The sequence below is a fragment of the Gymnogyps californianus genome, chromosome 5 (assembly GCF_018139145.2).
Source record: "Gymnogyps californianus isolate 813 chromosome 5, ASM1813914v2, whole genome shotgun sequence".
NCBI classification, from domain to species: Eukaryota; Metazoa; Chordata; class Aves; order Accipitriformes; family Cathartidae; genus Gymnogyps; species Gymnogyps californianus.
In genome coordinates, this window is record NC_059475.1 from 26,845,815 (window position 1) to 26,978,414 (window position 132,600).

General features: G+C 42.7%; 5 protein-coding genes across 7 annotated transcripts; 3 read left to right on the forward strand and 2 right to left on the reverse strand.

Moving 5' to 3' along the window:
- Positions 1 to 28,320: 28,320 nt before the first annotated feature.
- Positions 28,321 to 61,389, forward strand: CELF1 (CUGBP Elav-like family member 1). The gene is made up of 15 exons (XM_050898043.1): positions 28,321 to 28,391; positions 30,487 to 30,674; positions 31,471 to 31,553; positions 31,914 to 31,962; positions 36,328 to 36,462; positions 36,653 to 36,732; positions 37,115 to 37,276; positions 38,628 to 38,709; positions 41,777 to 41,905; positions 46,133 to 46,135; positions 49,039 to 49,152; positions 49,332 to 49,517; positions 50,394 to 50,537; positions 52,148 to 52,316; positions 58,407 to 61,389. Exons 1-14 carry the CDS (start codon positions 28,321 to 28,323, stop codon positions 52,273 to 52,275), a joined length of 1,554 nt encoding a protein of 517 aa, XP_050754000.1. The 3' UTR covers positions 52,276 to 52,316; positions 58,407 to 61,389.
- Positions 61,390 to 65,983: 4,594 nt separating this feature from the next.
- On the forward strand, positions 65,984 to 75,788 carry RAPSN (receptor associated protein of the synapse). Of its 2 annotated transcripts, XM_050898045.1 has the most exons (8): positions 65,984 to 66,295; positions 68,831 to 69,169; positions 70,461 to 70,619; positions 70,962 to 71,060; positions 71,158 to 71,280; positions 74,020 to 74,073; positions 74,718 to 74,917; positions 75,678 to 75,788. In XM_050898045.1, exons 1-8 carry the CDS (start codon positions 66,080 to 66,082, stop codon positions 75,748 to 75,750), a joined length of 1,263 nt encoding a protein of 420 aa, XP_050754002.1. In that variant the 5' UTR covers positions 65,984 to 66,079; the 3' UTR covers positions 75,751 to 75,788. The 2 variants fall into 2 exon arrangements, with proteins under 2 accessions (XP_050754002.1, XP_050754003.1); XM_050898046.1 differs by lacking the exons at positions 71,158 to 71,280; positions 74,020 to 74,073.
- Positions 75,789 to 76,324: 536 nt separating this feature from the next.
- On the forward strand, positions 76,325 to 84,549 carry PSMC3 (proteasome 26S subunit, ATPase 3). Of its 2 annotated transcripts, XM_050897583.1 has the most exons (12): positions 76,328 to 76,419; positions 76,555 to 76,635; positions 80,166 to 80,291; positions 81,057 to 81,161; positions 81,256 to 81,318; positions 81,790 to 81,927; positions 82,067 to 82,210; positions 82,426 to 82,574; positions 83,081 to 83,177; positions 83,329 to 83,474; positions 83,662 to 83,743; positions 83,866 to 84,549. In XM_050897583.1, the coding sequence occupies exons 1-12, from the start codon at positions 76,393 to 76,395 to the stop codon at positions 83,974 to 83,976; spliced, it is 1,269 nt and encodes a 422-aa protein (XP_050753540.1). In that variant the 5' UTR covers positions 76,328 to 76,392; the 3' UTR covers positions 83,977 to 84,549. The 2 variants fall into 2 exon arrangements, with proteins under 2 accessions (XP_050753541.1, XP_050753540.1); XM_050897584.1 differs by lacking the exon at positions 83,662 to 83,743 and having other exon boundaries at positions 76,325 to 76,419; positions 83,866 to 83,923.
- Positions 84,550 to 84,676: 127 nt separating this feature from the next.
- Positions 84,677 to 97,003, reverse strand: LOC127016838 (transmembrane protein 178B-like). The gene is made up of 4 exons (XM_050897585.1): positions 96,631 to 97,003; positions 89,331 to 89,444; positions 87,924 to 88,061; positions 84,677 to 86,207 (listed from the first exon to the last, which is right to left on the reverse strand). The coding sequence occupies exons 1-4, from the start codon at positions 97,001 to 97,003 to the stop codon at positions 85,963 to 85,965; spliced, it is 870 nt and encodes a 289-aa protein (XP_050753542.1). The 3' UTR covers positions 84,677 to 85,962.
- A 2,777-nt stretch (positions 97,004 to 99,780) lies between these two features.
- On the reverse strand, positions 99,781 to 121,392 carry SLC39A13 (solute carrier family 39 member 13). Its single transcript, XM_050898272.1, has 10 exons — positions 121,334 to 121,392; positions 114,139 to 114,438; positions 113,592 to 113,705; positions 111,764 to 111,885; positions 110,334 to 110,486; positions 104,917 to 105,006; positions 104,500 to 104,550; positions 104,138 to 104,270; positions 103,907 to 104,006; positions 99,781 to 102,389 (listed from the first exon to the last, which is right to left on the reverse strand). Exons 2-10 carry the CDS (start codon positions 114,404 to 114,406, stop codon positions 102,314 to 102,316), a joined length of 1,107 nt encoding a protein of 368 aa, XP_050754229.1. The 5' UTR covers positions 114,407 to 114,438; positions 121,334 to 121,392; the 3' UTR covers positions 99,781 to 102,313.
- Between the last annotated feature and the right edge of the window lie 11,208 nt (positions 121,393 to 132,600).

The following is a 132,600-nucleotide window of genomic DNA, read 5'->3' on the forward strand; positions in this document are numbered from 1 at the left end:
TTTTTTTTTTTATGGTAGCATGCTATGTGTTCTCTCAGAACTGAATTCTCTCCTGATTCTTATAAGAACTCAGGTGAAGTTCTGTGATGTCTTATATTGTTTTTACTTGAAATTAATTTCAGTTTTTCAGGGCCTTGGCTTTTTTTTCACCTCCATCAAAATTGTTCTTTCTGGTAGCTTTCAATTCTATCTGCAGACTGTTTTGTACTGCACCTTTCACAAAAATAATGTAGTTCTTATCCACTAGATTTCAGTACTTCACATGTCAAAGTAAAACTGTTGTTCTTCAAACATCTTACCGTTTAGAATTCAGGTTTTCACTAAATCCATGAATATTCTGTGCTATTTTTGCCTCAATCTATGCAGTTCAAAAGATATTGAACTACTTCACTAAAGGCAAATCATCCCTGACAAATTTGGTAGCCTTCTATGACAGGGTTACAGCATTGATGGATAAGAGAAGAGCAACAGATGCCATCTACCCGGACTTGTGCAAAGCCTTTGACACTGTCCTGCATGACATCCTTGTCTCTAAATTGGAGAGACATGGATTTGATGGATGGACCACTCGGTGGATAAGGAATTGGCAGGATGCTTGCACTCAAAGAGTTGCAGTCAACGGCTCCATGTCTGAGTGGAGAACAGTGACGAGTGGCATTCCTCAGGGGTTGGTATTGGGACCGGCGCTGTTTAACATCTTTGTCGGCAGCACGGACAGTGGGATTGAGTGCACCCTCAGCAAGTTTGCCAGTGACGCCAAACTGTGTGGTGCAGTCGACATGCTGGAGGGAAGGAATGCTATCCAGAGGGACCTTGCCAGGCTTGAGAGGTGGGCCCATGTGAACCGCATGAAGTTCAACAAGGCCAAGTGCAAGGTCCTGCACATGGGTCAGGGCAATGCCAAGCACAAATACAGGCTGGGCGATGAGTGGATTGAGAGCAGCCCTGCAGAGAAGGACTTGGGGGTCCTGATCTAGTGGAAGGTATCCTTGCCCATGGCAGGGGGATTGGAACTAGATGATCTTTAAGGTCCCTTCCAACCCAAACCATTCTGTGATTCTATGATATTCCAGCATATGCACACTATCCACAAATTCTTCAGAATCAGTTGGAAACAGACATTCATGTCTGTTTTTTTTCAAAGCAGAGGACTGTTATTTATGAAGTCTGTAATTTGAATGAAGTATTTAGCAGACAATGTCCAAGTCTACGTACAAAAATGGTAGCATCTTTCTTAATTTACTATATGTAGAGATTTGCAGGATGGACATCAGACATCTTAATATCTCTGCAAAATCTTACAAGATAAAAGCTTTGATAAATGATTCTTCAGAAGGCAATGAAATACTGGTCTTTCAGGAAGAGAGAATGTATTTTGAATGTCACATCTAGCTCTTCATTTCCTGTAGGCACAACACAGTGTAAAAGTAATTCTTCTCTTATTTATAGTCTTAGATTCCTAAGCAGAGCACCATCTCAAAATCTTTTTGCCGACTCACCTGTGCCTCCTTGTTATTTGCCTTCCAAAAATTCCTGTTGTCCATTTAAACTTCTGAATTAAAAAACATACATCTTGATGACGGGTCAACTTAGTGAAGAATTGTATTTCTTCTGGGTTTTTTGTCTTGCCTGTCATTGTGTTATGACTGTACCAAGTCTAGCACAATTTATGAGTGAAACAGTAAAGATTCCTTGCACAGTCATAAGTGACATTAGAAGTGTTACTACCATTGAAAATGATCAATATGCAAAATCTTTGGGGGAAAAAAAGGGTTGTATATTTACTTCTCTAAGTAGTTTTGACTGCTCAGAAATCTGTGATCATATGCTTGGTGACTTAAGAAAAGTTAAGTGAGAATATTCTGATATTTATGGAGTAAAGCCACCCATATTACATTTTGGATTGTGCATTCAGTGCCAGAATTTGATCACTATCAGAGACTGGCTGTAGGTGGTACTGTCTGTATTTCACAGTGTGGAAGGTGCTGTGACACTGATTCTCTGATGCAGAATTTGCTTTAGAATTTCTTTGGGTTTTAAAGTATTTTTCATTTAATTCAAGACTAAGTTTAATAGGCATTTCATGACTGCTGTCAGGGAAGCAGGGCTAGGACACATATTCCTGATCCTTTTTTGTGAGGAAAATAATTCAGGCATGTGCTTAGGCATACAGCTAATTCTGAGTATGCTGGTGTCTTCCTGAATTTGCAGGGAGCCTAAACCATTATCTCAGTCATGAGAAATTTGAAAAATATTGAGATTGTTGGTTTAAATACCAGCACTTTTATATCTACTTGCAAGTCACATTAACAGAACTACCTGACTAGTGCACTTCTCCGAGTTCTGAATTGGTTACTACATTCCTGATATAGCTGGAAGTTGCAACTTCCACTTATTTGTATGAGAGAACTTTTCTGGTAACTTCTGTAAGATAGGTTTGTATCACTAGATAAATGTGGGATACACTAAGTATAAGAAATAGGCAGCAGCATAGGGTAATAAATCTCTCTTATGAAAAATTATGCTTTTGTATATAAATGAAACTGCTTTTGAGTTTGCAGACTGTCATACCTGTGTACTAAAAAAATCAGGGATTATGCCACTGTGGTTTTTTTCTTTGAATACCTAGGGATTCGGGTTTTCAGTTACACTAATTTTGCTCTCTTTCTATGCCAGAACATAAAAAGGGGAGTGGGGCATGGGTGGGAAGGGAGAGGGGGGGATGCTGCATAGAAGTGGATTTCTTCTGTTTTTAAGAAGAATGCATAGAAAAAGGTTTAGTTTGTGTTTATAAACACTGGCAAAAAGGACTACTGGAAGAGCAGACATGATATGGCAGGTCACCATAGTAGTTTGTGTCAACCAACGGGGAAGGTCATGCTTACTAGTTTAGGAAAATACTTAAAAAGGGAGAAGGGTTTAAAAAGATTGCTATAATTCAATTCGGGGTCAGGGGAGAAGGTTAAACCAAGAGCTTAGTATGTGGATGTGTGCGTCCAAAAGCAACAAGGAAGACCTGGCCAGTTCAGTAGTTCTTGAAATGCTGGTGGATGTGGGGATTCCCTGGAAGGGAGATTTTTGTCGTGTGTCTGAGCTGCTGCCCAGATTCTGTTGGATGAAGAGTGTTGGACGTTTCTGCGTTATTAAGGTGGGCTCAAGCAAAATGGACTTGGAACTCATTTCAAATCAGTAACTCCTTTAAGTTTGTACACTTGAATTCTTTTCTTCCCCTGCATAGTGTGATGGTGAATGAGGGTGTGCATGTGTAAAGGAACTTGTCTTAGCAATGGTCTCTTTCAGAGACCATGTATGGGTAAAGCAGTTTGGCTGGTTCAGCTCCCTGCTCCTCCCTCTCAGAGAGCTGAGCAGAATCTCTTCTGCTGAAACGGTTGTTCCACTTTCTGCTTTCTATATTTGTACAGCAGCAGCACGCTAGCGAATTAGGCAGTGTGGCTGGCCTTGTGTGCATTCGGCATTTGCTGAGAAGAATTGAGAGCCAGGGCTTACAGTCTCTGTTGTTACGTCTGTCTGTCTGTCTGTCTGTCTCTGCGTCTCTGGGGAGGACTGGCGTTCCAAGTGAAAGGTGATCTGTTTGTGGATGTTTTCTTTTTTTGTAAAATGCAGTTCATCCAAGTTGGGAGTCCAGGGACTGGGAGTGGAGGAGGGAAGGCAGTTGTCTTGCAGGGAGAGTATGTAGTGGGTGGCAGTGGCATCAGAAATATACAGTTTTAACCTCCAAAAGAGCTGCTGTCTTCTGGGATGAGGATTTTAATGTCCCTGCCTGCTTTGGGGAGTGATTAGCCAGGGCCTGTATCTTTCCATAAAAGGTCTGTTGTCACTGTCTGCCATGAAGATTAATGAAAGCTAGATCCTGTCCTGGAAGAACTGAGTGCTGTCTTTCTTGTTATGGGCAAGGGGGATTAATGACAAGCTAGACCCTGGCCAGCATAGTTTGGAATAAGGAGTTGGTGCTGAGGGATGGGGTTGTAAGAAATACCTTGTTAGGAAGAGCTGGAAACTTGTAACTAGGACTTCCCTGGCTGTGCGTTTGCATAAACTTTGTATTAAGGCCCTGCATACATTGGGATGACTATTCACAATTGCTTTTCTTTAGTAGATCAGGTGAACAAATAGTGCAGGAGGTCTGTTAGCTGCTGACACTGTAGTAAACTGTTGATATGGTGTTCTTTGAGTAGCAGAAAGGTGCTCAAAATAGTGGCAGCAACTGGAACCACCATTAACATTGGCAATAAATTTTTTGAGAGGGAGAAAGAGGGAAATAGGTTATAGGGTATTTTTTCTGTCTTTTAGGGGATGCTGTCCACTTACAAATTCTGCTGCCTTTTCCATATCTATGCAAATAGGCATCAGACCTTTGGTTTCTAGATTTTGAGCGAGGAAAACATTGTTTCACTTGTGAAACAGAAGGCAGCATCTTGCTAAAATCATTCTTGAGGACCGTGTTCCATAAACTCAGTCTGAATTATTTTTCTTTCCTACCACTGCAGTGTCTTCAGTGTGTTTCCTCCTGAGAAGGCCATGTGTGTCTCGAATTTGGAAGAAGCAAATTTTGGAGGCAAATTGGGGGATCTCAGCTGCCCGGCAGTGTCTGAATCGCACTGTGTCTGCAGGCAGGGAACTGTGATTGATGTGTGACAGAGGGTCATCTCATTCTTGAACTGCTTGAACTCAAGCAACTTTGTTGTGTGGCTGTTTTCTAATCATTCTTTGTTTAACGGGGACACGCTGCAGTAGTTGTTCCATCTTCATCTGAAAACCTATGGAATTCATTGTGAATATGCAGCTTCTGGGACATTAAGCTTGTTGTCCTAAGTGCCCTGATATGTTTCCCAATTCTTGCATCCTCTTAAAGCCCTCTGCCTTTCTTTCTTCCCACGTTTCTGCTTCCTGACTCCCCAGTTGACAGCCTTTCATTTATACTAGCCAGAGCAAAGGGGCAAAAACATAATCTAAACTGTTTCTGAGTTTACAATACCAATTAAAAGGAAATCTTGGTACTGTTTGATGCCAGTGATCGGGGTTGTACAATTCCTCTACTTTAAAGTGTTTTCTGGTAGCGTACTTAGTTTTTGCTTGTAGCCTTGTAGCAGGAATACAATTAGGCAGTTTCAAAGGCCTCTTGGAAGTACACTATTGCATGTTTAAAAAATATTGTTTGTCCATTCTGTGAAAGATGTCATGATAAATGGGTAGAACACTGAAGAAATGTATGTTCACCAAGTGCATTGAGTAGATGAAAGATAAAGCCAGGCTGTAGAGTGGCACTAGGGGATTTAAATCTTCCGTTTTGTAGGAATCTTCCTAAAGGCAATATGTAAGAAAGTGACATTGTTCAGAGCTAAGCTAAGCTGTTGTAGTGGGTTGACCCTGGCTGGATGCCAGGTGCCCACCAAAGCTGCTCTATCACTCCCCCTCCTCAAACTGGACAGGGGAGAGAAAAATAAAACAAAAGGCTCGTGGGTCAAGATAAGGACAGGGAGATCACTCACCAATTACCGTCACGGGCAAAACAGACTTGACTTGGGGAAAAATTAGTTTAATTTATTACTAGTCAAATCAGAGCTAGACAGTGAGAAATAAAACCAAATCTTAAAAACACCTTCCCCCCACCCCTCCCTTCTTCCCGGGCTTAACTTTACTCCCAATTTTCTCTACCTCCTCTCCCCCCGAGTGGTGCAGGGGGACAGGGAATGGGGGTTTGGGTCAGTTCATCACACGTTGTTTCTGCCGCTCCTTCCTCCTCAGGGGAAGGACTCCTCACACTCTTCCCTTGCTCCAGTGTGGGGTCCCTCCCACGGGAGACAGTCCTCCATGAACTTCTCCAGCGTGAGTCCTTCCCACGGGCTACAGTTCTTCACGAACTGCTCCAGCGTGGGTCCCTCCCACGGGGTGCGGTCCTGCAGGAACAGACTGCTCCAGCGTGGGTCCCCCGTGGGGTCACAAGTCCTGCCAGCAAACCTGCTTCAGCGTGGGCTCCTCTCTCCATGGGTCCACAGGTCCTGCCAGGAGCCTGCTCCAGCACGGGCTTCCCACAGGGTCACAGCCTCCTTCGGGCATCCACCTGCTCCGGTGTGGGGTCCTCCACAGGCTGTAGGTGGATATCTGCTCCACCGTGGACCTCCATGGGCTGCAGGGGGACAGCCTGCCTCACCATGGTCTTCACCATGGGCTGCAGGGGAATCTCTGCTCCGGTGCCTGGAGCACCTCCTGTCCCTCCTTCACTGAGCTTGGTGTCTGCAGAGTTGTTCCTCTCACATATTCTCACTCCTCTCTCTCTCTGCAACTGCCACTCCCCTGTAACTTCTTTTCCCTTTCTTAAATATGTTATCACAGAGGCGCTACCACTGTCACTGATGGGCTTGGCCTTGGCCAGCAGTGGGTCCATCTTGGAGCCGGCTGGCATTGGCTCTATTGGACATAGGGGAAGCTTCTAGCAGCTTCTCACAGAAGCCACCCCTGTAGTCCCCCTGCTACCAAAACCTTGCCACCCAAACCCAATACAGCTGTCAGTTGTGTTTCTTGGAAGGCAGATGCTTTGAGCTACGTACATAGTAAATTTGTCTTGCACGTGTTGCCCACTAGTGCAAAAAGGGTAACTTAGTGCTCTGCCTGTTTCCAGGAGTTCAAGTGATTCGTGTAGCAAAATATAATGCTTTAGATGTAAAAGGACATTATCCTGTTTGCAGAAAAGGTTTCATCAAGATTGGAGACAAGTGAGAAATTTAACTTTTGTCTGACATCCTTTGAAGGCCCTGAAATTCCACAGGAAGGGGTAATTTTTTTTCTTCTTACTGCTTTTATTCATTATGAAAAGAATTCCTTTTTTTTTTTTAATGTCACAACCATGCAGTTGAATAATAAAGTTAGGTGAAGGGTGGACATGTGGGAAGATTACAGGAATTTGGAATTAAGTCCAGTGTTCATTTGAAGTTGGTTAAACTTATAACTGCTGTTGAAAAGCTGTTACAGGTATTAAACTCTAGGAAGAATAAGTGAAAAGTGAAAGTTGAAAAAGCTGTGATTTTAAAAAGCTGAATCATTTAGTTTAATCAAGGCTAGGGTGTCACATGTCTTTAAATATTGGAGGCAGTCCACTGACAAAGAATTGGGACAGTAAAGGTGATTATATGGAAGAAAATATGTACGCTTCTTACAAGTATAGTGTTTTCTTAACGGAAGTAGTGGAACCTTTATTTATCACTTGAGGCCTTTAAAAAGGATTAATCAGCAGAGAATTAGTTATGTGAAATTCGGCACCTAAATCTGATGATGTAGTTCCATGAGTAATTTGAATGAGTGTATGCCAGTATTGCTCTGAAAGAGGCTTGTTCCATCTTTCATGTGTTTCCCCTTTCCTTTGCACTGCCAAGAGCATCTGTGTGGTTGTGCAGTGAATTGAATCAGGGAACATGTCTGGGTTAAAACTATTATTTTCCTGTTGTTGTTGGTAGGCTAGATCACACCTGGATCGTTTCCTTTCTCAGGCTTGTTATACAGAGGTGGGGATGGATAGCTGGTGAGGAAAGAGTTGTTACCTATTCTTTTGGCAAGAGCATCGGCTTAAGCTGAATCTACACTAGGAATATATCTTGATCTATTCCTTTGTATTTTCACCCCATTTCTATCTAATCTTTATGGAGAGCTTATATCCAGTCTTCTCTAGTAGTATAACACAAAAAAATGAAGAAAGAATTGTTTGCATGTGTTACCTGCTGTGGCACGTATCATTTGGTTCTAGACAGGAAGGTGCTAAATGTTGTCATAACATATTTCTTTATGAATGCAGTATTTGATACATGCTGTGTTTGATGCTGCTGTACAGAGATGCCTGCTGTTCCTTTGGGAAGAAATTGGCGAACTTTCCTTATGTGAGGACAGAGAGAAGATAATGTGCCACATAGACTGTTACATGTGAGGTTTTGATTCAGGAAGTATAAGGTACCTCCAGAATCTGGATATGAGGTATAGAAACCCTGAGAATCCCGCAAGATATGTAAGAGGATTTTATGTCTATTTTGAGTCCTCATGCAGCCAAAACTGTATTTATAGCATTTGTTTTTGACATAAAGTTTCTGAAGTCTCCTCCTCCTAGCAATGGAAACCAGCTGATGTCATACTGTGCATTCCAGGAAAAGTGAATGGAAAGAATTGATGGAGAAGTGTGTAAGTGAAGAACGTCTGAAAATACGTGCATAAAACTACAAGCAAGTACTGAGTCTCTCTAGTTCTTGGCAAAGTGCGTTAACACTCTTGATCCTTCCCACCCCCTTCTCCCCCCACCAAGCTAAAGTATAAGATCGGGTGACAGATCCAGCCTTGTACAGCAAGGAGGGTTTCTGAGGCCTTGGGGAGAGAGAGGAGCAAGCAAAGCTGCACTGGCACAAGAGTCAGTGAGCATTAATCACCACAGGCGAGCAGCCCGGAGGGGGTGTTTCAGGGTCACAAAATGGGCCATGAGGGTAGTTTGTGGAATAAAAGGCTGCTGATACCAGTAGGAAAGACATTCTATTAGTCGTCTTTAGATGTTTGTAACTAAGAATGAAAGTTAGGCTTCTTCAGACAGAGAAAAGTTCATCTGAAGTGTGGCATTACATTTCTGAATAAATAATGCTTCAAGGAGCTGCATGTGTTTATGCATTGATGTGTTTTCAGTAGGTATTAAGTTGTAAATTAATGCAGAAATTTTTTCTGGTTTTTCTATATTATTTACAGTGGTTTGTATGCTTCAGATACTATGTAAAGATATTGAAGAGGGGGGTAAATATTGCAAAAAAGAAACCAAAGTATACAAATGATACTGCAAATGATGACAAATGAGAAACCTTCAGAGAGCTTGAGTAGAAGCTTAGGAAGAACTACTTTGCAGTGAAACGATTAGATTTTATTTCACTTGGGTTTTTGAACACATCAGGACATTCCGAAGTTAACGTTCCTACAGCAACACTAGTGTTTGCCTCTGATGAAGAAAAAGAAATGGTACGAAATATTTTTTTAAAGCTTCAGCTCCACGCACCCAATATTAAATCTCTTGAAGTGTTAATGAAAATTATCTGCTGTTGAAAGTGATTTGAATCAATATTCATCCCTTGAAATAGAGCATTGACTCCAGTTCTTTGCAGATGTAAATAAGTGTAATTTGAGACTTGTATCCATTTACTTCTGCAAAGGATTTGACCATGTGCCTATTTAAAAAAAAAAAAAAAAAATTGAGCATATTTTTACTCTTTGGTTTGCAGGCGTGGCAATGGCAGATTCTGCATGGTAGAGTTCATGGCAAGTATTTGTCTAATATAAGCCAAGCAAGAGACACATACAAGCTTAAGGTAAATCAGTCTTTCTTAGTTGTGCTTCTTTGAAATAAAATATAAATGTTTATATTTAAACATTTTGTGAATACAGAACTTCAGGCCTACTCAGAATTTTGTATCCAGTTCGATTCTGATCTTTCAAAATTGGGACACCTCAAAATTATTGTCCTCTGAAGCTGGCAGTAAATGCTGGAAATGGTCATCTGCACTGTGTCCTCTTTTAGTATTTTAGGTGTAATAGTACAGAATAGCAATTGCATTTGAGGATCTTTGTGGGGAGACCTACAACATATCTTTATTCTCTGTTTGGATTTCAATCTATTCTCTTTTGTGCAATCAAAAGAAAGAAGTGTGTAAGTACCTTGATATCATTATAAAAGACTTATTTTAACGCAGAGCTATGCAAACTGTGTCTGTCTAAACACTGCACAGGGATGATTTTCCCATTGAGATTTTTTATCTTGCCTTTAATGATAGGTAAGTGAAAGTGTTAGTATTTGAATCTTGTGGCTGAGATGGATGAGGTTGTTAAAGTTCAGCTAGCGTTGTTGCTTCTAGAAGTAGGCTTAGTGATTAAACTAAGAATATTGTTTCTGTTCACTACACCTCAATCTTCTACCCAAAAGAAGACATAAAACTGTGTGCTACATTTAATAGGTCTTCCTGTGGCATGTACAGTATCCGTAAAGCAAAACATGAATGCGTGTTTTCTGAATATTTTGGATCCTCATTCAAAAAGTAAATAAAATATTGCATTGGTGTGTACCTTCTGTAGTTGCAACTCTTGAGATATTTTGAAAGTCCCTTAATGCCGTAATCTGGAAGGATATAGCAAGCTTAAATCTTTTGTTGGTGAGATTCTTTGGGTTTTATTAACAGACAAATGTTTTGTGGAAACTTTTTTTTATGAACTAGTTTACTAAGTTTTCAGCTGAGACGCAGCTGTAACAATGATGATACTCTCCGATTCCTATTGAATCCATTCTGTCACTAGTTCTCAAAATACCTTTTCACAAAGAAAACAAAAAAGATCATAATACTGTACAAATGGAAACTCTTAGGACCATAAAGTGACATGTCCAATGCTATTCAGTCCCGTAGTTAGTAATAGAACTCATGTCTTCTGAGCCCCGGGCTCATGTTTTCAACAGTAGACCATAGGATTGTTTTGCATTCTCAAAGTGTGTCTCTTGACACTTTCATTATGGGTTGTAAGACTAATGATCAATCTTGGGAGTGTTTAAGCTGTAATTGCTACTGGGCATGGAACAGACATTGCAGATATGGTCTACATCCCAAATCTTAAGTATTTCATGATATCCTGGTTACAGTAACTTGAAGCATGGCATTTAAAATGTTTTCCTCTCTCTCTCTTTTTTTTTTTTTTTTTTTTTTTTTTTGGTCTTAATCTGTAGTGGTCCCAGAATGTGCGCCTCTTCTATTCTTCATTTTGTTCTTCCTATTATATCTTAAGTTGAACAAACTTACATTCTGATAGTTGAACATACTGTCGTAATTCAACTGGTCTACTTACTAACTGTACAGATTGTCTGCTAACCTGCATGCACATTAGTACTCGTGCTGGCAACACTGAGGAAAACAGTATTTGATAGCTCTGTCTGCAAAAATAAAGTGAGCAGGCACAATGACTAGGAGCTGTTGCCTTGCATTGAGCAAGTAGCTTCTGGTGCTGAGAGGTTTGGGTGGTATAAAGATTGCAGTAGAAGAAGGGCATTTCTCAGATAAGAAAGTATGGCTGCTTCGTTGGTAAGGTTTTGGCACTATAGGAGTTTCTCTTCACTATCTCTGTTGTCTTGCTGTCTCATAAGTAATGCTTACTAGAAAATGACACACTTTATGTGGGTTGTGGCCTAAGCTGTATGGTAATTGAAACTTCATCTGATTTGTATAGGACTCTCTGTTTGTAATCGGACTTAACTAGTGCACTTGCTGCTTCTCTCTTTGCATTGTTATCTCCCTCCTGCACTTCTTCCAGAGAAATAGTTATTTTTATATTTCCAGGTTTTCATTATTGGCCATATTGGTACTTTATGTAAATCCGCAGTGAGTCCAGACTGAATGTTTGTTTATGTGAGAGACTGTTGACGCCAGGTTGTATCTGAGGTTGAGCTATGTGGTCTGTTTTATCTGTTAGCCTCTTTAATTGTCAATGGTAATCTTGACGTCCCACAAACATTAATTCCTGGAAAGTGTAATGAGAAGTCAGAACTAACTGGTCTAGACAAGTGCTGACTGTGACAGTAATTTCATTGATCAGAATCCATTAAATGATCCGGTATTCTCTTACAGATGGTCCTGGGTGCTGGTGAGACTGAAGTTTTGCCACTGAGTATCAAAGCAGTATCACTAGGTTTATTGGGCTCATGTCCATTGTCTAGTACTTAGTGGCTAGAGCCACTTGTTTTCATTACCAGCTGCAGTTCTATGTATATTGTTTTGCATACCAGAAGTTACAACTGTTTGTTCATCAGTAAGAGTGTATTTTGTCACTCTTAGATCTGGCAGGGCTAAGTGTTAAATCTGAGTGTTAAACCTTCGTTTTTCTAGGTGGAATTGTCAGGTGGTGTCATAGTGCCTCCCGGCTTTGTACAGAAGAAGTTGGAAGTGACATCTGTACTCAACGGTGCAGCACTTCAGTCAGGGGGGCAACTTCAGGAAAAATCTTCTTTGCAAAAGCTGTGATGAGATGTCCCTGTTTACACCTGTTAATTGTTTTGCTGTCCCCACTAAGAACCTATGCTCATGCAACTATGAAAGCAGTTCACTATCAGTGTCTAATGCTGGGCTGGGGTGAATCTGCGGTTTGCACAAGAGCTTACTGCCATGACAGTTAATTACAGAAATTACAATGCTACACACATTGCTAGCAGCATGCCAGCTGTATATACCTTGATCTGAGGTATCCAAGTCCTGATTTCTTCTGAGAAGAAATATGGTTGTCAGATTCTTTGGCCTTTGGGCCAGGTTTGTCTGATGTATAAACTTGGATAAAGTATTCAGTGTATTTATGTTCTGCATGCAATTAAATGAACCATACTAAAACAATTTTGTTTTGAGAAATGTTTATCACTTAAGAGCATTCTCCCAGGCTTTCTACAGGTGGTTGTCAGATTTGCTGCTTGCGTTTTAAAGTTTCTATTGTCTTGGATTTTGCCTTTGATTCAGTGAGGTGTGTATTTTTTCCCAAAGCTATCCAAGAGTTATGGGTTCCTCTGGCTATGTTAGCTGTACTTTTGGTTCCTTTGAAGTTTTAAAATTAATTCTCTAGAGTGTTACATAGTTACATGTGTGAAGAGAAGATTCTCTTTTTAACGTTAAAAAGTTGTTTGCCAGTATGTTCTTAAGCATTTACAAGATCAGTTTCAGTTTTTTCTGAAAGCTGATTATCACAGAAATATAACTTAGCTTTTATGACAACTTCCATAGGGCTTAAATATCTGGCAAAGATTGTGTTTAAAAGGAAGAAAACAAAAAATTTGTGTTACATGATGTTTTGAAGTCAGGCCTGTTAGCAGGAATCTGAGACCATTTTTTGGCCATAAACAAATATTCTTTAATTAAACTTCAGAAAAGCAAAGGAATGTGGGTGAGGTGGAAGGAGGTGTCCTCAGGTAACACATTTGCCTGAATCACTAGTAGGAGCTTCATAATCCAGAATGTTATTGTGAAACAGAACAAAAATAAGTATGTAAAGTGTTCCCTGACCAATAGTGAAGTTTTCAGTAATATTCTAGAAAATATAAATTCATAATTTTGAAAATACACATTTCAGATAGCTGACTTATGTTTCTCAGGACTCATGGATTGATTTTTGTTGTTCTTAACTAGTATTATAAGAAAATTATTTTTTGTTGTTGTGTTTAGGATCTGTGTTCCTTTAGAGGGTATAATATTTTACTAAATCAATTTAACAAATTAGGAAGAAATTAGAACAATTGAAAATTACTACAAAATAGCGATAAAAAATTCTCAAGAGATCTCCCTCTGGAAAAGAGGGCATGAGTACATGTGATAAATATCCAAGTGTGTTAAAAGACAAGTTAGAAGAGGATATGGATCACTTATCCACACTTCTCAAAGAATATAGAACAAAGGTTATGAAGGGGCCTGCAAAGCAGTGAAAATGTGGGAACTCAGCCTTGTATAACTCTTCTCCTTGCAGGTGGATGCAGTTTTTGGTTTGGTACCTGTAGATGAGTAAATGGATTTGGATTTTCTGTAAAATACTGCTAGACTACAATGACTGTAGTTCTGCAAAATAACCTAGGAGGAAGCAGAGAAGAAATTCTGTAAAAATAAAATAAAATTTAAAAAAAAAAAACCAAACCCTAACAAATCCAAAGTTTGTATTTAAATATATGCTAGCTTGTGTTGTGAGTCAATTATTGGATCTGCAAAAAGAGAACCCTGAATCACAGAGTAGCATCCCCTACTTATGAGGTGCTAGTACAGAAAGTCTGTATGCTTCCTGGTTGATGATATGGTTAAGACGTAGAAATAACACTTTTTCCTTGTGTTGTTAGTTCTTTGTGTTCCCTAAGTCAGAGCTTTTTCATACATTTCCATCTATGCTATCTTACATTAGAGTTCCCATCTGCAGGTTCATTGTCATGTGTTAGTGCTGCTGCTGTCAAAATAAAGTAATATAGGAGTTTAGGATTGTGGGTACTGCTGTTGGTAACTCTGCTTCTGTCATGAGAGCCAAAAAACCAGACAGGTAGGATAAGTCCACTGAATGTTATTAGGAAGCTACAGGACTTCTGTTTTCAGCCATGTTGTGTTTGCAGTCCTTTCTTTTGCACCCTTTCATTTATTCTCTGTATTTTTGAAATGTGCAACTTCATTTTTGAGTCTAATGAGGGTTGTTACCACCTCATGATGACTTCTGTGATTAAAAATATGCTTTACTTCCACAGTCCTCAGCGTTTTACAAGATGGAGTTTGTGTTGTAGTGATTGTTATTACCTGATTTTAACTCTGGAGTACTCAATGTCTGCTTTTTTCCTTATCTTTTAGAGTGAAGACTGGAACGGCTAGAGGGAGGTGTGTAGTTGCAGGTATGAACCAACTACAGTTTGTATCCCTCAGTTACATATTGGAGCTTCCTTTCAGAGGTTTAGAGAGAAGTTGTTCTTACTTTCAATGATAAAAGCGGTCGTTTTCCACTGCAGTGAGCAGTGCTCCCTGAACCTTAAACTCTTCACCGTTTCCTGCCTTTGTACTGCTAAAGGGGGTTGGGAGTGTTAACAACTTAGGACTGTGAGTACCAAGTCAATAGACTTCTTTAGCTTCATCTTTAATTTAATAATTTTAGAAACATAGCTAACTACAAAGTAGAAATGCATGTCTTCATAGTAATTTCTTGACCAGAACAAATCTGAAGTATTCTGTAGTACATGAAACCCTAAAGGTGAGTATTAGTGCAACAACTCCCTATGGGCTGAGACAAATTTGATTATGTGCAGCAGAACGGGAACATAGTCTAGTGTGAAAATGCTTGGAGCCAAATGCGAGGATATTCTGGTTCAATTTTCTTAATGCCTGAAGTCCAGTAGGGATGTAGTTTCATGAGACAGCTGATACAATTCCCCCTTCCTCTCTTATTCAGTTTCTAATTGAGTAGTCCTACGTCCTTTGGTTATGCTTGGTTCTCATGGTAGTTTGACTGCGTGGTAGACAAAGTCAGCTTGGCAACCCAATAAAAAGCTCTTTTGTGATCAAGTTGTTATTTCTCTGGTTTAGCAAGTTGGAACGATTTACTGTCTGGTCAGAGGAGTACCAAAAGAATAGATCAGACTGTCTGTAACTGTGCACCTTAAAGTGTTCCAGTTGACTTCTGAGGACAATTGATCTGTAACTGCTGTGTTAACATTATCATGCTCAAAGTGTGGTGACTGTTGCTCTTCTGATGAATCACCTCTGCTATGGCAGAAGTATTTAAGGTGTGCTTTAGTCTGTAGACAACCAGGGAGAGTTTTGATATTGTCTTGAGGAAACATTTGTTTTCTACTATGGTCAGACATTTGCTACAGTGTTCATAAATACATTGGAAAGGATTTAGTCATGTCTATATCAGAAAGAAAATCAAATTTGTCTTTAAAGTGCAGGATATCCTGTCTCTCCATATGTTACTCATCAGAACAGAAAGAGCTAAAGTTGGATTAAGAAATCTGGGAACACCTTCATTTTCAAGTGATTTTTAGAGAATTGGTGATTGACCTCTGCGTTTGAAAGTACCGGTTCGAGGGCATTGGTCTCCAGGCATTGTGGGTGTTGCAAAACTCTCAACTTCTTTCCTAAATGGCTGGTGCTCTGTACTTTGCCCTTCCTGTCCCTTTGCTGCTCCATTAGGACCATACAGAAGATAAGAAAGAGAGAATACTAGTCATTATATTTGTGGTTTTGTCTGAAGAGTTTGTATCTTTTGAGACAGACTAATCTGTGATTAGACCTAGTTTTTCAAACTCCTGGGATTCTGCCAATTACAAAACACAGGTCCAGAATGAATAGATTTGGATTACTTAAATAGCAAAATAATAAGATTATTTAAATAGCGAAATAATGATCAAGTTTATGGTTGCTGAAAATAAGTCATGAAACAGAACACTTCCATTTGGTGCAAGATCCATGGTTTCTCATCTTAAGAGCAGCATAAAGTTGAATTCATCTGCCTGAATGTGAATGTAGAAAGGTGTCCAAATGCAAGAGGATTGAGTCTTTTCTTGAACGTCTGATAATGATATATAAAATTGTTTGTATGCATCCCAGTATGAAATGCCTCTTATGATGATTAACTCCATAAATTAACTCCACAGATAATATATCAGAATAAAACCAATGGCATTCTGCTTCTGGTCTGGTACAGAGAATAAAATTGAGGAGGAATCAGCTTTGCTTTGAGATAAGGAATCAATCAGCCTTTGAAATAGCACTTGGTTTTGTTCCCCGCTTTTCTGGTAGCTGCTATCTTTAGCCAGACAAGTTTTTGAATAGAAAGTTTACTCTGAGACTTGGGATTGCTTCTTGTATTTGGAAATTTATATACCACGCTTTACCAAAGCAGATTAAACAGTTATCCTTCTGTCAAATATTATTGTCTTAAAAGCGCCTTATGAGCATTGACAGTTTCAAGACTGAGGAACTCCTACCTCTGTATTGACTCTTGTCATATCCACATTCACCATGCTGATATTCTGCTGGAGGACAAAAATGCCTTTATAGTGTTTAAATATTAATAGAGAGCACTGTAGTGTTCATATTATTCTTACTGCCTTGCCGTTCCTTTAGGATGATCCTGTTGTTTTCCTGAAGGTAAGCACTAATGAAAACTCCATTGAGACAGATCTGTAGGCATGTTGTGTGATGAAGAATGGCAGCTTACCTGTTTTTACCTGAAACATGTCTGTGTTCAAATAAAATTTCTGCAGATCTGAGCCCCTTCCAAAATGGAAGTCTTTGGCATGGAGATGAAAAGGGGAATTAAAAGATTGTAGATTTGTCTACTTAGAAGGGACTTCAGTTATTCTACCATAAGAGAAGTTAATTCTTCCTCAGTACTTCTAAAGCCATTTATAGTTTAGGAAAGTAGATGTAAATTTGTTTGGTTATAGATTTGTTTGTTTGGAGGGACTGTTCTGGATCAGAGTAGTATTCTTCATTCTTTCTGGGCTTAGCTCTTTCTCAAGTTGAAACCTAATATAGTATCCAATCTAATGGTTACTTAGACCTTATTAAGGAGGAAATTTTTAGATAGGCATGGCTGTATTTTCTTAGCTGATGAGGAAAACTGAGGCACATACATCGTACTGTTTCTCTTTCGACTCTAGAGGCTTGGAAAGTTTAGATATTTTTCAGAAACATACTCTGACATTTCGGTTACGGTCCTGCATGTGTAGCTTAAAAGCTAGTGAACTTTTGCAGATGGCTGCTTGTCCAAAATAGGCAGCAGGATTCTCAACTTTGATTAGGAGAGAAGATAAAAAAACAACTTCCTAAATCAATCACATTTCTTCTGTGCCAGGAGTGATGCTGGAGCTTCGCTTGTTGCATCTTTTACTCTTTTCTACCCCACAATGTATGCGGTAGATTGAATTGTTTGCCGTTCCAGGGATGCCACATCCCATTCCAATCTCCTCCACTCTGCTCATGGACAATACTGGAGCTATACCTTTGCAGCATTGTGCCAAGAGCCAGGGGAAATCACGCCTTATCATGTTCTAAGTTGATGCACTACCTAGAAATTATTACTGCAGTGATTACTATTTTAACTGCATAGTGCGTTCTTGTGGAGCTGTCTGGGCTGCATTTGAACTCTCTTCAGGTAACATGCAACAAAAAGCTTTCGTTTGGATAAAATGAAATGAAAGAGAAATAGTGAGTGAATTTTCACTGTAGTATAGTGTTAACTGATTCTCGTTTGTATCTGGTACTATTAGTAGAAACAATTTGAGATTAAAGGACTCCTCAAAATGGCTTGCATGGCTGTTCTGATGGTTGCAAAGGACAATGAAACTTGAGACTTGTTGCTTTGTTTAGTCCAAAAGGTCTCTTGAAACTGAACAGAGGAAGGAAAAAAGCCTCTATCATACTTCAGAAAGATTTTTAAATAGGTCTGACTGCTATTCTAAGACATTTCAGTAAGGAGAGGTTTTAAAATTATTTAATAATATGAAGTTTGTTCCTTTGAGTTAAAATTACACGTTACATTTCTTAAGTAAAAAAGTAACTCTGACCAGTTCTTACTTTAAGGTTTTACTTTACACATGCGCAAGGTATATTGCTTGCAATAAACCTTTGTTAAAGGCATTTTTGATTCACTGTAGTTCTCGTGTAGAGTAATACAACAATCTTCATACGTGGTATTGTCCTGGAGTTGTATAGCTGGTTCTGTAGTCTCCACTGGGTCCAATATGCAACCACACAGCAGTTCCCTGTGTAAAACTACATTAAGCTTTGCCCGTTGTAGTGCTTTGTGGCATGTTTGGCTTGAAGACAAGCAGACTGTTCAGAGCTTTCCAGGACCCAGTGGATTTCCAGCTCCTTAGCAGAAGAATAACTTCTGGCTCTGTTTTAGTGGCAGAAAACTAACCTAAAATGCGTAGTTGATTCTTTAAAAATCTCTCTAGCAAATATGGCAGAGATGACAAAATGTTTGTTTCCAGAGCATTCTTTTGACTAAGTACAGAGCTGCAGATTCCTATAATATAGGAAAAGACAGCAAAATACAGGCCTATTTGAAACTAGATTTCTAAGTCTTGTGTTTGTATTTACAAAGTAAAAAAGGTTGAAGGAGATCTAAAGTATTCTGTTCCATAGAATTGCTTGCAGGGTTGTTTCTTACACAAAAAGCTGAAATGCCTGAAGGTAAACTTCTGGCCAAAAAAGGTCATCTTTAAAAAAAAAAAAAAAAAAAAATTCATTTTTGTAAGCTCAGAGACGGCATTTGGGGAGAGAAAGAGGGGAAAGGCGGTGCAAGTGGATCTGTACCTCTGCTTTCAGGGCACGATAGCTTGCAAGCATTAACATTCCTATTCTCTTCTACTGAAGATTTAAGCGTTGAAGTGCAAGTGTGATTTATCATCCATGCTTTCTGTGTGTCTCATCTTCTGAAATCAGTCAATAAACAAAAAGAAAGGGGAGGGAGGGAACCGCTCAAACCTTTCTGCTGCCTTAAATGCTCCATCCTGTCTCCTTTTAGTAGTTCTCTGTTCTTTCACAGGATAGAATGCGTGTCCTCGCTTCTTATACTCTCATTTCCTTCCTTGTCTCCTGTTCTGTGTCATACTGCTGCCTTTATTTCCTCTTACTATTGTTGTGACCAAGCCACTTTTCCTCCTTTCTCAAGAATTTTTTTCTGTCTACAGTGCCAACGTGTCTACAGGTCTTTCAGATCTCTCTTAGGTACTTAAGATTTCCATAGTTTGTCTCACAAAATATAAGCATTGTTGTGTTCTAGCACTGTGATGATAAAAACTCAAAATGTTTGCCAGACTATGTCTGCTGGAATGTTGGCAGGTGTTTAAAAAAAATAATAATTTTTAACTGAAATTTTCTTTTGCATACCTTCCTGTAGAGCTTAAGCAGTACCTGAAATACACATTTCGCATCTATTTACAAAAAAAAAAAAAAACCACAACCTACAGATAAGGATAAAAAGATTAAATCTTTTACAGGTTTTTTTTGTTGTTGTTGTTGATGTTTTTAACGTTTATGTCTTCATAGAATGAGGGGAAGAAACCTATACGCTCTGCTTTAAAAGGAATTGCCCTGGGATTCATACATCAATGCTTCTTCCTCATATCAATTAATTGTAAAATGTCTTGCAAAGAGGGATAAGCATGTGATGATTACTCCTTGTCTATGATTTGCCAAAATTACTTATTCTAGGGAGCCTGCATTAAGGCTTGTTGTTATCTGTTCTGCAAGTACAGATGCTCTAATAGGTTGTCATGCATTAATTGCTCCAAATTCATGATGTGGTCTTTTGGCAATTTGTTAATCTACTTATTTGCTTTGTGTCTAGTATCTTTCATACAGTGTCTTCTCAGCAAAGGCCTTTGCTGTCTTCTTTGCATCACAGTAAGTTTTACTGTGTTGTGGTTTTTTGTTTGGTTTTTTTTAAATTCACTGCTACTACCAAGAAATAGCTGATAATGCTGATTTTTGTCTCCCTCTCCGTTCCCTTAGTCTGAAAAAAAAATGAGGAAATAAGCAAGATAAAGAAACAAAATTTAGCTGGAAAAGACAGAAAATTAATACACATTTCAGATCATTTTTATGATGGTGGTTATTCATAATTAAACACCAAAGAGAAGATGGGAGTTTCTAGGAAGATATTTTAATTTGAAGATTTTACTTACATGGACATCTTTTTTATTTATTTCACTGTGTTAATGTAGTAGACTGGTATCCTAATGCCGCACAGGTACTCTCCTTGAAAACAGGGTGGGCAGATACTGGCTGCCTTTGGAAAAATCCAGGTAAATACTAAGCGAAGTTGTCTGTCACTCTGTAAATGGCACTATTGCAAACTGTGATATTTGAAGTTCTTTGGAGTTTCTGCCTTTGTGTGAAAAGGAATTAAATAGATACAGATTCTGGAAATAATAGTTGTGATATACCTCAAAATAATACAAAAATATTTGAGTAATCTCAAAACAGAGAGCTTTTGGAGGCTATCAGCTTGCTCATTCCTCGTTGCTGTAGGGTAATAAGAAATTTTATGGTCAGAGATGAGTGTTCGAGATCATCGTCAGGAGGCGGTTTCATGGCTAGTCTATTCCATTTTTTCTCTTTTTGGTAATGCCTGTGCAAGCCTTTGTAGTATCATCACTGAAGTACCAGACACAGCTGCAGCAGGTCAAGCACTGGGTTAGCAGCCTCATGCTGCTGTGTTAGCTGACAGCTATGCACTGAGAAAGTAAAACTCAGGGTAGCATCATGCAGCTGTTCTGCCCTAGAGAAGCAGTTTATTGTCTGCAGAGCTGTGGGTCACTCGCATTGCAGAATTCCGATACCCACAGCCCTGTCAGTATATTCACAGTGCACTCATGTGTCCCCTCTCAGGCAAGCAGATGAAGAGGCAATGTGTCAGAGGGAGATGAGAGAAAAATTGGAGGAAGTTTGGAGGCCACTGTCTTAGGTGAACTTCATTCATCTGCTATAAGAGGGTCTTAAGAGTGATAATTCAGCTTCTTCTGAGTTCTTGTTAGATGTCCTGTTAATAGCAGTTATTGGCAGAGCAGGACCTAGTTGCAGGTTTTTCAGCTTCTGGGACTTGAACAGATGTTGTAACCTGTTTCCTGGTAGATAAGCTCTCATAGTGCAGAGCTACTGTCTGCCATTTGGTGTAAGTTGTCCTCGGGAGTGAGCCAGATATTGATTATACCACAGATTGAATTTGTTCATCAGTTATGTGATGGCATATTGAAAGCAATTGCAAAGGCATTTTAAAAAGAGGAGAAAGTGTATATATTGTTTACTATCTGTGCTGTAACATTTCCTGAAGTCCAGAGGTGTGTTTTAGTGGGTTTGGGGGGTTTTTGTTGTGTAGTTTTGGGGGTGGGTGGGGGGTGGGTTTGGTGTTACTTACTAAAGTAATTGAATATAGTGCTGATAATAGCTGAGCGTTTTTAATTCGCATTTGCCTAGTATGTGTATAGTTCAGTTCTTGAGTAGTTTTAACAGGACAACTCTTCTTTTTTTCCATAGTGCTTTTTGTTTTGTCCCAACACAAATGCATAGGCATACTCCTGCTCTTTAGCATGTTCCAGACCTATCTTTGCCATTCACAGAGGCTAATAATCTATAGTGTTTGTTTTCACCACAAAACTGACTCGATGGTCTCTCAGCCTCTCTGTTTTCAGCTCAGGAGAGCCTAACCTGTTGTGGTTTGTCTGGTAGCCTCTGATGGGTCTCTTCCAAGTACTTGTCCAGTCTGTTCTTGCACTTGTGTAAGTGTATTGCGTCTGCACTGTTCTGCCAACAAGGAGTTCCAAAAATCTGCTACCCTTTGTATGAAATACCATCTCCTTTCCTCCTCTGAGGAGGAATGCTGTTGTATCAGTCATTAAGATTTTGCTTCCTTAGCTGTTATTTGAAAAGTTAGTTTGGAGATTCTATCTGCTTAAGATGATAATAGCCACACAGGACCTGTTACAGTTGATATGTGCATTCATTTCATTGCTTGTTGTTTGAAATAAAAGCAAGAGGGACATCTAGACTGGTCAGACAAATAAACGTGTGGCAGTCAAAGCAGAACTGTTTGGCATCACATTGGTATGTGGATAATACTGTAGATACAAGTCTTCCTTACTTGTTTTTGCTGTTACATTAAGGTCAAAGATGTTTCTATCAGAGCATTAGTTGATTCCTGGGCTTTACTGTTTGTACTTCCAGCAAAATGATGGCTTCAAGTCACTGGCCTGTCTAAAGACCTAGTGTTCTAGACTGCTTTACTGGTGCCCTTTGAGTGCCTTTGCACTAATGCATGCAGTATGGGGAACAAACAGGAGGAACTGGATGTCTTTGTGAAGTCTGTGCTCTAATCTAGAAGTATTTTGATTAATAGAAATAATAGATATCTGCTACAGAGAGCTCAGTTGGATTTTTATTGGCCTGTTTTTAAAGAAAACAATGCACAAGCCTTGTACTATCATTCCTTCCTGAAAACTTTTGAATCCACTGTTCATATTCAAATAAATTTGTCAGAGCAGTAAATGTCTCAGGGCATTAAGTTCCTAATCATTTAGCATTAAGTGAGGGGGAGGTCAAAACAGAACATTCAACTCTTGCCCTTTGCCCATTGGTGTGCAAGTAGCTCTGAACTAGTCTGGCTATTGGCTATGGTCTGCACAGCTAAACAGGTAGAAGTCACTGAAGGATCTTCAGACTCACTGGATTTATTGTAAGGAGGTAAGACACATCCGTCAGAACAGCCTTTTTTAGTTCTGCTTTTGGTATGTATTGGCATACTTGTGTTAAGGGTTACCTCTCTAGTGTATAGGTTTATTGTATAGCAAACAGTATTTTCAGTTCTCTTGTGTCCCAGGAAAGCATCACTGCATCCTGGTTTGCTTGTGTGACATCTGAAAATGGAGGAGCTAAGGGAAGTTGCTTGGATTTTTGCATCAGGTTGGTACGGAGCTGGGAACAGAGCCTTCTTTTCTACCACAGCTTGCAATCCCTTGATGCCTCTCTGAAACAGCATGTTCAAGTGATAGGTCTTTTCTGACCAGCTTAGTTCAGAACCCCTTCATACAACAGACTTACACAGGTATAGGACTTTATATACTGTTTTGCCACCTCATGATTGTGATCTCAGTTGCCACAGAGAAGCAGTAACTTTTGTGGTTTTAATCTAAACAATATCTTCCATATCTATTTTCACATGAAGATTTTGCATTGGATGTGTTGATTTAGAAGGGTAAAAAGTTGTGATTAAGGAACTTGAGAACTGCCACACTGGACACAGTCTAGTTTGTTGTTTCCTTCTTATAATGTTTAGTACTATGTGCATTAGACAAATGGGTCTAAAATCTTAATAATTATGGATTTAGTCTGTGTTTAAAGATGAGGTTACTTAGTTGTTCCTTCCTAATGTTAGCTAGAAGGTGGTAGTTGTTATATGCGGTATTTTGAGGCATATAGTCCATGGGTTATCTGTTTAAAAAAAAACAGTTGGGATTTATATATATGTGCAGTAAATAGAAGTGGAAAAATATATCCCTGCAAGCATCCAGTTTTGCTCAAACCCCGTCAAGCTTTGACAGGATTACAAAATTTATTTTATCTATGAATTTAGCAAGAGGTGTTCCCTCCTACCAGTTTCAAATTTGCCTTTGCCAGTCTCCTGCTTTACTCATATGAACATGGGAAACTACAACTGCTTTGTGAATTGTGTGGCAGTAGATTCTGTTTCAAGTGAATGTTGCATGGCAGTAAGAAGGCCAGAAGAACAGAAGTAGAGCTTTCAAAAGAAGCATATGTATTTGAGGAAGCCCATAGACAATTTAAAAGAATATGTACCTGTATGGGTTTCTTGTCTATCTTTTTATTAGCTCAACTGTTTAGAATTCATTAGAATAACAAATTTGTTCACTTCAGTGCAAAGTTTTATCTCCTTTTCCAGAAAAATAACCTAATTCCCTCATTTTAGACAGTAGGTTTTGTATAATTTATTTTGAATCATTTGTCTTTACTATCAAATAAAAGGGTAAGCTTAGCTGCCATTTTATTTTTTTCTTTCTAAGAGTGCTTAGGCAGAGAAAACATCATCCTGTAGCCCAGAGGGATAGGTGACTTGCTGCTTCATCTGCTGGCAGAGAGCTGGGAGTCCTGGGAATTCTTCAGTCAGACAAAAGTTCAGAATTCATTCCTTTTGAGCTTCCACAGAATTAAAAGTAGAAGCTTCTAATTCTACCTGGAATAGAAGCTACAGGTAAACAGGACTTCATTCACAAGCCAGAGAAGTAGGTCAAGAATGTATTGATTTACCTCAAATATTTTTTTCCCCAGAAATATTTTGAGGAAGGGGAGGAGGAAAAAAGCTTATTATAAGCTATTTTTAGAATAAAATTTACTTATCTAATTTGTGAAAATCCGTCTAGGTCTGGAGAGTATGGAGGAATTAAATGCTCTCAGATAAATGCATAAGAGAGAGCACCGTGAGACTTTGCTATTTCTGAGACAAAAGCAATTGTCATCCCCTCCTATTCTTTTTCTCCACCTGGGAACTTCTGCAAAAATTTCATATAAATAAAAATGTTTTTCAGTTAATTTAATCTGAATTGTAGGCAGCCCAAAACTTCAGGTATTTTGATGGTAAATTCAACATTATGAATGTGTCAGATTTGTGTACCCACGGTGCATAACTGTCATAGAGATTGGCAGAGGAAGAAACTGCAGTTTTGGCAACTAGGTAAGGGGCTTTTTGTACCCAGTGAGGCATGGGGAGACAGTTTGGATTTCAACATAGGCAGAAAATGTTCTGACCACATGCTTACCTGATCAACAATGAAACAACAAAATATTGACAAGTAGTTACTGTGTTTTGATGCGTGTAACCTAGGGGTTATCTGTTTAAAAACAAAACTGTGATTCAGCAACACTGTAGGGATCTGGATATGCACAGATAATAGAAGGGGAAGTTTATTCTAGGACCTGTCTCCTTCAAAGCTTCACAGCATCTGATTTCCCCATAGCCTGCATCCTTTCCCATAGTTCGCTCTCACCATCCCAGTAGTCCCTCAGTTTCAGATTTGTATATGTTGTCTGAGGTTCAGACTGTATAAAATAAAAGATGGTATTATCTTTAGCTTTCAGAGTTAACTGCTCATTGAAATGAACAAGGCTTTCTTAGGAAAGAAAATATGACACAGGCTTTTTGTTTTGTGGTTTGGTTTCGTGTTTGGGGGCGGGGGGGGGAGTTTTTTAGGTTTTGTGCCCCAGGATGTGATGTAATTCTGTAAACTTAAAAGAAAAACTTTAGCATTTATATTCTGCAATCTCTGAGGAGCATATATAGCAATATATTCTGCAGCATAATCTAGGGCTTCAGAAGTGTAAAAAAGTGAGATTTAATCTATAGTATGTAGAAGTTTTTAATGTTCATATTGTCAGATTAGCACCACATTTAAATGTGTCGCTACAGTCCATAGAGCTTGGAATTTCAGACATTGTTTCTATTAGCCTTTGAATAGAAACAGTCAAAGAATGGATCTGGAAGCCAGCAGGAATTTGACATCTGAGCAAAAAATAAGTGTGTTTAGCTCTCTTATTTTTCTTTCTTTCTTTGTGAGGAATGGCTAGGATGACTTTTGTGTTTTTCTTATAATTCCAAAGAAACACTGCTTCCTCATTTAATTCTTCTTTCTGTGCAGTAGCGAAATACCATCTTTTTCCACTCTTTCTGATAGTTTCGTAAGTGAAGTCCGTAAGTCTTTTAATTTCACTAGATGCCTTCAACTAAATAATGTTAAAACAAACCTGTTTATACCCTAGTGTTTTGTCACTGAAATTGCAATCATTACTGCAGAAGTATGGTACCCTGAGGCACTGAGTCTTGGCTAACATACCTTCAGATATTTATTCACCATTCTAGTATTGATTCTTCCTTTCCCCCAAATTGTACATAACAGCATGTGAAATATTTTTCGTACTGTTCATTAAGTGAAGTCAGCACATCACAGGAGAAAATAGAGGAAGTATAACAAGAATTTAAAAAATTAATATGTAGCAGGATAGTTGCATAAAACTAATGTTTTAATTATGAAAGCCAGTAGACTGAATTTGACATGGAGTATAACAGTGTGACAATGCCTGTAACTTGTTGCAGTTTTGTCGTAATGGAACAAGTAGGTATGACCTCCATTTTGAGCAGCAGACAGACGAAGGAAACGGTGGGTGTAGGATCAAATCATAATGACTTACTGATTTTTCTTCAGTAAACTAATCAATCTCAGTAACCTTTTTAAAACCCATTTTCTAGAGTATCTGTTGCCAGCATAGTCTTTCATTGAACCTACAGTGAGCGTGGCTGCTGGGGTATTTTACTAGCTGCTTAAAAAAAGCTAAGATGACTGGAAGACCAGAAGGAATGAATTCTGGTCTTCATAGGTAAGACCAGAATTTACAGTGTTGGTCTATAGATTTATGTGAACAGTGGCAAGAACCTCACCGTATCTTCTGCTGTTCTAATCATATAAATCTGAAGTGTTTCTCTCTGTGGGCTCATTTTAGAGAAATCCATAAGGTGGGCTCCAGGCTCCATTTAACATTTGAATATGATGTGTTTTACACAACATGGCATTTTTCAAGTGGGAAGCCTGTAAGATGTGTCTGAAGGTAAATACGAACAATTTACTGAAAGCTAATAAATTGACCTGTGCTCCCTAGTGCCTATTTGCATGCTCTTAACAGTGGTGCTTAGCAGATAGCTTACACCTTTTTCATTAGAGAATAAGCTTTCTTGTATTTACCACATGGTAAGAGCATGCATGAAGTAGTTACTGTTGAATATCTGATGTGTGCTAAATTCATGTCCTCTCTTACTTTGCAGTAACATGTGTATCTCTTTGTATTATGAGGCCTAACTCCTTTTAATAACCTTTTAATTAACCTCACTGTAGGCAGAAGATCAGAAATGATCTTTTTTTTCAGAGGTTGGAAATGGTTATTTATGAAAAAATAATTGACATGCTGTAACTGTGCAAGCATAAAGAAAGTGGTGTATACTGGCCAGTCCAAATAACTGCAAGTACATGTTGCAGTCATTGGCAGACAAGAAAGAAGTGATCACAGCTGCCCCAGCATGCATTCCTTGATGCTCTAAGAGTTTATTTTGTGGTTATATCGACCGTATACATAAGGCTTATCTGGATTCATGTTGCACTTGAATTAATCATCCCTCCTGGAGTGCTCAGACACACCCAGCTGCCTCTGCAGCACTCACTCTCTGCAGTCAAATATTTCTGCATCTCCCAATGCATCCAGTATTATCCAGATTATCTCCCCTTTAGTTTGGGTATTGGAGATTTAACAAGAGGTCTGTATTGTTTGTATAAATACACCTCACAGTTCCTTGATCAACATGTTATTCCTGTTTTAATGATGAAGCAGCTGAGGCGTTCTGATCAGTGTCTTCAAAGATTATAAAACAATTTTCAACAAATCACTGTGTTTTTCCATTTCTTTATCATCTATAGGCTCTGTATATCTCTGGATTTATAGACGCATGATGGGCAAAGTATTGTTTCCAGAACAATGTATGTTTTGCTCCTATAAAAGGAGTAGGTTTTGATGTTCTGTGGTAGTTAAGGAATTTTTGAGTAATCAAACCTTCTTAGCTTTGATTTTTTGGCAGGTTCAGAGAAACATTTTAGTTGGCATTTTTCTCCCTAGAAGTTAGGACAGTGTCAAAAATAATGCAAAAGGTGAAAAGAGTGAGATCAGCCGTTGAAAACGTTTATGGTGAAGGAAGCTCTTGACTTCACACCTTGATATTGGTGATATGGGAAGTGTCTGTCTGAATCTCAAGGCCTTGGACTGCCATTTTGGGAGGCAAGGAGTTAGTTGGGGATGGAAAGACTGGAGTTTGTATTCTTTCTGCTCTGTTACCCATTGCTATCTTCATGGATCTGACACTCTGTTTATCTGACAGTGCACTCAGTACTGCTTCGCCAGGGAAAATTGCACAAAACAAGCCCAGTGCATCAGCGTTTTCATTGTGTATTAAGCTGAGCCTCCCTTCACATGGTCACATCCCCTTTTTAATCTGGGATTCCATGTCCCTTTCCCAGTCCAGCCTGTTTCTGTGGTGTCTATTGCTGGTCTCCCTGAGCTTCTGTTTCTGTGGTTTGAGTGTTTTTTGTGTGGCTGAGTGTTAAGACCTGCAGGACTTTTGGAAGTGGTGTTGTTTGGGGGCTAGGCAATACACTGATTTAGTGTTAGTAGTTTGTCACAGACTGAGGTGATGGCTGCGTTCAAGTTGGATTTCCTCCCAGAGATGATGGTGGACCATTGCTCCTTGAATGCTAGCCCTGTGTAAGTATTTTGTCTTCATGTCTAAGTTTATAACTAAAGTGATAGTTGGAATTGCTGTCTCTGAAGCCTCTGCTGTCTGATGAACTCCCCTTGAGGGGGGGGGAAGAGAGATATGAGAGCCTGCAATTTGTTTTCTTGAAGAAATCCTAGTGGGCATTGACAATTGATGTTGGGTTCTGGATAGGGGGAAAAAATGATCTGATAATTTTGGGGATGAGGTCTAAGGAGGAATAAAGCTATTTGGCAGTACTGTTTATAGTATGCTACAGGTGCTGATATTGTAAAATCAGTTATTTAAATCAATTGTTGGGAGAACAGTTTCTGTTCTTCCCTGTTAATGACTCCAGACTAAACCTTTTAATTAGGAATAAAAGGTTCCTTGAATACTGTTGAGGTCATGTTAAGAGTTGCACAGTTAACAGGAGCCATGCTATCCTCTTGAAGCTACCCATGACAGAGAAGGCAGGGCTGAAAATTATTTATTGGAAGAGGGTAAATGATTTCCAGTTGTTCTCAATTGGAATGAAAAGCCTTTGAGTGAAAAGAGGTAGTTTACCTCTTTGTAAAAGGTGTTGTTTGCCTTGGCTGTTTGGAGAGGTGCTGACCCTTTCTGAGTGAAAAGGTAGAGAGGAGTGAAAGGATTTATGATTCCCTTCCCTTCTACTAAGAAGCTTTGTTGTTTCTGACGTCTGTTCATACAGCTATAAAATTAGGAGCTTTCCCTGGCATCAGTTTTTCCTTAGGCTCTGAACAGCAGGCTATTGAGGGGAAAAATTAACTAAACATTACCTGGTTTGGAAAAATTTTTTTTTTTTTCTAAATTCGGTTCAGGGGGGAATATGATTGCAGATGGACAGTGAGAGGAACACTGTTTACTGTAATGTGCAGTTAATAAGCTATTCAAAAACTATCTTTAAAGGAAAAAAGCAGAGATGGAGAGCTGACTACTCTGGAAGAAGGCCACCTGTATTCTTCAACAAAGAGTTTAGGGGCGGGGGGAATCATTGTATAGCTACTATTCCACTCCCCATGTCCTTTCTAGATTATGCAGGGGTTGGTCAGCAATTTTAACCTACTAATCGCTATAGCTACAATAGGATGTCATTACAGTCAGCCTTCTACAGAGATAGGTCCTATGGTGTACCAGGCTGTGACTACCGATAACGAGACCTCACATTGCACTTGACAAACAATGAGGAATCAATACAGAAAGCAGTGTATGACTGTCAGCTAGCTGGGTGGAGTATAACACAGTTTTATTAATAGGCTGTAAACTGGTCGTATGGGTAGATGTAATGCCTTGAAGCCTATTGAAGATTCCCATACTCGAAACTTCCGTGTTGTTGTAGTCTAAGAAGTGACTTTTTTCTATGTTAACACCCTACCGTTACTCAACTTGATTCAGTCTGTGACTAACTAGATTGTCCAATCCCAACCTGTTCATGTACAACCTAAGCCTGTTTTTTTGCCAAATATTGTTGAAAGCTCCGTAGTTTCACAAAGAGCTATTGCCTTCTAAACCTTTAAGGAAACTTCTCCTCTGTTCAGTTGTACCTGTTTCTCTGTTTTAAGATGGATCTTCACCCTAGGAAACAGTTCCAGATAGTCACATTTAAAAACAACAACAAAAATGTTATCCTCTCATTTTCAGTGGTTGCTGATAACTTCAGTAGTCTGTGGGTAGACTGAGTTTAGGTTCCTTCCTGTTCTGGTTTCTTTTTCTGTAAAATTTTATGTGGTTGAACTAGTGATATTTTTCAGTCATCTCAACAGATTTATGTCCTGAATCCCAGATGTTGACTACATTATAGGAACAAATGTTAAGAGAAGTTTTAAACAGCTGTTTAGAGAGTGTTTGGTTTCCAAGTACACAGCTTGCCAATGAATGTGAATGATGTTTCTGAATATTTTCTGGTATGCAGGACTGGGAATGTGCAAGAGTCTCTCTTTATATGTATATTTTAATAATATACATTTATAGATGTGTAGAAATTTTTTTTTTTTAATCTTGCTGTAAGCATGCTTCTTCTAGCTGCAATAGCATCTAGAATCTGTGGAAAGATATAAACCAGAAATTTCTTCTTGTTTTTCATAGCTCAAAGAAAATGAATGGCACACTGGATCACCCAGACCAACCTGATCTAGATGCTATCAAGATGTTTGTGGGTCAGGTCCCCCGGAGCTGGTGTGAGAAGGATCTAAGAGAACTTTTTGAACAGTATGGTGCTGTCTATGAAATCAATGTCTTGAGGGACAGGAGCCAAAACCCTCCTCAAAGCAAAGGTGAGAACTTCTGTACTTCTCATGTGAGACTTGGGGTCTCAGCTGCTTTCACATAGTTATAGTCTTAGCTGTTTGCTTATTCAGACATCCCTGTGTGTTGGAGTTCTGTGTGACCAGGTGTGTGTGCAAGCCCAGGCTTTATAGTCTCTAAGTGTATGTGTCTAATTATACTTGGACTGTGATCCAGTCATTAGCTGAGCTGAGGAAAATAATAATTTTTTTTTAGAGATCAGAAGTGATGGGGATGCTTGCAGAGTATGGTTTATAGTTGCAAAGCAGAACATCAAATTAATATTGTATTGCTCCAGAGCATCATTGTGATGCTATGATATGATCAAAATGTTGCTGGAATTGTCACAGTTTCAGATAAAATATAAAATTGAGGCCTTAGTTATTTGTGTACATCAAATCCTAACTAAATACTGTACCTGGATTTGCAGTTCAGTTATATGCAATATCTTATTTCCTGTGAAACTAGATAAGTTTTTGGTACTAGCAAATAATTGTTGAGTTTGATAATGGAAGTAGCCAAAAATTATTTGGCAGATGTATCTAAATGTTTGTTTTAACGGTGTGTTGGTGATGTTGGGTCAGTTCTGAATATATCCTGGTTTATTACACTTAGAAATCTCTTTTAAACGGTCACAATCAGTAGTACCTACCTATTTCAATGTCTGACCTCTTCTACTTGTCATACGTTTTGCGTTGGAAGGATAGAAGTGGGACTTGCGATTTCTGTACAGCACGTCAAGATTCATAGTGTTTGTTCTTGGCTAGCGTTTTGTTTCAATTGCAGGGTGCTGTTTTGTTACATTTTATACCCGTAAAGCTGCACTAGAAGCACAGAATGCTCTTCACAACATGAAGATCCTCCCAGGGGTAAGAGAAGTGCCATGCTTTTTTCGCAACTCTATCTTGTTTTTCTGAGCTCTGGCACCACTGATGTACAAACATAGGTTATCCTGCCCTCAAACAATGTTTTAAAAGAACTATTCAAAAGAGCAATGTCATGAGATTTGTATGATAGTAGATCTTAAGGGAATTTTGGAGCACTTGGAAGAATAATATGGTAGAGAAGTGGTAGCTTTTCTTTCTTCTAGAAATTTATGTATTGTTACATATGCACTTCTGTAGTGGCAGTTCAGGCTACCATTTCTTTCTTCCACAATTCTTATGGGATGTATTTCATACAGTATAAAGTGAATGCATCTAGGATTAAATAATCTTTTTACATTTCAGATGCACCATCCTATCCAGATGAAACCAGCTGACAGTGAAAAGAGTAATGGTAAGCTTTACTAAAGTCTGAGTTTGGTGGCATCATTTGTGCTAATAGTGAAGCTTGAGGATTTTCCTTTTGTTGAACAGCTTCTGATGAAGTCTTCTTGCATTGGAGACCTGACTTTTTTAAAGGGGAAAAAAAAAAAAGTGTGTGTTTTCAATATAGTAGGTAGCGTAAGTGATGTCTCTAAAATTCCATGACTCAGTATCTCCTGCTGCTGCTTGTGGTAGAACCATGTTGTCAGTTAGGGAAACATCCAGTAAGTTCTTCTTTGTACTAAGGTGGTTTAAATCTTTGTTGGGGACATGGACAGGGGGATTGAGTGCACTCTCAGCAAGTTTGCCGACAACACCAAGCTGAGTGCTGTGGTTAATAACCTAGAGGGAAAGGATGCTATCCGGAGGGACCTTGACAGGCTGGAGAGGTGGGCCTGTGCGAACCTTGTGAAGTTCAACAAGGCCAAGTGCATGGCCTGGCACCTGGGTCAGGGCAATCCCAAACATGGATACAGGCTAGGGCATTGAGAGCAGTCCTGTGGAGAAGGACTTGGGGGTATTGGTGGATGAAAAACTGAATATAAGCTGGCAATGTGCACTTGCAGCCCAGAAAGCCAGTTGTATCCTGGGCTGCATCAAAAGAAGGGCTAACAGGTCAAGCAAAGTGATTCTCACGCTCTACTCCACTCTCATGAGTCCCCACCGGAGTACTGTGTTCAGCTCTGGGACCCCCAGCATAAGAAAGTCATGGACCTGCTTGAGCAGGTCCAGAGGAGGGCCACGAAGATGATCAGGGGGCTGGAGCACTTCTCCTATGAAGACAGGCTGAGAGAGTGGAGGTTGTTTAGCCTACAGAAGAGAAGGCTCCAGGGAGACCTTACAGCGGCCTTCCAGTACTTAAAGGGGGCCTACAGGAAAGATGGGGAGGGGTTTTTTATCAGGGAGTGTAGTGATAGGATGAGGGGTAACAGTTTTAAACTGAAAGAGGGTAGATTTAGGTTAGATATTAGGAAGAAATTCTTTACTGTGAAGGTGGTGAGACACTGGAACAGGTTGCCCAGAGAGGTTGTGGATGCCCCCTCCCTGGAAGTGTTCAAGGCCAGGTTGGATGGGGCTTTGAGCAACCAGATGTAGTGGACAAGGGCTTGGAACTAGATGATCTTTAAGGTCCTTTCCAACCCAAACTATTCTATGATTCTGTGAAATCCAGAAATGCTTTTTCAAGTGCTTGACCAATTTGAATCAAGGTCTGTTGCAGCTAGTGTGGGAGTCAAAACTACTTCTTGTAGTATAGAAGGGAGATTGAGAATTCACAACAGTTCAGTAGAGAAAAAACTGTGAATATTTCTGCACATTGGCCACTTCAGATGGATTAAGACGTTTAGCATCTGACCATTTATCCGTGTATTTCCATGATGAGTTAATATACATACATACGTACGTGCTCAAATGTGTGTGCGTCTATATATATTGCTGCAAGATAAGCAAAGAAAGTGTTTAGCATCTTGTAGTTTCAGCCTTTCTAGGCTTGGCTGAAGTTTATTTTCTTCATTTGCCATAGTTACTATAAGATTAGCATTGCATCATGGAGAAGATAGTCCTGGTTCCAGAAAGCTTACATCTCAAGATAATTGAAAACAGAAGATGGGATATATGGGTAACATATAGTAGGATGTGGTGGGTTGGCCCTGGCTGGATGCCAGATGCCCACCAAAGCTGCTCTATCACTCCCCTCCTCAGCTGGACAGGGGAGAGAAGATATAATGGAAGGCTTATGGGTCGAGATAAGGACAGGGAGAGATCACTCACCAATTACTGTCACAGGCAAAACAGACTCGACTTGGGAAAAAAATTAATTTAATTTATTACCAGTCAAATCAGAATAGGATAACGAGAAATAAAACCAAATCTTAAAAACACCTTCCCCCCATCCCTCCCTTCTTCCCGGGCTTAACTTTACTCCCAATTTTCTCTACCTCCTCCTCTGCAGCGGCACGGGGGGGCAGGGAATGGGGGTTGCGGTCGGTTCATCACACCTTGTCTCTGCTGCTCCTTCCTCCTCAGGGAGAGGACTCCTCACACTCTTCCCCTGCTCCAGTGTGGGGTCCCTCCCACGGGAGACAGTCCTCCATGAACTTCTCCAAGCATGAGTCCTTCCCTCGGGCTACAGTTCTTCACGAACTGCTCCAGCATGGGTCCCTTCTATGGGATGCAGTCCTGCAGGAACAGACTGCTCCAGCGTGGGTCCCCCGCGGGGTCACAAGTCCTGCCAGCAAACCTGCTGCAGCGTGGGCTCCTCTCTCCATGGGTCCACAGGTCCTGCCAGGAGCCTGCTCCAGCGCGGGCTTCCCACAGGGTCACAGCCTCCTTCGGGCATCCACCTGCTCCGGTGTGGGGTCCTCCACGGGCTGCAGGTGGATATCTGCTCCACCGTGGACGTCCGTGGGCTGCAGGGGGACAGCCTGCCTCACCATGGTCTTCACCATGGGCTGCAGGGGAATCTCTGCTCCGGTGCCTGGAGCACCTCCTGTCCCTCCTTCACTGAGCTTGGTGTCTGCAGAGTTGTTCCTCTCACATATTCTCACTCCTCTCTCTGGCTGCAATTGCTGCTGCACAGTAACTTTTCCCCCATCTTAAATATGCTATCACAGAAGCACTACCACTGTCACTGATGGGCTTGGCCTTGGCCAGCGGTGGGTCCGTCTTGGAGCCGGCTGGCATTGGCTCTATTGGACATAGGGGAAGCTTCTAGCAGCTTCTCACAGAAGCCACCCCTGTAGTCCCCCCGCTACCAAAACCTTGCCACTCAAACCCATTACATAGGAGTAATTCCATCTGCAAATTCCACCATACATATACAGAATATGTTTCTGTGTAAATATATCTAGAAAGGAGTAATTCTTTTGAAGTATTGTTGGGAGGAGAACAGAATAGGTTCTCTAAACTAAAATTGATGTGCGTGTGTGTATAATGCAAGATGAATATCCTGGGAAAATAATGGAGAGAGGAAAAAAGTATTTAATGGAATTTTAGGGTGACAGTACTGAGGCTATTATAATTATATGAGTTTTAGTAAAAGGTGTAGGTGAAAATGTAAATAAGAAAGCATCAGTTAAAGTATTCTAACTTGCCATTAATAAAAGGGATTCTGGATCTCTTGAAGTAAAATGAACTGCAAAAAGGATTTGAAAGCAGCTTTCTGCTCTAAGAGCTTGAAAGTGAACTGGGTACAACATTAAGATTTAATAGTCAGTTAAAGTCATGTCAGCTGGAATAGTTTGGAATTTTCCTCTTCAACACCATAGAAGACTCAGCAAATTAGTTGATTTCCCCTTACTATGGCACTAAGTAGGAGACTTTCTCTATTGAAGCTTCAAATTGTGCTACAGCCTTCATCATACTACATTTTATATTGTACTGAATGTTGTATTTGCAAACTGTTTTATATTTCCAAATGCTATTCTGCATAGTTTGCTTAATCCTTTAAAAGCAAGTATTTCAGAGGTGATTAGCATCCTTAAATAAGTTAAACAAGAGGTATAAAGTTCTGCTCTGGATTTGAATTTACCCCAGTCCCTTAAGTGACCTTAAACTAACATTAATAACCACTAATTGAAAAGTTAAGAGAAATGTCTTTCTGGACCATTTATTTTAAAATAGTCTGCAGACTGAAAGGTATTCTTCAACTCTAATGTATCTAGTAGCATTAGCATTTAGAGGCAAGACACAGTAGCGCACAGTCCATCATTCTGACTTGAGGTGTTATTTTCATGCTTTTGGTACAGATCAGAATGGATGAATCTGAAACAGAACTAAAACTCTTCTGTTTTAGCAACTGCTGTTGCTTCGGCTGTTGAGACAGGAGCATGAGGAAATAGGCAGATCTAAATTTAAGTGATTGGCATGATAAAGAGGCTAGAAAGAAGCTTTCTGCAGCTCACTTCCTTGTTGAGATACAGTTAGGTATGTTGGTAGTCTGAAGATAGAAGAGACAGAGGAGAGAGGATGAAAATAGTCCAATAAAATACATACAAGTCTTCTCTCACTCACCAGGAACTGAATGTAGGAGATACAGGGAAGTGCTGAATCTGATACATTTTTTGCGTTTTCTTACATTCTTGCAGTTCACAGGCTTGCAAGGGAGAAACAGTCAACAAAATGTAAACATAAAACAGCATAAAACAGGCATTCTTCAGGTTCATTGAAGTATCTCATATGCATCCTCTTAAATTGAAGAGATTCCATTATTGGGAATGTGGTTTTGACAAGCCCTTAGCCTAAATACAAGGGAAATAACTGCAGTTGATGGAGAAGACTTGACAAGATCTAGTAAGCGCATATTTGCTGGTAATACTCTTATCTTTTGATTTCTTAGCAGTAGAAGATAGGAAGTTGTTTATTGGAATGATATCCAAGAAGTGCAATGAAAATGATATCCGAGTGATGTTCTCCCCCTTTGGGCAGATTGAAGAATGCAGGATATTACGGGGCCCAGATGGCCTGAGCCGAGGTAAGCAGGAAGCTTTTTCGATAGTTCATGATTCTCTGCTGGATGCTGCCTTTTGCAACTCAAGGTGGCATTTCAGCTCTTTCTGTGATTCCCCCCGCCCTCCCCTGCCCCCGGATATCTTCATTTCTTTATTCATCCCAGTAATCGCGAATGTAGTGAATGACTTGGTTCCTTTTTGTTCTTTCCCCAGGTTGTGCGTTTGTGACTTTTACAACAAGAGCCATGGCACAAACAGCAATCAAAGCAATGCACCAAGCACAAACTATGGAGGTAAAACAAGTTAGTGGGTGTCAGGAGAAGATGTAATTTGTCAGGCAGTCACTACGGAATTTGGAGGACTAGAGAGCAGAGAGAAGGATAAATGCAGTGTGTGTTTCTTCGCAAATACTACTCCTGGACCTTTGTGTTTGTTCTGCTCCTATTTTTAGAGCTCGAGATAGAAACTTCATCTGCAGAGACAATACCAAAATACAAAGTAGAATTAAAAGCAAATGAGATTTTGAACCTTTAATGAAATGTGCTGTATGAATATATACATATGTATGTATGCATGTAGGGGGAGGGGAATACTTCCAATGACTGGGTCTTAATGCAGTATTTTTGTGATTGCTGGGGATAGCAAGTATGTAATTGTTTGAATTGCTGTTTGCAGGGTTGCTCTTCTCCCATTGTGGTAAAATTTGCAGACACGCAGAAGGACAAAGAGCAGAAACGAATTGCTCAGCAACTCCAGCAACAAATGCAACAGATCAGTGCTGCCTCAGTATGGGGAAACCTGGCTGGTCTCAACACACTTGGACCCCAATACTTAGCAGTGAGTTTCTGATTTGGGTTCTTTTCATCTCTTCAGGGATTACAGTGTCTGCCTATCTTGTAGTGTTTAATGTATTCATTTTTAGAAGGCTCCTGATAGATAGAGGCAGGGTTCTTAATTTCCATTTTGTGGATGAGGAGGCTGAAATTAAGTTATGTGCTAACAGCTAGTCAGGATACATTTTAAGTGAGGATTTCAACCCCAGTCACTGTAGTCCTAACTACTGAAACTTTTTTTTTCCTGTCTTCTGTCAAATGTGTGCTGGGAAGATTTTTTTCATATGTTATAGCCTCATTGTTTACCCATATAAATGTCCTTTTCATGACTATCTGATGACATAGTTCTTGTATTCCTCTTCCATTTTTCATTTTTCAGCCTTTATTTCTCTCATCCCCTTCCAGTGAAACCTAGAACAGTACTTGGTGCTGTCCAAATAGAAAAGGTGATTAGGTTGGAAGCACCAAGCAGATGACAGTGCACAGTAAAAAAAACCCACGGAAAACAGAGAGGAACTACTCTCTTTAGCAAAAATGACAGAACAGAAGGTAGTCTGCTGTTTGTCACTGATTTTAGTTGATTTTGCTGGGTCCCTAAAGGGTGAGCTTTTCATAAACTGATGTGCTCTGGCTCATGTGGGTTGCCAGGGTAGCTATGAGAACTGTATTCATGCAATATAAGGTCTGGGGAACAGACAAGGAAAAATTCATCTTCTTGGTATGGTGTACTGTTGAAGTGGGGGCATTCTCTTTTACTACTGCTTTAGGTTTGGTAGATTGGAATTTTTTATAACCTAGTTAATGAAGAAAGGAGTAGGAAATCCCTCTAAATAGCTTCTGAGCTGAGGCTTGAAATTTCTCTCATGGCTGCTGTGCTTAAGGAAAGTGGAGGGAGTTCCCTCTCACAGTGGCTCTTTGGTTTTGGTATGCCATTTGCCATTTGGCCTGTGCTGGCAGTGTCAGCTGTAAAGTCTGGCTTGAGGCAGTGTATCCTTAGGGGTGGCAATCCTGCCTGAGATGCTTTCAATAGGAGTTCTCTCACTACTGATTTTACTGTTTTTGTCTTGGTGTATTAGCTATAAACTTCCCTCAACATTGATTATGTTGAGTGAGGAAAGCATTGTGCTGTTGCTTTGGCTGCAATGTGATGCATGGGCAACGTGGATTTTCACTATGGTGGTGCTCTGGCTGTATTGTGTAAGGGGAATTCTCTTTATGCTTTGCTATGATGTGGTGTATGGGCAGTGGGAATTCACTTTGTGACGGCGCTCTGGCTGTGGTGTGATGCAGTTTCTCCCAGAAGCGGAGCCAGCCCTCACTCTCACTCTTGTTTTGTTTTTTGGTGTAATGTCTAGCTTTATTTGCAGCTCCTTCAGCAGACAGCAGCTGCGTCATCTGGGAACCTGAACACATTGAGCAGCCTCCACCCAATGGGAGGTGAGTTTTTTCCACCAGAAGACAAATTCAGTGCCAAAGAAAAGAGGAGGAGGGTAGAGAAAGTAGCCAAAAGGCTGTAGACACATTAACCTCATTTGAAATAAGTAGTCCTGAGTTTACCCACTCCTTTGGAATGACAGGAATCCTCTGCTACAAGTGTGGATGTTCCTTCTTAATCTTAGTTAACCATTGTCCCCAAGGTAAGTTGTGGTATGCTGGTAATTTCCCCTACCTCTGGCGTTTAAAATTATCTTCCCTTATGGGTACAAAAAGATGGCTCTGCATATTTGTTTTCATCCAAACAGGTGTATATGTGAAGCATTGTGTTTTGAAGTAAGCACTAATGCATGTGTTTCAGTGATAATGGATTCTTAGGTCCCGTTTTAAATTCTTTGTTCTAAATACATCAAAGTTGAAAATGCAGTGTTGGTAGGAATGTGAACTAGTCCTTCATTCAGGTTCCTTAATTCCTTCATTTGAATTACGATTGATTACATCATTGCTGTTAGGGAAATATCAGCTTAATAGGCATGAGACAAATTCCTTGCTGTGGCCTGCTAGTCAGAATGTTCACTAAGTATAGCAGTATTGGGGCTGCAAATTGATTGTCTCTTCTGTCTTCACAGGGTGGGGAATAACAAAATACATGTTAGTAACTCCATTCACCACATTCTCTAAATTCTGCTGGCAGAAAAACTATAGTTTTGGTTTTAATACTGAACATTTTAAGCTTTTAAAATTTGCCTCCTGGAGCTGTACAGTAGTTCACAATATTACATGCCTCGTCTGTGCAGAGGTTGATCTAAAAGTGTTAAGAAATTAAAGTGTCTTTGTACATGTGACTTTTGTTGGTACACCCATCAGTAACAATTACAAGCTTTTGCAAAGTGTTATGTTTTCGATTGTAAGAACTTTGATTTGTGCTTGAGGTTGATTCTAACATTAGCTTCTTACGTTTACTTTTTTCATGTTAGACCTCTTCAGAGCTCTTAGATCTAAGACTTTTGCCAAAAGCAATTATTTAAAAATCAGTTTCACTAGTATCCTGTGTGGTGGTGATCTAGAATAGATTTTGTTATGCGCATGATACTGGTTTTTTTTCCCCCTCTTGTGTCTGTTTAAAAGCAAGTGATAACAAAGGAGAAAAACAGTACAGCAGTTCATGTTAATTGTTACTACAACAAGGACTGGGGCAGGGGGAAGGGGCTAACTAGCTGAGGTTGCCTATGAGATTTCCAGGGTAATTCTGTCTTCACTATTTAAAAAAAAAAAATCTTAAAATTGAGAACTGAGACGTATAAATAGCATGTTGCATGGTGTTTTGAAAGAATTACTCCAAGTCTGTGATTCTTCACAGAGTTTTAGTTTCAAAGTCCTGTTAATACCTCAGCTGATGTCCTTTCTTGAAATTCATAGAAAGAAAAATTAAGTAGGTAATTAGATCCCAAACTATATCAGACTTTGTCTACAAAATTTAATCTTGACCCTGTGTGAAAGCAGATGGGAAAACAATGTGATGACAAGAGGACAGGTGCAGTGCACACATGCCAAACTGCTTCAGAAAGGAAGCAAGCTGCTCTGTTCTTCACTAACTCTAACACTTGCACTTTTAACCCTCTGTAGCACAGTAAAAACAAAAAATACAACTTTTTGGTTTTAACTTCATGCTTTTATGTTACAATGGCACCTTGAGAATCTAAATAAAGGCAGAATCCTCTTGTTTCAGGCACTAAATGTGGTTAGGGAAACAGACCCTGTCACAAAGAGAAAACAATTAAAAAAGATTAAAAAAACCCAAACGAACTATGCTAAAGGTAGTAGAAGTTTTTTAGAAAATAAATAGTTTATACTGCATTGTCACTTACATTCTTATGTTGTCTGTTTACATAATTAAAATCTCAGTTCTGTCATTTAAGTATCTGAGAGATGTGCTTTGTCACCAAGTACTTACTAAGCATCCAAAAGATGAGGTGCCACATCTGCCTAGGACGTTTTGATGTTGTTATATGAATGGTGATTAATTTAATTTTGGTTTTAATTTTGTAGGGAAGAATTACTAGAGATTGTCTGAAGTCAGATGAAAAGAGGAGGAATTGTTAGAATAAGCAAAGGTAGAGACAAAAGAGGGAAATAAGGGAAAAGGGAAAAGAGGCAGAATTGGAAGAATGGAGCTAGCCTACCAAAGGATGGCTAAAATACAGAATTCAGAAGATCATTGATATCAATGATAATCTCATGGCAGGAAAAGAGGGCAAACTACAGTGTCAGTACTGACCGAATGGTGTCATTCAAAAATTATGACTCAAAATTAAGGAGAGTCAGATGAGTAAATTGACCATTAAAAGTTCATCAACACAGGGATACCTTCCTCCCCCTGCAGTATTCCTGGCTGCTTACCCACAACATGCCTGATGGTTCCCATTTTCCTTACCACTTTTGTTTGACCAGCTGACTAGCCTATGCATACCTTGGCTGATCTTGCGGTCAAGAGTTGCCACTTAACACTGTCTCACAATTGACTGTTGCTTCTTGGCTGCCAAGGGGACCAAATAAAACGTGCTGATACTCAGCTGATGGTGGATTAAAGGTGTGACTTTGTAGCCACTGTGGTGTGTAGGCCTTGTTGAAAGAATTCTGCAGTTATTACTGTTCCCATACAAAGAGAGTGGAGGGACACAAGAGAAGATGAGGTTGTTGGCCTCATGTCTAGACAAGTTCTCTAGCTTGCAGATGAGCTGTCAGACCCTGGCTTAACTCTCAGTTAAAGCTGCTATGCTTTTGTGACTGGAGAGAACACTGCTTGAAAATTTCTGTAGTCTGGAGTCTACATCTGGGATGATGACTACCTGGTCTATTACTGAAACTCATCTATCTGGGCAAAGAAAAACTTTTTTAGTTACAACAAGGAATCGCAATGTAGAAAAGATCCGTAACTCGTATTAAGCCTGTCATTTTTGAGCTCCTTCCCATTACTCCCTTGTGATGTGCTGAGGTTGCTGGATCTGTTAATCTTGGATGATTGTGACTATTATAGGAGAAACTCTGTGCATTCTTCATTGTGTTGCAGGACTGAATGCGATGCAATTACAGAACCTGGCTGCATTAGCAGCTGCGGCCAGTGCAGCTCAGAATACACCAAGTGGTACTGCTGCACTCACTTCCTCCAGCAGTCCCCTGAGTGTGCTCACCAGCTCAGGTAAGAGACTGCCTATGCTGTAGTGTGTTGTGACATGGATTGCCTTAGGAGTCATTTCAGGATAGATGTCACCTGTCTTGTCTATCGCTTTTTGTCACTTTCATGTTGATTCTTTAATAGATAAGCAGTTCTGTTAGTAGATTCGCTGGCCTTTGTTTAGGGTAGATATCTTTGCCACCAGCAAAGGCTTTTTTAACCTGCTGTGTTCCTTCTTCCAAATGGTCAGCTTAATGTAGAGTAAAAAGAATTTTTGAGGTCATCATGAAGCAGAAAGGTAGGTGACCTCTTTCCAGTCACATTATTACAACCTCATCACATACTCGGTTTTTCTGTGATTTTAGGCAGGTACTGTGGCAGATGTATGCTGTTCCTCTGGACATGGAGGTAGAAAATGCCTTAAGCATGAAGTAATGCATTCTGTGCACTAGAACAGTACAGTTTATATGCCTCTGGCATTAATGAAGACAAGGATACTATAACTACCTCATAGAAGTAGAATAAACAGACCCCTAGTACATTTATTGGAAAGTGGTTATCTAGAACTGAGCGTATGAGTTACACATAAGAATCAGTATCTTGCTCTTCTGGGTTTTTTTGTGGTTTGGTTTGTTTGTTTGGGTTTTTTTTTTTTTTACTTTAGGTTATGTGCATTATCCAGAGAGGCTAGAATGTCCAAGTAGTGTTCTTTTGCTGCCTTATTGTTAAATGTGATCATTAAATGCAAAAAACAAGCAAACAAAACCCCCAAAAAATAAATTAAATTGTGCTTACATCAGACATGCTCAGTTTTTACCACAAATGAGGATCAGTATCCTACTCAGTTATTTCTATCCTATTTTCAGTTATTTCTAAATCCTGCCATGGGAAGGGAGACCTTGTATTTTCAGAGTGTCAGTTTTCCAGCATCTACAGCGTGGTGTTTGGGTTTGGGTTTGGTTTTTTTGTTTTTCATAAAAAGCCAAATTGTTTATCCAGTTTTGAAATCCAGCCTACAGACTTGACATCCTCACCTGTGATTGTGAGAGACCAAAGGGGTTTGGGGGGTGTTTTAAATTTCCACAGGTAGCTTTTTGTATTGTGTAGGAGGACCAAGGAGCTGGACTAAGAGATTATAAAGAGATTACAAGGAAAAGCTGTTTAGAAAACTTTATGTCACATGATCAGGAGTTAAACCGTGGGTGCTTTGCACAGTTTTCTACCTAGAGAAATCCCCAAGAAAGAATTCAGTTCAAAGTGTGTTCTGTTGCTGGACAGGTTTTTTTACATAAAAACTTTGTGGTCTGCAATCCTTAAAGATTAAAATTTCAAAATTTATCTTGACTCCCAGCTATGGTATCCTATTCTATAATTAAAAAAAAACAACAAAGAGTTGAAGCTATAGAAGAGCTGTATTTATAACCCACTAATGCTTCTTCATCGTAGAGAAAGCAGGAAGGTGAATATACCTGAGAATTTCTCCCATGTTTCCTCATGCAGTAGCAGAGCTGGAATTGCCAGGTTAAGCTGTGACTGGCATTTGGAACTAAGATTTCCTTGTTGGCTCTCTCGTCTACTGACTAGAGCAAGTTTGTTCTCTGATTTCTTGAGGTGGGGAAAGGGACTGGCAGGTTGTGAAGTTCAAATGCCAGACGTGCTAGAAAAGGCAGAGACGGCCTCTTAGAAGTGTACAGTGAAAGGACAAGGGCAACGGACACAAGTTGCAACAGAGAAAATTCTGACTGGATATAAAAGAAAAATAAAATTAATGGTGAGAGTGATTAAGCTCAGGAACCAGGTGCCATAGGGGCTGTGGAATCTCCATCATTTCAGAGATTAAGAATGCAATTGGAAAGGACTCTGAACAGGCTGACCTAACTTGGAGGTTAGACCAGCTCTGAGCAGACCATTAGACTAGATGATCCACAGAAGTCCCTTTCAACTGAGGTTATGCTACTATTGTGTGGTTCTTTGGGATCGGTTTCCCTTCCGTGAATTTTGGCTGTTCCACAGCACTCTGCACGTTCCTTTTCCCTTGATGAGAGAGATATTTCAGGACTCTCTTCCACTTTTGGTCATGCTGGTGGAGGGGCTAGGGGGTGGGGAGCCGTCCATTTTTAAGTACCTTCTGTGCTGAATCCAAACAACTTTCCGATCACCAGTCATATCAATAAATGATTGTGTGTCAACAATCAAGTAATCATGATGGGTCATTTGAATTAATATCCTATACAGATGTATCAGTCAGTTCACTCTTCACAGGCTTGTAACATGAAGCAGTCACTATTGTATTGCTCTTTAAACTTAATTTCAAGTATAATTTTAAAGAGTAGAGATTAGCTTTGTTCAAAAGAAAGAAAAAGTTCTGGAGGATATGTGGTCTATATGTAGTCACTGACATCAAACTCTGAAACAGTTTCAGTATGCTTCACTTTTTAAAACTGTACTTAAATTGGGGGGAGGGGAAGCCTCAATGTGTACAGACAACATTCAGTCTCATGATACTTCCTGTAATTATACAGCTTTTTAACTCTTTACTCTGAACTAGCTATTATCTCTTATAAAAGCAAACTTGAAATTCTCTTTTGATGAATATTTATATGTGCTTTCACACTATGTATTCACATAAAAGGCTGTTGGACTCCAGACATTCAGAGCATTCCTCCTGAACCATATCTAGACCTTGAAAAAACTCAGTATATAGCTGTTCAGTACCATGTGTTAATAAACACCTTCCTTGTCTGTGGGACATATGGCAACATCTACTGTGATAACCCCTTAAACCTAACTGCAGATAAGATGACTACCAGCTTGACTTCTATCCATCTGTCATCCAAATGTTCACCTGATGCTTATTTGGACATCTCTCCCAAATTGTCCTCAAATTGCATAATTAGTGGAAAAATCCAGACAATCATTATGCATAGTTACCTTTTGATTTTCGTTCATCTGCACTGATATCTTTTGTATTTGGGGAACTTGGAAGTCCACAAAGTGCGGAGTGTGGACTATGGATAGGTTACATGTCAGAATGGTTGAACTCAGAGGTGTTAAGTATTGTTGTTGTGCTGGTTGTGCTGTCTTCCTACTCATTTCAGGTGACTTTGTTTAGCTATTTCCAAGCAGTGTTGTGTATTTTGATGTAGAATAGGATGGAGCAAAACCTTCAACCTTGCAATAAAGCAGCTGCTCTTTGGAACTGAACAGACTGCTGCTGCATCCGCCTATAGGTAATCCATGTTACAGAGACTGTGGCATTAGATAAACTCATTTAAACCACTAGTTTGTGAAAGGGACATTCAAGAAAATATTACAGAAGTATTTCAGGATGGGAGTGTCTTGTCTGCCATCTTTGACTCAGACATCAGTAAGAATTGTCTGCTCCAGAGCAAAATAGAACGGTTGCAAAAGATGAAGTATGTTTCCATTTCTCCTTCTTTCAAAGGCAACCATCAAAGGTCCAGCAAACACTAGGTGACTTTGCTGGCCTTAGTGTGTCTCCAGCAAAATTGTTTTCAGAGACATCATAGTCTTTTTGCTTTTACCGGAACTAATTCCGGTACAGTTGTGTCGCAGTTTAACCCCAGCCAGCAACTAAGCACCACGCAGCCACTTCCCCCTCCCAGTGGGGTGGAGAGGAGGAAAGAAAAAAAGTAAAACTCGTGGGTTGAGATAAGAACAGTTTAATAACTAAAGTAAAAATAAAATACACTACTAACTAGGAATAATAATAATTGTAATGAAAAGGAATACAACAAAAAAAAGAAATAACACCCAAGAAAAGACAAGTGATGCGCAATGCAGTTGCTCACCACCCACTGACTGATGCCTGAGCAGTGATCCGCACCTCCTGGCCAACTCCCCTGTTTATATACTGGGCATGATGTTCCATGGTATGGAATACCCCTTTGGCTAGTTCAGGTCAGCTGTACTGGCTATGCTCCCTCCCAGCTTCTTGCACACCTGCTTGCTGGCAGAGCATAGGAAACTGAAAAGTCCTTGGCTTAAGATAAGCGCTACTTAGCAACAACTAAAACATCAGTGTGTTATCAACAGTATTCTCACACTAAATCCAAAACACAGCACTATAGCAGCTACTAAGAAGAGAGTTAACTCTGTCCCAGCCGAAACCAGGACAAGTTCAGTCAGATTCATTGCCTGAATTTTAGTGGTCTTTAGCTCATTGCTTGGAAGCTAGATGACTGAATTAGAATAGACTTACTGTTCCCTGAGTTTACCTGCCTCCACAAGTTGGTAGTTGATGTCCTTGTCCAAGTTTCGTTATCTTTCCTAGCTGTTCTTTACTACATATTCAGATTTTCTGAAAACCTTTTCAGGTATTTTCAGCTAGTTCTCTTAGAGTTAGCCTTTTTGACTGGTATAACGCAGTAGATAGATCTAAGAAAATATAACGTCAGTAGCAAACAAAAAAAACCCAACAACCCACCAAAAACCGCACAGAAACAATGTTAAGAATTAGGGATGGAGTAAAGAACATGTGTAAAGCTATATTGCTTTTCCATCCCCATTACTGTGTGCTGTTTTCTGATCTAAAATAATACACAAAAACCCAGAAGAACAGAAGGGATGACTAGAGCTGTGGAACTCCTTTCCAAGTAGGAGCAATGAGGGAGCCTGAAAAATAGAAGACTGACATGGGAGGAGGATATGATTGAAGGCTACAAATATATTAGTGTTGTGATGAGGACAAATAGGGAAAGACCAGTCGTTAGATATTTCAAGACAAGAATTACAGGATATCAGGTGAAGTTGTCAGCTGACGGTTCAGAAATAAGAAGAGCTATTTCTTTCCATAGTGCATGATTAAATTGCAGAACTCGTGCCTTAGAACATTGTACAGTCAAACAATTCGGTGTTCAAAATGCACTGAAATTAATGAATGAAAATCGTAACTTTAATACAAAGACATTGCCCTTGGCTGAAAAAATCCTAGATTCGCAAATTGCTGCGTTGGTATAGAGACTGTACCTAGGAATTATTCCTTTGTAATTGCCCTGTATTTCTGTTCTACTGTTATTTATCTGCCTTTAGTCATCATCAGAAATGGGGTGCTGACTCAGTACAGCAATTCCTATATACATATGATAAAGAAAATAAACCAAACAGTGTTAAATTTTCTTGGCGTTTTCAGTACTAAAGTATTTCTTGTTTTGCTTAAAGAGATTTCTGATAAAGTCAGCTAAACTAAAATAACTGTGTGTTCAGCTTTTTTTTAGTGGTTTAAATGAATTTATTTAAAATCACAACCTTTTTAAAGTAGGGAAGGCATCCATGCTCTCTAGCCTTGGCTTCATTCTTTTTTTCCCATACCACTACTATTTTGTTGTGGTGGTGTTTTTTTTTTTAAATGGTGTTCTCATCTGTCAAATGTAGTGTCTTTTTGAATTATGCAGATTAGCAATGAAGTGTTGCAGAAACAAGTGATACTCTAAAGTCAAGGCAGCTGTATCATTTCTGAATGCTGGCTTTTATTCAGCCAGCTGTGCTATTTTTTTCTAGCAACTTGAGGGTTATACTGTAACTTGTTCTCTGTATTTTTACAACAGTTAATATGCTACTGATAGTAAGATGGGAATTGTCTCCTTTTATTCAGAGTAAGCGTCTTAAAATATAGTTTGGGACATTGTCTTTCAATTTCTGACTTGTTAAGAGAGTTTGTCTAGAAGTTTTCCTAGAGGAGATTTGTCATTTCCTCTGTCAATACAAAAACTGAACAGTGATATGAAGTGCAGCTCCCTGGGTTCTCACGCAGCTTTTATTAGATATGACTACTTTTGTTAGGTACAGCTTTTGCTGGGGCTTGTTAGGCAAGTTTGCTGTATTCCATTTAAATTGTTACCATATTCCACTCCAGCAGAGACTTTGTGCCACATATATGCAGTGGTGAATATGTAGTGTGTGTGTGAATCTGCTTGAAAGATGCTAACAATTATTTTAAAAGTTTTAATGGATGTACACAGCATAACTGAGAATCACAAAAACACGAAGGAAACTGAAAATGGCTGAATTTCAGTTCTTCTGTTACCAACTTGGTCAGACAGATAAATTCCTCTTGAAAGTAGACTACAAGATGCCTCTACAGCACCAGTCTTCAGTATCTTTTAATTTGTAGAAGCCATAAATATTTTCCGGTGCATCTTGTGCAGTAAATTTAAACTTCTGGGTTAATAGCAATATGCATAGCTTTTCTTATCTACCTTCTTCAGATTTCTAAGTAGTCCACAAACCTGTTAGGAAAACCACTGCTATATAATCATAAAAATACCATTCTTTTCTTATTTTATCATGTCCATAATCTTTGTAGATTACGTTAATTTGAACTTCTGTTTCTTTTGATATGCCAGCTTGGCAAACCTTTTTCTCGTGGTTTTGATGTCTGTTTCTGTAGAACTAACTCTACCTGTTGCAGAATTTGGCAGGCCATATGAGCTGTTAGTCTGCTAGGTACTATATCTGTAGACTTCTCTTAATGAGTAAACATGGTTGAAGATGTTAGTGGCACAGTCAACAGAGGATAGACTATGTATTTTGGATGTACATTCCAAGACTTTTCTTGGCCCTAGCACCAGCTGCTGCAGCAGGATTTTTAATGGAAAATTATTTCATGTGTCAGTCTGGGCATCTGCAGTTCCTGTTCTGGCAGTATGGGAAACCGTATGTTCAGTTTGACTGGAGCTTTCTTTAATGACCCTAGTATCTGTGTTTCAGGTCTCTTTCACCTTGTGTGATGTTTCAGGGATAGATGTTAATATGTAGCAAGTGATTCTTACTGTAGTCAGCAGGAAACGGGCATTGCTGCTGGTCACCTTACATTGAGGTACAAAGTTTAGCTAACATGCATATATTGTCTGAATCCTAGGTGTCTTACACTTAATGAAATTATTATTGCTACAAAGAGTAGACATTATGATGAAGTAGAAATTTTTCAAAAATGTAGGAAGGGATTAGAAGATATAAGCAGTATGATCAATCAAGTTGTGTGGGTTTGGGATTTTTTTTTTTTTCTTGACATAAAGTATATTGTGTTGCCTTGATCTGTTCCTTACTAGCCTTTTCTACAGAAATAACTTAATGAAGAAGCTGAATCATCAGGACCAAAAAATATTGCTTGAAGTTTAATTACCTTATTTTAATAGCAGGTTCCTCACCTAGCTCCAGTAGCAGCTCCTCTGTTAATCCAATGGCTTCTCTTGGAGCATTGCAGACGCTGGCAGGGGCTACAGCAGGCCTCAACGTTAGCTCTTTGGCAGGTAAGCTATGTGTTGTGATGGGTTGGGGGAATAGCTGATTATCACTCCTCAGGGTGTGCTAGTTCTGTGGGTTTTTTTTTCTGCTCCCTGCTTTTTGTAATAGTGCAGAGTATTTGAAAGGTAATTGATCTGGCTCAGTGGAAGTACTCGGTCATCTTTATTTCCTCTTTCTTATACAGGAATGGCAGCCTTAAATGGAGGACTTGGCAGTGGTGGTCTCTCAAATGGGACAGGTAGCACAATGGAAGCCCTCACGCAGGCTTATTCTGGAATCCAGCAATATGCTGCTGCTGCATTGCCCACACTCTATAACCAGAGTCTCTTAACACAGCAGAGTATTGGTGCAGCGGGAAGTCAAAAGGAAGGTAAGCAGAAAGTTGTAGAAACAACTTGAAAGGGGTTTTCAAAAGGACAAGCTCAACCCTTGCAGCTACCTTATCTGCAGAGCTTTTATTTGGTGGCATTTTTTAGAATCCTGCAGTTACTGAAGATAAAGAAGGAAAACCTGTGAGGTCTGTATGTTAAGGGGTGTCCAAAGTAGTTTTTACACAGGAAGTTTCTCCCAGGATTTTTCTAGTCTTAAATGCTTAGTAATTGTACTCCTCCATTTTCTTGGAGGACAGGAGAGTATGAGTCTGCAGCCTGATACGACCCACTGTCAGAGAATCAGTTGTGGTTTTGTTAATCTTGTTTTCTTGGTCCTTTACCTCTTCCCACAGATACTTAATGCCAATCTCTTAACTCCTCAGATTCAGAATCAATTTAACATGTAGTGTAAAGTAATGAAGAATGTAGGAGTAAGTTTTCAGCAGAATGTAGGATGGTGTTTAGAAAAGAATCTGTCAGATTACAAATAATGTTATTACTTTTATTTTGTATTGAGATTTACTTAGTTTCTTTGGGCTGCAAGCTTTGCATAGCCATTTTTGTTTTAGTCAGCATCTGGGGCTCAAACTTATTGTTCAGCTTTCATTACAGCAAAGATCTGTGAACCAGTTTTGACGCAGTGTGGAAGTTACAAGCAAAAACGGTGAGAAAGAGCTAGAATTATTTGAATGATCAATCCCAGCAAAGGGTCATGCTGATTTATTCTGGAATCAAGTACTCCACAGAAATGCGAACAGCAGTTTCATTGTTTTATCTAGAAAATTTGGCTTGAATGGCTCTTTCACCTTTTTTTTGTGAAGTGGGCCTGTTATCCATGCTCTTTCTGAATTTATATTCATACTTGTTGTTTGAAGGTCCGGAGGGAGCCAATCTGTTTATCTACCATCTCCCCCAGGAGTTTGGGGATCAGGATCTGCTGCAGATGTTCATGCCATTTGGAAATGTCGTCTCTGCCAAGGTTTTCATTGACAAGCAGACCAATCTAAGCAAGTGTTTTGGTACGTTGGGTCTGATCATTACCTGTAGAAAGGTGGCTTCTTTCTCATAATCTCTTTTCCAGTATATTGTCGAGTCTAGCTTTTAAGTCAAGTAGTGACTCTTTCTCTATATTCCTAAAAAATAAATAAATCAATGTGAACTCTTCCAGCAGTGAACTGTATTTTCCTGATTTTCATTGTGACTTTTTGCTTTTCCTGATTTCGTGTATTATGCCTCATTATACTGTTTTGGCCCTAGATAATTCACTATGATTCGTGTTTGCAGACTGTAATCATGGTATAGTTCCTCCTCTTCCCCCGTTCTGTCTTTTCACTAATTGTTTACGTTGCTGTATATACTACTTACTACATTATCATTATGAATTATTTCTATTAATATTTTTATATATAATTATTATGGCTACCATATAGTATAGGAGCATTTGACTCTGATGTTCTGTAAATGCTCTGAAGGCAATTTTTAAAGCTTCCTCCTAATTCTTGAAAACTTTGTAATAGTAAAACCATTTCAGCTATTATTTACTACCTAACTTTGGTTGCATCTCTTATGCTAATTTTGCTCTGCTTATTGTGTATTTAGATGGGAGGCACATCAGGGTGGGAAGTGTATCCTAAAACCATAAAACAACCTGTCACGCTACTGTTACCATCCAGATAGATTATTTTCAGTTAACTGCTAAAGTCTGTGATGCCAAAACAGCAAAGAACGTATTCTTCCTTAGCTTGTGTAGTAGGAGGCTGCGCATGTGGACTGAAAGATTCATGGTTTTATTTTCCTCACTTTGAAACCCCAGTGCAAGCAGTTGTAGCATTTTTGTAGTGCTGTACGCTCTCGTGACTATTTTGACAGATGGAGATTTTTTGTGGTGGAATACAAGAGGTGAGCCTTTTTCTATGGTTTTGATAGCTTTGTGCCTACATAATATCCTGTATTTTTTAGTATTTGAGCCAAAAGATGCGGACAATCTGATGCTTTGCGAGAACACAAAAATATGCTGAGCTCCAGGCTCTAACACCTGCATATGGAATGATCTCCTCAGGTGGTGATGCCAGCCATTGACTGGAGTTATTTAAAATGGGTTCCTTCAGAACCCTGGAGAAGCTTATTTTGAGGATGCTCTTTCCCTGGAATGATACACAACTTTTCATCCAAAAGAAACCTAAACATAATAGTGGTGCAAGTGCCACACTGCCTTGACAGCTACCTCACTCCAAACAAATCTACTCCCATAATGCCAAGAGGGTGATTTCAGTCTTGTATCTTCAGTGAGCTTTCATATATAGATTAACATTTTCCAGGTTTGGTTTTTCTCCCAGGTGTGAGTTCTTATAAAACAAACAGCAGCACTCATTTTTGTTGGAAGACTAGAAAATGTTATTTTGATTTCCTGAGCTTTGTATATCTTCTGGCCAAAGTTCCATACATCAGAAAGCAATGCTTTGTCTGAGAGCCCTTAGTATGAAGTTTTTATGAAGAGTCTAAAACAGTTGTAAGCTTCTGGAAGTGGCATTTCATGCAAGCCTCTCTTTTGAGTACCTGCATTTCCAATTGTGAGTAGCTGTTCTGGACAGCTTTGGCATGGTGTAATTATGTATTTTCCTTTCTTCAGGTTTTGTAAGTTACGACAATCCTGTCTCTGCACAGGCTGCCATTCAGTCAATGAACGGCTTTCAGATTGGCATGAAGCGTCTGAAAGTACAGCTCAAGCGCTCTAAGAATGACAGCAAGCCATACTGAGCGCCCCTCCCCTCCGGGACTGGAGTGAGAAGGATCTTCTGGTAAGTTGGAGAGGAGCGCACTTAGTGATTCAAAGCCCTAAGGCTGTGTTTTTACAGTCCTGGAAGCTGATCCATGCCTTCTATCTGGCACATCTTCCCCTGAAGACTCGGCTGCAGCCTCTGCTGAGAATCCCGCTTCGGATGGAGGACAAGTTTGTGCTTTTGTTTCCAGTGTTTTACTTTGGAGTTTAGGTGCCATATCGCTGAGGGTTTTGTTTTGTTTTTTTTTTTTTCCCCCTTATTTGAAGTTTGCTGTGTTTGTAACCAGTGTGTGTTGAGAAGGACCAATGCCGGCTCCTTGGGGGTGGGGAGGGAAGGTTAAAGGGAGCAGCAGAAACTGACACCACACTGCCTTGGCGTAGAGAAGAGAAGGGGAAGCAGAACTGACACCACACTGCCATGGGGGAGAGGAGAAGGGAAAGCAGAAATAACACAGAACAGCTGATGAAAATAAAGATGGGGAAGAAGAACTGAGTCCATCCAAGTCTGGGTGAACAAAGAACCGACTCCATGTCGCCTTTGTCATGCCCCATCCACTTTTTGAAATTTCCTTAACTATATGCCATGGTGGGGATTTAGTAAATCATCTCTAAAGCAGGAGACAGGCTAGAAGGGTGAACACATTAACAAGCCAAAGGAAAACTGCAGTGATTTTTTTTTTTTTTGCTGTATATAAAGTAGTGTTTATATAGCACTGTGAATGTACACAGCACTTCATAAAATTATTAGATAATGTCCCTGCCCAGAAAATTCCACTGTCCATTTAGAGTTGAATATTAATGAGATGCAGTGAATTTCTTCATATTTAAGAAAGCTCGTCCTATGTACTTTACCTAGGTTTTGTAGAAAGGTAGAGAGAGACACAGCTTAGTCTGGATGAATACATCTGGGGCTGGAAACAAACTTTTGATCCCTGGTAACCTGCAGAATTTTTTTGACAATTTTTCTTCTTAACAGTTCATCACATTCCCTATTTCTGTGGAATAATATCCTTTTTGCAGAGTATTACTTTGAATTCATTCTGATAAGCATAATGTAAGTGCTGTTTGTTTCTCTATTAAAATGACTGTTAAATTGAGATACAAAGCCCAGAGTAACCCTAACACAGCTCTTGAGGCTCCTGTTTCATACCTGTTCTCATAGAATTTAATTTCTCAGTCTTAACTCTGTTGCAAAGAAAACTTCCTTGTTTAAAAAAAAAAAAACCAACCAATTTGTGCAGTGATTTGGTCTAGTAATTAGGTATTTCTTTGTACTGCAGTTTTCCTTTAAGGTGATGTGTACCAGTGCAAAACAGGCTAACACAGGAGCTGTGGAACCAGAGCAGAGCATTGAGCCGTTCAGTCTTATTCTGCCTTTTGGTACTAGCTGTTATCTTCTATATTGAGGAAAAATTGAACACACCCCTTCAATGAACACACGCTTTTTCTGCACACTAGTGAAATTGCTAATGCGTTGCTAAGGGCCTTTGTTATACACTGGTTTTAGGGGGCTCAAAGGACTTTTGACACTCTGGCCTGAGTTGTTCTAAGAAATCAGAGTCGAGTCTCATCTTATAACCACCAAAATCCACCTCTGTCACAAGAGGAAGTTTACAATTTCTGTGCGTCTTTAACAGAAGTTCCATTTACCTCATATTTTCTCCTTTTCCTTGTTTTTTTTTTTTGTATTCCTGGTTCATGATGCTGTTTCCCAGGGCACCAGCTAACACTGCAATCTGGGAGCCAGCTGCTAAATAATGAGTGTGTGGGTCAGACATAGGGTTGGGACTTTCTGTTCTGCTCCAGCAGGAGGAGCACTAAACCCATCAAACCTGAGATCACGTTCAGAATCCGCACCCATGTGCGGTGGTCTGTTGGGAATGTCAGGCGTTCCCAGGGACTGGGTCCCCTGGGATCTCAAACCTCAGAAGTACAAGGCCTGACCTATAGCATCCAAGAAGAGCCCTTTCCATTCTTAAATTGAAAATGAAACAGTTAGTTGATGCCAGTCTGTCTATATTGATGGCAAACAGGTAAATCTATCAGTATTATTCAAATCATTTTGTGGTGGCAAAGGTTCAAAGGCCAGATTGCCAAATTTCCCAGTTATGCTGGCATGTGGTACCCTTCTATGTTAATTATTTGAATCTCTCTAGAAACGTAAACATACACTTAAGCGAACCATGTACACTTGAATTCTGCACGATGGGAAAGATGTGTCCTGGTTTTCTGAGAAAAGAGTGTTGGAGTGTGAAGGCCTCCAGGGTGATAATGGGATTTTTTTTTTTATAAATAATATACTTTTCAAAAAAAGAAAAAAAAAGAAAAAAAAAAAACATGGTTGGGAGCAACAGCTCCAAGTGCAACCTGCTGTAACCAAGAATGTTGTTTCTATTTTTATAGAAGTTTTATACCGCTCCAGGGTGGAGAATATTTATTACCTAAATTATTTCACTGGAAAAAAAGGCCAGGGTTTTGTAGAATCCTGAATGTGATTGTTTTACACACATAATGATGTGCATGATTGAAACTACTGATTTTCGGTGGCCTGTTTGCAGCCCAACAACTGCTAAATGGGGAAGACAAATGCTGTGAACCAGTGGAGGAGAGCACTGTGCTCTGGGGTCTCTACAGTCACTCTTACCTTCTTTGCACCCTACCCCACTGTACTATCTGAGACCTTTGTCCTGTTTTTCTTTTAACCTGATGCTCTGGCCTCTTTACTAGTTATTTCAGTCGCCCAAAATTAGATATTTTAGCTTCTGCATCCTATAGTGTGTCCTCAATACTGTAACTTATGGATCAAGCTTGGCATTGTTGCAAATAGGTGCAACTCCTATTGACTTTAGGAGGTTCACCAGTTTACACTGTGGCTTAGTTAAATCAGTGACTCCTCCCAGACATAATCACCTTGACACCTAACTTGGGCTAGCTCTTGTGCCTTACTGGCATAACTATAAGTATTGCCAAAAAGAAAAAGAAAAAAGATCTATGCAGGTTAAATTTTAAAAGATGTGATCCTCAGATGGTTTGAATCAATGCCGTTCTGCTCTCTTCAGTAGAGCTGCATCAATTTTCACCAGCTGAAGATGTTGCCCTTTTTGTGTGTTTGTTTCAGATTTCCCTTTCTTGGTGTATCAATGTATATGTTGCCAAAGTTAATAAATGTATCAAGTTTGTGACTTGGGCAGATTTTTTTCTAATAACAGAACTGATCAGATAAAGTCAACATTTCTGTGTCTGTTTGGTGGCTGCCACTGACTCTGGAGATTTCGGCTCTTCTTGCCTTCCAGTCTTAAGCCAGTTTTCTTCCTCACTCATTGGCAGGAAAGTCTGGGATTTTGGGGACTTGGGGCTTCTAAATTTTATTTTTTTTTTTTTAATTCCTATCATGCTTTCATTCAAGTGCAAATCAAATCAGTGTCAAATACTTTATTTCCTGTAGGAAATAAGTATGATAAGAGTTGGGTGAGTTCAAATAAACTGGAGAAGGTATTGGCGTAAGTAGCCACGTGGACAAAGTATTCTGTATGCTCATAAACCAAAGAATCTGAATTTTCTACAATAAAAGCTAGTAGGACTTCTGATGAAATGGAATTCCATATTACATGTGCCACCAGGAAGTACTTACCTATTTTTAGAAACAAGATGGAAATGGTCTACTTCATAGATTTATTTTTTCTTCTCAGAAGACATTTGATTTTACTAGATATGCCATAATAAGATGAAAGTATTATGAACAATTGAAGTCTTAGGCTGATGCTACTTAGTATCAAGTACTATAGTAAACGAAATCATATGTTCTTCAGTCCCCTAGATAATCAACAGTCCAAAATAGGATATCTCTTTGTAGTTTAGTTTTTTCTTCCAGTAATACAAAGCTTCCATTATTAGACAATGCCTTTGATATATATAGTGATTAAATTTTAATCCTAAACAGAATGAGGATTGGAATTTTTCAAAAGTATCTGAGACAATGATGATGAATATCTCTTTATATTTTAATGGTGAGGCAGTTTACTAGCTGTGGGCACTACTATCTGGAAAATAGGTGCCTCAGAAAATTTCTCACCGGCAAATATATCTGTAAGGAAAAAGCTTTTCATCTGAATACTTAAGGTCACATAGCATGATAGATTCTGCTTGCATGATAGAGTTAACTGAAGTGTTTCTTCTTGTTAATGGTTGTGAGTTAGGGAGGAACATCCAAGCAGAATGAAATTGTTCCAATTTCATTTGGAAATATCTAAAAGCAACTGGGATAAAGCAAATTGCAAATGAAGGGTGCAACTATGAACATGTAAAATGCTTTGAGAGCATCTTGTTGCAAACATTTAAACATAAGGATGTTATATATCCCTGAGCATACCTACTACAAAATATAAAACACGGAAGGCAGAATTAGCACAGTTGTGAGAATAAAACAAGGACAAATTGGAATGACTTTCCCTAAGTCATTAAGTTCTTACCCAGCATCTCATGGCTCTGCTCTCATAGGCCAGTCCTTCCTCAGGGCTTTAATGAAACTTAGTCTTTCCCCTCAAAATTGCTAAGTGAAATATTTGAAAAATCTCTTATCAAAAAAAAAACCCAAACAAATCACACAAAGAATTTCTGTGGTGCATGCTTAGATGTCACTTGATTTCATGCCTCTTTTTGTTTCTCATGCCTCAGTTCATGATGAATTTGCCTCTCTGGTTTAGGACTGAAATCTTACAGCTGTCTGCAAACTATCTAGAGTATTTCTAGAACTGTAGAAATAATGCAACTCTTGCAGTTGTACTCTGTTTGCTGGGGTTGGTTTAAACTCCATACTAAGTCCTTTCCCTGAATTGGAAAGTATGAAGAGCAATTAATCTCAGCAGTGGAGTAATTAATCTCACTAAGTGGAGTGTTGCAGGTTGAGTGGACAACATGCTTCTTGTTGCTTTGGAACTAGAATGCAACACTTGCTATTCTCAAATGTGCTATAAATGCTATAAGATAATATGCAAGTCTCACCTTTCTCTAGTCTCTAATCAGCAGCTTTGAGATGTGCTGAAGAATAAGGCCACAAACAGGAGATGGGGGGGACGGGACGACAAAGAAAAAGCTTGCTTCCTCTCTCCCCTGCCTCCCACATTCTTCCCAAAATGTTCCTTGTCTCTTGTCGTTCATAAGCTGAGGGGAGGAAACAAAGGTATTTATATCATTTAATATAAGAATTATTTTATTTATAAACTCTTCAAGAAAGCTTCAGGAAACACATTTTTTTCTACTCATCAAACTGGCAACAGTGACTGTAGAGCTTCTCAGAGCCCAGAATCCCCTCCTCACGAAGTCAGGGAGCTGGGAGCTGTTCATATAAAAGGTTGGGAATGGAAAATCCCTGTGCAGGTCTAATGGTATGAAAAGTGCTCAGCTAGGACAAGTCTTAACTTGCAGTCAAGTCTTAAGGAATTCTTCTCTAATGTGTGGAGTTTTTGTCTTGTATAATATTCCCCCCCCCACCCTCCCCGTTCCAAATCACCCACCCCCAGTTTCATGGGCTCCTAGGGAATGAGAAGGGACTGTAGCAGAAGGAAAGAACGTGGATTTCCTGGGCTACCACTGCCTAAGAACTTCCCATGTTAGGATGCAAGAAAAGTCTCAGCCGTCAAACCAAACCACCTGTGAATCCCTTGTGTCCTCTGTCTTGTCTCTCATGGTCTCAGTCTCTATGGGCAAATATTAGCCCTGGAGCCATATTTTTTGGAGTTGGTCTCCTGGGGAGGGAGCTTGCTCTATTCTTCTCCTAAACAGCGCTAGTGGAGACACGGCACAGGGCAAGGTGAATGCATGCTAATCAATGTGTCACTAGGCTGTGGAGTGCTCCACGACTGGGTGTTGAGAGGGAAATCCAGGCCTCTGCTTCCATTTGGTTTCTGGCAGTTTGATGTTTACTTGGTGTCCTTCATGTACTTCAACTCTTACTTGTCCATCGTTGGCATGTGCTGCCCTTCCCTGTCAACTCCCTTCCCCAGGAGATCTCATTGTACAGTGCCCATTCTTGTTCTCTCTCTCCGTGTTTGGATGTACTGCTCTGTGTAACTCAGTGGGTCTCCCTCTTTCTGGTTTGTTTTTTTTCTAGATTCCTGCCGTTTGTTCATCGTTGTGCCTAAAGCATGTCGATGTGGCGTTCAAGTACATCGTCCAAATCCTTGTCTCTTCAGCTTCTCTGATGCTTGAACTCTCACCTTTGACCTTGTGTTGACCTTTGATGCTGATGTGTATTTTTATTATGTTTCTTTCTTTTTTTTTTTTTTTGTGCTGCCAAATTGGTTTTGCTAGAAAGACTGCTGAAGGGGAATATTTAAACTTGCATTTGAATATAAAAGAATTTCTATTTTTCTAGACCTTCGTAAGATAACCACTTGATTTTGTGAATCTGATTCTTTGTAATTGTCTTCAGAGCAGCCTTGCTAGCATACCTTGTGGAGTATTTGTATTTCTGTGAACATACAGCCAATCACCTTCTAGGCTTAGTTTTTTCTGTGTGCTTAGTTTTAAAAACACAGTTTTGAAGAAAAAGTCAATTATATGGTGTGACTCAATCTTTCAGGAGACTTCCTAGTCACATTTTGCTGATCTGGTTTCTGTGCTTGAGGAGACAGCATGTGTTTTTATGAGTTCAAACTTGTGACTTGAGTGGCATCAACAGAAAACACTTGAACTACATTTTCTTCTGATTGTAGCTACACTTTTGCCCTGGCATTTATTGATATTTTTTTAATTTTTTTTTTTTCCCCCCCTGCTTCCCTGTGTGATTATCAGTCTGCAGTGAAAATTTGATCAAAGTTGATGTTGTATTTTGTTAAGCTCCGGCATGTTTGGTTTTTTTGTAACTGCAATCTCCTCAGCAAAATGTGATGTTTTTGTTTTAATCTTTCAAACTAAGATAGTGCCCAGAAATGTTTTGCATGTTTCCTGCTGTTTTCTTCACACCCTCGTATATATCACCTTCACCTCTCTGTTTTCTATAGTTTGTGCAAAAACTGAGCAATTTAATGGGTTTCAAAGGTATCCTTTAAATTGGTGTTTTTGGTATGACAAATATCTGATCAGAAGCCACCTGAGGGCATCTACCTGTGCACTTAGACTGTCTGCCTGACAGAGCACCTGGACCTTGTTCCATCTCCAGTGCTGTCAGAGGCTCCCAGAGGGCTTGGTTGCACTGTTCCTGTAGTGGAAGTTTTGGTGGAAGGGCATAGCTGGGGAGCAGGAAGGTGGGGGAACTTCACAGTATTTCTGTTTCCAAAGTTATCTGAAGCTAGGGCTCCTTTGAAACACTCTTTATGAGCATTTTGTATAATTCAGGGCACATTTTTGTGAAGTCCAGCCCCAGTTTAATACCATCAGTCAGACCTTGGTGGCAGGATCCTGGAAGGATCTAGGTTAGCTCTTGAAATAAAGTGTTTGAAATATCCCAGAGAAAGCATTTGTAAACCTGGTCCTACAACTGCTGGCTCTTTTCCCAAGTGACAAGCACAATATAACAGCCTCTGAAGCTGTTACCTGAACAGGGTACCATCCCCAGCTCTCTTCTCAAGGGCCTTAGCTGGGGAATCTCTACGGAGATTTTTTAGTTTTTGTTTAGTTTTTAATTGGGTAATGAGCTAAGCAGTTTTTCTGGCTTGCAGGATGAACTAGAACAGGTTACTGCTTTCTGGGTAGCAGGCTTCCCCCTACCCTACATACCATCTGCACAGGTAGAAACTGGGGTGTAGCTTCTAGATGAAGGCACCTGAAGAGTGTGTGCTGTGATGAAGTTTCAGTCAGAAGAAGAAGCAAGCTAGTGTAGGTATCTTAACAGTAGAAAATAACGTGAAATGAAATCCCAGGAGAAGGGGTTTTGCTGAGAAAACAAATCGTGTTTGATTGGATAGAAATCTTACTTTTGTCCAGTGTTTGGGATAATGCAAAGATGCAAAAGGATTTTTTTCTATCCTGCTCCTGAGTTGGCTGAGGATACTATATTCTCAATAGATATTGGCTAGACTTGTGTAGACAGTCCTTAATCTGCTTATAAGACAGAACATGTTTGGATATGGTACATATACCTGGGAGTGAAGCGTGAGGCTGGATGAAAAAAGGATAGAGACTTGTTTATTTGGGACGTAGGGTTGCGGGCTGGCTGCTGTTAGTCCCACAGTCTGAATGCACAGGGCTGTGTGTCAGTGGGGGGCACTGATACCCTGCAGTGTATTGAGTAACTGCCAATACGTTCCTGTACATGCGCATTTGGTTCCATAAGGAACCTTGGGGAAACCTGTGGAAAAATATCTGAAGAAAACCAAAATGCCAAATGTTGGATGTTTCTTTCCTTTCTTCTTTCCTTTTCTTCCTTTGGTTGTTTTAATTGTTCTGTGGTGGTTTTAATGGATTTGAGACAGTGGAGCAGCAGCTGCCTTTCTGATTTTTGGCTGCTTTTTGTGAATAATTTAAAAAGAAAATTTACATTTTGGAGACAAACCTGTGGGCTTTTTTATTGGTACAAACATTGTATTTAACACTAGGGGTTTTGTACAGTTTTTTGCCTTTTCTACTAGAAAACAATGTAAAGTGATTCACAATGTGACGAGAAAACAAATTGCCACTATGACCAAATGTAGAGTCTGTTCTGCAGTAATGGGATTTAATCAACTCGAAGTCGTGGTTCAGTCGTAGAAATGCTTTTCTTTACCTTGTTTGAGCTGTTCCTTTTTTTCTTGTTTTGATTTGCAAAACAAAATGTCTTTTTGTGTGAAATTGTGTTGTACTCTGTAGAGAATTACGGATTTTACTTTAATGGTTTAAAAAGCAGAGGAGCACGTGTTGCTTTTCTGATCTGATCGCAGAGTTTGTGTAGTGGGTTTAAAAATGAAAAGATTTGTTACAAGTTTGGAACGAGCGAGTATGTGTTAAAGGAATTTTCTTCCTTTCGTGTGTGTGTTGTTTTTTTGGTTTTTTTTTTTTGTCCCAAAGGGCAACTTAAAGCTGTTTTAATTGCACAGACACACCGACAACAAGTCATTTTGTATATGCCAAGTGTGGTACCTTCCTTTGTTTATTTGCTATTAAACTGTTTGAGAAGAGTCCTTGTGTGTTGTATTTGTGTCTTAAACTTGAGGTTCTTTTTGGGTCCAGTGCGGGAAGATGAGGAGAGAGATGAGAGAACTATCTTCCAGTTTCTTAGCTGTGAGCCACAAAAATTTTCATGGCCCAATACCACTTGTTTTGGATGTACAATATAGCCCTGGATTTCTACCTCTATGTAGATGAGCTACTTTGAGTAGAAATGGAAAAGGTTTTTTGGTTGTTTAGCCTCCATTTTGTATCATTTGGCAGTCAAGTCCCTTTAGACATTAGATACAGAAAAGCTGAGAATCTTGGATAATGCAAATGTGATACACTGGGGAGAGAGGTGTAGGCGTAGCCAGCCTCACAGAATTGGTGCTGCATAGCCACTTGCATGTCCGTGCACTGTGCTTCATGGTGTTTCAAAGGCTAAATAACTTCAGCATAACACCAGACTTCAGCTATATAGGAACAGCACATGTGCGTGGTGGTCTGTGGGATTAGATAGGCACCAGCTCATACCGCCCCTACACGCCCTGTACCCGCCACTGCCTCCTTACCCCTACCAGGAACACGGCCAAGCTTGCTGAACCTATCCTGGTTCTGCAACAGGAAGGTATCTGCAGTCCCCAGTGCTCCTGATCCTGGAAATACTACACAGGGAAACCACAAATGTGTTGGGACTCCTTACTAGCTCAGTTTTTGTGATAAGTGAAAGTTACCTGCTTTGCTTTTAGAACTAAGATATGTTAATCATTTGAAATAAAATGAGTTGTAAAAAAATAAATATTTGGTGTAGGCAAAGCATAATTCATTTAGAAACTTGCCACAAGTTTGACATTAATATTGCCTCTGTCAGAAGGAAAGTACCACAATGGCCATGACTGCCACATTTCTGAAAGCTCCTAAAATTCAGTGATGTTACTCCTTCCTTCTGCTGTCTTGCATCTCAGAGACTGCAAGCATTTTCAGGCCAGCCATGTTTCTCCTCCGTGTCCTTTTCCTCTGTTATCTGGCATACTCTGTTTCACCCCATTACTTCCTACATGATTGTAAATCTGAGAGCACTTTCAAGCATCAGGATTCAGTGCTGCATTCCTCTCCCTGCAGCGCACCAATTGCGAAGCGAGGCGCTGAGCCACCTGTTGCAGAGAGTGCTGGGATCCCTGCAGTTAATTTGCAGCTGTTGAGAAGGGAGGCTGGAGAGATTTCAGTTCAGATATGTCTGAAGTGAAGGATGGAGAGAAACAATTGAATCAGAAAAAGGGTTTGTTTAGGCAGGATGGAAGATTGCTGCTTGTGCAAAATGTTGGCTAGCCTCATCTTACGCAGCCAAAGCTCCATCAGTTGCATCTTAAGGAACTGATACTAGATCCCTCTGGGTAGGTGGCTTTTTTATTTTTTGAATGTTTTTTCTGTAATTTAAAAGGCCATCACCAATCAGTAGACAATTAAACTACAACTAAGAGCCAGTGTATTAATCTCTGAAAATAATCAGCATTTCACATGAATTGTTATATTTATCAACATCAATAGGAAATACACAAACTTGTAGATTAAGTCCTGATGTTGAATGTTATAGGAGAAATTTTTTTCCTCTCACATCCACCTCCACCTTTCACTACTTGTTTTGACTCCAGTCTCCAATCTTCCTGACTTTACCAGCCATGTTCTGCTGTCTTCATATGGCCAGGAGTCACCAGGGATACATTATGAAGAGCAATGGGGAGGAGGACAAGCAGCTCAGTGTGGTCACTCTGAAGAAGTGACTGCGTGATTAGCTACACTATGTGTATAGCTCCACCGCATGACAGGTGAGATTCCCTAATTTGGTGTTTCGATGCACCTTGCAGGCTTACTTATTTGCAGTTCCCGAGAAGAAACTGTGGATCACTTACTGTAGAAGCCATACCTGAATCTTGTATGAACCAGAGCTATCCTCAGCCACAGACTGATGATCACTCTTCCATTACTTTCTCAAAGCAGCACAGGTAGTCAGTGTCTTGGTGATTCTACCCATGTACTCCTCCTTATTCAGGCAGCTGCACTGGGCTCAGAGTGGTATGTTCTGTATCAGAGTATGTTTCTGGTTTTTGAAAATGACCAATTTGAGCTTGATGGATCTAGCCCTTATTTCACTAGGCTGTTTTTTATCTCTCTGAGTTGTGAGTTGATTAAGAGACTAAGCACTGTTTCATAGGAGAACTCAAAAGCAAGGAAGTACAGTGTGATCAACAAAATGCAGGACAGATCATTTCCCTCCTGTTAGATGCGTTTTGTCAGAATGCAAGGCATCCTCTTCTCACTTTGCCTATTCTTTGTGGTATATCAGAGTGAATATTGAGGGGAGCTGTGCTTTGGTGAAGTGGTCCAAAAGCATCAGGATGAGTCTGAGTTACAGGCAGGTTACTTGTGGAAGGTTAATTTTGCAAAGTAGTCTGCTCCAGCAAAGAATGATGTGACTTCTGTTTTCCCCCTTCTTGAGTCCTGGCTTGATTCTTTTATGTAGCAGACTTCAATGATTGCTGTCCCTGGCTTCTTAACTTCTCCAAGTCCAGAAATCTGATGGCCTCACCATTATCAGTGCTTTCCACGGGGATCGGTCTTCTGCATCTTGTGTCCATCCCACCACCCATCTCCAGAGAGACATATAAGAATTACTGCAGGGAGGAGAGAGTCTTTTTAATTCTGAATCAGACTTTTATGGAAGCCCTAAAATCTGTAAAGTACCTAGATAATAATTTTAACAGTGCTGCTGAAGTGATTTTTGCACATAACCAGCTGTGCCTCAGCGTTACTTTTCTTCAGCCTTCTGTAGATTTTTCCGCAGTTCCTACTTCCAAAGTTTGAGCGTACAGAGTCTATGCTGAAACACCATCTAGCACATTACTGCTCTGAAAAACAATGCTAAATTGAATAATGCAAATATCATAGAGTATATAAGCTCCCAAAAGAGAATCAGTCTGAGTGTAGCAAGACTTTTCTACCATTTAAAATGCTTTTCTTTTTAAAATATTTTTCTGAGGAAATTTTGGATAAAGGTATGGATGGAATCTCTTAAGATTATGAATGCTACAATGTAAAGCCTCTGGGTAGACTCTGGTTCCTTATTCTTTTGTGTCCTGCTTTCCTGAGGGATATTACCTCTGGGTAGGTTGTGGTTCCTTATTCTTTTGTGTCCTGCTTTCCTAAGGGATATTACCTCAGGAAGGCTTCCTTGGGTTTGTGTTTCCTTAGGCAGCCATGACACAGGCCAGGATGGTCCAACCGGTGGCCTGTGAGATGATTCTGTTGGTATTTACCTTTGCTTGGGGAAGAACTGCCACCAAATTCATGTAGAAGCAGGGAGGCAGCTGGAGACATGCCTGCTTCTGCACGTGGGTCTGTTGTTAAAACTCTGAATTGCCATTTCTTCTCTTTGGCCTGTAAAAGGATCCCAAAACAGGTGTTTGGGACTTCTGTATCTGAAAAACGTTAGACGTCCCTGAGGCATTCCCCACCCCTCCAAGTTTGGTATCTCTTATGAAGGACAGAGTAAATCTATAGATAACCAAGACTGGGCCCATTAAAAATGCAGCACATCAATGGGGGTATGAAACTTGACTCCTAGAGGAGGTGTGTGGGAGAGTAAAAGCTATCTTCTAATTGGGCTAATAATTCTCTTGCGCAATCAGAAGGTGCAGAAATCTGTTGCTTTGGGTCATTACTGTCATTCATCATAAAAGATGAGCACGTTCTGGATGCAGAACTTCAGCAATGCCTTTGACAACTTCTGTTGAAAACTCTTGGAGGACTGTCACAGGTATCTGATGGCAGTGAGCAACAGTCAGTCATGAACAAAGTTTTTCAAGATGGTGAGCTGCTTGTTGTCCCTGAAATTAAGAAGTCAGTGCCATATTTGCAGCAAATCTGTGACAGAGCTGACCGTTGTCCACAGAAACAGTCCCTATTGCCAGCTGAGGCCCCCAAAAGGGAGGCTGAATTTTGTGCCTGGCGAGGTATCAGGCACATTGTTGCAAGTATAATACTGCACACGTGTACATGCTGGAGCCTTCTAGTTCATACCTTACTTTTTAAGGCATGTATTGTTCCCAAAGCTACTATCCTAGCTGAGGCTGCTACCTCCCAGGCTAGCCCACCACCACCAGTGCTTGGAAAAGGGAATGGCCAGAGAGAGAGGAAAGAGACAACTGAGACATCCCTGTGACTGCAGCTGATTGTCTCTCCCTGGGGTATTTATAAGCTGCATACTGGCGGGCAGGGGTGGGCAGTTGGCTCGCCGTGACCTTGGGAGCTGGGGAGCCTGACTAGCATTCCTGGGAGCCACGTGAGCCGGACTGGCAGGCGCAGCTGTAGCCAATGGGGAGGAGACCAGCACTGGCTGCTCAGATTGAGTTTCACTCCTGTCGCTTGAGATTTTTCTTTCTCTCCGTGTTGTGCTTTTCCTCTTTGTTTATGAGATTGGACAGGCAAATGCACTGATGGAGCCCTAGCAAGCAAGACGTTTGCCTAGTGGATTTGGGATTCTACCTTCAGTGCTGAGCAACCACTTCTTGCCATTGCCTACCACAACTCCAGCCCCCTGACATGGCTGGGCTTTTATGGCTCCAAGCCTTCTGAGCACACAACCCGCCCTCCTCTATTAGGGCATTTTATGTTGTGTTCTCTTCTATGCACTTCCTTTTTGCTGTCCTTAGAGGTTAGTGTATGAGGCTTTTTAATGCATGGGAGATGGGTCAGGACCAGACAAAGCAACAGATAGAGAAAGGACTCCATCTTTACCAGTCTAATCAGACCGAAAAGGCCCTGCGAGTCTGGATGAGGGTTTTGGAGAAGTCTGCGGATCCTGCTGGCAGGTTTCGGGTTTTGGGTTGCCTCATCACTGCTCATGCAGAGATGGGCAGATACAAAGATATGCTGAAGGTAAGGCGAACTGGAGATGAATGCATGCCATTGTGTCGCACCCACTACGGAGAGTGGCTGGAGATTAGAATGTGAAATCGGGGGGGTTATTTTGTATATAGTAGACCCTACCAGCTATTGAGTGCGTATTGTGGGCTGCCGAAATCACTGTGTTGACCAATAGCTCCAGCCCACAAGATACACAGAATACTACTTTTCATTGGGTCTGGTCCCTCAGGATTCCCAGGTTATTGAGGTTCTCCAGTTAATCATGGGGACCTTTTTTGATTTATTCCCCACATACAGGCACACCGTGTTATCAGGCTTCAGGAAAAGGTATGAAAACAGGGCCTTTGCTCCACTTAAAGCTGTTTACAGTGTGTTTACAGTATACAGCTGTTACAGTTTTGTCAGTGTAAAAAGAGATCTCCAAGTGGATTCTGTAGAATAAGCAGCAGTCTTGTGGAGACATGCCTGTTATCTTGTTGTTCAACTGCTGTTTGATATCTAATATAGATCTTACATTGTTTTCTATTACAATTATTTGTTTGCAAGGGGGCTGATTAAGAGGGGAAAGAGGATGCTTTTTTGGTGGTGGGGTTGAGAGACATTCCAGGAGGGGTCTGACAGTTGAGGTCAGAGAGGGGTCCCAGTTGTCAGAACAGCATAGACGAAGGAAGGATATGGGGCTTGATGGAAGAGTGGTAAAAAGAAGCTGAAGTTACATTTCAAGAGCATGAGGATAAACGTGTTTGATTAAATGAACAAAAAGAAGCTGATGTGTGGATCTGAGAAGTAACAGGATGCATATAGAGAGCAGCCGGCAGTGTTTGGGAGGGTGACTCAGGAATCTGGAAGACAAGGCAAGAGGATGTTGTAATAGTCTTAAGAAACTTTCCCAGCCTGAAATAGAGTCTTGCTAAAGGGCCTTGATATTCTTGTCCTGATGTTTTTGGTTGCCTCTTACTAGACTGGTAATCATTCAGCATTTAGCACAAAACATGAAGGGAGTGCCCACATCTCATTGAAAAGTTTTTAGTAGCTCTGTTTAGAATGGAGGGGGAGCACATCTTACTAGTAAACCCATGTCAAAGACCTATCTTAAAATCAAATACTTAGGATGGAGAAGAAAAGAAGGGTATTAATAGACTTGGAAAACACCTGAAGAAAAACAGTTCTGATAAGTGATGTGGAATTAGGTGGTGGCAGAAACAACAGACTGATTAGGGAAGAGAGAAGCAAAAAAGGTAAGATGTAGCTACCTGAAGGAAATACTGAAGGCTTCATGGAAAACAAGAAACAGGCAAAGGAGTGGGCTCAGTATACCTGAACTTTAATTTGTTACCTGAGAAGAGAACAGAAAGTGGGATCAGAGTAGGTGAATTTTAGTTCTTCCCAGTATTAGGGAGGAAAAATGGCTTCAGTCAAACTGAAGACTTTACACCGCGAGTGGTCAAAGATAGAGGAAGGAGAACTTTAGCAATAAACCATTGAGAGAGGAAATAACAGGAGAAAAGGGGTCAGAATTAAAGGCATGAAATTAACTGTGATTTAAGAAAGGTTATGATGCTCAACCTCTTTTGGAGAGAAAAATTACATCACACCAAGGAAAGAGGCTGTGGCAATCAGGAAATAATGAAGAACTTGTACAAAGGTAAGGGAATGTGGGGAAGCATGAGCTAATGCACATTACTGGGTCCACATAGCAGCTTTCCTGAAGTGCTAAGGAAACTGAGAACGTATATACCCAAACATATGCAATTTATGGTTGGTTTAGTTTGTTTTTTTTTTTTATTTTGTGAAGTGTTCTAGTAGCTTAAATTATTATATGTTGCCACGATACAAAAAGGAAGTAAGTGGTGCCCCTGGGAATTGTTATCCGTAAACCTAACTGATAATCTCTAATGAAAACACATACTGAGAAAATTGCTAAATATTTACCTTTGCTACTGGTATTAATTCAGACCAGCAGTGTGCTTGGTTCATCACAAAACACAAAAGAGTCACTGCTCAGAAGAGTTTGCAGTCTAAAAGAAAGAGACTTCAAATCATTTAAGAGAACTGTATGCAATGAATCCTGAAGGTTATAGAACAAAAACTGTCAAGACTGCAATTTATTAGTAAAAAACTGATGAAAGAAATAGCTTGCTTACTTTCTTTTATTAATAGAGTACTTTAATATCTTAAGAATTCCAGAGAAAGTAGAATAAATTAAACTGAGTGAAAGAAAACTGAGCTGCATTGTGTCAGATGTTTCCTGCTTCACCTGCTTCTCTTTAGGGCCATTTAACAGCTTTTTTCCCACTAACTGCCAGCCTAGTTCATCTTCCTTGCCCCAGAGACTCTGTGGAGAGGTTTCTTCAGACTGCTCATAGGCCTTTTACACCACCAGATAACTGCTCAATGTATACGATGCTTCTCAGTCTGTGCTGCTGGACTTCTCTGCCCTGCTCAGAGATGAGCCACTTCTCCAGTACAGGGTGCTACTCTGTGGGTGTTTGGGCTGTATTTAAATAAATTACACACTTTTATAAACACTATCTTTTCTACTTAAAGTTTGCAGTGGTACAGATTGACACAGCACGGGAGCTGGAAGACCCGGATTACCTTACAGAGAGCTACCTAAACCTTGCTCGCAGCAATGAGAAACTCTGTGAATTCCAGAAAACAATCTCTTACTGTAAGACGTGCCTGAACATGCAGGGTACCACTGTGAGCCTGCAGCTGAATGGCCAGGTGAGCCTCAGCATGGGCAATGCCTTCTTGGGCCTCAGCATTTTCCAGAAGGCTTTGGAGTGCTTTGAGAAAGCTTTACGCTACGCACACAACAACGATGACAAGATGCTGGAGTGTCGAGTCTGCTGCAGCCTTGGGAACTTCTACGCCCAGATAAAGGTGCGGTAACCTAAGGGACAGAACGGTGATTGTCTCAGGGATTCAGGAAAGAATTGGAAATGGTGTGAATTTCAGCTTATTTCTTTGCTATAGAAAGTGAAGTACTGAGAGAGCATTGTAAGCTAAAATCTCTTCTTTGTAAAATCATCAAGTACCCTCCTTCACAGTAAGGATGGGAGGATTAGTGTAATGTTTATATACCACAGCAGAAGCAGCTGTGAATATTCCTGTGTGTTGAAAAGATCAAACTTAGCTTCAAAGATCATCACATCAAAGGGAGGTACTGTCTGCACACAGGGCTGGCAGCCAGAACTCATGGATTCTCTATTTCTACTGCTATCGCAGGCAAATAGCTATTTATATGAGCAAAACCAGGCAGGAACTGAGGATGGGGGTGATTTGCCAGTTCTAACTTCTATTACAAACAGCAACAAATAGTTTTTCCTCACAAAGTCTTGATTTTTGTCACTAATCGAAGACTCACCAACTGCAGTGTTGAAAACTATCAGTAAGGTTCCCTCATAATACCAAAAATAAGGAAAAGAACATTGTGCTGGATACTTTTAAGGTATGAAATAAGAAGGGAGAAAGGAAATTTTAAAAGCTGTGGTTTCCTTTGTGCATCTTGGAGAATTAAAAAATGTGAGGACTTTTTCATTTCTGCAGTCTCATGTAACTTACTTGAGAATGGTTTTAGATATTTAGATAATAGTTTTACGTACTTATTTTACAATAAGTTTTCTTTCTAAAATGCTTTTAATGCAGAAAGATACTTAAAAATGAAAATATGTTATATTATTACTTATTGTGGATTTGGTGAGGCCATGATTCTTTGTTCCTGTTTCCTGCAATGATGGATAACCAGCCTCTTGGAGATCTTGACTCACATATGGAGAATGTGAGGGCTCCATGTAGATGTTGAAAGCAGAGATGATGCAAGAGCAGAGAAAGTTTTCAGCCTTTGGTTACAGAGGACAGTAAATGGTTCCTGCAAAGTAAAGCTGATGGCATACTATATAAAATTAATTTGCTGTGTCATTGCCCCAGTGTCCTGAACCCAGAGAGTAATATGAATTCAGTATATGGCAATTCCACCTTCCACAGTTTGATATCCGGTGAAAACATCTAGTGAAATACGGTATGTGGAAGATGAGCAGCAGGAGTTGAAAGGTGTACAGAAATCTGCTAGCCATTGCAGTATTAGTAAATAAAAAATAGTTGGGGTTTTTTTTCTTTTCTTTTTGCTTTATTTTTGCTGTAACTGCTGTCTGTCTGCTTGTCTGCCTTCCAGGACTACGAGAAAGCCTTGTTCTTCCCATGTAAAGCAGCTGAGCTGGTGAATGATTATGGAAAGGGCTGGAGCTTGAAGTACCGTGCAATGAGCCAGTATCACATGGCAGTGGCCTATCGGAAGCTGGGGCGCTTGGCAGATGCTATGGACTGCTGTGAGGTATAGGGTGCAGGCAGATGCAGAGCTGTCAGAGGTCTCTGCAAGGGGATATTGCCTACAGTACTGGGAGGAAGAGAGATACCATGGCATTCACACTTGACTCTAGATGTTCCTGCTGCCTCCCAATCTTAGAGCTGTGGTTTCAGTAGCCCAGGGGGCCCCAACAGTTTGGGTCTATGAATGACCCTTGGTTGGGAACATGTGAACAAGACTTTACTTGCCTTAAAAAGATTGTTGCATTTCTTTGGAGCTGACCTTTCAGTGGCTGGAGCGCACAGTCCCAGCCCTGCTGTTTTGAACCAGGAACAAGCTCTTTTACTGACCAAAGACAATATCTTTCAGGAGTCCATGAAGATTGCCCTGCAGCATGGTGACCGGCCTCTGCAAGCGCTGTGTCTGCTGTGCTTTGCAGATATCCATCGCAGTCGCAAAGACGTGCAGGTACAGCTCTTTCCTGCCAGGAAGGACAGAGGGCATAGCAAGAGGGTGTAAAAAGCAGGCCATAGCAAAATGTGTGTTTTCCTCCCTGCTTCTACAGACAGCCTTTCCTCGGTATGATTCCTCCATGAGCATCATGACAGAGATTGGAAACCGCCTGGGCCTGATCCAGGTGCTGCTAGGAATGACTAAGTGCTGGATGATCCAGAAGGAGCTGGACAAGGTCAGTTACAAACTTGTTTCTACAGAAGTTTGTTAGACAAGATTGGAGCATACAGTCTTTTTCTGAACTGTATGCCCATCAAAGTGCAGTAGAGACCTGTACCCCTTGGTTCTACCAACAGGGTCTGTTGCTTGTACAGTTACATTTCTCCGAATGGTTTCTCTCAGCCAGGAATTTGTTACTAACAGTATAAACATCCATTCTGAGTCAGACTGCTAACTTACAGAATTGTCTCATTAGTCAATCCTGATGACTTTAAGCACTACACTGAGAAACCGGCACTGGGGGAAGGAAGCCTACTCCTGCCATTGTAGGCAATGAGCTTATGCTCTGAAATAGATTCCACTGCCTGCTTTTTAGCTATATGACTAAGCTCATTGTTGTGATAGTGATGATGTTTAGACAGCTCTACAGCTCCACCATGTGCTTTGCAGACAAATGTGGCATCAAATTCCTAGAGAAACTTTGAAGGTATATAAACTGTGATGTGAAACAGAGAAATGAGAGCAGAAAATCACTTGGGAATAGACAACCGGTCAATATAGTACAAGGCAGTGACGTTACTTATTTTGAAAATGCTTAGGCAGTGTATGTGCATTAAAATCCAGATTGCACTAGATGCAGCAGATTGCACTGCAGGAATATTACTGGGCTGCAGAATGAGATGCTCAAAGGTTAGCCTTGAACTAGTGCTGAACAACCTGGAATGCCTGCACAGTGCCACATCAGGATGCTGGTTTGGGTGTAGATATGATGAAGATTCACTCTTATCGCTCATATGAGACACAAAGAATTTTAGCTCAAACGAAGCATCCCAGATATTAGGAAATCAAGTATGTGTCGGTCAGAAAAGACAAGTTCAAGGTGCTGTCAGCATCTGAGTTGCCTACAGCAGGGAATCAGTTGGGTGAGATACACCTTGCAATCTCAGTAAGTAAACACTACGTTTGCAATGGAAGAAGAAACTGTGGACTTAAAAACTTTGTTCAGTGTAATCCCTTCCCAGCCTCATATCTCATATTCAAAAGAATGGGACAGGACACAGCAGGCAGGCCTCTACATAAGAGAATATTCAGAGCACTCATCAAACCCCTACATCCACTGATCCCACCTCCAGCCATTGCCATCCTCTGTTATCACAAGCCATTCTCAGTTGTGAGAGCCTGGTGAGGGCTTTGCACAGAGTCCTGATCTCACCAAAACCCACAAAAGAAGAGAATGAATAGATGAATCTTGTATTCTGTTCCAGGCATTAGAGGGAAGTCTGCCCTGGTGGGTCAGGGACCTTATGCCCATTACCCCAAATGTGACTTCCTCAAATGTCACAGCCCTGAATACTCACCCAAGCCCGTTCCTCAACCTGCCAGTCCCAGTTTCCATTTCTCTGCTACTCATCCCAGTATCAGTTACCTAATAAAGCAGTTTGCTAACTTTCCACTTGCAGATTCCCTGTTGTCCTAGCTTCCTCCATCTTCCCGGTCTCCTCGGCCAGTTAGTCCATTTCCTTTCATTTGCACGTAGTCAATACTATTGCAGATCCTCTCAGGCTGCTGTCACAGCCTGCTTGCACAAACTCTTGTGCAGTCTCATATTCCTGTCCCAAGACAAGCTGTCCCCTGGACTTCTCAGCATCTCTTCCCCCACCCCACATGCTTCACTTGGATTCTTAGTCCCAGTCATTAATTTCAGGGTTTTCTAGTACACAGTTACTCTTCCTAGGCACAGCTCTGTGTTATGTTCTGCCTGCTAGCCTTCAGTTCCTGCTTCCCTCTTCTACAATTTCCTTATCCTAGGCTGTTGCTGCCACCACAGGTCTAATGCCATCTCGTCTGCATTCAAAGTGCATTCTTTCATCTCATCTGGTCCTGTTCTAGAATAGCAGTAATGCCAAATTATAGGGTAGAAATTTTATAATGTTCCTCCGGAAAACTGCTGCATCACAAGGGAGACCTCTTCTTCCCCTTGGACAAATATGAAGCAGATCTTAATAGTTCTGGAAAGCAGACACTGATGATCAGAACAGTGAGGAACACTGTGGCAGCTGGGGGAAAGTAGGGACGCATTTGGTATAACAGCTGCTATGCTAAATACTTTCCTTCAGATTGAAAAAGATGGATAGCAGTACACTCCTACATCACAGCATGTGTAAGTAGGACAAAGTGGATATATGAACAGCAGGGAAAAAATGGAAGAGCGTGGTGTGTTGGTGGTGCTGATCCCTTTCCTCCCCTCTTGTACAAGTGAAATTGGAGTTGCCCAACAATTATTGAGCCTGTAGGGTAGGATGGGGAAACAGCTTGCTTTGCTTGTGCTTCATCCCAACGCCAATGAGCGTGTGTGACTGAGTTTAAATAAGTCTGTACTCTCTCTGCTTGGAAAGAGCAGCCTCTGCCAACGTCATACCCCTACTTTGCACTGTGTGGCTGGGCATGACGTACCAGCTACGAGGAAGAAAATTAACTCTATCCCAACTGAAACCAGGACAAACAGAAATGTAGTTCTCAGATTATTTGTGGTCTTTCCAAAACCAACCTTTTCTTACGGATGAACTTTTGGGAGGGGAGGGAAATCTGCCAGACAGCTATCTTACATCTCCAGAGTTGCAGTGATGCTTGTTTATCCAAATTCTACTCTGTACCTCTTTAGCTCTTTCTTCTAATAATTCCCATACGGCATTCATACAAGTCTGGTTTTGCTATATCAGACTGAGAACTGATGATGCATGCTCTCCATTCACAGGCTCTGGAAAGCATTGAAAAGGCACAGGAGCTGGCAGAGGGACTAGGGAACAAGGTAGGATCCTACAGCTTCTCTTCAGCACTGTCCATAGTCTTCTATCAGGCAACTGAAGAAGTCAAGCGTTGAAGTATCCACACTTGTTACTGCTTATTAACGTGTCCGTATTAACCAGTTGATGCTTGGGACTTGCTTTGTTGTGAAGTTTTTAGTTGTGGGCAGTTGCACAGATGATCATGAGTGTGCACGTCTGAAAAGTGAGGGAAGAGTCACAGTGGGATAAACAAAGGGAAGTGGGAAGCAGTAGAAATGGGGTATGAAACAAGCAGAGAGCTAGAGGATTAGGGGTCTCTTCTTGAAAAATGTTTTTGCCCTGAGCAGCAGCTGAACTCTGTGCTGGCTGGAGGCAAAGGGAAGTGAAATACAGTGTATGTCATGGATAGCTCAGGAAAACCATCTTGATGAAAGAGCTGCAGAGTGCCTCAAACCTGGTGTCCCCTTTTGTGATACAGAGAAGTAAGGTTAATGGCAGGAAGTGCTGAGAGACTAAATGTCCTTGTGACTGATCCTGTCCCTTGGGCAGCTTTCTGTGCTGATGTTTCTCTAGCTGGCTGATGGGGCTGCAGTGGTTTCCACTCCTGTTACTGGTCTGTCTACACCTTGTTGTTCACTTTTCTTATGTTTCTGCCCTTCACGTGCAGCTTGGCCTGCTGAAGCTCCACTGCCTGTGTGAAAGGATCTATCGCACAAAGGGGCAGCAGCGAGAATTGCGTGACCATGTAGTGAAGTTCCATGAATGCGTGGAGGAGATGGAGCTGTACTGTGGCATGTGTGGAGAGTCCATTGGGGAGAAGAACAACCAGCTCCAGGCGCTGCCTTGCTCCCACTTCTTCCACTTAAAGTAATGAGCTGGAAGCACTAAAGATCCTTGTCATGACATCAGTCACAGGAAAGAGCTGTTCATGCCCAGAGTAGGACAGTCCTATGCATGCTGTTCCCCAGATCTTTGTCCTGCTTACCTGTGCCCTGCAGGATCACATTGCAGTGTCGTGAATCTCATGGCCTTGAAGGGTGAGATTTAGCCATAATATCCACCCCACTTCTCTCCTCTACATGATTGTTCACAGATGTCCTCACCTTGTAGGTGCTTAGCCCACTTCACAGATTCTTATTTAATTCCTCTTGGGGAATCAGTTCTTCACTCCCAGGGGCAGTTTGGATTTTTCCCCTGAATCCTCCTACATTCTCTCTTGTCTAGAGGTACACTGAGGTGAAGAAGGTGTTTGGTCCGTTATTGTGCTACTGCTATGAAAGAAGTTAGCTGTACCATCATTTTATTCTTAGAAGAAACATGAGTGTAACAAAACACTTAGTTCTGAAAATTAAGAATTTAAAAACACAGCCTCACAATGACACCAAAATTAGGATCAAACTACTGGGCAGCGAGGGGTGCCCGATGAGCTCTGTGAATTTGTCTCCAGCAGTACAGGAACTTACTTTTGTAGTGCCTTCACGGAATGGGTGGAAAAGAGATCAAACCTTTGCCCATGACGGGAGGGGTTATGTGGCTAATACATAGAATAGCAGCGGGAGCGGCCCTGGGGGAGCCTCCGGCCGCAGGACGCAGAGCCGCCCCCCGAAACGACCTCCTCCCTTTGCAGGTGCCTCCAGACCAACGGGACCCGGGGCTGCCCCAACTGCCGCCGTTTGTCGGTGAAGCCCGGCTACGTCTGACCCGCCCGTGGGGCTCGGCCTGCGCCGCCGGGACTGCTGGGGCCGCGGGGCCCCCCGCCGCTCCGGGGCCCCTTCAGGCTGTGCCTGGCGACCCCGGCGGCCGCGGGGCTGGGGTTGGGCGGCGGGGGCGTCCTCGGTCTCCCCTCCGCATGGCGGGCTCCGGCCCGACCCCCCTCGCTCCTCTGTACGGGGATTGACTGTAATAAAGGGTACCGCCGGGAGAGCGCCCCGCCTACCGCCGCGACCGGGCTCCGCGCGGCGGCCCCTCTCGGGTGGGGCCGTGGGCGACAGCCGCGCTCGGTCCCTCCTGCGCCGGGCTCCGCCCCTGCCCCGCACCAAGATGGCGCTGGGGCCATCACTCAGCAGATTTGGCCGGTGGCACGTGACCTGCGCGGCGGTTTCGCCTTCACTACCCCCGCCGGCAGATTCGGCAGATCCGTCGGGCCGCTCTTCGGGCGGCGGGGGCGGAGGGGCTGCGGCGGGGCGCCGAGGAAGAAGAGGGGGCGCCGAGGAAGAAGAGGGGGCGCGGGGGCCCCGAGCCGCCTGTCCCGCTGCCTCCCGCCCGGCTCCCGGGGCGAGGAGCGCGGAATCTGCCGCCCGGAATCCGCCGCGCTGCGCACTCGCTCGCTAGCTGGGTGAAAGATGGCGTCGGTGTGGGATGAGTCTGAGGTGAGGGGCAGGGGCCGGGGCCGCGGGCCGGGGGCCGCCGCCGGGCGCGGGGGTGCGGTGGCGGGGCGGGGGGCAGCGGGGCTGGGGCGAGGCGCGGGTCGGGCCGAGGGTGACGCTGCCGTTGTGCCCCCGCAGGATGGCGTCGGCGAGGAGGTGCTGAAGATGTCCACGGAGGAGATCGTGCAGCGCACGCGCCTCCTCGACAGCGAGATCAAGGTACCGGCCGAAGGTCGCCAGCGGCGGAAGGGCCGGGGAGCGGGGCCGGGCCGGGCCGGGCCGGGCCGTCTGCCTGCGGCGGGGCCCCCCCTTGGGAGCCCTGCGCTGCTGGTGCTCGGGGTGGGGCGGGCTTAGCACAGCCGTGAGGGCAGAGACGAGGGCAATGAAAGATAAGATGCCGTTAACTAGGTCGAGAACGGTAGATTGAGGAATAGTAAGCCTCGAAGGTAGGGAAGAAATACTAAAAGAGCAAGGACCCGAGGAAGCTGAGGGGACAGTTGTTCTACAGGGCCCTGGATGCTTTAGCTAAAGGTACAGCAGTCCTCCTAGCTCTTGTAGGCACAGGGCAGGGGGAGGTCTGTTCCATGGCCTGGGTCAGGTAGGATCATCAGGTAGTTCAGGTTGGAAGGGACTTGACAAGTTCCCTAGTCCAACCTGCTGCCAGGTCAGCCGTAACCCAGGCTGCTCAGGGGTTTTTCCGGGTTGGATCTTGAAAGCCTCTAAAGATAGAGATTGCACGACTTCTCTGGGCATTCTGTGCCACTGCTTGACTGTCCTCGTGAGGACAAAGATTTGCTTTATATACAACCTGAACCTCTCTTGTTTCATTCTTTGTCTGTTGTCTCATCTACCCACTGTGCACTGCTGTGAAATGTCTGGTTCTGTCTTCTTGATGCCTTCCCCAGTAGTTCTCCAGTTGAACAAGCCCACTTCCCTCAGCTACTTCTCACAGGGCCTGTGCTCCAGCCCCCTGGCCATCTTGCTGGCCCCATGCTGAACTCAGTCCAGTTTATCAATGTCTTTGCTGTATGGGGGGGCCCCAAAACTGGACAGACTGCTCTAGATAGGATCTAACAAGTGTTGAGTAAAGGGGGCTGATCACTTTCCTCCATCTACTGGCTACACTCCTGTTAGTACAGCCCAGGATGCTGTTTGCCACCCTTGCTGTCAGGGCATGTTGCTGGCTCTTGTTCAGTTTATTGTCCATAGAGACCCTGGTCCCCAGACAGCCAGTTGCCAGCCTGTGTCATTGCAAGGTGCTCTTCCTTCCCAGCTGCAGGGCTTTGCGTTTGTCCTTGAATTTTGTAAGGTTTCTGTATGCCTGTTCCTCCAGTCTCCAAAGGTCCCTCTGAGTGGCAGCCCTGCCCTTGAGCACAGAGACTGTGCCCCCCAGTTTGATGTCATCTGCAAACATGAGAGTGCACTCCATTCTCTTGTCTAGGTTATTCATAAAGATGTTAAATAGGACAGACCTGGGTAGACCTGTCCCAAGATAGACCCATTTCACATAAAAAAGCACTTGTAACTTTAGTATAAGTTTGTCTCTACCGCCTGATGTTAGCAATATTGAGATAAATTATTTCATAAATTCTACAGAGCAACTTCATCCTACTGCTTCAGGCTCCACAAGTAATTCTGACTTATTAACATACTTTCTTATTCTTTAAAGACATTAAAGATAGATGTGTGTCTTATTTTTACATTGTTGAATACAGTAAGGAGTAAAAGCAGCCTTCTCTATTTTATAGTAAGGGCATCATAATTGAGAAATGTTTATTGGCACCCTCCCTTCATGCAGTTTTCCTTGAATGTTTCCCAGACTGTGTTTATTAAATCAAATTTCTAAATTTTTTGCATTTTTATGTAACAGATTCTGTATTGACTCCTATAATAGTTCTGTCTTGTGAATAAGTATGTGTTACAGCACAGTATTATGCTTAGGCATCGAGAGTTTTAAAAAGATAGTTTTTTAGAGAAGAGTGGATTTCCCCATTAAAAAGAATCATGTAAGCCAGTTCAGGTGTAACCAGTTCTCCTGAGACCATTTGGGGGTACAGTGGGGATCACAAACTGTGTGTTTTCAAACTGCATGACTAATCAGGAAAGGGAAGAAAACGTATGTGGGCGTCAGCCAGACAGCACTGAGAAACATCTGTATTGGGTGCGTTAGTCTTGGGTATAAATGTACTTACTGTTGGATGGTGAGTATGGAACTTCTTTTCTTCTAGGTGTTTTCCCTTATAGTTAGTAGAATCATAGAATAGTTTGGGTTGGAAGGGACCTTTAAAGGTCACCTAGTCCAACCCCTCCTGCAATGAGCAGGGACATCTTCAACTAGATCAGGTTGCTCAGAGCCCTGTCCAACCTGACCTTCAATGAACGGCCCCTGAGGGACACCACTCGTCACTGATCTCCATCAGGACATTGAGCCGTTGACCACAGTAGTAGTAAAAGCCTCAGAAAAGTTAAAATTGTATAAAGATGTAGAAATTTGAGCTTTCTGTCGTGTTACTAATATATGTTTGGTTTGTTTCTTTTTTTCCTATAGAAAGGTTTTATATCTTACCGAAGCCTAGGCCAAGGTTAATTCAAACCATAAATTACTGGTCATAAATTGAAAAAATGAGAGGTTCCACAGGGGTATGAAGATGACCTTGTCACTGTGAGGGCAGTCAGACAGTGGAACAGGTTGTTCCAGATAAATTGTATAGTCTCCGTCCTTGGAAGTTTTCAAGATTCAGTTGGGCAAAGCCCTGAGCAACCTAGTGAGAGCCCACAGCTGACCCTGCTTTGAGCAGGAGGTTGAACTAGAGACCCCCTGAGGTCCCCCTCAACCTGAGTTGTCCTGTGAATTCCACTGTTTTCCAAAGGACCTGGCTATCTTTGTGGGGAAGAAGTACTGGATATTACTCCAGTGTTGAATGTTTTACTTTTAAGGAGAACAAAAAGTATTTTTCCCCTATAGAGGCAGTTGATATGTTTGTTTCTCATATGTAGGTCTCGATATGTGTGGTCTTGTAGAACAGAGCAGGTTTATAAAAATGTCACCTCTCTTTCTCTTTGTTCCACTGGAAGCAGTGGTGGTACATCTCTTTGCAAAGGTGCTGCTAGTCTCACTGCTCTCAGTAGACACAAGCCTCGATTCTTCCATTCCCTGTTCATACTTTCAGTTTACTTTGATTCTGTACTGTGATACTTTCAGTTTAGGGTTTTTCTGGCTGTTTGTTCCTATGCTATTGCATGTCAGCACTTCAGTGTTCCAGCACACAATTCTTCTTTAAACCCAGCAAAGCATAACTTTAAAATAGGTGTGTGTGTATATGGATGCATATAGATATGCACATGTGTGTGTATATCTAGTTACCTGTGTATCTGTATATCTGTATATATTAAAAAATAAAAACCAAAGCACAGTTGCCTTACCTAGGTCATATCCTTATCTAGGTCATATTGCAACCCTGTAAGCTGATGCATTGATTAGGCTAAGGTTATCCAGTGACACTGGGAAGAAACTACTTAGGGATGTTGGTAAGTTGGAGACCAGAATGGACTGCGTAGCCTTGATTCCTAACCAATTTTGGCTAATTTGCTGGCTTTTCCTCTTTTTATATTACGTTTCCGTTTATACCCACTGTTTCCTCAAACTTATGTTTTTATAACTGTTTTACTTTTGGAATAATGTATGAATTTTATCTTGCCTTAGTCTTCTGATACTATTCCTATCTCTTTCTTCTGCGTGCTGATTCCAGATCATGAAGAGTGAAGTACTGAGAGTGACCCATGAGCTTCAGGCCATGAAAGACAAGATCAAAGAGAACAGCGAGAAGATCAAAGTGAACAAAACCCTGCCATACCTTGTCTCTAACGTTATTGAGGTGAGAGCGGTGCGCTCTTCTGCAGCAATGTGAGAAGTGTGCGCAATATATATCAGGAGGGAGAAGGGCAGGGGAACTCGTCAGTAATTTGAGACACGGCATATTCTCAAACTGCTGATGCTCCTGGAGCCAGGACTTTCAGGTTTTTCTGTTGGTTTTGTTTGTGACCTGGAAGTGCACATCACTTGCCCACTTCTTGTCTGGGTCGTTTCTTAGGTGTTGGCTACTGTTCATCTGTACGTAACATAGCCATCAGAGGGTGACACCGCCTCGCTTAGTGTAGACTTGGGCATGTGAAACTTGGTACATGCTTTCTGAAACTTGTGACACAGCAAATGAAAAGCAGTGGCTCTGGTACTACATCACATTCTTTTTGTAATTCAGTAATTTTGCTGATAGGCCAAAAAAACGCTGATAGTTTTCTATTTTTAAAAAAAGGGGGTTGGTTTGTACTAGTGTTTTAAAACTTAATGAACTTAAGGCTTAATGTGAGCTGCTGTAATGGGAGGAGAAGTCGGTGCCATTAGCTACTACTTTGTTCTGAACTTTATAGTGTCTTTATGTGCGCTGTTTGTTGTGTGCTGCTTCATGAGGGAAGGAAGAAGTTAGTTTTTATAGGAGGGCTTTAATGCTTTCAGGATTCTACTGCTGATGGATGATGGGAAGTTTTATTTCTCCTACTGCATGTAATTTAGAAGCGTTAATCCTGGGGTCGTCCTGCTAGCCTGGTCACATTGTCATGAAATGTCTTACTCTGCTTTTCAGCTGCTGGATGTTGACCCCAATGACCAGGAGGAGGATGGAGCAAACATTGACCTGGATTCCCAGAGAAAGGGCAAGTGTGCTGTGATCAAGACCTCTACGCGCCAGGTGAGACCCCTGTGCCCAGCTAGGTGTGAGGAGTGCTGAAAAGGAGCTTCTCCTAGTATGGCTGGTTTTGCTTACTTGGATTTCTGTCCTACAGACGTATTTCCTGCCTGTTATTGGGTTGGTTGATGCTGAGAAGTTGAAGCCTGGAGACCTAGTGGTAAGTGATGCTGTTGTGACTGTTAGATACGATGTTGCCCAGAAAATTGCATATGTCTTGCCCTTTAGAAAGGAGACAAATCTGTCCCGATTTCTCCAAGACCATTTCTGTACTAAAATTTTAATAAAAATATATTATGGGTTCGGTCATATTTGTAGTATAGAAAAGTAGTTTGGGGGGGGGGGGGTGGTGTTCTTTATACATACAATTAGGTGCTGAAAATTTAGGTATGACCTAGTAAGCTTTCTAAAATCAATCTTCTGTATCGTAAGTAAATTGGACCCCTCTTTTTAAAAATGTGCTAGGTTAGCTGTGGCATTGTCCACTGTGCCAAGCTGTGGGGATTTGATGAGTGCCAGTGTCAAAGCTGGTTATTCCTGCATCCTTGAGGTCTAGTGAATCATCTTTGATAGCGTGTTTATTAATTGCTATCTGAAGGGCCTGTTAAAAGCAAAGGAATTGTGTTTACAGGGGGTGAACAAAGACTCTTACTTGATCCTGGAGACTCTACCTACTGAATATGATTCACGGGTGAAAGCCATGGAGGTGGATGAGAGACCCACAGAGCAGTACAGTGACATCGGGGGGCTGGATAAACAAATCCAAGAGGTGATATTTTATGTTTAGTTTCTGGTGTGACTGAGGACAGCAGTCTTTGAACTTCAGCTCAGAACTATAGCTCAAAGCAGGCAGCCTGGATCTGTGGAGCAGAATGGGTTTATGTATTAATATTTTTCTTTTGCTGTAGCTTGTGGAGGCCATTGTCCTGCCAATGAATCATAAGGAGAAATTTGAAAACTTGGGTATACAGCCACCCAAAGGAGTCCTTATGTACGGGCCTCCAGGAACAGGGAAGACGCTTTTAGCTCGAGCATGTGCTGCCCAGACCAAGGTAAAAGGAACCTTTGAAAGTGTGTGCTGCTGTAGAACAGTACCTGAAAAAGAACACCTCCAAGGGGAGAGAGGGGTCATACGTACAAACTGGTGTTACAAAGGTTCGGATTTTCTTGTCTGCTTGCTTGCTTGGTTGTTTTAATTAAGGGCTTCTTGTAGTACTCAGAACTGACTATTGAGAAACAAGGCATAGGATTCTCTTTCACTTCCCAGGCTACGTTCCTGAAGCTTGCGGGTCCACAGCTTGTGCAGATGTTCATTGGCGATGGAGCTAAGCTGGTACGCGATGCTTTCGCTCTAGCCAAGGAAAAAGCTCCTTCCATCATCTTTATTGATGAACTGGATGCCATTGGCACTAAAAGGTGAGGTGTAGGCCATGTTGTAAAGCTCTTGGGAGCTGCCTAGCAGCCCCCTTTGCCTGTGTACGTGAGAGAAGCCTAGCTTAAAGCATGGCCTATTCAGAAACAGAGTGTGAAGCCAATCACCGATAGATAGTAGTTGCCACAACCCTTGGGCTCATGCACGAAGTTCATGAGACTTGGGATCTATCTGATGGTCTCCTGCTGTATAAAACTGTTTTCTGGTAACTGCATCAGGCACATGGAGATGTTCACCCTCATTTACTACTTGGGCCTGGACAACATTAGCCCTGTTCAGCTCTAAGGACATAATAACACTTAGCTGCTGCTGACAGTTATTCTAGTCACAGTCCTCATCGAGGTAGGACTTCCTGTAGTTTCAAGGAGGAATTTGCAAGACGTTGGCCAAGGAGCGTGAACTGCAGTCATTCTGTCTTTTTATGTGATTAAAAAATAGGGGCAGGGTGGTCAGGTTCACGCTGTTAGTTTTACTCTTGTTTCCTCCTCAGGTTTGATAGTGAGAAGGCTGGTGATCGGGAGGTGCAGAGGACCATGCTGGAGTTGCTTAATCAGCTTGATGGTTTCCAGCCCAACACACAAGTCAAGGTTGGGATCTAGCAGAGAGTGCTACTGAGGTCCAGGGTGCTCTAGCAGGGGATGGAAAACAATGATGTCCAGGGAAGAAGCTTGGTGGATCCTTGGGGAGGAGAGGCCTGTCCTCCAGCTGCCTCAGACTGATGACCCTACTTCTACTTAGGTGATTGCTGCAACCAACCGGGTTGATATCTTGGACCCAGCCTTGCTCCGCTCTGGACGATTAGATCGCAAGATTGAGTTCCCGATGCCTAATGAGGAGGCCAGAGCCAGAATTATGCAGATCCATTCACGCAAAATGAATGTCAGGTATGGAAGAGGCAGGGCCTTCTGGGGCTATGTTTGTCACTTGTGATGGTACCTCAGGGCTGTGGAGTGGTAGGCGCTCTCTTTTGCTGAGAGCTCACTGTTGAGTTTTAAGGAAGCTCCATATCTTGCTTTTTCTATTTGGTACATGTTCTCAGACTTTTTTTTCCCCCCCTCCCGCTCATATCAGCCCTGATGTAAACTATGAGGAACTGGCTCGATGCACAGATGATTTCAATGGAGCCCAGTGCAAGGCTGTGTGTGTTGAAGCGGTAAGTATTCCTCTACAGCAGCCAGTACTGATAGGAGGGAAATGTGGAAGCTAGCATGGAGTAATTACTTTGAACTGATGTTGTGCTCGCATGCCCTCTCTAAATACTGTCTCGTTGGGCAGGGGATGATTGCCCTCCGCCGTGGAGCTACAGAGCTCACCCACGAGGACTACATGGAAGGAATCCTGGAGGTTCAAGCGAAGAAAAAAGCCAATCTGCAGTACTATGCCTGATCTCTGCCCAGTCAAGGTTTTGGCCTTGGCAGAGGACAGGACTAGACTGGACTGTACCACTTACTTTCTGTCTGGAAAAAATAAAGCATTTTTTCCCTCTAAAAACAAGTCCGTGATGTGTTGGGGCTGTCACCCTTGCCCAGTGGTTCTACATCTGCAAAAGGGAAGGTGAGAACCTCCTGTCCACAGTGCCCATCATGCTGCCTTTGGAGCCTCCTCCTGCTAGAACTGGATTAAATCCTACTCTGCTACTTCTGGATGAGGACCAACAGGTTATACTGCAGTACGTGTACTTTGACATTGATGAACTGCAGCTCAGACAGCATCCCATTTTTACCTGTGCAGCCAGTGAACAGACTGTACAGCTTTGTTAGAGTCTTTGAAACTTTTGAACTAACACTCATTTTGCAAGGGAGAAGTGAACACAATTCACACATGAATGATGTTTTAACTTTGTCATTTAAACTTAACTCTGGAAGCTTTAACACCATTGCTGGTATGTATGTGAGCTCTCTGGTGAATCAGTCTGGTAATTAGAAAGAATTCAAAGTTTCATCCACTGAGCAAGTCTTTCAGTACTTTTAATGCCAGTTGAGAATTACAACTTCCATTTAAAAATTACACTTTTCATAAATACACTGACTTTAGCATTAAGTATCTTACATGCCACTGTATTGTATTTTAAATACAATGTAAACATCTCCAAATGCTGGCCATCTCATCTTTACCTGTGCAGTTTTTGGACGCTTGGGAGAGGGGCAGGGATGTGAGGGAAGAAAGAACAGATGAATGAAAGAAAAATGCACCCCAGAGTACTTTGGCTGATGTTCCTGAGTTAGCCCTAGTACTTGCACTGGTTCCAAGGTCCTTACTGCCCATTTTGGAGAGGGAGCTTGTTCCAGCGGAGCATGCGTGTTCTTGACACGCTGTGCTCAGGGGGCATTTGACATTAGAAAGGGGTGAGTGGTGAAGTGAGCAGAAGCCACGCGTTCCTGAGGAAAATACATTGCGGTTCCTTTGGACATTAATATTAGAGGGGGCTGTACATCTTCTGCTATTTTAGCAGTACTGCTATTTGAGCTCGGGGAGAATTACTCATCTCCTTTCACAGAACAGGAGTTGCACCCACAAGTTAGTTGGGGGGTGAAAGTTGATCCCAGCAGCTCAAACTATGACACACTTTCAGAAATATACCCTGGCCTCTAGTGGAATAGTTATATGCTGCATGTTGCATACATCTCCCCATTAAAACAAGGGTATGTTAGTTAGCCAAATGATTAACCTTACCTGTGTAAGAAGCTGAGGAAAACTTTCCCCTCCTTTCCTAAAGCCAGTAAGAGTTTTCTTAGAGTCTTGCTGCTCAGTTACAGCCGGCTCCTTTTGGAAACAGCTTTAGTAGTGAGTAAACAGCTGATACCACAGCATGGAATAGCACAGATTTCTGATTTAAATGAATTAATACTAAGAATGGGCTAATTCTTTGGCCTAAACCTCGGCTTAAATCAAGGTTCTTTTGGGAAATGATGGCCTGAGCCAACACTAGACACACCTGTTGCAAAAGTGTTCAAGCCAACTTCAGATAGCTCCTTGCCCTAATTTGGGTCTGAATTACACAGACCTGCAGCAATAGAGTTGGTGCGTAAACATCCCTTACAACTGGACAATAACAGGACCATGGAGGTACAGTTCAAAAAACAGCACAAAAAAAGACACAGCCTTGGACTTAATCCCTTGTAAACAGAAGAAAAAGAAATCAAAAGAACTGTCCCCCTTAAACCATCAATGAGCAAATCGCCAATAATTCAAACCTGGAGTTACTTGCAATGTCTGTGTCCGCGACTGGAGACTGTAGCAGCATCCCATGGGCTGGTATTTCCACAGCTATGGCACTGCTCTCCACACGCTGACATGCCACCTCTTCCTGGTGTTAACCCACAGCTCTGCCCAGGCTGCGCTTTCCAGAGTCTCTCCTCACTCCCTCCGAGGTCACACGGCCCCATTTTCTTGTCTGGGTTTTTGTATGGATGCCCGAGAAGTGTTGAGTGATGGGGCCAATGTGCAGAGGAATCCAGCCAGCAGGGTGAGGCCCAGGCCTCCCCAGGCACAGAACATGGACCAGCCATAGCCATGACTGATGTCCTCTGGCAGCCCATAGACATAGCGAGGATAGCGAGACAACTCAAAATTGATCCCAGCTACGCATGTGCAGAGTGAGATGATACAGCATGTACCTGCAGGAGAAAAGCAAGAGGGTTTTACACTGCCCTCAGACAGGTTAATTATGCTCTGTTTTTTTCCCTAGGTATTGTCAAAATCAAGAATTACCCCCCCCTTTTCTTTTTTTTTGGTAGTCCTACCGGTCACTCTTCTTACAAGGCGGGGGCGGGGGGAGGCAAAATACGTAGGACTACAGGATACCTCACTTCACAAATAACCAATACTGCCTTAGCTCCCTCTGTTGCTATTTCAAACTCAGTCATGTGTAGTTCATCATGCTTCAATTCTCCTGAGACTTTATTTCCAATGACTAATGTCATCAGGTTCCGGACAGTACTTGAGCAGTCTCTCCTATGGAGGGTAAATAGCTGAAGTCCAGGGCTGCAAAGTGCAGCACTGCTTGGTTTCTACTAGGAACATTCAGACTCCCACCAGCTGTAGCCTAGGTCCATATAAAGTGCCCAGGATTTTGTCATCTGCTACACATTCACTAAGCACCTATATAGAGGAGCAAAAAAGCCAAAAAGAAACTTGTAGCACAAGGCACTCTAATATGTCTAATATACACTAGTACACTAGACTCAAGGTCCAGGTGATGATTCTATTCTCTCCAGCTCTGGATCTGTGTCTAAATACTAATGACAGCTCTTACTGCTGACGGCATGCCCATCACGGTAAGTGCAGAAGCACTCAAAGGGGACCCTGTCTACCTGTTCCACTTATAATCCTTTACTCTCTCACTGCTGTGTGATAAAGAAATGAAAATGTTCCCAAAGGAAACTGCAGTTAAGCAGCTCATAAGATGATCAAGGACAGCACAAGCCTAACTTCCAGCCTTTCTAGCATCATGCCATGTCAGCAGGGTGGTTTTCTGTGCAGTTCCCCAAAAACACTCCTTGAGGAGGCTTACTTATGGCAAGGGAAGATTCCCCCCTCTGCCCAAAAGTGGCACCAAACCAGTGCTACACCTATTTGTTTAATTGATATAGATGCTGTTATATCACCAAGTTCCTTGCTTGCAGCCATTATAGATGCTGACACTGGGCCTCTAGGGTAGCAGCTCTGGCTTTTAAGTAGAGCCTCATTTTTCATACTTGAAAGTTGCCTATTTACTGCTTGCAATTTAAGAGTCCCCATCCTTGGAGCATCGCAGTAGCTCACCCTTTTGGTGCATTTGTTGCTACTATGCCCCTTTGGCCATGCAGAAAGTCCGCTCCCAGCCAGGAGGAACAGATGTAACACTCCTGGCAAGCACTGAGCTCGTGCCCTTACCACTGGGCCAATGTTCTCCAGGCTTGGCTGGGTTTGGACTTCATTGTTACCCAAAGATGTGAGCACCTTTGTGCAGCAGAAAGGTGCTCTCCATTCATTTTTGTTTGTTTGTTTGTTTGTTTGTTAAGATGCCCTAGTGAAAACTGAGCTGAGCTGTCTGACAGGAGCCGCAGGCTCCACACACTCAGAGCAGGCAAGAGGACTGTGCTCATTGTGCACATGGTCCCTGTGGCTACACACCAGCTCTCCAGAGCAGAAGGCTCGTGTACATACAGCGAGGTCTACTCAGAAACATGCAAATACCCATGCAAGCATAGCTCCTGCCCAGTGCTGGTGCTTTGCTGCACTAAAGAACTGCTTCATGTGTTTGCTGTGGGCTGACTTTACTTTTAAGAGCACCTCCCTAGCCAGCAATACTGACTCTGGTGACTTCAGGAGTAGAAGCGAAAGGTTCTCACCTCCCATTAGGAAGAGCAGCCCAGCCACATACTGCATGAGCTCCTGCTGTTTGCAGCAGCCCAGCACACCAATGATCCACCCAAACAGGATGATGGAGACTGCCATGCCAATGAAGCCAGCTGTCATCCTCCGCAGATCTGAGGAAAGAGAAAGGAGAAAAGCAAGAAAGAAGACATGAAGATGGCGGCACCCAGACAGGACAGCCAGGGGAGAGTCCAGACAGATTTAGATTTGCTGGTTCTAAAGTTTATATTTCACCCGCGGACTCCGCCTCCTGTAGCTTCTTTGAGGTAGACAGTTTGCCCATTACATTGAAACTAAGGGAATCCAGCTAACTTGACTCCCTTCTGCTGGGCACTGTACAACTAGGGAGCATTTCTGTCCTGATCAAGAGCAATACTGGCCAAATGCTCCCCAACATGGGCCAGAAGGGGTGCATTATGAAGTCAGCAATGATTTGTAAATGTTAGTACTGCAAGGGCTTTTTTTTTTTTATGTGTGTGGTGTGTTTCTTTGGGATGGAGTTTGTTGGGTGAGTGTCTGCTGAAAACAGAAATAAAAGAAGTGAGAGGGGACGCTGAAGAGAAGTAAAGGACTACCGCATGGAAGGCAGATAGTGTGAACTGAAAAGTGGAATAGTGGGAGGACAGAAGCAGACAGCAGATCAATACAGTATGATGGGAACAACTCCAGTAACAAGCTCCAAAAAAAACCTTGGGCACCAGTGATATGAACAGCACTTTGTTGTCATCCATAATACAAGTGCTGTTCTTGTCTCCTCCTAGTTCAGTCTCTAGCTGGATTTCCTCAGCACTGAGGCTCACATGACAGGGGCTAGGCAGAATTATGTGAGGCAATAGAACCAGAAAACAAACACAGAGAGAAGCAGGAGCAGAAAAAACTGATTAAATCATTCTCAGTGATAGGCTACAGGTCAGTCATCTGTGTGAGAAGGACTTGGGCATGAGGCAGCTTGTGGGCCAGGAGCTGGTAACAGGAGGTTGCAAAGACAAACTGAGATGTTCCCTGAAAGAGCTGGTTGCCAGGGAGCTGCACCAGGTCACTGGTATGCACACAGAAAAATGCAACAAGATCTATACAGACTATACGGTGATGCAGCACCTTTGCTGTAAGCCAGCTATGAATTGTCTGTCCCCAGATCCAGAATATGATTACACCTTGCAACACACTACACACATGCCTGTATTCCTGAATTCACCGCTTAAGCCCCTCCAAATCTCATGTCCCCTTCCAATTATACTGCAACTGCTTGCCCTTCCTCACTAACAAACATGTATTTATGCTTAGAGCCTAGTGACGGCTAGCTGATTCAGAGCCCTCACTTGGTATTGCATTAAGGCATTAAGTAATCCAAACAGTCTCGTACGCTGCTTTGGGTTACTTACGGAGTGCATGCCACTCATCCTGCCGGATGGTGTTTGTGATGTTGATGGGTAAGTTGCGAGGCAGAGAGCTGGAGGTGTAGTGGTACTTCACAGCAGTGCAGCGCTGAATAACTCCTGTAAAAGAGACATCAGTGTGAAACAGCATGCAACCCCTGTGCCTTGCACATGCTGCTGAGTTGGTGGGCCCAGCAGAGCTCACACAGGGGAAGCCTTAGTTCAGTAACAGAGCAAATGTAACCAAAAAAGAGCTGTTTACTTCAAAGGCTTTGGGGATTAGGAGGGGAGGGAGCCTTGCTACAAAGAACACCGGCAAAGAGGGAGCAAGGTGCTGACCCAGGCAGGCTCCAGGAAGGAACAGCTGAAGGTAAACAGTAATGACAGTCACCAAAACCAGCTCCAGAAGCTTTGTAGAGGAACTGGTATGATCTCTTTGGGATGGCTGAGGAGACAAGAACATAGCCGAGTACCAACAGGACTGCTTTGTCTCTAAGAAGACAGAGTTGAATCACTTTGAAAATTTTGAATGAATGCTGGGAGGTAAACTGCATGGGAGAAAAGTTTGAATTCACTCCAGTAGTCATTGGCTCTTTGCTTTACTTTCAATGAACAATAGTACCCAAGCAGGCTTGTTTCCATTATAGCTTAAAGAAAAGTGTACCCCAGATGCAAATATGAACCTACATGCATGCTCTTCCTGAAAGGGATTTTTAGTTTAGAAAACAACCCATAACAGAGAAGATACTGGGAGTGGAGGGAGAGGAAGGTGCCTTGCCCTCCCTGTTATAAATAAAGCCAGGGCCGGGGTGGGGGAGAATAAACGTGGATGGTGGGGTAGAAGAGAACAGCCAGAAAGGTAAGAGAGATAAATAGTACAAAAAGTTCCCCTTAAACAATGGCTACAGGGTCATTACCGCTCTTTGAATGCTGGGGCAGAAGAACCATTCAGAAACAATCAGTTGGCCAGTGAGCTAATTAAGCTGGTGAACAATCACTAGCAGGGAGCTGCAGACTCAGTGATCGGCTTTGCAAAAGACACTAGAAAACCCAGGAGAAGAAAAGGGCTGTGTGCTGCTCCTGCAGCAATGGGAAGCAGGATTTTGTTCTCTAATAATGTTCACTGGGACTGTACTGACCTGGTTCCTGCAAGGACCTGCAAAGAGGAAGCCCCAGCTTCACAAGATTAGGAGTTGCACAGAAGAGGCCCAGCCAATTCCAGCCATCAGGCCAGGGAGGGAAAGGTGATCTTAATTTCCCCACATTAACAAAACAGTGACATTTATTACTGAGTGGAACAAGCAGACATGTACAGAACATGCCCCAAAAGGGGAAAACTCAAAGCTAGAGTTCCAAAAGCCTCTGAGCAGCAAAGCATTTCAAGTGGGCCCCCCATCCTCGGCTTTCCTTCCCACCACCCCCTTCCCCTGCTGTGGTTCCCTGCCGCCTCCCCCAACACCACAGAGCACTGGCAGTGATACACCGCTACACAGAGTTGCTGCCCTTCACCTTCAGCCATTCGCCCTCACCCTGCGGAACAGTGCACCCTCTTTGAGGCTATTTCAGGACAAGTCTGTAGTGCTGCCTGAGCAAATGGATCAGCAAGACACCCAGCAACAGAGGATGCCAATTCATTTGCAAAAGCTCTGTAAACATCGGAATTAAGAACTTAGGCCGTACAGAGCACATCACAGTATCTAATTTAATTTCTCCTATAACTATTGACTGAATTCAATTTCAATATTGAAATGATTTACATGTGTTGTTCAGAAATATGTCTATGGTACAAACTAATGACATCGGATTTTAGATTACAATGCACTGGATTCATTAAAAGTAAGATGTACGCACTTACATATTCTGATTATAAAATTACTATATATGAAGTAGTATTTTATATAAGAGCAAGGATTACTACTTTTATAGCTCATTAAAGAAAAATCAAAGACTAGAGACGTACATCCCTTATGATCAAAGCTATGGACTCCTCAGCTAAAATGTCACTGAGAAAATCTTTGCTCTGTATTATTACAAGAGTTTACATGTAGACTAAAAGTAAACCCTCTCCACCTTCTTATACAAATCTGGTTATTTAGAAGTTTTCAAATATCAATTCATTCTGCCTCTGGTTTAAAAACTTTACTCCTAATGCTTTCTTCCCCAGAATTCAAAGTGCTAATTTTATGCAGGTAGCACATAAAATTATATTAAAATAGCAAGGTTGCAAAACGAAGAGCTCAGGAGTTAGTAAATTTTAGGGTTTGTGCTCAGCACTGACCTCTAATCCATGGGCTTGGTGACAGCCTTTGATTACACCATCACAAGCCACTTTTCCAATAAGATTCCCATTTCTCTGAGAGCACAGGCTGGACCTGCTCTGGTGTGAGCCACCATAGGCAAAACAAGGGAGGCCTCTCTCTGTAGGTCTGCTAGAAAAGCTGAAACAGGTAGGCAAGAGAGTCAGAGGATCAGGGAAGCAGTGAGGGTGATCTCCCAGCTGAATACCTACCCACTTTCTCCCAGAAAATTATAACATGCACCCAGGCAATCCTCAGTAGCCAGACTTTACTAGTTCATGCTTCCCATTTTCTGAGGGAATCTCTAAGTCTAATTCGCAGAGATGCTATGCAGTCAAATATAGCCAGGTACTCCACGGGGCTGCATTTAGAGTGATATAACACCTTGTTCTCTAAGTACTCAAGAAAAAAAGAAAAAAAAAATCAAAATCAGGTTTGCAGTCTCAAAGTTATCACGAAGTCAAAGGTATTTCAAAGGTACTCCAATAATCCTTTGTCCTAAGCCCTTACAGACCTTAAATCGCAGTCTATAAAACAGGGACAGCATCCTGCCCTCTATTTCAGAAACCTGCTAGCAAAGTGATTTCACTTTTGTTTATAACACTCAGACGAGCACCGTAAGAAAGCCTGCCAAAATTAAAAACTTTGCCTTCAGGCAAGGGCTTGAATAGAATGGAGTCGTGTGAACAACAAGTAAGTGAGCGTTGTCTTTTTTGGCACACGAGTAAGTTGAGAATACAGGACAGAAGCGGGCAGGTGCTCATGTCATTAGCTTACCATAAAGCACATGTACAAGAAAAAGGTTACACAGACAGCCTGATCCTAGCATTTCTTAGGGGCGTTAAAAGAACACTATGAAAGTTGCACTGCATGTGCAATTTTCTTGATTAAAAAATAAACATAAGAAGCAATGAACTGCATCTGGCAGTGTCACATTGACACTTTCACGGCAGAGCTACACGCCTGTGCCCTCCCATGGCCAACATTGTTTCTCACACCTTGTCCTCAATGTGGTATTTTTTCCCCCCAGGATTGCAACTGCAGACAGGTTCCCCTCCCATACCCTCTCACAACCCTTGAGACACTACATGTGAGTGTCCCTGGATGAGTCCTTTCTCCTGACTGAACATGAAGGCTGGGAAAGATCAGAGAATGCTGGCTAGAAAGAATTTCTGGACCTCCAGATACCCAGGCAGAGCACAGGCCCCTTGTCCCTGGACTGCCAGACACCTGGAAACCCAGACCCAGGCCTGCTGTGACACATTCAATTTGTAATCCTGGGCTCAGCACACCCCAACTTTCTCCCAGCTTAGTTTTTGTGTCTCTCTGACTTTGAAACATGCGGGTTTTCTTCTCTACACTGCCTATGTGCCAGCATTATGAGAAGGAAACAGAGGGGTTCTCATTTTCAGTTCTGCTGTCTGGCCCAGTCCTATCTTAGAGCAGTTTGGCTCTCACACAGCTGGGAGAGACCCTCTCCTTCTCACCATGAGCAAGGCCAGGGAGCAGCCATGGGCAGTTAACACTGAGCTACCACATGAGCTCTGACCCTCCCCTCCCTCATGCCCCAGGACCAAGTGGCCACTGAAGCTCCCTGGCCTATTCCTACCATTTCTGCCCAGGATTGTGGAGAGCATCACAGCTATGGGATCACTGTCCACATCATCACCCAAAGGCCTCTAGATCTGTTAAATCAACCTTCCTTTAAAACACCATGATAACTCTTACAGATCATATTTACTGGCAGATCATACTTACCAAGGGCCATGACCAAACAGATTGAGTTTATTAAATACGCGACTATAATAGATGCTCTACAGACCTCACAGTCATTCCTGTAACGCTTCCAATTTATCATCAGTTGGAAAGGATGGGAACTACAGACACCAGGACTGAGCAGTTTTCTCGCAAGGGCCTCGTTACTGCCACAAACTGTTGTGTTCCTCTGCTTAAGCATCCAGTGGTTCTTCTCACTTTCTCAGCTACATCATGGTACTAAGAAGTCATTTCTGCCCAGTATATGTGACACGTACCAGTCCGATCCCAGAGTCTTTTCAAAGCAAGCTTGAAAAGCAACAAAATCCCCAGATTATGAACAGTGATGAACCTTTTCTTTTTTAATGCCTTCAATTTACTGGTGTTAAAATGCATGTTGTTCAAATGAATCCACCAAGTTATCCAAAGCAGCCTCTTAGAATGGATCTTTCCTAATTAATCATTTTCTACTGTCACCACTTCGTAAGCAACACTTTTTTCATATTAATAGAGAAGACCATTAAACAGTATGTAATAAATCCCTGCAGGACCTCAATACTTAAGGGTTCTCCATGCAAAAGGTTTTTGTTGCAGCATCAGTTATCCAGTGTGTAATCCACATAGCACAGGCTCTACAAGATGATGTATAGTGCTCAAGTTCTTACACTCACAGAGTCCCTCCCTACACACACACAGATCCTTAGTTTCCCCACCAAGTGTTTCAGTTCTTTGGCTGCTATCTTTTACTGATTGCTAATCTCTATTTTCCCCATTTGGTTTGTATATTATTTCTTCTTTTGCCTTCTTAATTGTATTTTTAAAATGAAACGATCTATTTTTTCACAGTTCCAAAATGGTGATTTTGCATTTTAAGAAAAATCCCACACATCATTCCCCTCTTACATTTAAACATTTCCCACTTCTCAGTTTTGCACTACATTTTTTAACTCCTGCTTTTTCCTTTTAAATATATGAAGTGAATATATTTTAAATTTTTTAAAAAATATATATTTTGGATATATAAATGTATGCATGTATATGCATCATCAGCTAAAATGCTCAAGTATGAAAGTTTCCACAGAACTGCTTTCTATTTATAGCAGTAGATAAATACAGGACTAGAAATCCATGGAATTATCTAAATGGATAAGGGTACTTACAGACTTAGTAATTTATTCAGAATTCAAGAGAAACCCAGAAAGGAAAGAAACCTTATTCCAGAGGTACTAGCAAAATGGAGAGTATAAACCCAAACCAAAATTACCACAGGACTGTCACCAAAAAAAAAAAAAGTTTACTCCTCTGTCACTAAAAGCCTATAAAAATCTCTAGTTTAAGGAATATTAGGAATATAAGAAGGCATCACAAATCACCAAAGAGCTAGCTGAAAACTTACTGCAAATGGATGAGAAAGTAGGACTTTCAGAGGTGTACAGTAGTGACCTTCAGCTCACAGTAGGAAAAAAATGCCCATTTTTTCTTTTGGAAGCCCCAGATCTAGTGTCGTGCTTGAGAGAACAGCTCAGCGACAGCCACACCTGACCATCGGCCAGCAAAGGCTGCTTAATCACAGTTGTCAGAGAAAAGATAGATACAGCAGGAACAAGGAAAGGCTCCTAGTAAAGCAGGTCAGGGGAAGGGATAAGAAGAGAGTCATATCTATTTAAAGATCTGACTACAAGAACTATTATTAATAACTTCCATCTATAAGATAAAACATAAATCTTTACAGTAGCAACTGCAGACCTAATAGGCAAAGAATATGAGGGAAGCAAGGTTTGTAGGGAAAGGCAAGGTCTTTTATTAGAAGAGCTGAAGAAAAAGATAAAGTAGAAGGAAAATCTTTTGGATTTAGAGTTCCTCCAGTTTTACACATCAGACTCTGAGGAAGTTAATTCACCACCCTGTAATGCCCTTGTGCATGCAGAATGCAGACTCTAGCCTCTCTGACCGTTGTGGTGTTGGGAAAATATCTCAGAAATAGAAGTATTGAGGACCAACCTAGTATTCTTCCCATCCCTTCCCCCAACCTTTGCTAATCTCAATGGGAGCTGAAAGCATTTGGCTTGCTGTGAAGCAAAAAAATAGATAAATACTTTACATTACAGGCACAATTAATAGAAAGAAATTAATGAGATGCCTTTTAGTGAAATGAGATCAACATGGAAATAAAAATGAAAATGCATAAAATGGATCCTAGGAGATTAAATAGAGAAAGAAGATAATCACACAGCACTAGAGTTTCTAAAAGTAAGAGTCACTGCTGTGCATTGGAAAGAATGGACAAAGACGAGCTAAGCTTCACAGTGCCAGTCTATCCATTCTCTGCTGTGCAGGACTAGCGTCACAGTTGGAAGCCACACTGAAGAACTGCTCCCACTTTCTTAAGATAGCATTTCCATTTTGTGCCTCAATGGAAGCACTTCTCCTAACTCCTGCTCTCCCTGTGCTAATGTGTATCTGCTGGAACAATAAGTCCTGTTATTTATCATTAACCATACACGGCATTTCTTATCCTAAGCTTTTTTTATATGTCATTTATTTTGGCTTAATGGGACAGCCCACCACATTATTTGTACCATCCAGTCCAGGAATTTTATTCATACTTCGTGAACTGCTTGTCTTTGTACCATGCACCACAATAGTAGAAGATCCACAGCTTTCTCTCCTGTCACCCCGTAGCCCTGAGTGAGATCTGTCACCATGAAGGCCTGGCAGTCCACTGCAGCAACAAGAACATCTCTATGCTAGAACAGGAACAACAGGTCCCTTTCCCCATGCTGCAAACATCACAGAGCTATAAACAATACTGTACATTTCTCAGCGCTCAATAACAAGAAGGTGTCAGGGTTAGGAGAATGCCTACAGAGACCTTGCTCGAGTGTCAGGCCCTGCACTGGGCCACAGAAGGGGCTCTCCGAGGACGTGGTCCCACCCAGCAGTGCAGCATTTTAAGCAGACAGGGAGGCGTACAAGACCCCGGGATCGGGTCAGGGCCACGCTCGCCGCTTCCCGCACGCCAGGGACACCCGGAGCCATGGGGGCTGTGCGGGGCTGCATCCGCGGCCTCCCGCCGGCCTGTTCATGCCGCAGCAGCGGCAGCCGCGGCTCCGCCCGCAGACCCAGGGCCCCGGCCGGGCCGCGCCGGCAGCCGCGCTCAGCACCACGGACAGCGGCAGCCCCCACTGCCTCCCCGCCGGGCCGGGGCCGGGCCGGGCCGGGCCGGGGCCGCCCCCACCCTTCCGTCGCCGCACCTTTCCGGATGAGCTCCTCGCTGTCCGGCTCGTAGCCCGCGCGGTGGCAGCGCCTCCAGAGCCCCGAGACGGTGGAGTTGAAGCGGCGGCCGCAGTGCGAGTCCAGAGCGGCGGCGGCCGGCGCGGGCGCCGGGGGCCGCCCGGGCAGCAGGGCCCGCGGGGGCCGGGCGCGGAGCGGCAGGTGCGAGCTGGGCGCCGACATGGAGCCGGGCGGGTCGCTGCGCTTGTGGCCGAAGCCGCGGCAGCGCTCACGGTGCCGTCGCGCGTCCGTCTCGTACCAGGAGTCGGTGCCGATGGCCACGGCCAGGAGGGCGAGGGCGGCGGCGGCCAGGAGCAGCCCGGAGCCGCTCAGCGCCTGAGCCGCGGCCGCCATCTTACCGCGCCGGGGGCGGCAGGGGCGGGCGCTTCCCCTGCAGCCGGGCTGGGGGCCTCCGCCCGCCGCGCCGCCCCCGGAAGGGAAACGGGGCCAGCGCCCCCTACTCCCTGACGCCAGGCCGCGGCAGGCGCCGCCCGGGCCGCGGTCCGAGCTGGGTCCTGCACCGGTGCAGCTTCCAGGGCACTCCAGGCCCGGTCTCAAGGGGGTCCCGGGGCCGCTCGCCGCCTCCCGCCACGTCGAGGGACGCCGCCCCCCGCCACAGCGCCCAGGGAGGGGGCCCAGCCCCGGCTCCTGCTCCGCGGCACGAGGCCCCTCATGGCCCGCGCGCGGGGCAACGGCCGCGCTAACGGCCAACAACGGCCACGGGGGGAGTCCATCTCTCGCCCCGAGGCGGTGTGTGGGTGCCCGCGGGCCGGCCGTCGGGCAGGCGGGAGCGGCAGCTACCAGGGTGCGACCGGGGGGAAGGGGTGAGCGCGGCCCCCAACCTTTTCCGCGGCCTCCTCTTGCCTCGTACTCGCCCCTCCAACCAACACCAGAGCTACCCGCCGCGGCTGGCCTGCCCGGAGGGCAGAAGGGCAGAGATCAGTCCTGCTAACACTGAGATCCCACAGGATCAAGCAGTTTCTAAAACGTGGATGAAATACAAACACAGCTAGCAACAGCAGTTGTTGGCATTTGATTACGATTTCTCCTCAACCCTTCATTATCAGTTAATGGAAAATAAGGCCTGAAGAGCGGAAAAACGTCAATCTACTTTATGCAATGAGAAGCAGGCTGAATCGAAGCCATTAGTTAAATGCAACATTTCCAAGGGCACAAAATCCCTTTTGATCCTGTTTGTTCTATGGGACTTGTTCCTCCAGCAGCACTATCAATCCCCAAAGCCAGTTGTTACGGCATCATCTTTTCAATTCTGGCCTCCAGATAAAATGATCTAGTGATATGGTAAGTCTAAATTACAAATTTAATGTCCAGTTTTAAAATACTTAGTTTTATTTGTTAAAAGTACTTTAAATTGTTTCCCAGGAGCAACTGTTCAACTGTAGGAGATTCAGATCCATCCCCCCCCACCCCTTGTCACTTCTTGCTCTCTTGGCCACACTGAGCACAACCTAAATGCCCTCCCCAGCACCTCTCCCGAACAGAGTAGTACTACTCTCCCCAGAGCACTATGACTGGTGGAAATGTGCAGCAACCACAGACAAAGCTTGTTTTAACCACATTTCAGCATGATCCTCTTCAGCAGTTTGCACTGGACAGATGGAATTACCATCCATGCAGCTGCACGTTAGTGCCTTCAAGGCAGACAAATTGAAAGGGCTGCTGTCAAAAGAATTTTCTTACACATACCAGCTAAATTAAGTCTTCCACATCAAGAATGAAAAATAATTTTCAAATACAATCACTGCTCTAGATAACATGGAAAAATCCTTCAATTATAACACCTCTTTCCTGCAAAGATCTGAATATTCACGTTTCCTAAATCTGCAATCCTGTTATGTCACCCTACTCTCTACATCAGTTCCTCAGGCTATAGTTTCAGAAGACAGGGGCTTCGGCAAGACCATCACCTTAGAAAGTTCCCATATACAAGACTCCTTCCAATTGTTCTCCCCTCTGTGCTACTGCAATTGTGTCAGAGCCACTCTTTGTGGAGCCTGTGAACCAGGCAGCTGATTAATCCCTATTATTTTTGATTACTTTTGAGAAGGAAAAAGGGGTGGGGGAGGGAGGCATACAGCACAGCCCCACAGGCAGGGGTACCAGCACAGCCAAAGAGTGCAGCATGGTGAACCCAGGGACAGAGATTCCAAAATGTAGATTGCTGGCAAAGTCCCCAGACCATGAAATCATGCACTTGATCACCTACCCACCTTCATCTTCTTCCAGCTCTTGGGCTATGGTTTTCCTTCTTCTTAAAGAAGACTTCCAGTAAGAAGTGAGCGCCATGTACTACCATTCAGTATTTATAGGCTGAAAATCTTTCAAATGAAGAGTGGGATAAGACACGCTCTGAACCCGTGTTTTTGAAGGGTAGAGAAAATCCCTTTAATCCTCTCTGGGCAATTCCTACATACAATGTTTGACGAGTGTGCCTTTGTCCCACATGGCAGGTAACCAGCTTAGTGTTAATTGATACCAGATAGGCCTTCAGTTTTTTAGATTAAAAAAATAACTATCATAACAAAGTATGGTTGCAAAACTCTCTGGATAGTCAGTTACCATGCAAGCTCTCTCCTCAAAGAGGAGCAACTCACTTGGTGATGCTTTTCAGGGAACCCAGACCAGCGGCCAAGAATTATGATCAGACCACACCGCTCCTGGCCCACAGTGCCATGGCAGCAGGAACAGGAAACTGGATTAGAACCTTTTCTTTCAATTGTGAAAGTCTGAGGACTAGAAAGGAGGGAAAGACAGAGCCCAGACTTCTCTAGACTAACCCAGAGATACTGCTCTGTAATTCAAATGAAATTTGAATTGAATTTGTAATTCAAAGAAAAGTAGTAGCTTCAACAAAAAAAAACCACAAACCCACATGGAAAACCATTTATTTCATCTCTATTGTCTCCATGCAGAGCAGACCAATACAGATGAAGGGGGAAAATGCATAAGAGCAGCTGAAAAAATAGAGCTAGAAAATACAATTCTCTCTGCATTTCCAAAAGTGACAAATGTGGTGGAGTGATGCTCTATTTCCTCCCAAGGCTCTCCATCCTCAGCCCCAGGGCTGACGTAGTGGAAAACTAACGAGCCCCTCCCTCCCACAAGCCCCGTGCTACCTCCTACCAGGGTATCTTCCCAAGAACCGCAGACTGTCCAGGCCTGTGTTAGCAGCCAAGAAAAACAACTCAGAAATTCTTTTTTCAGTGTCATCCACTTCGCATTCCTGAACGCTGAGCACAAAATCCTGACTGACTGTGGTTTTCAGTCTTGGCAAGGCTCAGTGCTGATGCAACAACGCCAACTCATGGGCACTCACCTGGCAATGCCTCAAGTTAAATGCCAGCCTCATTTTGAGAAAGACATCTTGGGAAACAGCAGGCACATCTTTCTGTGCAAACCTGCTTCCTCCAGAGCCCTACTACAGACAGGGTCTGCTTAGCTGCAGTCCCTGGGTGGGGGACAGAACCCCCAAAGCTAGAACTAGAGGGTTGGCATACTCCCCCAGTCCCTGCAGGCTAATCAGATTAATGCTCCTTCCAGGAAAGCAGGAAGCAGATGCTACCTTCAGACTTCATGACAATTGAATGATAGAGGGAGTAGTTGGCAAAGGAAGGCAACTTTGTACAGAGGAATAAAAAAATTGCACTAAGCCTCCCTCGTTGTTGCAGTGAAACTAGTTACTGATGTAAGCCTAGGGTAAGGAAAGCTGAAAAAAATTTAGACAGCAGTTCCTGGGCAGAGAGAACTGCAAGCATGAGCTCTCCAGCACTCTCTGAAAAGTAGGACAGGAGCTGTCATAAAAAAAGAACTGTGTCAACAGTTCAGGAATCTCTTAGGGAAGTAAATGCCTCTGCTGCGGGCAGCATACCTGCCTCGTTGCTCTGGCCCAAATCACCCTCTCAAGGGACAAGCCCTCTTGATAAGGCCCTGTGCAGACTGGAGAGCTGTACTGATTTACAAAAGCTGTTTAAAGACAGAGCTGAGTTGGTGCAATTCACATTGTGGCACCTGTTTTGTGTCCAACGACTCTGCTAGTTCAATTAGACCTGTCTTTAAACCGATTTAAGCAAAGTGAGGATAAGCTCTGCAGAAGGAATGATCTAGTAATTGTGCACGTCTCTGTGGCAACAAAACATCCCTGTGGCAACAAAACATCACTGTGGAACAATGGCCTGGTCAGCCCCGTGAGCTGGGATGCAGGAAAGCACTAGAAATGTCATTTATTTTTATTGGTCTCAAATTGCCAAAAATTTTATCCCAAGCATCACACAATAGAAAACTCCTCTTAAAGCATACTTATTGTCACCCTTTCATATCCCTTTCTCTCCTTACTTAGCACACAGCTTTTCTAGACCCATTTTTAAAAATCTTTTCACCAGCAGTTTCGCCCTTCCCATTTCACCCTCCCTCCAGTATTCTTTGCTGCTGTGCCTGTTCCTTTAACAGCTGTCAGTATTATTTCTTATCCATTCATCCCCAACAGACTAACTCCACTGTGAGGTAAGAAGCCCAGAAATAGGCTACCATCCATATTTTTGGTTATAGCATGCTCTAAAATAGTCTACACTGAACAGAGGAAAAGCTAACCAGGGGTTATCGGCTGCTGACCAGGCTGTAGTGTTCACCTATTGCCAAACTGCCCAGACCTCTGCCTTGACAGGCTAGGGCTGCTGTAGCATGCCAGGCAGGGCTAACATGCTACAACCCAAGAGAGCTCTGAAACGTGGTGTGGGGCAGATGGTGGGTGAGTTGAGTCTCAAGAGCAGGCTCAGAGCCATGTTCAGCTAATGGTTATGAGGAGAGGGAGCTCAGTCACAACAGCTACATGGCTTTCCTCCCAGATGTAGGTGAGCTGGTAGTATGGCAACAGAAGAAACATTTACTGACCATTTTTCAGATAAACAGTTAGGCTGTGCTGGCTATTGGAGTGGTTAGGGTTGAGGCAAGTAATCTCCAAGCTGAGCCATTTAATTGTAGTGACCTATCCTAAAGTGCCTCAAGCTTTTGGCTCGATTTCAACATAAACAAATACAAAATAGACCAAAGAGGTGGACTGCTGAGGCTAATACTACCTTTAGAAACAAGCGATGTCAATGAAAAGCCGGAGATCAAGTTGGAAAGGGTCTTTTCCCCTCTATCTCATAGCACCGTTAACTTCTCATGGGTAGGGAGTTCTGGCTAAAGCTGTTAGTTTGTTGTTGCTTTGCCATCCCTGTTCTGCCTCCAGCCCTTAGAGTGGTAGGAAAAGTCCTTCCTCTTCGTCAGCTACAGGAATTGCCTCTGTTGTTTTCACATAAGAGCTTGGGAGGTGCAGTTCCATCAGAATGAACTGAATCAAACATTGTCCATTCGCTGTGGAGCAGTTGTTCAGTTCGTTTCTGTTCACTGTATCTTTTGCTCCATAAAAAACAAAACAAAACAAAAAAACCAGAAGCCCTGATGTGTGGATTTTAGCAGAACAGGGATAGGAGAGCCAGGGAATGAAGTCCTGCACACCCAGACCTCTTTCTCACCTGCTTCTCATACTAGCAGCGAGATCTGCACGCACACACATAGGAAGTAACATTAGTGTTCCTTATTGCTTTGTAACAGCTCAGAGTCACTGTGGTGGCTCTGGGAGGCATCATGAGGTCTGCGCAGAGGTCACTCAGTTGTGAGCGAGAGTAGCACCATGACTGTAATGCCTGTACACAGGAGCAGAATTTGCTGCAGGGAGTTCCTGGGAAAGAAACAGCAAAATTAGGAGGAGCCATAGATCAATCCTAATAGGCAGCAGTGTAGAGGCTCATGAATGGTTTGTTCTTTGCCTTTCCAAATCTACCACAAGGAGAACACAACGGCTGTATGAAGTCACTAACACAGCTGAGAAGACTCTTTCCCAGCACCTCAAGCAAAAAAGTTGTCTATAAAATGACATGTATTTGTTCCACTCAGCTACAAGGTCCAACTTCAGGTTTCAAAATCAATTTAAGCTGATTCAGTCATGCAGCTACCCAGGTATATATTCCTATCCTTTCTCTCACAAGAGAACCTGCACTTCTGCAGCATGTTCACAGATACTTTAGGGACCTCATCCACGCAACAACTACAGTTATGAAAATAAAAAAAAAGCTGATGAATTTTGGCGTTCTTTTAGCATCATCTCAGGTTTATGCTGGATTGAACTATGTACCTACCACCTCTGCATACTCTGCCAACAGCTCTGCCAGCACAAGAGGTTACCAACTCAAAAGCAAGTTACCAACTCAAAAGCAAGCTCCCAACTGGTCATTAACATTTCTCCACCAGAAGTTCCTGCCTCCTCAGATACAACTGTGGAGCTGTTTTTTGAGCACTTCCTTAACTGTTTCAGTCAAAATGAACTAGGTGAGCCAAGGCCTCTTATTTAAACTACTGAAGTTACCTGTCTCATTACAACTGAAATAGGAGGGAACATTCAGGGGCAGCTCTGCCAACAGATCTCAAGAGGGCCTTTACTGTGGTACAGCTGGATTTGGACCTGCTACAGCCTTAATCAGACTGCAGGAAACTAGGATAATACAGATGAGGGGAGGCCAAATGTACCAGAATATATATACCAGTGTAGGAGAGAGATGACTGAGGTGGGATACAACAGACTATGAAATGCTGAATGATGAAGAGAAGAAAACTATTATTTTCTACTCACACAGCAACACAGTGACATCTAATCAAAATTAATAAGCAAGAGGCTAAAAAACTAATAATAAGAAGCATCATTTAACACAGTGCAGTCAAACTATGCAAACTTGCTGCCAAAGGGAGATTGCAGAAGCCCAAAGTAATGGATAGGGTCAAAAAGGGATGAGAGAAGCATGTGAAAGATAGGTTCACATGTGATTGTCAGACACACACACCTCCATGGGGCCCTGGTTCAGACAGTCCCTAAACCAGTACGTGCCAGAAGCTGACAAGACAGACTGGGGAACAGGTCACCTTACTGCACATGTGTCTGAGCAACCTGCTCTAGCTGGTCATGCTACATACTGCGCTAGCACAATCTTTGGGACTGACCCAGTTGAAGGTTCTCCTGTTTTGTAGGGTCTTTGTAGTCCCATAAATACAATAGCTAGCACAGCAGTCTGTCTAGATTCCAGCCTTGCCCATGGGATTTGGAAAGTTGGCATTCATGTGCTCCCAGAACATGCATGGGGAAGGGTTATATCCCTGCTCCGTGGCAGCAAGAATTGCTGCAGCAGAACAGGAGGGAGTACTTACCAAGGATTCTTTTCCTCCAGAAGATCAGGCACAACATTTACCAAGGCAATATACAGAAATCCTCCAGAAGTGAAAGGGAGGATCCAGGCTACTGTTTCCCCTGCACAAATACAGAAAGCTTTCGTTATTACTGAGACAAAGCCATGGGAGAGAACAGAGAAGGGAAAGAAGATACACGCATGGGGACAGCAGCCCCCCCACTATTCCTACAGAGTTCCCAGGGAGCCTTACCTGCTCCTTTTGGTGACTGAGCACATATTGCAAAGCAGGCTCCCAGAATCCCCCCCAGAGCTGTGGAAAGCTGCATCTTGGCTGCACTCCAGCGGTCAAAGCCAGCCCGAAGTAGGATTGCAAAGTCTCCAACCTAAGAAAAGCAAGAGCTGACAGTTAATGAATATGAACATTCTCAGTCACAAAGGCCATCCATAACAAGACCAGTGCTTCAAGACTGTTTCTAGTTTTCCATGTTGCCAGTCTCCCAGAGGGAGCAGCTTTCAAAGGGACAAGAAAATGTTAACCAGACCCAGCCCTCCTCTTAGGAGATGAAGCACCCTTGTAATCTCTCTTGATGGCAGGACAGAAAGCCCTCTCACCTCATGTGGGATTTCGTGCAGGAGAATGGCCATTGTGGTTAGGAACCCAACCTGTAGCAGAGGAGAGAAGGTGATTAGGAAACTGTCCCCCAGCTCTGAGAGATGAGACTTTCATCAGCATGTCAAGGCCCCTTTCTCCAAGTTAAGATTTGTTACTCGGAGTTTAGAACTATTCAACAAAAGAGTAGATGAGCTAACCCTTCCCCTAATGCCAGTACAAATGACTAATATGTCCCAAGTTTGAAGAAGCTCTGCAGAGGGTCAGGATAGGGCTGCTTTTTACTATAGTCTCCATTTTCTCAGAAACTTCCAGAAAATAGGAGGGAACTCCTCACATCTTTGGGTTTTTTGCATGTTGCATCACACTTGAGAACAGGCCTCTCCATTTCAGTACACAGCTGGTGACAGAAACCTTACCTTTCTGCTAACCAGGAAGCTGGCTGCTACTGCCAGGCCGTGTGTAAAGTTATCAATGGTGTTGGCCAGCAGATTGAGGTATCCACTAATCTGCAAAGAGAAGGAAGAGACATAACAAGATAAAAGAAAGCACATCGCTTAGACACAGGTTATACAGAGTCACGATCAGATGGGAAAGGTCAGGACATGGCACTTCTGGTGAAGATCTTAAACTATGTCAGTGCTCAAGTACAAATTAATTGTTATGTTCAGTTTTAGAGTAAACTAAGTTTTAGGGTAGGCAAGTATTGTCTGAGATTAGGATAATCATCTTATGCAAATGACAAAGAGCTCTAGAAACAAAAAAAGGGATAGGAAAAAGAAGAAAGCCAAAATGCAAGAATATATCTGATTCTAAATCAAACGAATTTTAGGCAACACTGACTAATTTACAGAGGTGACTGGCTTCAACTATGACCTGACCTTGTTTTCTAGTCATGTACTTTAATATCCAACTGTTAAATATCTCATCTTCAAAAGCTGGCAAGAACAATGCAACAGAACAAATGCTGTTGAAATTGCTTTTTATAACTAAACAAATCTTCAAACATTGTACTAAAAAAGCTTGTGCTTGTGGGTTTGCTTTCCCTTAACAAAGAATAAAAAGAGAAGATAGTGATGACAGTCACCAAAAAAACACCTACTAGAAGGCTGGATAGCATGTATATGCATTTGCACAAACACATTTCTTAAAATTATAAGCATAAAGCAGCTTCCTTCCTCACAAGTCCATCTCCGTGTTAAAACTTCCCTATCATGCTAACTATGGTCATCTCCAGAAAAATTCTGAGTATTTGACCTAAAGTGATTTATGAGGGTACCACCCCAGCTCTTTTGTTCACAGGTTTTTGGTTTTTTTCCATCAGATTCAACAAAAACTACTGCCTGTGGGTCCTGAGATACTGCAGTTCAGTTTATGGCACTGCATTTTAAATTATTATCAAACCAGGTGTTAGCCAATACATCAGACTGTCTCTGGACTGCAAGAACTAAGCTGGCGTACATTAACTCCAGATATAGGGCAGCATCCAGTGAGTGGAGAGACTGTCTAGAAACTGTGAGGCATTAACTTCTTACTTCACTATAGCATCCGATGCCAAAGTTCAGCTGGAAAAACACAAGTGCTGATGGGTTTCATGAGCCCTTTTTGGTCTTCTGCTCTTCCCTGTTTCTATCAAACTCTGCTTGGGGCATCTTTTCTTCCTGCCATCTGTATGCCACAGCTCAGGTAGGGCTTTCTGTCAAGTCTCTCTCTCCAAAGCACCACCTTTCCACAGGGCACTTCTACTGCACAGTCTCAGGACATCTTTATAGGCTCTAAACTTTTAAAAGTGCATTGATGATTAAATATGAAAATAAAGAATTAAGCAAAGCCTTACTACAGATCATGTTTAAGTAGTAATCTAAATAACATCTTCACAATGGATGCAGAAGTTCCCTGCATGTTTTTGTAAGAAGGGGAACATAAAGGGATGCATGCAGGCAGACCCATGAACACAGCAGTTTTACTTCTCATTCCTCATTTTCAGTCAAATATGACCATCTAAAATTTCTCCTTTTCATGTTGGGATTTTATGTGATTGTGTTTTCCCCACAGGCTAGTAATAATTATTCACATAAGCTTTACACAAAAACGCTTTCCCATACCACTGTATAGGGAAAAAATAGACTTCATGATTAAAACATTATGACTTTTTCTTGTCAGTGGCTTGGGCAAAAGCTGTCACTGAAAGAAGCAAAGCCTTGGAGTGCTCAGAAATAAATTGGGTTGATTTGACAGTTATGAGCCTCTGACATTTACATTCTGTGAATTCCTAATAGGATGTTCTCGTTGCTCATAAAGAGCACAGCCAGATGAAGTGTTTATGTTCATGCTTCAGAATTAATGTCACTGTGCAATAAAACATACTTCTACAAATCAGCAAGGACCCCATGTGCCACAGGGAAAAAGAAAGAATAAGCAAGGCAAAAGTACTCTACAATGTTTTTACTTGTTGAGGGAATAAAGGCTGCAATGCAGGACAGAACTGATCTATGTTTGGGTGCAAAGGAAGCCTCCCACCTGCAGTTTTCAAGCTACGACGAATTATTACAGCAGCAGCTAAAGAGCAGAAGTTTGAATATATATGGACAAAGGACGACTGATTACAGCTTACTAATCATTAAGCCCTGAAGGTGACTTTGTTTGTTTAAATAGTATCTTTCCCTTTTTGTCTTCTGAAAAAAAGGGGGTTACTGAGTGAATAGTAGAACCAAAGAAGTCTGGCTTGCTATGGCTTTCTCTCTTTTCTTTGCAAGCACCTACTTTGCTCACTTCCAGCAACACTGTTTCCCTGCATGTCCCTTCCCCACCCTACACTGCATGACAGCCACTGCCCCACCAGGGAGGGGTGGTGAGACCCACCTACTGATCTGCCAACCGGGCGGACCTGCCAAGCAGCATGCAGCATCTAAGTTCTGCCAGTTTTTCAATAGGGCATTAGTTTGCATTCCTCCTCTACCGCCATACTGATTTTTATGGAACTTGCAGAAATTTGCTTACCCTCAAGACTTCTATCCTCTCTTGAACTCGAGTAAAATTAATTACAGGTTCAAAAGTTATTGAAAATGAAGGGCAGAACAGATGGACAGACAGATGGAATGACTGCTTATGTTGTTGCCTAAGGAAACAGGCTAACAACGCAGGAATATCTTGGTAGTTTTGGTAGTTTCCCCCCTACCAGAAAGACTATTAAAATATTCAGATTATATGCTCAGAAGGTAGAAAGTTAAAACTACACACGTTAACTCATTAGTTTCTATTTAATGCATATTGACAACAGTCTATAAGACTGAACAGACGTGTTAGGATTTTAAAGCTAGAAGGACTCTCCATGGTTGTTTAGACCTTCTACATAACACAACTGAAAGAATCTTTCAATTTCTGCACGAAGCCCACTGTTTCTTAAGCTATAGTGTACTTTGTAGAAAGCAGCTTAAAGCCTACAAGTGACAAAGAATCTGCTACGTCTCTCAGGTAAGTTGGTCTACTGGCAAGTTACCCTCAGTTACAGAGTTGTCTTTGATTTCTAGTCTGCTACTGTTTGGTACAGCTTTAACTATTCAAATTTAGTCATGCCTCTCACATGCGTATTTGTATAGTTTAAGTCACTCCTGATCTGTCACGTCTACAGAGCTAAAGACTAAAGAAAACCACTTCTTATCATGTACTGCAAACCTAAAATAATTATTTCAGCTCTTCCCTGACCCCTTTATAAATTATCAGTAGTATTTTGGATATTGTGAACAACACTACTGGAAAAAGTCAGATAGCTGTTTCATTACTGCTATACAGAAAGAGGAACACTTGCCTCTTCTCTTACATACTATTTCCTACTCACCCATCCTCCTGGCTGTAGCATCATAATGGAAGAATGTGTTCAAACAATTTCCTACTGTGATTCTCATACCTTTTTCCAAGGCATTGACTTCCTAGAAACTGTCCCTATCTTGTAAATATGATCTGCATTCTTTCTTAATCTATTCCTTAATATTTCCATGTATCAAAACATGTTAAAAATTCAGCTCTCTTGATGAAGTTACTCAGTTTAGCTGATATCACTGACCTCATGCAGTCACAACGTGCCATTTAAGTAATACAGTAGTATCTGCAAATGTAAAGATATAGTTTTTATAAATAATCACTTAGAAAAATCATAAACCACCAGTGAACAGATTTGAGGGGGGCTGCATTAATCCAGTCCCTGTTGATAATAAAGAATAACTGATTTTTAATACAGCTAATATTAGCAAAGTTGATCTCATGCAGTACTAGTTTTATTAGAATATGGGAGAAAGTTATGTTTTATATATATTTGTCAGTATCATTACCTTTATCAAACAATCTTATGACTGAATAAAAGGCAGGGAAAAAAATGTCTGGTTGACAAGAATTTATCTTCCATAAGATCAGATCAATTAGCATTAATTACATCATTATTTTTTACATTAGGACCAGGCCCTGAGCAATTGTGTCCCTCATCAGTGTTGCATTTCTACTTGAAATCAGTGGTAGACTAACCATCCTCTAAGTTCGTAGTTCCTTATATAAACCTTTCTAAAGTAATGGCACAATGTTTCATAACCCGGTAATATTGGTTTCTTCACCACTATCACCTATAGAAACATCAACGTGGCACCTTGCAGTTTGTGCAGTGTTCTGTACAGATTACATAAATGCGACAGATATCAAAAATACCCAGTGACCTCAGCATATCTTTCACACTGTGTAGTAAGAGCTATAAAGTTACAGCAAAACAGATTTAAAATAGAAAGACTGAAGAGGCTCTGACTGACCACATATCCAGGTTTGGGCTAGTTCATGCAACCACACCTTCTGTTCAGAGTTACTCTCCTACAATCTTGCACATTTTTATGGGCTTTCAAACTCAAATTATAGGTCCTCCTTCGCCAAAGCGGTAGTTACTCTCTTGCTTGTAATGTTCACCCAGACAAGGGTTTCCGCAGTGCAAAGATAGTAACATAAAACTGAAAGCAAAGCCAATCTAAAGGTTAGCTGCTGCCCAACGGTACAGTACTCCTTTTTCCTCCTCCACGTCCAATCCTATGAGCTTGCTGATCTCCCTTATCCCAGCACTACAGGCTGCCTGTCTACATGCCAAGCTGATTCAAGAAGTTAAGTTAGGAGAGAAATAAACCTATGGGGAGCAGGGAGGTGGGGGGAGGGGAAAAAAAAAAAAAAAGAAAAGGCAAATTCTTTGCCTGTTTAGGTCGCTGAATAGGCTCACTGTGGGGTCAGATGAGGTCCAGTGCAAAGGAAGTGATGGGAAATACAGGTTTGGAGGCAGAAGTGGACAAGAAGCCCTTTTTGGCAGCAGATAAACTGCTAATCTGAGAAACTGAACTTCTAAGTTTTACAGTGGATAGCTTCAACTGTCAAAACGCTTCCAAAAGGTGCCTTAAAAGGAAACGTGCAGCTCACAATTGGTACAATGCAGGCACTAGAGAACAGAGAAATCATGGCACAAAAATTTAAGCAAATAAAGACATAATGACTATAAGATATAGAGTAACAAAATGTGAAAGTACTGTACTTTGGTCTCGGGATTCAGCCAAAACACACATCATCAGACTTATGCCTTCACAATAGTTACTTTGCCTCTTTTGCATAAGCTGCAGTGCAGATTTTCTGCAAGTCCGGTATTTCCTCCCTGCTGTGACCTGGACAGACACTTTGACAGAGCAAAATTAAGCACAACTCACTCAAACACTGGGTTCCCCACTCAGGCACAGTTCTTTCCACAGACAACTCCTGACTGAATTTTAAAATACGTGCCCCAAAAACATAAGATGTGAAGGTCAGTTTGTGGGTCTCTTACCTTGATTCTGTTGTCCGTTGGACAAGACTGGAGAGAGGAGCCATTACACTGAGTTGAATCTGTTCCTGCTCTTTGGGATTGGCCTGCCACAGTCGGCAGGGGGTAGCCACTTCCATTAGGAATCTTTCCAGCTGGTGCTTTGGAATCACAGCCCTAAATTAGGGGAAAACAACTTGTCACTGCCTTTTTGTCAGTGATGAATGAGCATGAATCAGGGTCAGAAATCCAATCTTCACCCTTAATCCTTTTGTTCTTACAATGCAAACCTGCAGCTTTGGTACCCCCATTTAATAATGACAACTGCCAGAAATGAGACAGATTTCAGAGAGCATTGTGACATCTGCACTGTGAGACAACAAGAACAAAGACTTCCCCAATCACCAAGAGAAGGAAAGTAGAAAGAGAGAGGAGGAACTGGAGTCACGCCCCCTTGGCATGAGCCAGGTTCCACTGGAAAGACAAGGGACTGAGCCTGCCACTCCTGCCCAGTGAAACACAACTCCATCTGGGCAGGGGATGGGGGAAAAAAGTCTTGCTCTGCCCAGTGCATCAGAATAACTAAATCTAGAGAATTATTCTATAGCTGGGATTGTCAGCTTCCAAACAACAAAATGTTCATCTCAGACTTCAGTCTCTCTGTAAATGAGAAGATTAAGTTCCTTTCAGTCTTTAAAGTCTCATGTTGAGTCAAAGTAAGACCTAATTGCTCTTATGCAGTGCGTGACCTGCAGTTTCACCTCTCAAAAGTCACGGCACAGCAAGGACTGAACAGCCTATAGGAGTTGCTGCTAGGAGTTGTGCAGATGTCTGAGGACTAGCTGCTCTCCTCTATCTTGGAATTACCTTCTGGTACCTCTGTCTACGCTGCCCCTTTGCAGCTGGGTGACTCTCCTCTGAACTATTACTTAGGATTACCTGGCCAACCATAAACCCTTTCTACCACACAAAGTTACCAGAACAAACGCGTGGTCCAGGCCATACCCAAGAAGAGTGGGCAGTGAGGAACACCTTCCAGAGAAGGCTGGTCTTTGTCCTGACTGAGGACCCAGAAGGGGAGTGAGTCACGATGGCTCAGTGGAACATGCATCAGCAAGCTGTCATCCCTCAAAGCTTACTTGAGCAAAAGCCTCATCTGCAGAATGCTCCAGCTCCCAGTCCCCATAAAAGGGGAGCTCTCTCTTACACATATGACATCAAGAACAAAACCAGCCCAGAGGTAAGAAATCTCAGCTAAAACCACAAAACCAAAGCCTGGAGATGAAACACCTTCTAGAGCCCAGTGTCAAAGTGGCAAAAAGCTCCCAAAGGGCACTGACAAGCTATTCACAGCTCCAGGATCATTTGCTGAGCCTGTCAGATAGGGCAGATGAGGCGTTTAGTACAGTGCTCCAAACATAACAGCACTCCCTCCCCTCTGGCTGCTAACTTACCACACCAGGGCACTCCTTCTCTTCTTTCTCTAGGAAGATCTTCTCTAGCACCAGGAAGGTCAGGAAACCAATGATCACCCAGAGACCCAGAAGCTTCTGCTGCTGAAAGCTCTGCCCTTCTCCTGAGGGACAAGAGAGAAATCTTCATGTCACTATCAAGTACACAGTGTTTGCCACATGTGAACCCACCCCACCCCAGACAGTTTAACCAGCAGTTCCAAGACAAAAACAAGAAACGACAATGGAAACACCTCCTGGGAGGAATAAGGAGGAAACATATCTCAAAGCAAATTAGTTTAAGTTGCTCATTCTTGATCTAACAGATATCCTCATCTCAGGACACTCAGAGTGAGAGCCCCCACCCCTTTTGCTTCAGTAGTGCAATCCAGAATACTTCCTGACAACACTGGGAATTTCCCTGAGCTCCAGAGGCAAGTGAAGATTACATCAACAAAAATCCTGCAGCTGTATCTACTGAGCAGCAAGCCCTGACATGAAATCTGCCATTAGTGGAGCTACAGACTCACCTTCCCCTTTCTGCCACACCTGGGCAAGTTATTAAGCCCAAAGCTATAAACTTTCTTTTCAATTACAGCCAAGCTTGTGAGATAATCATCCATTCAGCCTGGCTGCAGAAATGGAGATTGCATTGCAGTGGAAGAACAGAACAACTCTGTAATTGGGCTTACATGGGTCAAGGAAACCTTTATGCTTCAGGACAGTCTGGCAGAAGCAAGCAAGCTAGAGCAGGAAGACAGAGTCATTTGGGAACCACTGTAGAATGGGGAAAAAAAGGACAGCAGGTTCCACTGGCAGTGCTAGAGCTGTGAGGAAGAAGAGGACCAAACGCCCAGTAGATTTGAAATCCCAGGACATAGGTGCAAGGAAGTCTGGGAAACCCAGGGCATCCTTTTCCCCCTCTCACATTTGCAGTGGGGAAATGATTTCTTTGTTTCTCAACAGGTGGGATGCAGCAGCACTTGCCTTCTCTGCTATCAGTTTGCTGAAGCAGAGAGATACAATCACTACAGGTTTCAACAACTCTGGCTGTCTGAGGGGTGAAGGAGATACACTGATAACACAAGCTCTGTCCCAACCCAAACAGTGTTTAGTTCGCTGGCAAACACAGGTTTCTGTCACCTGCATTTCCTTTTTCTCCCCGACGCCCCCATCTTAGTCAGGGCTCTATGGACAATTTTCCATGACTTCTCCTCTTCTCCTTGAGCAAAGACTGAGAGGGCAACACATTTGGGTTCCCATAGATTGAAGTACTCAGCAGAGGGGCCCCAGTTAGTCCCAAGAAAGAGGGTCTAGGAGTAACACTGTTATAGGGACAGATTTATAGACAAGATGCATCTGATGGGCCAGAATCCCCACCTGAGATGGTGCACATGTTCATGTACCAGACCACACACACATTCATAACTTCCCATCAGGTTAAAGAAGCATTCCCTTTCCTTACAGAAAGGACAAAGGAAAATCAACAGAGATTTACAGAAGCCCCAGGCAAGATAGGAAAAGTTGATAGACAAGAAATCTATTGCAAGTTACTAAACAAAGAAACTATGGCCAACTCAGGAAGCCTCCAATCTCAAAATCTTTGGAGGACTGCAGAGTACTAAGATGAAGTATTACATGTGGTTTTATTGTTCTTATATCCTTCCCTAGGCATTTGCTTTTACACATTGTTTGAAAGAGAATACCAGCCTAGACCAGTTTTTGGGCTGACCCAGCCTGGCTGGTCTTGTGTTTTCAAGATGGAACGGACTCAAAAAATGTAGCAGTAGGCATAGCACGGACTGCTTCTAGGCACGTAAGGCTTTCATACCTGTCGTTGCACTGCATGTGTAGGCCCAGGCTTCGGGAAGCAGGTGCAGAAACACATTCCCCAGTAGTCCACCAATTGCAAAACTCAACAACTGCTTCAAACGGTGTGATCCAGCTAAAAAAAAAAAAGAAACAAAAACTGATCACAACTCAGCTGGGAGCCAAAACATCTCCAGCTGAGATTTTGCACAAAGAGACCTAAATTGGAAGCATCTGCAAAGCAAGCTTTCAAAGGAGAGAGCACAAAACAAATAGCTGGCGTGCAAGAAACAGCCCTTGCACGACTTGACTGGGACAGCAGTGTGTGGGAGGGTGCTGGACCAAGCAGGGTGCAAAACAAACAACACTTTTTGTACAAGCTCCATCCAGGGCTTGCATTTGTCCAAGGACCCCCTGTCAAACTGGCAGGTATGGACTAAAGCACCAGAAACAGATTGTCTGTTTTAGAGGACAGTATTTCTCTGACAAGGTCCTGTTAATCACTGTGCTGTTCAGTCACAACACAGGACTTTTGGCTTCAGAAAGGCTAATGCAGGTAGCAGGCTTACCTTCTGACCGCAGAGCAGCTCCTGTCTCAAATGGGATCACCAGCAAGGGGAAGACCCCACTCAGCCCCACCATGAACGAACCGATGAGGGAACAGATCCAGGCATCCAGCCGCTCACTGCTGAAAAGGTTTCCCCAGGACTCTGCCTCCTTCTCGCACAGAGGACCAGAACTAGCAGCAACATGACTCCTTGGGAGCTGCTGAGCTTCACAGGCCACGATCAGAAACAAGGAAAGCGTCCCATCAAGCAGAAGCTTTTGTTTTGTCATCGCTAAGTGGTCTCAGCCGGGCTGGCCGATCTCTGAAAAGAGCAGCAGAGAGCAGTTCTGAGGGCGTGCCCGAGACTCCCTCCCACCATCCCAGAGGAAAGGCCTCGGTCACACCATCCCCTCCCTCAGCATCTTAGCACAGGTATGTATCCCCTTAAGAAACATCTGAAACTCTTCCTGATTTCAACACAGCACTAAAGGACAGGGAGGCTGTTTATCATCAGGTGTATGAAACTGCACGAGACATCTTGTGAAAGTCTGACTTTCAGCATCTCCCCTCAGGTGGGCTGGACAAGGACTCCGAGTATGCTTGTCCTTGCCCTTCAGTGTCCTGAGGCTTCAGAGAAAAGTATTGACCAGATAAGTCTTCTCTTTGCCATGGAACAGCATCCGTGTTACAAATTAGGATGCAAGACAGGCAACGTAACAGAGGTCCGTAAAATCATGAGTGGTGTAAAGATGGTGAACAGGGGCAGATTATTCACCATCTCTTCAGACGTAAGTGCTAACAGGCATCACATGAAGCCAGTGAGGGTCAGCTTCAAAACAAAACAAACAAATGTGACTCCTCATCAGCAGGTAACTTGTGTGGTAGTACTTCTCCAAAAATGATGGAAAATTTTACATGGATTCAACAAAAGATGGGACAAGTACTAGAAAGACAAATCTATTGGCTGTTCGCGGTTAGACAGCTCACATTAGACTCAGGAAATCCCCTGATCTGAAAGGAGCTGGAGGCTGGAAGAGTAGTTGGAAAATATCATATATACTTGTCCTGTTTTTATTCTTTCCTAGAAGGATACTGGGTTAGATGGTCTCTTAGTCAAAATCAGCACAGCTGTTACTAAGAACTCTTCAGTCACAAGAAAACTGGAGAGAAGAGGGCATGTTAGAAGAGGAAAAAAGATAATTACACTCTCATTGGCAAACAGGAAAGGAAATCAAATGATGCAAAGCCTGAAGTACAAATGCTCTTTCAGTCTCCAGAAGAAAAAGTGAAATGTGACAAGCAAAATGAATTTGGAAATGGGAGAAAAGAGCGGGTTAGAAAAGAACGGCTTAACAAATGTTCACAAAACAGCTGTAGATTGAGAGGGAATAATGGCATTCACCTGAAAGCATGTAAGAAGCCAGTCAAAGTAATCTCTGAAGTGTTAGTGACCATCTTTGAAAATTTACAGGAATATGGGAAGGCCGCAGAAGGCTGGAGAAGCATCATGCCTCACCTACCTTTATAAAAAGAAAAAAAAAAGGTGGGAGAAGACTTAAGAAGTTACAGACCAGTAACTTCAATCCTCTGAAGGATTCTTGATCAAGTTAAATGATCAGTTTGTAGTTACCTATAAGATAAGAAAGTGATAAAGATAGTAAAGCATTAAGTAACAGCCAGGCAGAAAGGGGCCTGAAATTATCAAGGCAAAATTCAGGGTGTTGGAAGCAATCTAAGGGCTCACTGCAGCTGAAAAAGGTGGTGTTGCCCCTTGTCCCCCACCCCCTCATGAAGCATCCCCACCCCATGCTCACACCTGACTCCATGAACGAGCAGGGTCAGAACAAACTAGCAGGAAAAACTATTTTTTTTAAAGGCTTGGCCCTTTTCCAATTTCAGTCCCTGAACTAAATCTCTGCAGGAGGAAGGCCCAGCTGCAGTGAGCAGTCAAAAAGAAAATTAAAGGACAAGGTCCCATGGCTCCTGTGAAGGAGGATACTGAGCTCCAAGCACAATGAACATGGACATCAGGAGCAGGGAGTATGCAAGAAGGAACCAATGAAGACACTGGCTTGGCTAGCTGTGCAAGAACCACTAAAACTTTTTGTGGCAAGACAATGTCTGATCAAGTGTAAACTCCACTGACTCACACAAAACCCATCTTTTTTTTTTTTTTTGACAAGAAAAAAAAAAAAAAATCCCTCAACATAGCAAGTTCAAACCAGCTCAGGATTTGTGGCATCTCATTGCACCATTTTGATCTGGCTGCAGGAACCCTAGACCTACCTATAGCATACTATCAAACCAATCTCAGTAAAGATCAGAACAAAACAGTATACTAAGGGGGAGCAAAAAAAAAAAAAAAAAAATCAAATGGACATGACAAAACAGTAACTCCAATGTGCCACCAAAAAAAAAAAAGCATACATGCATTACATTGATTCAGAAATTAATTTCAAGCCAGCAGGCTTATGTTGCTACAAAGTAGGCAAATGACACCCTGGGACATATTAGTAGCTACATTGTAGGTGTGACACAGAAGCAGTGACTCCATTCCACTCCACACACATGAGACTTTAGCCAACAGACTGCACCCAGCCTCACATACTCTTCTTCATAAAATAGATGCAAAACCCAGAGAAATTGCAGTGGAAAGAAACAAAAATTAGAGTGTAGAAAGCATGACCTGGAAAAAAAATGACTGAAGGACCTGGGTGTGTTTAGTCTTAAAAAGATAACACTGAAGGGAACAGAACAGTCTGCATAAATTAAAAGTCACGAGAAAGGGGGAAAGTGCTCAACTCTTCTTCTACATCGTAGCATCAGTTCAAATGGTAAACAAGATTCAGCCTGGATATGAAGAAACCAATTTACATAGTGCCAAAGTGGTGATACACTGAAACAGGTTATCTATGATGCAGAATCTCCAGCACTGTTTTTTTTTTTCTTTTGAGAAAAAGAATAGACACCTGATGCAGATGCTATTTCACTGCAAAGACTAGATCCCTTCTTGAAGTCCCTCCAGCCCTACACCTGTAATTCGATGTAAGCTGGTGAGATCCTTGTTCTACTGGCAAGACCCTACGAAAGGGGGCAGGTTTTCAGCTGCAAATCACTATTGGCACAACCACTTCAAAACAATAGGGAAGGGCGGGGGGCGGGGTAGCAAGGGACATTTTCGGCTCTCGTAGCACTCCATGCACCAATTCAACTCAGGCACTGAAGTGAACAGGCACTGGGCTGATGCTCAGAGCGCTAGTAACAACTGCGAGGAGAGCCTGATGGGCCAGAGATGCCACCCTCTGCCCAGCTCCACCACACGAACATATCTGGGATACTGCCAAGCCCTCTGGCTTCCCTCACTGGGATTCAGGCTCCCCCCACAGCTATGCAAACAGACACACACAACTATAGTAAAATTATGCCACAGAACCCCCAAATTTCTCCTTGAAAAAAAACCCAAAACCCAAGCCACAAAAAGATAGGAAGCTCTTAAAGTGTTAGCTGTCGCCTAACTGAACAGAGTTTCTTCTGTCCTGAGTACCCATACAGGCTGAAGCCATCAGCCACAGAGGTATCTGCACAGGGAGGTGACGGGACTCTTCAGGCAGATTACACCAGCCACAGCCTTCTCTCTGCTTACTAGCTCCTGCATAACAACCTGCAGTTAGAGAATTTCCTGCTTTAAAAAAGATGGGCACCCCTTCCAAACCCAGAGCGGGCCCGACGGACATCCTCTTCTGTTATGACAGGATTAGACCTAGAAAATGACTGAGAACAGCTTCTTTATGAGCAACAGAGCAAAAAAATCAGGATTTATACAACCACTATATGCCTATGAAGAGGCAACAAACACAGCAAAACGACTGCTCTCTGCAGCTCGGCAATGATGGGACGTGGCACAAACTGGCCTCTTCTCCAATGCTGTCATCACAGCTTTTGAGAATCAGTCTGGAAAAGTAATCACTGCAACTGATCCAACAGGTCCATTTCTTCCATCTCATTCTCCACACTCACAACCCACATCTGCCCCAAGGGACACCTGAAAGGGTCTTTGAGACTAAGTGACCAAAATCCTGGAGAGAGGCAGTAGCACACAGGAAAAAGAGCATGTCCAGGGCTCTGAAAACAGGCTGCATACCTGGCTTCATGTCCTTCTTCCAGCAGCGAAAGGGATCAGGTTCCTCCAAAAAGGGATGGTGGTGGACAATAAATGGGCATAAAGGGCTAGAAACTGATTCCCCTAACTCACATTTGTGTCAGTCAACTTTCTGTGGCCCATGGCGTGCGTCTTCTCTTGTTACTCACACAAAGGAAAAACAGTACATTTTTTTACACCTGTGCTGCCTGACCGTCATTACCTTGTGGCTCAAAAACACCCCCATATCTCATGCAATAAATTTCTGATGCTTATAAAACATCTACGAGGAACTTGGTGCATCATCCAGGACACACCTGAACTGATCTCTGTGCCCCGCTAATTATTCAAAGCATATTCCCAGCATTTGCTTCTTCCTAACATATCGTAACTACTTGCTCTAAAAAATGCACTTTTTATCTCTATAGCCCCTTTGCTTCTCTATCTCATTAGTACATGCTTCTCATGAGACATTAAGTTTACTTAAAGTTTGTAAAGCCTCTAAATTCAAACTGGCTGCTCCTAAGACAAATATTTTAGAGAAAGAAAAGGAGCAGTCAGGATGTAGTCCTAGGAAAAAAAAGCTCAAGAGAGAAAATAATACCCTGCCACTACAGTTGCAGAGGGTGGAAGAAGTCTTTACCTACCCCTAATTTTAGACAACAACATCTGTTTTAGGAACCTAGCTAGAGAAGGTCTTGAGAAATTTCTAGAGAAAGCACCTGCAGGTTCTCAGAGAAGCCTGTGGTCACTATGAGGCAGAGGCATAACCAGGTTTATAGAGATGTGTTTTTCTCAAAAAGGGGCTATGACCTATTTAAGAACATGCATGGGAGAGAAATAGCCAGTGCATCATTTACTTGTCAGTTTTGACAACGACACCGTGTGGGATCACAGCTCCCAGCCGTGCTGGATCACAATGTGGTCACCATTACCACTGGCAGCACTCTCCAGAGCACCACGTGTCCTGCACAGATCTCTGAGCCGAGCATTCAGGAGTCAGGTCTGCTCAGCTCCTTCTGCAACAGCCTCAGGACTGGAATAACCATGAGGTCTTCCCAGCTCAGGAAGAACAAACAAATGAGAATTTGCCGTTTACACACCCCTGAGCAGGGGCAGGGGGAGGCTGCACACCAAGCCAGAAGAGCTCCTGCCCTCCTCCCGGGAGGCTCCCGGGGCCTCCCCCACCTCACAGCGCTCACTGAGCACCTCTGTAGCAGGCAGTGCCTGAGGAAACACGGACAAAACTTAAAATGCCAAGGCAAAAACCTATTGGAAAAGAGAAAATAAAATATTGACATGACGCCGATTTCTGCAGCAACCCGCCTCCTCCCCTCCTAGACACTCTGCCTTTTCAGACCACACAGCTTCATCTCTGCCTCAGCACAATTGCTCATTGCCACACAATGACATTTTAGATGTTGTTGGGGGAAAAAAATGAAAAAGAAAAGGCTTTTTTACAAGTGTTTTCCCTGGAAGCCGGTTGCCTGGTCTTACAGTTGCAAAAGAGTACTGCATGGAATGGAAAAAAGTTATTTTCCAGGGAGGAAGCATAATTTTCAGCCAAAAAACTCTCCACGAGCCACCTCCCTCCATTAGCCCTGTGGAGAGCTCTGAATTCCTCCTGGAAGCCCTGACCTTGGCAGAGGCACAAAAGGTCTCCAGTCCCTGTGCCCCCTGCTCCAAGAACTCCCTTCTCTCTCAATCATCTTTATGGAATGCACTGCTCTGGTGGGACCCTTCCCCTTTCCCCCATCCCTCTCATAAAAAACCACTTTGCACAGAGACTCGCACTTCTGCAAATCGCGCACATCACAGCATGCGCAGCTAAAAGCTGGAGATGCACAGGATTAAGAACAATGGGGTATCGCAGATCAGAACAGATTACAGACGCCGGGCAAACCTAAGAGCTAGCAAGGAAGGCAGTTAAAACACTGATCGAACACTATCAATTCAGTAACTATGTTTGGGAGACAGCAACTCCTTCCCCATCCTACCCAGGATGAAAGAGGAAAGTTTGCGGATCAGGTAATGGCGTTCACTCCCTCGGGGCTAGGTGGGATTTCTCTCCTCCCAGCCCACTCACCGTGGCAGACCGAGGCAGAGGCCGGGCAGAACTGCCCCCCCCCCCGCCCGCCCCCCCGCTCCCGAACAGTCAGCCGGTGCCGCAGCCCTCGCCCAGCCTGGGCCAGGCTCCGGCACAGCTCTTATCTGCAGGCGATTAACACGGCGGCCCCGCTCTTGTCATTGTTTCTAACATCACCGCGGATGGCGTCGGATGGGACAGACAGCGCGGGTTTTCCGTCAGGGGAATGCTGACCAATGCAAAATGAGGCATATTTGCCGGGGGGGTGGGGAGTAGTTAACCCTGTTCATGCACCTTACTGGACCAGTACATTAGTTGCCCCCAGGGTCCATATGCCACTGTGGCCGCGCAGACCGCGGCCAGCCCGCGAAGCCGGCTCCCGCCGGGGAGAGCCGGGACACCTCCCCGCGCCGCGCGTCCCGCGGGGGAGGCAGTGAACGGGGCACCCCCCGGCGCCGAGACCTTCCCGCGGCATCGTCTGCCGGAGGAGCGACTTCCAAAACTTTGTCCGTTGCGTCCCGCAGGGGCTGAGCTCCCAGCGCCGGGCACGCCCGCAGCGGCAGCCACACGGCGCCGCTCCCCCGGCAAGCTGCAGCAAAGGCGGGCTGGACCGGGGGGACGCCGGTCCCGGGAGCCCGGGGGGAGCCGGGGCCCCGGGAGCGGGCGGCGCGGAGCCCGCGGTCTCACCGGGCCGGGGCACGGCTCCCGGCAGCAGCGGCCCGGCCAGGCACTGCCCCCCACGTCTTTCCCAAACTTGCCCCGCGCTCGACCGGGCCGGGCCGGGCCCCACCGGTGCCGAACTCGGCTCCCCTGCGGGCAGCGCTGCCCGCCGCCGCCCCCGCTCGCCCCGTCCACGCCGCCACCCGGGGCTGAGCTGCGCGGCCGCACCCGGCCCCCGCCGTCCCCCCTCGCCACCGCAACAGCGGCGCCGGGGTAGCCCGGCGACTCCCCCGCCCCCGGCTGCGCCGCTCCCGGGCCGCGAGCCGTCGTTACCGTGCGCCACCGCCGCCGCCGTGCCCCGGGCCGCCGCTGCCATCCAGCCGCGGCTCGGCGCGGGCCTGCCCCGCCCGGCGGCCCCTCGGCTCCGCCTCCCCCGCCCGGCCACGTCGGTCCCGGCTTCCTCGGCACCAGCGTCGCCGCCCCGGCGGGGACCCGCCGCCGCGCGCGCTTCCGGCCGTCGCCGCGGGGGGGCGGGCGCCGGGCGCGCTTCCTGCCGCCCCCCCGCTGCGCGCGGCCCTCGGCGGCCCCGCGGCACGGGGCGGTCCCGAGCCGGGCCGGCGGGGCGGAAGCGGGGCTCGCCGTGCCGGCCTGGGCCCCGCGCGCTTCCCCGCCCCGACAGCCCTGGCCGAGGGGGAGCGGCCCGAGCTCCGCCGCCGGAGCCCTCGGAGCCGCGGCGAGCCCCCGGGGGGCGCGTCCTACCCCAGCGGCAGCAAAGACCTTGCGAACAGCCCGTTACGGTCCGCATCTCGTACAGATAGGGAGATATTTTTACGTATCCCCAGTACGAGCGTCTGGGCAGTGGGACAGAAACACGCCTGCTGTGGAAGACCTGTCTTTCTAGAATATGCTTACTGAGATGTTTTTACTTTTTTTAAAAAAATCTGTCCAGTTGGATTATAAATTCTCTGGGCTACAGATGTGTGAAGATGAGCACAGTGGAAACCTGGTTTTGAGCAGAATTTCTGGAAGTTGTTAGAGCAGAAGAAAGTATGGCAGCCTCCTCTAGGACTTAGCCTCCAAATGTTTTTAAAAGATACAGTGACTTCTAAACGTATTTGCCTCCTCCTTACAGGTTCATTACAACCTTCATGATGACACTTATGTAACCCCAGAGCTCCGTAAGCACTCGTGTCCTGACTAGTGGTGGTGAAGAATATCCACGGTTCTTACAGAGATTTGCAGAAACTGCATGTGCTCAAGAAACTAGGTCAGAGGAGAACAAAGATTTACTTTTGTACAAGCTGAGCTAGTTTAGAGCTATATGGTTTCCAATACAGACACTTTCCAAAACGTACTGATGTACCTTTTAGTTCCACCTCTTACCATTTTCCCTGAGACACAGAACTTGTTTCTCACTCCAATTTTCGGAATGAATCCCATTCCCCAAGGAGACACTGCTGATGCTGACGCTTCTTGCTACAGTTTCGCCCTAGCCTCATTACATCATACCAATGTCATGCCCTGGAGCAGGAGTTAGGAATTAAGTCAGTCACAGTCGCCTGCACTGGTTTAGCTGCTCTTTCTGCATTCATGCAACAGGAACACAATTCTACATGCTACTGCACTGCAAATGCAGTTCAAGAAAAGTTACATCCTTCTCACTTGCAAGCAGAATGTTTATATAGGAAGCTGAGTTCTGAAAGTGAATTTTGAAAGAAATTTGCATTTTGTTCTCAAGTTGTAAGATTTATGGTTCTTATGTTCCACAGCCGCCTTCCTACTGCCTGAGTAACCATCATCAGCCTTCCTGAGCCTTGCTCCAGCGGCACGGTTCCCTGTGCTGATGGATCATACTTGTGATGATTATCACAGTTACAACAGGCACCTCCTCAGGTAAACCAAGCCACACTGAGAATTTCGGACTATTGCAATCACTAGTGGTATCATGGTCTCAGAGAAACGCTAAGAAGTTTGCTTTCGACTTCAGTGCTGTAGGATTTTACTCCAAGACTTTCATTTCTTATGACATCCTGCCATAAGCCAACGCAGGAAGAATTTTGGACAAAATGTGCACTCAGTGGCTTGTGTCATCAGGTGGCAGCTGCAAATACACCGTGCATCAAATGGAGCTTTTTCACAGTTGGTGGCTGTATTGTGAATTTTCAGTGACAGTCTAGAGATCAGTATGGCAAAATCAGAGTCCAGCAGGCTGGGTCCAAAAGCTGGTATTTTGTCACAATAGCAACTAGACAACTGGAGCAGAGAACTGGGACCTTCTCCTGCCTCCCCCAAGCCACAGAGATGCTTCAACATGATTTCTCTGAAATTTAGGTTTCAACATTTCAGAAACATTTAGGTTTCTGTATTCTTTACTGAATTATTTCCTCAGCTGAGGAGAAAAAAACCAGATCACTTTTAAAGGCAGACTAACAAAACCAGTCACCATATATCCAGTTCTCTTTGACTTGTAACTGATGTTCTTGCCTCTATAACATCTTTATTTGGGTGTCTCCAATGCTTATCCTTGTTTACAATCTTTGTGGTCTCTTGTGTCTTTCTTGCCAGAGTGGGACAATGAAGGAACTGAAGCAGCTTTCCAGAAAAAAAATGTATACCCATTATAGCTCACTGGCACCCATGAAGACAGAGGTGTGGGGTACACCTCATGCACAGTCCCCGAAAGGCTGGTGTGTTGTGCATCCACAAAAGCCAATAGATATCAGTGGAGCTTGGCACATCCTTTGGGCAAATAATTTGTTTACTGAAAAATTCAGTCACTCAAAAGTATTAGTCAATTAATGACAAGTGCTGCAAACAGATTGATTTTAAAAGCACTACTTCTGATTTTTTTATCGTTATTATTATTTTTTAAAGTCCTACTTTGATTGATAAAGCAGTACATTATTGGCTGGGTCACCAATCTGAAAAATCCGTTCAAAGCATTCAGGCTGAAAAAAAGAGATGGAATAAATGTAAAAGGAAAAATGGAGAATCAGTTATTCTCACACGCCTAATCGGTTCTTGAGGTTTCTGGAGTTTGTAGCTCCCAGTTGCTCGGGAGCAGCTTGATGGCATGCTGGGAAAAGCGGCGGTCCTGTTAAAGCTGTATTTTTGCAGAGACACCGCACGGAGGTGCTACCTGCCTGCAAAACGAGATCGTTGGGCCCGGACCAGCTTCCCCTTTCCCTCCCGGGGTTTGACCTAAAGCGTCTTTCAGGGGGGGAAACAGGGAATTTCACCAGCGTCAGGGCAGGGGAGAAGATATAACCTCGTAGATTACATCTGATCTTTCACACAGCTACTGGACACAAGCAATTAAACACAAGAGTAATACTACATGAGTGGCCTTTGTAAAAGACCCAAATGCCGCGGGGAGTTACATGGCACCTTACAGTGAGAGCTTGGTAATGACTTGTTTTGCCATCGCAGTTTACAGCTCAGTGCAGTGCCTGGGCTTTGTGTGCAGTCAGGGTTGGGGAATGAGGCTGGTACGGCTGTACTGCTGGTCGCCTCTCCCCATGAAGATGAGGTGATGTGCTGGCAGGACGGGAACACCCCAAGCCCAGGGATGGTGCTAAACCTTCCCCCGGTTACTCCAGCGCTGTGGAAGACTTTCCTTTAGCCAGGCACAGCCTCAGTGGGATTTAGGCCCTGAGTATCTCATGAAAGCCTGGCAAGCACCTGCTTTGGTTGAAGGAGGGGACCCTCCGGAGGAGTCTGGCTCCCTAGCCACCGCAGGGGGGTGTTCTTTCCTAGGAAGACATTTTGGCAGCTGAATTTCCACCAGAAAACTTGCTAATAAAGGGATCGGAGTGGCTCAGTAAATTCATGCTTCCTCACACCTAACAGTGCTCTCTGCACTCTGTCCCCAGGACATTCTTAAACATATTTTTTCTTGTTGTACAGTCAGAAGCTTGCTTTTGAAAAAGAATGGGACATGAACGGTGCCCTGAAAGTGCACTAACTGCAGAGAGAAGGTACCAGAGCCTCAGCAAAATCTCTGGAGAGGGCACATAAAAACATCTCTGGAGGGCCCACATGTGTAAGACTAGATGTTAAGCACTGACAGATGGGGCACGAGCAAGCAGAGAAACAGGGACAGACCATGAATGTGGATAGGGCAGGAAGATTTTAAAAAGTTCTTCCCAATAAAGGTGGTCAGGCACTGGAAGAGATGTCCAAGGTTGCTGTGGTATCTCTTGGAGATTTTCAGAAGTTCAGCTGGCCTCAACCTTGAGCAACCTAATCTAATTGTGAAGCTTTGAGCAGGAGACTGGACTCCAGAGGTCCTTTCCAACCTAATGTTTTCTATGATCCTACAATTGAGAAAAAAACAGTATCGAGGGGTAACAAGTGAATCAGAGGGAGAGCCCTCTAAGTGTGTGAAAGGAGCCGCGAGGCCTCAGCAGCAGGCATTTTTGCCTGCTGTTTGGTGGGAGCCAAATGCAGTAATGCTACTGCCTGGAAGTCCTGCTCTGACTCATCCCAGGACACATTTCTGCATGGCAGAGCAGAAAAGGAGAAGTGACTGCTGAGCCCTGAATGGGGGGGAGGGGAGCTGGCCCCATGGAAGCTCAGAACAGGGAATTTTAGTCTTACTCATCATATTATTTTTATATTTGGTTTTTCAGATGTAAACCTCAGTTTACATCTGTTTCTGTCAGCATATTAACTCTGTGTGCACCACAAGTTTGTCCACTAGCCCCAGTGACTCCTTTATGCCTCCCTCCATGCACAGATGCACAACTTCCAGCTGGGAGCTCAGTCTGACCTACTGCACTTTACTAGTGTTTGTAAGGAATAAATGGACTGCCTGGTGAGTGCTATTTAATCTGGGCAGATTTCAGTGTCATGCTGGAGAAAGAAGAAAAAAGACGGGCCTGGTCTGGGAAAGATATAGCCAGAGAGCAGGTTAGGGCAGATGAGTGAAATGTGGCAGATGAGCCACAGAGGATTTACAGAAGTTAGAACTGAGATTCATCCTGAAAAGGTGCTCTACCTAGTCTTAACAAATGTAAGCGAGAAAAGGAAGGGAAATCTATATGACCGTGAACAACAAATAGTGCTGGAAGGTCTAGCAGAATCTAGACCTCTAGCAGAAGGCCAGCATGGGTTTGTCCTTTGCTGAGGTTTCAGACCTAAATAACGAGGCCACAATATTACCCTGCCAAGCTGAGTATCAGTATGTGTTATGTGTTTGATACATGGTCTTTATCTTATATCTAAATGTAGTTAATGCTGGGTTCTGACCATGAAAGAGGGTTTTCTTATGTTCTTCAGTGCTTAATAATGAAAACCCTGATTTCTACAACCTAACACATCTTCTTCATGTCTCCAGGGTACAGCCCAAACAATGGTTCCTGCCCTTCAGTTGACAGAGGACAGGCTGCAGTTCACTATGGATGTTTCAATATCAGTGTTGCAGGCATACAAATACTTTATAATCAACATTCACATTTTCATTCTCTGCACAGAGTGAGATCTGCATCCCTCCCTCACCCTGAGTGCTGCAAGCTCCAGACTGTACAGTGCTACATACCCTGTAAGTGGAGTAGCCATCACTTGGCAGAGTTGTAAGATTAGTGTTTACACTCTAAGGCATGGTGTGCAGAAAGGGTTAAATATCAGGCCCTTGTCATGAAAGGGTTCATGGAGTGCAAAAGGATCTCCAAAGCAGTAATACTGTGATTCAGAACAATGCCCACCTCAAGCTAGCACAGACAGAGTTAAATTCTCCAGCTTCTTAAATGCAGGAGGATCCATTATTAGTTTTCACCACTCAAATTCTAAGTCCAGGTATTACAGCCTAGTCCAGTTTTCTTCTAATGAGGAGGCCACAGCGGTGTAGAGGTCTGTGGTTTACAGTCTCCTTCCAGACTGTTGATGAATCTATGCAGTTTCCACCTGGGTAAAATACAAAACTACTCAATAGGTAAGAAGACCAAGGAGAACATCTCCTGCTATGTTTCAATCTGACATGCTGCATTATGGAATATGTTCTCAAAGACGGAAGAAAACTATGAGATCAGGGTTTTTCCATTTCTGTTTGTTTGTCTAAGGTGACAGAAGTTGTATAAAGCTGGCACTGAAAAAAAGTGCAATTGATAGCAAAGTTCATCTGAGATACCTCAAAGTAGGTGGGGGAAGCCCTTTTTTTTTTTTCTTTTCTACTTGGCAATGAAACCCAGGACTGGAGCAATAGTGGGAGTGCCACAGGCAACACTGAAACTCAGTGGCAGACATTATTATGAGGAGGATTCAGAACAAGAATAGCAAAGAGAATTGCCACTGAAGCTCAACTAACATTCGCTGTTACCAGTAATCTGAGAAACTTGAACTTTTGGTTAAACAGAACAATTCACACGCAACGTCCAAGATGAGCAATCCAGTACACAGCAATGGTTTCCTGGTGCTATGATCAGTGATGAAAAGATGCAGGCAGAAGTAAATTTAGCAGAGACATCAAGAGGAATGATTAGAAGAAGGAAACAAGCAGCCTGGGGCAAGAAAGGTTATGTAGAGACCAACTCAAAGTAAGTCTTAGGAGGAGAAAATTGGGATGCAGGCATAGCATCTCAAAGATGAGGTCTAGAAAACTGATCTTAGTGTAGTTGGATATGGACAGTATCAGATAAAATAGTGATAGATAGCTGAGAAAAGTTGTGAGATGATACAGTCCTGCCAAATCCCTTTTTTCCCCACAACTTCACACTAAGTGTTTTGTATTTTATCTTTTGTTTTGTGTTTTCAGAAGCCAAACCTCTCAGCATACTGAGCGGTCATGTGGAATCTCAGTTTCTCTTTCTTTCAGAAGTTTTTTATCAGGCAGCTTGAAAAATTTGAAAGCATGAAACTGACAAAATAGAAAAATCTGAACACAAAAAAAGAGAACCCCAAATTAATATTGCAAGGATCTAAGGATGTTTTAACCAGCCATGACATTTTTAGGTTCATCCTGTATTTTTGAGCTTCACAAATTTTGCACTGTCAGAAATGGGGTATGCTCTGAACAGTGCACAGCACGTTCTTTCCAGCACAGGCATTTACTTACACTGAGCAAATGCATCTGCTGGTTGGCAGAGCCAGTGGCCCCACAAAAGATCACAGATCCTGAGTTTGAAAGCTTATCTACCACCCTCATTTCTTGCTATTGCCACAGACCTCTTCTCAGCAGTCTGGGGCTTTGCTACCCTAATGCTGGGCTTGTCCTACACAGCTGCCCACCCCTGATAACACAGCTGAGGAGCCCAGAGGAAGTTGTACAAGATGCTTTTGTCAACACTCCTTCCCACACAGACCATCTCCCATCTCCTTTGTTACTGTAAATTGACATCAGAGCTGCTGAATCATGATACGGGAGTCACAAAAATGTTATTTATGCTGTAGAAACAAGTCCCCCTCCCTCTCATTGTTTCCTGCCTGTGTCAAAATGGAGTCACTGATTTTTTTCCTAGCTCCTCCTGCACTGGCACTTCGGGTGAAGCAGGCTGAGTTCTCCTCATTCGGGCTAGGATAAAACACATGTACAGACACAACCAAGATTTGATTCTGGCCTGCTAAAAGACAGCCTTGCAGAGCAGACACTGTCTGGACAGTTCACCATGAAAAGCCATTTGGAACCAGTTTCTAAGAGATTTGCCTACAAGGTCAGAGCCCCAAGGGAATTTTTCAAATGATACACTGCGCATTTGAAAAGTTGGCCTCCCACACAAAGGACTTATTTGCACTGCAAAAATATTTTGTTAGGGTGCTTAGTTACAACAGGCTTTATTCCCAAGCCTGTAGATGGAGCTGAACTATGGTTTGCCTTTTCAGCACTGTAACTGGATTGCTAACAAACCAGAGTGTTGAGGAAAGAAAATGGTGTGGTACCTGGAAAGGGAGGCATGGAACTGAACGACTTGGAAAGCATTAGACAACGTAGAAAGACACAAGAAGGACACAGAAAAGAGAAGAAAGAGGCGGGGGGAGCCATGGTTATAGTCAGGGAGACATTGATGCCCAGAGACAAGAAGTTACAGAGAAATGAAATACTAAAAATGTACAGGGAATGAGGGTAAGTTATGTCAAAGAGGAAGTCTGAGAGGCCTGGCAAAACACAAGGAAAGGAAGAGATTATTATCAAGCCATCCAAAAAACTTCATAATGATGAAAATTTTCTATGTATAAAGTCATAAGCATTTAAATTTTTTATGTGCAGATAAATGCTTTTTGAAGCCATATTTTCATAGCCCAGTGAGATTTAACTTTCCTATTTTAAACTAATACATAGACTCCATATAGATTTGCTAAAGTATGTAGGGGAAACTTCTAGACTTTGACTGTCTAAACAAATTTATCAGGAAAAGATACCTATATATGTCTTGCAGAATTTAAAACTGTGACATCAGTTAGGAAAATCTAGGAAAATTCACAAATGAACTAATTTCATTCACAAATGAAAAGAAAGTTGTAATTTCTTTCACTGGAATACTGTTCCTCTGCTGTTCTCTTCCAAATGCTCATTTTACAACCAGCTAACAAACAGACAAAGCTGTACTCAAAAAGAAAATATGGAAAAGCAATAAAGATTTCAGTTCTTCATTTACTGACAGTCTTCCCCACTAACTATGACTCACCCTAAGATTATCAAAATGCATAATAAATTCAAAATAACAAACTACTCTGGAATTATGAAATACTGTAGCTGACACAAATCATTGATTTTCAACACATTACAAAATTGTTATTGTTACTATTATTATTTTAGCAGTAGGTGAGAACAACATTTGGATGAAATTATACATGCCCAAGAAAAATCTTGTAATCTAACTTGAAATCAAATGCAACAAGTGAGAGACAGAACCTATAGAAGAAATTATTGGTGAGAAAAGAAGATAAATTTAAAAAATATGGCTAGTGACTTACATTAACTGTGTGACTTAGGTCATGTGAAAAATTTCTTTTTTAACAACAAATGAAATCATCTCCCTTGCTCAGTTCAACTATCATTGTTTGGCTCATAGCACACTAAAACACAGTACAAAATTAAAAATACTTACATAGTCATTACAAAGTGGTTAGTTAAAAACAGACCTTAAAACTGCATAAACTTCCCTATCATGTGCTTTATGTATCTCATAGTTTCAAACATATCCATCCTAATTCTATGGAGAAAACAGCCTGTTGTACCACTATTATATGAAGGTTTATAGAATTGTGCTATAATGTCACAGGCTGTTGAACTCCCTTTGAAATCGTTAGCATATGCTTGGTAAAGACGACACCACTTTTGGCACCTTATTTCCATTAAATGTAGGGCAGATTCAAGACCGAGTGGGTGATTTATGCCCCGTAACTGGTAAAGGGTGAGTGACAGCAGTGACAGCAGGAGGAAATCCTTCCCTGTATTTTTTTTCCCAGACCTGTATGGAATTTAAGCTCTGTAGCAGAGTTTCAGCTGACTTTTCTTTGTGGTAGTAGCATTTAGTGCTTATATTGCCTTTTTTTTTTTTTTTTTTTAATCAACAGGTCTCAAAACATTTTACTCTTCTTTACACACAGTATTTTACTTCAGACAAGGCACTGAACATGTACCCCCCCATGACCAACAGGGAAAATAAAGGCATAGAGGGTGCAAGTGGCTGGCTACTGAGCCAAGAAGCCAGAAAATTAACCTAATATCCTAGATCACAAGCCAGTGGATCATACCCTCCTATGTTAGCATTTGCAATTCTATTTTCTTTTATGAAATCTACCTTTCCACAAAAGTAATTCGGAGGTTACAGGTCATTAAAATGACATTTTTGCAAGTATTTGAGGAGTGAAAGAGAACACCAAATGTAGTAGGATGAGATCCTAAGAGAGGTGGTCAGGAAACGAGCACAGCAATGTGGCTTTAATACAAAGACAGGTAAAGGCAAAGGAAAATTTTTGGAGTTTGGAGGGCAATATTATTGGATGCAGCAGACTAGTCTCCTTTCATGTTGGGGAGGAGTTATTTATAGCTCTTTGTTTTCCACATGGTTTGCTGTGGGACTTTGACAGAAAACACATGGTTTTCTATGTTTGGCAAGATGGGGAAGATGATAGACTGGGCTTAAGGGCCAGACGAGACTTCAGAGCTCTTATTTTGCCAATGCAATTAGTAGTTTTCCAGCTGTGGCTTTTCAAAAAACTTCCATTGATACCTTTAGTATTTTGTCATAGGATAGAATAAAATGTTTTAATTTTGGATAGAATATTCTTGGACACTGAATGGCCGTGAAATTTATCCAGTTACACATGGAATATTTACTTTGGATTTTTTCCTCAGAATTAATTTGAAATTGGTCAGATTATCAGCAGGAAATCAGGATGACCCAAGTACAGACTTGTCACAAAGTCTCTAAGATTTGAACTTGTGTTTATCAACCGTTTAATACTCTCCATTCCTAAGGGACTGACAGGATAAGCAGATGGTCTGCAAAGCAAAACTATAATATTTGAGGCTTGATGGGAGATACGCATTTTGGCCAAGAGGCATGTACAGTCTTGCCTGCTGTTTATTTCCTGTAACATTTAAGACACACATCCATCACTCAACAAATTGGCTGCAAAATAGCTGTTCCTAGTCATCGTATGCCTATCCTAGGATGGGCTTTGTCATGCAATTGAACCTGCTGTAGAGCAACAAAGGAACAGTCATTATTTGGATAATACAGAGTAAAATGGTAGTTTGACAGGTCTTTCAAACACAGAGGATAGGCCTATTTCTGTTGCAGGATGGACACAAGTTCAAATTAGAAAAGGTGAGGCAGAGACTGATATATGAAAAGGCTTTTTCCCTGAGAGGTTATTTAAGAAGCACAAAATCTTAAAGTCACGAACATCTGTCATGAAGGAGCTGCTTTTTCAAAGTCTGCTAAAAGGGGGCTGGCCCTGTTAACAGGCGAGGAGATGGTCTCAATGCACTAATGGTTCTTTCCATCCAAATTTCCTGTGTGTGTCACAGCTGCTGGTCTGTGCAGCTGTCTCTGGGTTTTTTTTGCCTACCCCATCTCATGTTTATAAACGGCTTATCATTTTATGTTGCAGATCAGGGAGATGAAGAGTAAGAAATACTATTCTGATTTCTGCAACGTATTGATCGCGAAACCCTCAACAACCAAATATCTGTCCTGTTTGTTAGTAATTAAATAGTAAATACCAACACATTCTTACTCAGACAGACTTTTAGCCTTGGGCTTCAGATTTTCCTTTGTTTTCTTTTTGTTCTCCAGGCACATATGGTCAGGGGTTTATCCCCTGCCAAAGGCTTTAGAAGGCCTCACTCCTTGTGAGCTCTAGTAAACACCACTCTTCCCCCTGTAGAGATAATTTACAGGAAATGCATAAAAGAGTACAATCAATTTCCCTACTTATTCACGGGGTTCAACAAATTTCAAATCAGATGTGGGGTGATGTGACCTTTTAGTGATGGAACCCATCACTAAAAAAAGCCCATCCTCAGTACTCCAAAGCTTACACACTGTGGCAGGTAGTAGGTTGGCACCAGTTTGTAAGAGCATTGCTCCATAATTATTAGTCCTCATGCTGCCCACCCATCTTGTGCTCATGTCATCCTCCTTTTCCCCTTCCAT

Coding starts and splice junctions, on each gene's coding strand:
- CELF1 (XM_050898043.1), top strand. CDS start 28,321: ATGGCTGCGTTCAAGTTGGATTTCCTCCCAGAGATGATGGTGGACCAT. Junction 36,733..37,114: donor ACCAAGCACAAACTATGGAG/GTAAAACAAGTT, acceptor TGCTGTTTGCAG/GGTTGCTCTTCTCCCATTGT. Junction 49,518..50,393: donor AGCGGGAAGTCAAAAGGAAG/GTAAGCAGAAAG, acceptor TGTTGTTTGAAG/GTCCGGAGGGAGCCAATCTG.
- RAPSN (XM_050898045.1), top strand. CDS start 66,080: ATGAGGCTTTTTAATGCATGGGAGATGGGTCAGGACCAGACAAAGCAA. Junction 66,296..68,830: donor GATACAAAGATATGCTGAAG/GTAAGGCGAACT, acceptor TTCTACTTAAAG/TTTGCAGTGGTACAGATTGA. Junction 71,061..71,157: donor GCAGTCGCAAAGACGTGCAG/GTACAGCTCTTT, acceptor CTGCTTCTACAG/ACAGCCTTTCCTCGGTATGA.
- PSMC3 (XM_050897583.1), top strand. CDS start 76,393: ATGGCGTCGGTGTGGGATGAGTCTGAG. Junction 81,162..81,255: donor TCAAGACCTCTACGCGCCAG/GTGAGACCCCTG, acceptor TCTGTCCTACAG/ACGTATTTCCTGCCTGTTAT. Junction 82,211..82,425: donor CATGTGCTGCCCAGACCAAG/GTAAAAGGAACC, acceptor TTCACTTCCCAG/GCTACGTTCCTGAAGCTTGC.
- LOC127016838 (XM_050897585.1), bottom strand. CDS start 97,003: ATGGCGGCCGCGGCTCAGGCGCTGAGCGGCTCCGGGCTGCTCCTGGCC. Junction 88,062..89,330: donor GGATGAGTGGCATGCACTCC/GTAAGTAACCCA, acceptor CTCTTTCCTCAG/ATCTGCGGAGGATGACAGCT. Junction 86,208..87,923: donor GCTGCTCTTCCTAATGGGAG/GTGAGAACCTTT, acceptor TTTCTCCTGCAG/GTACATGCTGTATCATCTCA.
- SLC39A13 (XM_050898272.1), bottom strand. CDS start 114,406: ATGACAAAACAAAAGCTTCTGCTTGATGGGACGCTTTCCTTGTTTCTG. Junction 104,271..104,499: donor TGCACGAAATCCCACATGAG/GTGAGAGGGCTT, acceptor TGCTTTTCTTAG/GTTGGAGACTTTGCAATCCT. Junction 102,390..103,906: donor CTGGAGGAAAAGAATCCTTG/GTAAGTACTCCC, acceptor TTTCTTTCCCAG/GAACTCCCTGCAGCAAATTC.